This window comes from Triturus cristatus, chromosome 11, assembly GCF_964204655.1.
Source record: "Triturus cristatus chromosome 11, aTriCri1.1, whole genome shotgun sequence".
NCBI lineage: Eukaryota > Metazoa > Chordata > Amphibia > Caudata > Salamandridae > Triturus > Triturus cristatus.
In genome coordinates this window covers 961,426,587-961,570,765 of record NC_140594.1, presented here as the reverse complement: position 1 = coordinate 961,570,765, position 144,179 = coordinate 961,426,587, and the positions used below count along the sequence as shown (strand labels likewise).

Genomic DNA, 144,179 nt, shown 5'->3' with positions numbered 1-144,179 from the left:
TAACCAAATTGAAAGTTTTTTGTTTCACATTTTAGGTAAACCAATCACAGTCTCTTCAAGTATGATTTTATTAGGGATTGATGGGGTTTCATCTATTGGACAGCCTTTTTGTAAATTTCGCTACTTTCTGTTCATTATCGCGGCTGTAACACGACTTTCTATCGCCACTGCCTGGCTACAACCTGAGGCCCCGAGTTTTGATTTATGGCGAGCCAAACTATTTAATATTTATAATTTAGAAATTAGTATGTATTTGTTGAAAAAAACGCGTAAAAAGAAATTTGGTATGGCTATTTGGCAACCATTATTAGATTATTTTTCTGAATAGTATTCTTTTTTCTTCTCTATTCGTTGCCGCTGGAAAAGTCAATTGTACTGTATGTTTCCTTTGGTTGTGTATATATGTACATGTGGAACTTCAATAAAAATAAATAAATAAAAAAATGATAAAATCTTCCAGGTTTAGTTCTTCATTATCCCATTTCCATCACTGTGGTAATTGTAATAATAATAAGCAGAGTATTATATGTAGTTCATACTAACAAGTGACTACAGGCTAAGTTAAAAGACAAGTTCCTGCATCCTTTTCTCCACCTCCTTCATAAGTTTCACCAAGTTGCAGTTTAACTGCAAATCGCCGGGGGAGAAGCAGGCGAGCACAGCATTCCTTCGCGTGCGTATTCCTCGTTGATTAAACAAAAATTTCAACAAACGTTTTCTTTCTTCTAACAATTTGTCACAGGAGCATAAAAGGTGTGGCATGTCCTCAATTGCCTTGTCGCACAGCCGACATAGGGTGTCCCCTTTATCCCTCTGCCAGTGTGGAAAATGGCATCTGCAAGGAATCAGGCCCATTCTGAGTTTTAAAAACTTCAGCTTTAAAAATCTTGAGTAACCCAGATTGAGGTAACTCTGTTGGCCTTGATTTGAGTAGGAGTTTAAGACAAACCCCCCATGTGACCTCCTAGCAACTGACTCCTTATCTTCTATCCATGAAAGGTATTTTGTTGTTTTCTTTACCAGTCTTTTGATAGTGGAATGGTTGGTGGAAGTATTCCACAACTCCTTTAAGCCTAGATTCACCAGGGTTTTGGCCAGATAGTTGGCAGCTTGCGATGCTGGATTCCGCTGTAGTTCTGACCATAGAAGGCTGTTAAGGGTCCCTTGTTTTGCCTTCCTGATTTTATCCCACGTAATTATGTATGCCCCCTGTCTTGCAAGCACCTGTTTGTGACCTCCAAACTCTAACCTCAGTTGAGCCGGGGATGTGTATTTGGGTAGACCAAAAATTATCCTGTATGCTGATGTCATAGTTTTGTCTAGAATTCCTGCATCTCTTCCTCTTTGAACTTCACTGCCATAAGTAATGGTAGGCAAGAGTTTTGAATGAATGACTTGTACCATGGGGAAAAGAGATGGGCTGGTCAGTTTTTCATTTAGTTTTTTTAACGAGACTGCAATTGCAATGCCTTTTCCTCTGATGCTTTCTTTTTGTAAAATAAAATGGCAACTACTGTAAATTTTGACCCCTAGATACTTGTACATGTTTGTGTCCTCTAAACGATTATTATTCCAGAACCAACTGTTCGATGTCTTTCTTTTTTTGTTGATTGACATTGTTTTTGACTTATCAAGATTAATTGTCAATTGGTTTTCATCAGAATATCTTTTTGTTGCATCAATAAGATTTTGCATCCTTATTTTCGTGTGACTGATTAAGACCAAATCGTCTGCGTATAGTAACGAGGACAATATTTGGCCTCCTAGTTTTGGTGCATGAGAATTACAATTATTGAGCATCGGAGTGAGATCTCCTAGGAACAAGTTGAAGAGTGTTGGGGCCAGGACGCATCCTTGTTTTAGGCCATTGTTTGTTATGCTGCGTCTTGACAGATGGGAGCCGTCGCCCAGGTTCACCTGTACCCATGTGTCGCTATGTAAATTAATCAGCAAATCTAATAGAGGCTTTGGTATCCCCCATCTCTTTAGTTTTGCCCATAGAAGGTTTCGGTTAATGTGATCGAAAGCTGCCTTATAATCTATAAAACACAAATGGATTGGCATTTTAGTTGTTTTTGCCTTATCAATTAACAGATCCATAGCCAAGATGTTTGTTGATGTCCCGACAGTTTTAGCAAATCCTGTTTGGTTAGCAGGAATTAGAGAGTGTTCTGTAGCCCAAGCCTGCAGTTCCTCCAAAATGATTCCAGCAAAATATTTTGCTTTGTTATCCATAAGGGCAACCAGTCTGTAATTGCTTGGAAGAGTTTTGTCCCCTGCCTTAAATATTGGGGAGATGATTGAGCCCTTCCAGGAGGCAGGCAAAACATTGAGATGTTTAATTTCCAAAAACAGTGGTACAAGGGCTCCAGCCCATTCCTTTTCATTCAGTTTGTAAAGAATAGGAGGAATACCATTCGGGCCTGGTGCCCCGTCCCGCTTCCCTTTTTTGATTTGGCGCTCAATTAGTTTTTGGAATTTTGTCGCACCTGTACTCATACTTCGTGCTGGCTGATTATACCTAATATCGCACAAAGGAATTGGTACATTGTCATCAGCAACTATCGTCAAATTATTGATATTATGTTGTGAAAAGTGACCTTTAAGATAGTTTACCCATGTTTGTTCGCTGATGTTTGAAGAGACTCCTTTGTGTCTAGGATTCATAAAGGAGTTAATTGTTTTCCAAAATTTTGCCCCATCATTCAGCTTGATATCAGAATGTAATTTTGCCCACAGGTTTTCCTCAATTGCTCTATTTGCTTCCCTTTTAATTTTTTTTAAAGATGATTTTAGTTCTTGCAGATGGGAATGTCTTACCATGTCATTTGGGAGTTGTCTAAGTTGGCGTATTGTTCGTGCGATGTCATTTTTTATACTTTTTATTTTTATTCTATGATCTTTTGTGAGAAGGAGCGTATTGCTAGCCTTCTTTGTGTATTGGATTTTCAGGGTTGTGGTATAACCTGCCATATTGGTTGTGAAGCTCTCCCATTTCTCAACCTCGCTTACCCCGGTTTTCCCCTCAAAGTGTTGTTTTGCTCTTGCTTCTATGTCTCCATCCATTACTGCCGAATACTTGATCCTTTTATAATTAATGGTGTAGATTAGCTCATTTGGTACCAACGATTGTTCAAGTTTTGGTTTCGTGATATTAAGTATAATTTCCTGAGGACAGTGATCGCTATCTGCCTTCTCCCCTATTTTAAATGAAGCAATGTGGCGGAATAGGGATAGTGGCATAAAGGTATAATCCAGTGTTTTGCTTACTCTTGTGGAGTAAAATGTACACGCTGGTGGAGTGTCTCCGCTGAATCTCCCATTCAATGCTCTGAGATTATAGTACTCGAGGTTCTCTAAGACCACCTCTCCAAGCTTGGATTGTGAGGATGTTAATATAGCCTCTTGATGTGGAATATTCCAGGCTATGTTTTGATTGCGATTCACGTCGCTCGTTGAGATTCCCATCAAGTTGAGATTAAAATCCCCGGTAATCATAACATCAGTTGTTAAAGTATCAGTTATGATATCATCAAGGCATTTATATAGATCTTTTGCGACCTTTCCTTTCCTTTTTGGATGAATAGAAGCATTTATCAATGTTAGATCAAGACCTTTCTTGCTTTTCTGTGGAGGAAGACAAGTTTATTATATTTAGATCTGGAGTAGAGAAACCTAAATCCTTGACATCATAGCCACTTACAACCGAGACATAAGTCACTAGACCCCCTTGTAGGTGACCAAATTTTGCTGTTTTCACCGCACTGGTAAAAAAGCGAAGAAATCCATGCAAATGTGGAGGTTCTAATTGCCATGTTTCTTGCAGGGATATAATGTCAAAGGATTGTAAGTAGTTAACAAAATCCAAGTCAGTCATTTTGGAAGCAAGACCATTAATGTTCCATGAGCATATTTTTAGTTGGTTTTGCCTTTTTATTTCCTTTTGATTTTCCATTTGTCAGTTTAACTGATTGTTTATTGTTCTTGAGATCCATCTTAGATCGGTAAAGCTTAGTGAAGTGCCGGCAGGGGTACAGCCCCTGACCCTGAGATCTTCCGCACTTCTTACTCCTTCCATCCCTTTGGCGCCTCTAAGTACTGTTAGTCCCTTCCTGTTAGAGGAGTACTGTTCTCCTTCTCCAGCCACAGGAATTAATAGGTCAGGATATTTTGGTTTTATATATGGGGCAGTTGTTATTCCCCAATCTTTAAAGATCTTAGTTTCTGCCCAAAAATTTTGTGCAACTAAAGATGTTGTCCATGTTGCTTTTGTTTTTTCGACCTTCGTACCGGCTTCTGATTGAAATTGAATAGAATCCAGGTCCTGAGTTGTAACACCTGTTAAAGATGGAATATGAGCTAGCAGCCGTAGGATGTTTCCTCTATTCAATATATCGTACTTGCCTTTTGAGATGTAATCCGGGGTAAACCAAACAATATTTGATGTATCTTTTGATGTATCCATGCAACTAGATTTGTTTTTGCATTCGTTATTGTGACTTTGTACGAGTTCATGTCCTTGCGATATGCTCACTAGTGCTTGCTCTGGTGAGGGTGGGACAACTTTCCGCCCTCCAAGGCTGAGGATTTCCTCTACAGTAGTTGATTTTAGGTTCCCATTTCCGATTCCTTCTTCCCTTGTATATTCTTTAATATCATTTCTATTTGTTGATCTTATGTCAGTGGGTTGTAATATTTGTCTGATGGGGAGCGATCCGTTATCATGTATTTCTTTGAGATCCCCATTCTGTGACGCCTGCTGTGTTATCAGAACGTTTTTTATCGTATGGTTAATTCCATATGTTTTGGTGGAGGTCGTTTCGGTAACCATGGACGATGGATCCGTGATGTTCTTCTTTACTATCTGATTCTGTGCTTGCTCCTTAGTTTTACTGCCGTTAGCCGATGACAATGGCGATCTGCTAGATTCTCTAGTCTCTACTTCTTCCTTTTTACTGATCTTTTCCAAAGGATTGGGTTCATATTAGTCAAATTGGGACGTTGACCCAAAGAGACGCCTGAAACCTTCTTGAGCCACGTTTGATTTTTGATTTCTACCTTTACGTTTCTTTGCCCTCCTTTGTTTTGCGTTGGATTGCTTCTCGACCTTGTCGTCCGTTTGAACTGCAGGACATTGATCTGTTGTTGCTACCGTGTCTTTTACTACTTTGTTAGATTTCTTATAGATCAAAATGTCCGTCTCCCCCCGAATACCATTTGTCCCGGTCGATGTTGAACCTGTATATTTTGTTTTGTCGATCGAGATTGAAGTGCACGTTTCAAGGGAGTGCTTGTCTAATTCTACATCCATTTGTCTGCTGCATGAATAGTTGGCCTTTCTTTGCAATGGATTTTTTAGTTGTACGCATAAGTCGGACAGCATTGATGGTAGAGTAGCCAGTTTGTCGATAATAGGGCCGGCATCCACATCCCACATCCCTGTTGTGGGTTTGGTCCTGTTTATTTTGTAGCAGTGTCGTTAATGCTCCCAATTTCCCGTTGATAGCAACCACAAAGACAGCCAAAGTGTCTAGAAGAGTCAGCTGGGCGTCCATCTTATCTGACTGGTAGTGGAGTGTTTTTACAAGAAGTTGTATTGTGTTTAGCAAACTGTCCCACGCCATCCCCTGGCTGGGGTTTTTTGATGAGTTGTCTGCGCAAGCTGAGGGTGCCATATCCTTTTGGTATTCCTTTTTCTTTTCCTCTCCGTCCGATAGGTCGTCTGGTAAGTCAATTGCAATGCCTGTGTTTACCATGTTCGGCCCATTCCTATTTGTATCTTGGCTGTAAGCTGCCATTAAGTCATTCCAATCTTCTGTTCCCAACCGTGAGGAGATCTCTATGACATCTGTGTCAATAATAACATTTTCTATTGTGGTTAAATCCTTTATTCCCCCCCCTCCCCTTTCTAGGCTCCGATTGGTAATTTGATAGAACATTGTTTGAGGGAAAGGTAGGCGGTAGCATTTTTAGGCCCTTGACATCCTGTGCCCTGTCCTTCCTTTTTTAAATGTAATCGGTTCCCTTGGAAAATATTTTTTCCCCAGAACTTGTTTGGTTTAGTTGACATAGTTGGCTTGGTTGTTTATTAAATAAAGATTTGTTAGTTGTGTCATAGTCATAAAGATTGTTTTCGATGTTTATGGATCTCCAATCACCATTTAAACTGAGGCCAGATACTGATATATCGTAATTTTTATCTTGATCACCATTGGTCGTCTTAGTTTTCTCAATTATCTCCTCTTGTCTGTGAACTTGAGCTTGGGCTTGCTCAGTATTTCTGGTTGAAACGCTTCCTGTTGTTATGCAGCTTATCCGTGATTTGCCATTTTGAGGTGTTGATGTTATTTGTAAGGGACTGATGGATGTTATGTTTGCACTTCTTTTTGTGTCAGGGCTTTTCCTCTCATAAGTTGATTTCAGGTCTTCAATAGCTAGTGATGATTGACTTAATTGTACAGGTTGAAGAGGTGATTGAAGGCCTGTGACGTTTGTTATGTTTGAAAATAGGGTATCCCCTGCGTTTTTTAAGAAAGAACATTTTGTAAAAATCTTAGGTTGATGCGAAAACTGCTTTTTTATTGGTTTTTTTTTCTCCAAGTTTTGTAGTTGTCCAGAGGCATTTCCAGCTGCTGATGACTCTATTAGAGAGCAATTATTCATGATTTCTTGCTCTATTTCTGATGGTGGTACAGATCTTTCTTCTTCCAGCATCATGTTTTTCCGCCTCCGTTTTTTTGTGTCTTTTTTGAGTATAGCGCTGTCTCGAACACAACCAGACCTCATGGTGCCCTCCACTTAATTATACTCTAGTTTTTCACCTTTGTTGCACGCGACTTGCCTTGATGGTTTTACCTTGGTGGTTTTACCTGCAATTTAATTGCAAGATCAAGAGCTAAGAGTGAAGCCCGAAGTCAGTACTGCAGTGGCCCGAGAGCCTGATGGCTCTGTGCTTCTTATTAACCACAATGGTCTGGTTTCAAAGACTCCTTTCAATAAGACGTACAAAAGGCAAAAGGCAGAAAGCAGAGGACAAGCTCCCCCTTTCTTCTTGCCTCCGCCTCCGCCACCACTGTCCTTATGCCTATTCCGCTTGTTTCCTAAAAGCGCTGCCCAACCTCTGGGACGTCAGCCTGGTTCAGCCAGCTCAGCCAGCACAGCACCTCAACTCAGCTCCGCAAGAGGGGGTGCACACTGATACCAGTGAGCTCCCAGCAGACACGTGACAAACAAGATAAGTGGTCAGGCCGGAGGAGTCAGAATCCTTGAACTTATTGTGGAGCCTATATGAGCTGTAGGCAAAGCTGCCGCTGCAGAAATCGGCGGTGGCGGACAACGCTGTTGCCGCAAATGAGATGTGCCGGTGCCAAGAGGACCTAGTTGGGGCCCTGAGCGAGACCTGCACCCAGACCTGTACCCAGATGAACCCAGGATCGGGTCGGCTCGCCTTTTACCTTTACCTTGGCGTTTGGAAACTTCACAGCATTTCCCACAGCGGCCAGTTCAGCAAACTTTCTTTGGAGCTCCTCCCCCTCTCCCAACAACAATAGTCCGGATAGACCGATTACAGGTCATAAGATGCAAAACAAATGGGGCGCTCAAAAGGACTCAAGGCTGAGTTTCGGCTGTACCTGAGTCTAGTTGGACAGCCTCCCCAAAACGCCTAGGGCACGCGCTTGCTGCGGCTGCCTGTTAAAGTGCAGACGCACTTACGCTCGCACCCTACAATCGGAACAATCACCGGTGATCTCATACAACCCCCAGCGGGGTCTTTCCAGCGGGGTCCAGCAAGGGTCTTTCCAGGCTTTATTTTGAACAGCAACCCGCTGAGTGAGATGGTTATGTTCTAGGCGGGTTTTAACAATGTGAGAATAGAGCCTAGTCGGGCCGGACCGGGATGTGAAGGGAGAGGGATGCGGGTAGGAGCGGTTAGCGGTTTTCGAATTCCCCGCAGATTTCTCCGCTCACCCTCATGCTCGCACTCATTCGAACACCCGCTGACTCTCTCACTCGTCTCAGCGATGTTTCCACATCTCCAGTCTCCCGTTGCTCGTTTCTGCAGCCGCGCTCCCTGCTCGCTGCTCCCGTTGCTGCCGTTACTTGCTGCTCCGCTCCACTCTCTCCCAACCACGTGACTTCGGACAGCCAAGGACAATGGCGCAAGTAAACGGTGCATAACTGCAAGGGCCCCTTATGGAGATAATCTACAGGGCGTATGGGGGTGACCTGGGGGTGGAGTATCCTCTTGGTGAACGGGCCCTCTGCGCATACGCACTCCGGTTGGAGGGCAGACATAAGGGAGTACGGGTGATGACCTGGGGGGGGGGGGGAAGTACCCTCTGCGCATGCGCACTCCGGTCGGAGGGAGGGCATAATTTGATAAGGATCTGGCACCAGTTATTGACCTTGCCGTAGCCTCAAATAGGGATACGCAAAAAATGAAATGTTATTATTATGGTTATTGATTATGGTATGTTTAGATTCGGATAGGAATATCTTTGTATTAGAGATATGTTAAGGTTACCAATATGACATCTGTACCTATCCAGATAATCAATGTAATGCAATGGTTTTCTGCGTATTTTGTAAATAATGTATATAAAAAATTGTTGATTTAATTTTATGTTAATAAATACGGCCGGGGGTTAACGACTCCCTAATCCAAAAATGTCCTCATGGTAAACATGTTACTGTCTTAGTATTGTGTTGTGATGTACTAATTACCCAATGCACTCTCCCTACAGTGGTTCTCTGCCTTGCTGCTCAGTCTATGATGAGGTCATATAGAATGTTCAGTGGGTTTGGATGGAAGGGAGAATCAGTTGGTGTGGAAGGGCTGAGCAGCGAGGAGGCTGCTCCTGGTGGGGCACTTTTATGGATCAGAACATCTTCCTGTATCTCAGAACCTGTGATGTAACTACAAGAATACATTTACTACCTTTACTTACAAGACATGCCTGCGCATCATTCTTCGTTTTAACACTGGCGATGATTTTAAAGAACCTACGTGAGCTAAATTTAATGGACTTGTATACCTAAGAAACTGAAGAAGCGCATTTAAAAGAAGCAAGCTGGCAGTCCAGAAGCCCCACCAGTGACCAAAAGACCGGTCGGCCCCATCGTGGATGTGCCAGTGTCTGCTGAACTTGGGTGAGTGTTCCCCAAATGAGTAACCAGACTAACAAAAGTGCCTGACATTCCTCACCACCTGTGAACGGTCAGCCCTGGCCTGGGCCTGCCAGTTCCTGCTGTTATTTCTGTGGAGCCAGCTGTCACCCTGCCTTGGATAATCTGTTCCTGTTTTTCTGTGATAAGTTCTAAGTGCCACCCTACCAAGTGTTCCTGTTTCTGTTTTAATGGATAAGGGCTGCTATTTTTACTTGGTTCGTCTGGGTTTTCAAACTGTTTCTGTGGGGGATTGGCATGAACTACTAATGCTGGAGAATTAGCAGCAGACCGACAGATGTTGCAGCGAGGCGCAGCGAGGCGAAGAGGGCCTAGGTGTGACTTTTGGCCACCGTGAGAAGTATCATGTACTCTGCTGTCCACGGTGAGCGGCTGGAAATCTGCTGCTGGCATGTTAAGGCAGGCGCCAAGATTGAAGTTTCAAGCTTTAGAAACGTCTCCCAGCAAGGAATGTTTGATTACTATGGACCATGTTAAGCCTGTATTGTCGTGTGGGCAGTTTTTTTTTGCGTAGTTGTTCCCCCGCAGTTTCCTCCTGTTGCGGGTGAGATTTGGAATGCAAAGCCCACATACCCGGTGCTTGTGTGATTTTTCGTGGGTGAGACTTTCTTTGTTTTTCATGCTGTTTACAGCTAAGACTATTGGCAGTTGGCTCACAACTTTGAAAATTAAAATCAGCCGCGTATTGCCCACCTCGCGTGCACACTTACATGTGTGAAGGTTTCCGGCTGTTCTTTCGCGGGAGCCTCTGTGACGTTGTGGATTCTGGAAACCCTGGGGCTGCGGAGAGACGCTCTTCGGCATAAACGTGCCGTGAGCCATGCGGCACGGCGTAAATTACATGCAGCATCTTGTGTTTGGCTGCCGTTGCTATTGCCAAACTGGTGTACAGCCTTTACATTGTCAACCACGTTTTCCCAGCTTATTTCATTGTGGCAAGTGCAGCGCGAGAATGCGCAAGGCGGATAACATCTGAAGCTCATCGCAAGTACATCAAAAACCTTGATCTTGCACATGGAGGTATTCGATGATGTCGCTGTGCCCTTTTGGAGAAATGTCAGCATGGAACTATGTGCATCAGCGTTTTGTGTGGTGACAGCAACTTGTAGCTCATTGAAAAGGACTCAGTATGGGTGAAGATTTCGGGTGAGAAATCGCTCACCGGTGCATAAGACTTTCTGTTTGTTGTTGTTTCCAATACCTGTGTGCTGCTTGTGGTGTGGTTGTTTCTTAATGCTATTTTTGCTCCTATTTTGTGTCTTTAATATTTCCGTGACTGTGTTACATTCATGTGATGCAATGCGATGCTATGCGATCTTAGGTCTTTCGCCTTAGTACAAGGTTGTGGGGTTGTGGAATTGGCTATAGCTGCTTAAAGAATTCTGTCTATATTGACGTTTGAGGAAGTTGGTATATTACTTTTGTTTCTAGAGTGTATTTGGGTTAAGAATGCCCTGGATTTGTTTGGATTTAAGAAACCCTGGATTTGCTTCCGGTTTAAGAAACTCTGGATTTGCTTGGGTTTAAAAGAAACCCTGGATTTGTTTGGGTTAAAGATACCATGGATTTGTCTTGGATCTAAAAAAAATACTCATAGAGTGTCTTGAGTGTGTTTTGGGTTTAAAGTTACCCTGGATTTGTTTGGGTTAGAGATACCCTGGATATGTCTTGGGTCTATAACCCATATTTGTTTTTAGAGTGTTTTGGGATCACAATTTCCCTGTTTTGGTATGGGTGGTGTCTTATTCCTCTTCTTTGAGGTAGACCTGTCCTGCCGTTGGTTTGTGCAGTTGAAGGTTGCAGATCCTTGTTCTGCTGCAGTCTTGTGCTTTAGTTTGTGGCGCAATGGGTACTCCGTGTGGTGTGGTGGTATTGTACCCGCTGGTTGTTGTGTGAGTTATGGAGGATAGCATCCTCTGTTTTAAGGAATGTATCTCTTTATCTTGCATTCTTTGTTGTCTATCATCATTATAGCAGGGGGGGAGATGTATAATTATTTAGTTGTTAATGCATCCTCCTTTGCTGAGATGTGTGTTTTATCACCTTAACACATTTTGATTGTTTTTGATCATTATAAGGGGGAGATGTGTTGTGATGTACTAATTACCCAATGCACTCTCCCTACAGTGGTTCTCTGCCTTGCTGCTCAGCCTATGATGAGGTCATATAGAATGTTCAGTGGGTTAGGATTGAAGGGAGAATCAATTGGTGTGGAAGGGCTGAGCAGCGAGGAGGCTGCTCCTGGTGGGGCACTTTTATGGATCAGAACATCTTGCTGTATCTCAGAACCTGTGATGTAACTACAAGAATAAATCTACTACCTTTACTTACAAGACATGTCTCCGCATCATTCTTCGTTTTATCATATTGATAAGGGAGGAGGGGGGTCTAGGCCGTACCTGGCCATATGATTTGCGAATGGCTGGGTCCAAACTGGGATGGAGTAGTGAGCAACCAAACTGGGACGGAGTAGTGAGCTAAAGAATGACAGATTAAACCCTGATCTCTTGACTGGGCATGAATATTTGGTTTATTCAGCATTCCGTCCATCATTGGTTGACGCAGCACTTTTCGCCCTAAGTGGAATGAGTATGAAAAGCGCGTACTATAAGGCAGCGCGCCATTAGGACGTGGACCTCCGGCCATGCCCTCGTGGCTCCTGGCTGAAGCATTGGTCGCCGCGAACGCCGGGAAGTACTTCTGGGGCGAAGTGATGTCACTTCCAGCCGGGGCCGGTTGTGACGGGGAGGAGAGGGCTGGGGGCCTATTTAGGGCACGTGGCCCAGGCCCTCGTCCTCTTTCCTCACAACGCTGGCCCCGTGTGCAGGGGACTTCGTGAATCTGGCCAGAATCTGAAGAAGATGGCAGTGAATCCGGGCGGAGTTGTCCTCTTTTTTGCTTTAACTATTGCGACTTCACCTTGCCGCTGCAGGGGTTGCTCGATGTTGTCTTGCCTAGTTTGAGTGAGGTGCTCGTGGTAGAGGCTCCATACAGGGGCTGGCTGGCCCGGTTTGTTGTCGTTATCTGATTGTTTGGCGGGATGAGATGAGTGTTATGATTGCGGCTCCCTTCTTGACCCCATGGTGCTGGATCAGGGTTGTGGTCGGGCCTAGTGGGCGTGGGGGCCGAGTTGTGTGGAATATCTGCAGGGAGCAGTGGGCACCCCTCTCCCCCTCTTCTGGTGGTCTGGGGTGGGGAGAGTTAGCATCGGGAGTCTTCGTTTTTAATGTGAGGCATAGAGCGGGTTCATTCCAGGCGTTGCAGGCAGGGGGAGTGAATTCCTGCTTGGTCCGCCCTGCACCTAGCATAGCTTGGGCAGCTCGCTTAGGGCCCACTTCATTAATACGATATGGTTTGGTATCCGCAGGGAGCGGTGGGCATTCCCCCCCCTCTTCTGGTGGGCTGGGGGCGGGTAGAGGGAGAGTTAGCATCGGGAGTCTTTGTTTTAATGTAAGGCTTACTGCAGGGTCATGGCAGGCGTTGCTGGCGGGGGGAGTTTATTCCCGCATGGCCCGCCCTGCCCTTAGCATAGCTGGGGCAGTTCACTTATGGCAAACTTCAGTAATATGGTATGGTTTGGGCCGCCCTGCGCCATGCCTGGCTGGTGCAGTACACCTAGGGCCTTTTTTACGCTAATATCATATTGTTTGGTCCGGCCTGCGCATGCCTGGCTTGTTCAGTTAACAGAGGGTCCACTTCTTTAATAGTGTATTGGATTATCCGCCCTGCGCCATGCCTGGTTTGTTCAGTTCACCAAGGGGTCACTTCTTTAACCTTGTATTGTATTGTCCGCCCTGTGCCATGTCTGGGTTTCTTCAGTTCACCGAGGGCCCACTCTGTTAATTGTGTATTGTATTGTCAGCCATGCCTGGCTTGTGTTGTTCACCTAGGACCCACTTAAGGAAGTTTGTATGGTTTTTTGGCACTGGGTAATAATTTGATGGCAGTGCTAGTGCAGTAGGCACATCAACTTCGGCATATGCGGGGTCAGTCCATCCGCTACAGGAGGTGCCGGGGTCTGTCGCCTTTCTCCCGCAGGGTTGGGTGTTGACTCGCGAGGGAGCTCGGGGGGGATCGCTGGCTCAGGCATCTAGGCATGGTACCCGTGCAAGGGAGCGGGGGCTGTGCACGTCTGAGAATTAGTACTCCTGAGGCGGAAGCCGGGAGCGTGTCATGTTATGCTTTTAAAGATTGACTGTTTGTAGTTTTCTTGTGTTTTTAAACTCATTCTGTATCTGGTAACCTCGCTGCGGAAGCAGCACTTACTTCTGGCACAGCTGACCCGAGCATTGTCAAGGATACAGATGCCACTTGTGAACGCCATTGCCGGCGTGCACCGAGGCCACGCCCCCTCTGAGGCCCCCCCCCCCCCAGTTAAGAGCATCGAAAACGAGCTCCCTCTTAGAATTAGTACTCCTGAGGCGGAAGCCGGGAGCGTGTCATGTTATGCTTTTAAAGATTGACTGTTTGTAGTTTTCTTGTGTTTTTAAACTCACTCTGTATCTGGTAACCTCGCTGCGGAAGCAGCACTTACTTCTGGCACAGCTGACCCGAGCGTTGTCAAGGATACAGACGCCACTTGTGGACGCCATTGCCGGCGTGCACCGAGGCCACGCCCCCTCTGAGGCCACGCCCCCACCCCCGCCCAGTTAAAAGCATCGAAAACGAGCTCCCTCTTAGAATTAGTACTCCTGAGGCGGAAGCCGGGAGCGTGTCATGTTATGCTTTTAAAAATTGACTGTTTGTAGTTTTCTTGTGTTTTTAAACTCACTCTGTATCTGGTAACCTCGCTGCGGAAGCAGCACTTACTTCTGGCACAGCTGACCCGAGCGTTGTCAAGGATACAGACGCCACTTGTGGACGCCATTGCCGGCGTGTACCGAGGCCACGCCCCCTCTGAGGCCACACCCTCCCCCTAACTCTCCTCTCGTATAAAATGTGTCTTTGGAGGAAGCGCAGCGGACGAGCGCAGCGGGCGCGCCATCAGCGCGCCGAAGGCGCGCCTAAGGCAAGCCCGTCTGCGCCCGTCCGCGCCACGACGGGCCTAGGGCCAGCTATCCTGGTCTCCTCCACCCATCCTAGGATATCATACTGCAGAGACTTCTTGATGCAACTACACCGGCCTCCTCAGCCCCTTTGTACGTCTAATCTTCATGGTGTGAGTTCTTTTTCTTATTGTGCGCACTGCCTGTATAAATTCACCCCAGTGTTGGAAATTCATCCGCCCCGGACCGTCATCAAGATGGCCCTGCTAAATTGCAGATCCCTGCCCAAACATAGTCATGAACTCTTCATGCTTTTAGAAGAAGAGCAATTTGAGATATTATTTCTCACGGAGACATGGCTCACCCCAGACTCTGATCCCGACCTGGTGTTGGCATTGCCGCAGAGATATCTTATACAACACCTAGATCGAGTGAAGGGAAAGGGGGGGAGGGATAGCCATTATTCACAAGGAACACCTCTCATGCAGATTCCGGGACAGTCCTTTATTGAACTGTGAAAATGTCCAGTTTAGTATTCAATTGTTCCCCTGCAATTCACTCTCAGGAGTCCTTATTTACCGCCCCCCAGGAGCCTTGGGCCATTTTTGTAGTTCCCTCGTGGAATTCTCTACAGCTATGGCAAGCACTCTGTCTAACCTACTTGTCCTAGGGGATTGTAATATCCACTTCGATAAGGGGGAGGACAACACCGCATCAGAGTTGCTCTTAGACCTTGCCACCCATCACCTCCATCTTCAGAATTACCAACCTACACACAGTCATGGTCATCTACTGGACCCTATCTTCTGTAACATTAACGCCCTGAAAACCAACGCACCGATTCCTCTGCCCTGGTCTGACCACAGGCTCATTCCCTTTAGTTGGGAGATCCCGCTCATCGTTCCTCCCACTCTGTCTCCTGGTAAACCGGCACGTCCCTGGGCTAAACTAGACCCCAATAAATGGGAATATATCTTGGACCGCTCCAAGCCCAGCTTTGCTAGTGATCCCATCACAGCGGATGCGGAGTTTTCATCCTGGATAGAAAATTCCCTCAATACCATTCTTCCCTACAAACCTTATCGTATAACCCGCAAAAAAACTTCCGCCCCATGGTTCACCCAGGAAACCCGCCTTTTGAAGAAACAATGTAAAAGGGCTGAAAGAACTTGGCGGAAAGATTTCGACCCCAAAAGCAAGACGGATTATAGATTGGCTATTCTCAATTATAAAAAAGCCTTGAAAAACGCCCAAACTTTGTTCTTTCAAGAGAAAATCAATAATGCATCCTGCTCTTCGAGGGAGACCTTTCGCATTGTAAAACTCCTCTTGAAAACCCCGGAGCCCGCTTGTCCATCTGTCCTCACAGACAACCACTGCGATAAGCTGGCCACGTATTTTGACCAAAAAATACAAAACATCCTGCAGCAGCTTCCGCCCATCCCTCAGGATCTATTTCCCACATCCCTAACACAAGCCCAGAACCTTAATGCAAGACTGGAGACGTTTACCCCCATAAGTAAGGAAACCTTGGCCCCCATCCTTCAATCTCTTAAAAGTGGCTCACCTTCTGACCCCGCACCAGTCAAAATCCTAAAGCAAGTAATATCCGCGATTTCCGAGCCCTTGGTCCACCTGATTAATGCCTCATTAACACTCGGTGTGGTCCCCCCTAGCTGGAAAAAGGCTAAGGTCAGAGCATTATTAAAAAAACCTAATCTCGACCCCCTTAACCTAGGCAATTTCAGGCCCATTTCGCTTCTTCCCTGCATCAGTAAAATGACAGAAAAATTCATAAACATCCAGCTTTCCCATTACCTGGAATCGAATAAAACCATCTCAGACGGGTTTTCGTCCCGGTCAGGGCACGGAAACAGCTATGGTGACAGTGGTCGAGGAGGCCAGGAAGATCATGGATTCAGGAGGATCAGTGGCAGTGATCCTCCTGGATCTCAGCGCGGCCTTCGACACTGTCAATCACCAAACCCTGGTCCAGCGACTCAGTGATCTTGGGATTACGGCTGTTGCCCTGACCTGGTTAAAAATCCTTCCTTCATGATCGCTCATTCCAGGTGATCGAGGGTGGCTGTACATCCGGAGAGACCCTTGTACGTTGCGGAGTACCGCAGGGCTCCTCGTTGAGCCCCACGCTCTTCAACGTGTACATGGCACCTTTGGAAAAAATAGTCACCCCCCATGGGATTAAACTACTAACGTATGCGGACGACACCCAGCTGGTGGTCTCCCTTTCTCAGCAGGAAAACGCTACCACCAATCTTTATTCCTGTCTGAAAGAAATAGTTAGTTGGATGGATAGCTCACACTTGAAGCTCAACAGGGACAAGACGGAGATACTGATATTGGGGAACCAGGCGCACTTTCGACCTGAATCTCTATGGCCTCCATGCATGGGCAAGCCTCCTACCCCTAAAACGGAGATTAAAAGCCTAGGACTATGGCTTGACCAAAATCTCACCATGCACACTCAAGCTAGGAAAACTGCGGGGATCTGCTATGGTCTCCTGCGATCTGCCCGAAAAATTCTGCCACTACTCCCCTTTCCATCAAGGAAACTCCTTATCCAAGGTCTCATTTTGTCACGCTTGGATTATGGTAATGCTCTCTTTCTGGGTGCTCCGCGGAAAGTCACTACCAAATTGCAGGTGGTTCAGAACTCTGCTGCAAGGATACTCACCAACACCAAGACCTGGTGTTCGGCCAAGCCAGCTATCAAAGCACTTCATTGGCTACCCGTGGTAGAAAGAGTACAATTTAAGGCACTTTGTCTTACGCACAAAATCCTCAACGGCAAGGCCCCTCCCATCTTTAAAGATCTGGTGACTCCCTACACTACTCTTAGGCCTCTCCGTTCCTCTAATGCTCATCTAACTCTTACACCCAAGATTAAGAGAGCACGATCAGGAGGTCGGCGCTTCTCTTATAATGCCTCCAAATTATGGAACTTCCTCCCCCCCGATATTCGTGCACAGCCCAACCTGTTGGCCTTTCGAAAATCTTTGAAAACCTGGCTGTTCCCATTAAACCCCCGTCGACTTCATCTGTACTTATTCAGCGCTGGGACGCTCACGGGCAGCTATGCGCTTTAGAAATCTAGTAACATTAACATTAACATTAGGCGCTGCCGGTTTAGGTAGTTGGTAACGATATTAGTGGGAGCGCCAATGGGCATGAGGTGAGAGAACGGGTGCCCGGTTCCCTCGGCAATCTGGCGTAGGGGTGCTTACGATGGTAGCTGGTGGTGGTATCAATTGGGGTCACTGATCGCTGGGACCGAGAGCTCGGGCATGCAGGTCATGTGATTCCGACGCACGATGTTAGGGGCAATTTGGTCGTCCGCGATGCTGAGGAGCCGGGTTTGAGCTCTGATGGGAGCACGCAACTTTGGAGTCGACAAGGTACTTGTTTCCATCTAAGCATGTTGAATTTGAGCTGGAGATGATGGTGCTGAAGTGATTGGTTTTGTTTGAATGTTAGGATAGTCCCCCTTTATACAGCCATCATACCTTGACGGTATCCCATTGGCTGGGGTATTTGGTGCTGGCACGGTGGTCTGTCAGGTATTGCATAGGAGGAATCAGAGAGACAGCTGTCCCTGTGCACTCAATGTCGATCCTCTCATCTCTCCCTTGTTTGGATGGCACATCCTCGGTAATTGATAGCTGAGCCAGTATTATTACTACGGGGCATAGACAACCTTCTTTGGGTTCAGGAGAGCTGGTGGCCCTGCAGCCAGTGCTGCCGACTTTGAGGCTGGGGGCCAGGTTCTAGCCTGAACTTGCTCACGTCGGTTTGGGTCATCGGGCCTGTTGGGTCTACAGATTTGGATGTTACGTTGCACCCTCCTCTAGTATCGGAGGCATACTGTGTCAATATTCCTGCACGGTAGGCAGCTTGGCCAAGTGCTTTGCAAAGTGTTATGCACAGATTTAGTAAGGCCGAGATTTGTTCAGGCAGCGTAGTTAAGTTTCCAATGGTGGCATCACCTACATTGCTGGTCAGAAACGCCACACCCTTATGTTGGTTGGATCAAGGATCTGCCTTGCAGTTAAGCGTGTCTGTCTCCTTATTGGTCGGTAACACACTCTGTGTGAGCATATGCGTAGATCCGCACAAATCTATAATTGATGTTATTACATCAACTAAGAGGAATTTAGAGTGTTTGTGATATAACCTGGGCTATCTCCATTTGCAGGAAGAAACACTCTAGGAGTAATCCCCTAGAACCATGGCCCTGGTGGCCCTCCCCTTGCGGTTCACCTCCTTCTGTGAAGCGGGGGCTCTGCGTCCGCTGAAAGGGGTGCGTGAGGTTGTTGCCATAACGCTTTCCGGTTTTGATTATCTGGGGGGGTAGAATAGTTCTGCGTGGGACTTGCATCTACTACATGTATAGGGCCGATGGGGCAGTAAGTGGTTGGTTGCTCAGAGTAAACACTTGTGCCTCTATGGCGACTTCCTACCTGATTCTTAATTGTGGCTGGATCGCTTACATTCGGGACAAGCAAATTCATGTAATCCTTTGCTCCAGTGCCTTTCACGCTAGATCATGTGTCATAGTTGTACCATTAGTGTTGCCTGCGTTTGATGTGAAAGGGGGGATTTATGACTTCTACTGTTTCTGCACATCTTAGGGGGATGCTTTGGTCTGGGAGATTATGGGAGTTCTGTAGAGGTGGGCAGTTCTCCACCGCAGTTTCTGCAGCATCGCCAAGGCTACGCTGGTCGATTCTTCGAGGCCCTGGCAGGCTCTGGGGTCTGAGGTGTAAACAGAGGCGTCGCACTGCTTCGCCGCTTCCGAGTCACAGGGACTTAAGTCTCTCAAGTATCTAGGTGGGGGGTGGTTACCGGTATCTGGGCTATGAACTAGGGCCGTTAAGCCCCTCGAGGGTTCCTGAAGCACTGCCCCACCCAAGGCGTGGATCAGACTCCTCTCTGGGTATCCCTAGACGTGGGTCCCTTATTTGCTGTGCCTTTGGATGCAAGCTAGCCTGGCTGATGAGGGGTGATACCCCGCAACCGGTCCCAGGATGCTTGTTTCTGGTCCAGGGAGGACCCGATTTGACAGTTCGAGCTGGACTTTCCCATGAGGAGCTGGGTCAAGAATGATTTGAGAACGGCTGGGACCAAACTGGGATGGAGTAGTGAGGAACCAAACTGGGACGGAGTAGTGAGCAAAAGAATAACAGATTAAACCCTGATCTCTTGACTGGGCGTGGATATTTGGTTTATTCAGCATTCCGTCCATCATTGGTTGCTGCAGCACTTTTTGCCCTAAGTGGGATGAGTATGACCAGACGTGGATACCTTGCTCGCTGTGCCACTGGATTCAAGGTGGCCTGACTGATGAGGGGTGATTCCCTGAAATGGGTCCCAGGATGTTTGTTTACGAGTCCAGGGTGCACCCAGCTTGGCAGTTTGGACTGGAATGTTCCCATGAGGAGCAGGGTCAATACTGATTTGCATATGGCTGGGTCCAAACTGTGGTGGCATAGTGAGCAAAATAAAAATGTTAACCCAGATCGCTTTACTGGGGTTGATTGCTCAATTTATTCAGTATACCGTCTATCATTTTTTGCTGTATCATTTTACACGCTAAGTGGGATGCGTGTGCCCAGACGTGGGTCCCTTGCTCGCTGTGCCACTGGATTTAAGCTAGCTTGGCTGATATAGGGTGATATCCCGAAACCGGACTCGGGATGCTTATTTCCGGTCCAGGGAGGGCCTGACTTGGCAGTTCGGGCTGGACTGCTCCCATGAAGAGCAGGGTCAAAACTGATTTGCATATGGCTGGGTCCAAACTGGGGTGGCGTAGTGAGCAAAAGAACAATGGATTTAACCCAGATTTCTTGACTGGGGGTGAATGTTTGATGTATTAAGTATTCCGTCCATCATTTGTTGCAGCAGCACTTTCCACCCTTTGTGGGATGGGTGTAGGAGGCTAGCTCAGTATATAGTGTCCACCTATGGTGAGGCACTGTGCGCTGAGTCCAGGAAATCCTCAGTGATAGTGTTTAGGTCCCTGAAAACCAGAGCTCTCAAGGGTTGGCTGTGGAGAGCAGCTAAGGCGTATTCAGGAGGGGTGTAAAGCAAGTATATGTACCACTAGAGTAAGTCAGTAAGTTTTTCACACAAGAAAGAACCACACCCGGTGTGTATAAAAATACTTTGAGCCTCATTTATAAGATTTTTGCGCCGGGCAGTGACGCAAGGAATCTTGCTGTGCTGCCCTGTGTCAAAAGTAAAGGCCAGAAATGTGCCATATCTATGAGATACAAGCATTCTTGTCATTTTCCCCTGTGCTGGTGCACAATGGGCTGCCATGCGCCAACACAGGCACCCTTGTGCCATGATGCAAGGGTGTCTTTGTTGTAGGGGTGATTGTTTTTGTGCAGGAAGGAATGCCTTCCTGCTCTAAAACAATCACAAGAGGTGATTTTCTCTTTCTATGTGTGCTACAAGGATATTTCTCCTTGTAGCGCCTCCCTAATGCCATCCCTGGGGTGGCATTAGAAGTTTGCCCATTCCCAGGTCTACGATTCCTTTGTAAATCTGGAAATGCTTCAAATTCCATGGTTGTTGTGTGGGGGTGAGTGTCTGAAAAGTTTCAGCGCTCCGTCCATCATCTCCTTGTGTTTGCTTTGTTCGCCCTAAGTTGGCAGGGTATGCCCAGAAGTGGGTCCCTTGCTCACTTTTCCTTTGGATTCAAGCTAGCCTGGCTGATGAGGGCTGTTAGCCCGAAACCGGTCCCAGGATGCATGTTTCCGGTCCAGGGAAGACATGGCTTGGCAGTTTGGGCTGGACTGTTCCCATGAGGCACACGGCCTCAAAAGTTCAACTAGGGGACTTGTAAATGAGGCCCTTTGTGTTTATTAGTACAGACTAGACACTAACTTGGTATATCTCCTGCCCAGAGATATCAATCACACACAATAAATACTTTAGGGAGAGGAAAGGGGCATAGAAAAACACATAGAGCCCAACCAAGGGGCTAAACCATATACTAAAATAGTGGAATGTGAGGTAAGTACCAAAACGGGATTAGTACCCAAAGATGAGGGCCTCAGGGGAAACACGGAACCACCCAAGGTGAGTAGCCAGGGACCTCAAGGCGCCCAGGGGCAGAGTAGTTACATCAGGTCTAACGCCCATAGGATAACACAGGGTAAGTAGTGGTTAACAAAGGCTCTCCCCTACATGGGGGGGCAGCGATATGGCGGGTAGCCGTGGGCAAACGGGGAGGATGGGGCGTGGTCGCCCCCTCCTTTCCGGGTGCAGGCTCTCGGGGATAGGCTGGCCGGACTACCTGCCCGTAAGCACTAATAGTGCTTCCGGGGGAGGCAGGCTGCAAACCCGCCCTTACTTAACCCTTTCGATGCGCATGACGGAGCGGTTCCGTCATGCGCGTCGGTTGCGCTGTGCGCATGACGGAACCGCTTCGTCATGGCCCCGCCCGCGCACCGAACCTTCAGCACAGCACGGAAATCCGCCCCGAGCTGAAGGGGTTAAGTGGCCGCACTGGGGCAGGCGGGTCTCTGCTTCCTGCCTGCCCCAGTGTGTGGCCACAATCACCGACCCGGCGTGACCTCCTCCAGCGAGTCGAGGAGCTGTTGGGGCCACCGTCATCCCGGAGTTGCAAGAAACCTCCCTGTGAGCCGCGCAGGTTATTGAGTTTACCACCCACCATCCCCAAAAAAGACAGGTTCTCTAGGGTTAAATTAAGGAATTGGGCATGATTTCGCTGTGGAGTGTTTTGATTTTCCATTGTGTGTTGTCATCGTATGTTTTGGAATTTAACGTGCTTTTTCTCTCTGATCGGTACCTCCATAGGAGAACACAGGGTAAGTCATGGTTGGAATTTTACAGTTCCTTCCCATATGACCCCAAAGGAACCACTTGAATCAAGGAAGTTTGGAGAGCCACTCCCACCTGTGGATACCCCAGGATACCTACACCAGGGAGCCAAGGTGCATAGGGGTGAAATGGAGTCAGTAAACATTCATAGATTCCAATGGACTTTTGTGGTAGATCAGCTGCTACAGAGTCTCGTGGACCAGGCCGGTGGAACCAGGATGAAGAATCCAGACGAGAAGAACCTGAAAGCAGAGGGGATGGATTCCAAACCACCCAGAAGTGACCAGGATGAGCAGGAGCACAATACCAGCCCTGGTTGGAGGTTCTTGCTGTAGCACAGTAAGGATGAAGCAGCAGCTGTGTAGCCCAGGTGATGATGCAGGAGCACAGGAGCCATCCACGAGCTGTCCCCCGCTGGTCGACGAGTGCAGGAAGGTCAGTGGCTTACAGGACCACCAACAAGCCTTGGCAAACGCAAACAACGGTTTGATGGCAAAGATGCTGTGCGGCAGACCAGCAAGGTCTATGGGACTACCCCAGCAAAGGTAAGTTAGGGCCAGCCTTCAGCATGCAGGAGAGCCAGGAGAAATCGATGGAGCTCCCTCGAGGATCCTCGGGCAGCAAGAACAGGGAGTTGCAAGGAAGCCTCAACAACACATGAGTTGAAGGTCCACAATGCAGAGGGTGCAGGTAGGATGTTGCTCTTGGAGCTGTGCAATGATTGATGCTGGGGCTTATTGGAGCGTGAAGATCTTTTGTGAAGAGAGTCGACAAGCTTTGGTAACGACAAATGGATGCGGTGCACAGGGAGGCAGTTCACGTTGGATGGAGAGGGATTACAGTCACCCAAGTTGCAAAAAAGACTGGTCAGGCCTCTGGCCAACCAATAACCCACCACCTGTGTTGCAGAGCCGGGCGATGTCCGTGGGACAACAGGATCAGCAAACCGGTCGTCAACGTAGAGGTGCCTGTGGATGCAGGGAAGCACCTCCTTCACTCCAAGGGAGATTCCTTCTGCCTGGGATGCAGGCTGAATCCTTGGTGACTCAGAGGATGTGCAGCCATAGAGTTGCAGAACTTGGAAAATCACAGGGACGAAGATGCAACAGGAAGCTTCCCAGCAAAGAAGTCTTGTTGTACACCCTGGCTTGAAGAACAGCAGAGCTCCAGTGTCCACCAACAGAAGAGTCTTTGAACAATCTTCAGACCACAGGCAGTCAGATCTAGAAGTTGCTGTAGAGACGTATCTAAGGGCCCACCCTCAGGGGAAGGAACTCTTCACTGGTGATCCACCTATCAGAGTGGGTCAAGGATGCTACTCAGCTGTCCTAGCCAGTCAGATGCTCCCAGGGGCCAAGATTCAACATGGCAGAATCAGGTGGCCACCTGGAGGATCTCTGGGCACCTCCCTAGGAAGTAGCTGGGAAGGGGGGTGGACACTCCCCTGGCCTTTGTGTGGTTTTGTGCCATAACAGGAGCTAAGGGCTCCTGAACTGGGCAAAACTGGTTTATGCATGGATGACTCCAAATGTGCCCTTCAATGCAGTCTGGTGGTGCTCGGAAATGCCCCCACCCTACCTAATTCTAAAGGAGAGGTAGTCACACCTCTCCTTTGCAGAAATCCTTTGTTCAGCTTCCCCTGCCCGAGTTAAGCTTATCAGCAGGGGGGTGGGGGGCAGAACACAGTCTAGGGTCAGCAGCAGTGCAGGCTGGCAGGCAGACTCTGTAAGGCTACAATGGTAGGTATTGGCGGGTCCTCAAAGGAGCCCCCCCCAGTACATGAGTATCATGCAAATAGCAATGGAATCGGTGTAATTTACATGATTCCAACATGCTTGATACCAAACATGACCAGGTTCGGGCAGCCATTAGGCAGTTAGACATCTCAACTTGCCAGTGTCCACTACATACCTTATAACAGCTGTCCCGCAATTACAAAGCCCAGAGAATGGAGTCTGGGATTTGTAGGGGTACCTCTGCTCATACAGGGGTACCCACATACATAGAACCATGCACCCTGTCATTGGACCGAAGGGCCTACCTTAGGGGTGACTTATAGGTCAGAAGTGCAATGACTGGGATATAAGGCAAACCTTATATCCAAAGTCAAAGGTGCAAGCACCATTTCATGCAGACTGCAATGGCAGCTTTGTAGACACAGTTTGCATGGGCTCCTATGGGTGGCATTGGCCCCCTGGTGTACCAATGCCCTGGGTACCTATGTACCATATACTTGGGTCTTATAATGGTACCCCAGTATGCCAAATGTGGGGTGTACAAAGTACCAGATAATTTAGAGGAGAGCACACTGCCACTGGGGTCCCGATTAGCAGGATCCCAGTGAACTACAGTCAAAACACACTGACAACAGACAAAAAGTGGAGATATCTATGCCAGAGAGATTCTACTTTCCTACATTGGGCATACTCAGATGTGGGTCCCTTGAGCCCTGTGCCACTGGATTCAAGCTAGCCTGGCAGATGAGGGGTGATACCCCGAAACCGGTCCCAGGATGCTTGTTTCCAGTCCTTGGAGAGTCCGGCTTGGCAGTTCGGGCTGGACTGTTCCCATGAGGAGCAGGGTCAAGACTGATTTGCATATGGTTGGGTTCAAACTGGGGTGGGTGTAATGAGCAAATGAATGATGGGATTTAACTCAGACCCCTTGACTGGGGGTGAATGTTTGATTTATTCAGCATTCTGTCCATCATTTGTTGACACATACATCTATATCTATGGCTCTCCATCCCCTCTCTCAACCTGAGCTCTCTTTACCTTATTCCTCTTGCTGTGGCTAATTGCTCTTTTCACATCTGTCTACTTCACTTCTCACAGAACATCATCTCCATTTTTGCCTCACCTCTCTCCATGTCACAACTACTGTCATATGGCTTATACTTCCTCAGTAAAATCTGTGCGTTTGTTGGACAACATAGATGTCAAAATTGTGCAAGACGGATTCCACGCACACCATCAGGATATGTTGGCATTAGTCCTGCTAGCTCACAGTGCACCATCTGTACCCCATATCCGACAAGGTAACAAATGGATTGTGCACTCAGAACATGACAACCCTGATTCTCCAAGGAAATCATGGTAACATATCTAGGACCTTTTCATTTGGTTACTTAGGCATACCCAAAGAGATACAGAACAAATACACAACATGCAGTTTCAATATTTACTGAAGCATTGTGATTCTTTTTTTTTAACCATTCTTTTTATTAAACAACAACTGAAGATTGGTACATTACAGAGGAGCCAAGCAGTAACCATTTTACATCATATATGAATGGAAGGATATACAGATAACACATATGAGCGGAACATCACAGCAGAGTAGGGTCATCATGGTCTACATTTCGAGGTGGTGTACATATCTCTCCTCTAAAAGCATTCCACGGGTTCCAAATAAGTGACCACTTCCTAGGGCACCCTCTTGCCAGGTACACTGTCTTTTCTCTGAACATAGACCAATCGAGATTTTTCTCCAGACTTCCACCTTGGGTGGGTGTGCAGCCCCCCACAGTTGAGCTATATTACGCTTAGCCAGCATGTACCCCAGAGTGGCCCACTGAGTTTGTGAAGCATTCAATTCCGTGGGTTCCCAGATATTCAGAAGGCACCTTCTTACCTCAGGGTGGAGGGAGACATGCAATACTTTGTTAATTATATCATTGACCTGGCGCCAAAAGAGGCCGACCTGCGGGCATTCCCAAATGATGTGCAGAAAAGTTCCAGTTAGGCCACATCCCCGTTTACAGTCCCCAGCATCTGACCACCCCATGCGCACCAATCTAGGCCCGGTTAAGTAGGTTCTATGAAGGATTTTCAACTGAACTAGTCGCAGTCGTGGCGGGATGGCCACCACCTTAGGGGAGGAAACAGCTGCCTGCCAATCCTTGTCGTCGAGCTCTACCCCATCCTGTATCCACTTATCTCGCAAATGCGTAAGAGGGTCTACCATATGGTTGATTAACTTTCTGTATATTAATGATATCGCCCTATCTGGGAGGTATCCATCGAAAACTCTATCCTCCAGGGGGGAGGCCTCCGGGGGATCGGCTCCCCTGGGCAATAAGGACTGAAGCGAGTGTGATACTTGTATATAGCGAAAGCGCTCAGCATCCGCCAGCTCATACTCGCTCTGAAGCGCGCTGAAGGACATGATCTCCCCCCTTCCCCAGACATCTTTGATCGCTGAGATCCCAATGACATCCCACTTATCGAACCCCTTCGTCCTCCACAGGTCGACCAACTTCTCTGAATCCCAAAGAGGGGTGGCTAGCGTTAGTCTATTCCTCCACCCAAGAAGATTAGTAACGTCATGCCAGATTTGAACCGAATGCTTCGTGGGGCCCGTCAACTGGAACCGCCGAGGGCGGGAGTACAACGTTCTGCCATACGTGCTGCCCGGAAGGATCCACCTGTCCATGGCATAGCCTGGGTCGTCCGCCCTTCCATAAGTGCCATGGTTGATCTCTGCCATATGGGCTGCCCAATAATATCTCTTAATATCTGGGAGGGCAATGCCCCCGTCATACCAATGCAATGTGAGCTTATTCAAGGCGATTCGAGGCCATCCATCCCATAACAGATCCCTCTGTAGGCTCTCGACCTCCCTGAAGTACCGTGCTGGGACTAAATCTAGAGCATTTTGCAGGGCATACAGGAACCGTGGCAATGCCATCATCTTGAACAGAATAGCTCTGCCCAAGAGAGAAATAGGGAGAGCCTTCCAGTGAGCAATGTCACTTTTGATTCTGCGAAGAGGGGGAAGGAGATTTCGAGCACAGCGGGCCGATGGGTCCAGGGAGACAAAGATCCCCAGGTATTTAAATCCATCCAGGCTGATTTATATTGGGCAGTTCCGTGGGGGAACAGGAGGGTCCCCACTAAGGACAAACAATAGGGACTTGCCCCAATTGATGGAATATCCAGAAAATTTACCAAAGACTGCGAGAATATCCAACACCACCGCAAGCAATCTCCTGGGGGAGGCCAAGTAGAGTAAAATGTCATCCGCATACAAGGATATACGGTCCTCCCAGCCGGGTGACCACCGCAACCCCCTTATCATTGGGTGCCAATGGATCCAAGCGGCAAGGGGTTCCAAGGCCAGGGAAAAGAGAAGGGGAGATAGCGGGCAGCCCTGGCGGGTTCCCCGGCCAAGCGCAAAGGAGGCGGAGACCTTATTGTTAACCACAACTTGAGCCAAGGGATCTGCGTATAAGAGACAAACCCACTGAATGTATTTCGGGCAAAATCCCAGTTTTGCCAGGACCGCCCATAGGTATGGCCACTCAATGGTATCAAAACCATGGTTGCATCAAGTGATACAATCACGGTCGGCTCCCGAAGGGTATGGGCCCTGGCTATCACCCCATGGACTCTACGCAGGTTCAAGGCTGTGTTCCGATGCGGCATGAAGCCAGATTGGTCTGGATGTACCAGGCCGCCAATCACCTTTACCAGACGGTTAGCCAAGAGTTTGGCCAAGATCTTAGGCTCACCGTTTAAAAGGGAAATGGGTCTATATGAGGCACAGTCGGATTTGGCTTTCCCTTCTTTATGGATGGTGACGATGGTCGCTAGTCTCTGTTCCCGAGGCAGCACTCCCGCCTCTCTAGATTCTTCGAACATAGATTTTAGATAGGGGGCTAATCTGTCTGGTTTCAGCTTGTATAGCTCAATGGGAAGCCCGTTCGGGCCCAAAGCTTTCCCAGACTTCAGGGAGCGGATCGCAAGTGCGACCTCATCGGCTGTAAGGAGGCTATCCATGAAATTCTGGTCATCAGGGGTGAGACAAGGAAGTCCGATATTTCGCAATAGATCCTGAGAGTCTTCCACCGAATGGGAGGACACCGATGTATACACTGAGCGGAAATGCTCCGCAAACCGGTCCACTATGTCCTGCGGCTCTGTGATTGGGACACCTCCCTGCACCTTGAGCTCCGGGACCAATCGACTGGCCCATTCCCTTTTATCTAGCAACGCTATGAGCTTCCCGGCCTTGTCTCCCAGGTCATAGAGTCTGCCCTGCTGCTCTCTACTTAGGGCTCTGGCTCTATCTGAGGCCAATGCTTTATATTCATGCTGTTTCAGACTCAGCAGGTGGAGCTTCTCCGGGGTGACACCCGACTTTAAGTCCCTTTCCAGTCTATATATGTCTGCCTCAATCTCGTGGACCGCCTTCTGTCTGTCCTTCTTGGAGCCAGATATCAATGACAGGGCCTGCCCCCGGATTACAGTCTTAAATGCCTCCCATAGGGACTGCGAAGAGGACACTGACCCTTCATTTTCTGAAAAGTAATCGTCAATAGTTTTAATTAGCTCTCTACGGATCTTGGGGTTGCGAAGATGCCAGGGACGGATTGGGGCAAGCCTGCCGACTCCACCCATACTCATGTGCAAACGGATCCACACCGGCGAATAGTCTGAAATACCTCTGGCCAAGTGCTTAATTTCGTTAATGTACGTGGCTTGCGCTGCTGGCATCAGGCAGTAATCAAGTCGGGATAGATTGTTGTGTGCCCCAGAGTAAAAGTTGTGTTGAACCTGATCCGGATGATGTATTCGCCAGCCATCAACCAGCCCCATTGCTTCAAGGAAATCTGGCAGCCAGCGCGCCGCCGGTCTCACCTCCCGAGGGGGGTATCTGTCCAATGTACCCGACACCACTGCGTTAAAATCCCCCCTCAAAACCAAGAGCTCGTCTGGAAGTGCGAGGAGGGCCGAGCCAAGATCAGCAAACGTTGTACCCTGCAAGCCTGGAGGGACATAGACAGACATAAAAGTGGCAGGCCGTCCCTCCCACACCCCGGAGATACCAACATATCTGCCTCTCTCATCCACCCATGTAGAGTTGATTGCTAAAGGGAAGGTGTTCTTCATCAGGATACCAACGCCCCTAGATCCAGAGGTGAAGCCAGAGTGTGCAATGAGTTTGTATCCCCCCTGTGCATCGCCCTACAGGAATTCCCGACCAGATGCGTTTCTTGGAGCAAAACAATGTCAGGAGAGTGCCTCTTGATGTATTGGTGAACCACACTTCGTTTGATTTTGTCACCTAAGCCGTTAACATTCCAGCTCAAAACCTTTACATTCTTATCCCCCATCCCGCCTGCAATGCCAACCGTGTGCCAAGAAGCCCTTGGCTCGTAGTCATTCTGCAACCCCTCTGCACATGTACCCATACACTGCACCGACAAAATGACTGTACCAAACAACAAACAAACCAACCACCCCGGTCCAACAACCCCCCACCCCGCTGCCCTGCACTTTGGGCTCAGAACTGCCCATCGGGAACCTGCAGAGTGCCTGTCGCCCTAACAAAGGTTCAAAGGAAGAAAAAAGTGGGGGAATGGCATGCTCCGTATCCCTGCCCCAGGTTATGCGAAGCGTGTCATCCCTGAATTAAAGGAAACTTATACCATCTAGCATACCCCCTACTCAGCAATAAAACACAAATACCCCAGCCCACCCCCATTACAAGCCCCCAATACTCAGTTCTATGTCGCCATCTCAGAGTTCCAAAGGAGGCTGGTCCGCCGCACGTCTACCCCTCCTCATCACGAGCTGCCCGGTTCGGCGCTCCGCGATGTTCAAGCCACTCCGCCACTGCTTCAGGCTTTTCGAAAAACCGCGCTTTCCCATCCGCCTCCACTCGGAGTTGAGCTGGAAACAGCATAGAGTATTTTAGACCCTTCTCTCTCAGGTCGCGTTTCACCGACAGAAAGGACTGCCTCTGTTTTTGTACTCTCTGCGTGAAGTCAGGAAAGAAGGAGACCTCCGCATTTTCGTAACGGAGGGGGGCTCCCGCCCTGGAATTCTGGAGAATAACATCCCTGTCTCGATAGTTTAAGACCCGAGCTAGTATGGGCCGCGGGGAGCGCCCGGCCTGGGACGGCCGCCCGGGACCCTATGTGCATGTTCAATGACAAAAAATTTGCTGAGGCCCTTGGGCTGAAGGTGGCGCAGTATGAGGTCCTCAACAAACAGGTCAGGGGATTGCCCCTCTGATTTCTCCGGAACTCCCAGGATGCGGAGGTTATTGCGGCGGAGACGGCCCTCATAATCATCCAGCTTGAGATCAGTGTACTTGCGAGAGTCCTGGAGGTCCCGCATCTCTCTTTGCAGTTGCGCGACATCATCCACCAGGCTGGAGGTCGTTGTTTCCACCTGCTGGACTCTTCCACTGAGTTTCCCCAGGTCAGCCCTGATAAGATTAATGTCGATCGCCATGGTATCCATTTTGTGTTCCAGCGAAGCCTTAACCCCAGTGATAGCCTCCAGGAGATCCTTAAGTGATGGCTCTTGTCCCTGACCCAGCTCTCCGGACAGTCGGTCCTGTTGGGCATCTTTTAAAACGGTGTATCTGTCCAGTTTATTCGCCTGTACCGGCTTTGTCCCACGGGACCCGGACCCCTTGGCACGATCCATCAGGATATTCGAGAGAGGACCCAACCAGGCCGAAGCACCGAAGGGAGGACACGGGGACCAATCCAGCACTCTACACCAGCAGAGTCAGCTATACCGAGCACCTGCGACGGCCCGGAGTCAAGGGTCACCCCCCTGCTGGAGGCAGGTTCTGCAATCAGTAAGACCACATAAGGCCGCCAAGCGGGAGGGCCCAGAGGGGTCTCTCCCCACAGCGTCTCAGAAGACTCGAGCCGCGCTCCCCAGCTTCTTCACTGGCGCATCTGAGGCATGGGCGCGATGATGTAATTAGAGCGATCTTGAGGAGGATGCGCAACTTACCGGGGTGCACTGTCCCAGCAGTAGGGACACGGCAGGTCCACCCTGTGCCGTCCTCTCTTTCCGGCGTCCCCCTCTACTCACCAGTCACCAGGCGCGGGGGAGCGATCTTCGCTGGAGCTATAGGCCCCGGGTGTCACCGCGACACCACCGCCGCGCGGGATCCGGTATCCGCACAAAGCCCCAGCCTCGCACACGAATCCAGGCACCTCCGACAGTGCAGGGTGGGGGGGGCAGGCAGTGCACGTGTGTATCCCGGGTCAAACAGGCATTGTGATTCTTGAGTAAAATATGTGTGCTGCAATAATCAATCAAATGAAACAGAATAATGTAGTTAGCATTGTGAGAATGGTGAAAAAGATAGACAGTTCAACCATTTTGCTGTTACAAAATATATGCTTGCATATAGGTCCTGTAATGTATTGTACTCATACCTAGCACTACCTGACCTAGTTTGTCTAGGGTGGGTGAATCTGCCAAATCCCTGTAGGGTGATCAAACTTCCACTTTACCTGTGGGTAAGTGTCATCAGGGTGCCCGTCTTGGTGAAGAGCTGGGCAGCATCCCTCACAAGGGGTAGACAGGAATCAGCTGGGCTGTGGTGACCCCTCCGTGCCAGCAAAATGCTCCTATAAATAAACACGGAAGTGATGCAGTTCATACAATCAACATCACCATGTTGACGTCCTAGTCAGGTGGCTATTGTTGATTATATTGTGGTAACTCTGCCGCAGAACAGACAATAACCACATTTTGCGTAGTGAACTTAACCTTGTACAGAATGGTCAAGGTATTGTGATAATATGCCTACAAAGTGTAAATGTAAGCAATGCTGTTTCAGAGAATATTATCCTGCTCAGGCATGCAATAGAATGTGTGTTAAATGTCATTGTGTTTAAGAAAAGAAGGCAACTTAAAAACGTAAGCATGTAAAATGGTGGTGTTTCTACTCAGGCCTAATGTAACCACATGACACTACCATACCTGTATACTTTTCTCTCAGCCATCTCTCTACTTCACTATTCCCGTCTTCTTTCTATCTAATATTTCTTTGCACTACACATCTCCCTCACTATCACACCTCTCCCTGTCTCACCTCTCTCTCTCTCTCTCTCTCTCTCTCTCTCTCTCTCTCACTACCCAACCTCTACACCTCCCATTTTTCTCATTTATCCTCTGTTCCCTTTCCTTTACCCCTCTAAATAGCCAATTATTTTATGGCTATCTCTCTTTCTCTACCCCATTTCCACTATCATCAGCTCCTCTCTCTCACACAAATCTCCTGAACCTCTTAATTTCAAATCCCCTCCCCAACTTTAATTATCTCTCTCATTGTCTTTCTTTATAGATCTCTGTACCTTTTCATCTCTTGCCTACAGAACTTTAACTCTGTAAACATTTCACTTCTCTTTCTCTAGTACACGTCTTTCAACTTCCTCTTTTTGCCCTCCACCACATTTCACTCTTCCTCACTGCTCTTTTCATCCAACCAATTTTTCTGTACAACCTCTCATTTTGCTCTCTTTCGCTACCTTACTTCTCTTTGTTTTTCCTCAGGCTTCTCTATCTACCTCTCACTGCATTTTCCTTTGTGTCATTCACCTTTTTTCTTCATTACCTCTCTCTACCTCACCCCTTGGGTAGAGCGGTCTGCCTCACCAGGGCACGGCATTAGGACCTGGGGCCCTGAGGGCCAGGCTCCCACCCGACGACTCTGTGGAAATGAGGGGGGAGGGGGTGTAGGTCTGCTTCCAGATCAGTCCTGGGTGGCTTCTGGGGGATTTGTGGGGTCAGCAATGGCAGGGAGTAGTGCAAGGGTTGAGGCCCTCTCCTTTTACCTCAGAGGCACAAGTGGATTGGGCTGCAATCCTTGTAGTTCCAGTGCCTTCCTTTACCAGTGCTTGCAGCAACATGGAGCAGTGATCCACTGTGAGCACACGAAGTGGAGTCAGCTGAGCAGCGCTTGTAGCGGCACACATTTTAAAGCCTCTGTGAGCGTGCAGGCGCTGTGTGATCTCTCTGCTCTGCCCATAGTCCAGCAGGAGCCTCCTTAGTTAGTCCACCTGATGGGGATTTAATTTAACACTTTGGGCCTCTGGATAACAGTAACCATTTTCTTTGCTCGCACAGTGTTGCGTCTCGGATTCAGAGCCGCTGCAAGACACCTGGGCTCCCGTTCTGCCCATTGCTTAGTACTGAGCTGTAGCTGTGTGGTGCAGATGCTTGGTAATCAGGAGCTGTAGCACAGAGGCAAGTGCCTTTGCATTTGGTGTCACAGGCCCTTCTCAGGCGAGGGTTCAAGTCCAAGCAGTGGTGGCAAGTTTATCTTTTCTTACTCTCTAAAGTCGATCTGTTACTCTTGCCTTTACTATAAAACCAAATCCCTCTATTAGTTCGGGTCATATGCCTGCATTAGTTGTTTTTGTGGCTAGTAGTCAACATCTGCATGGTATAGTGCCCTGTATTTTATCTTGCACATAGAGGGACCCATAGTGGGAGCTTGGGCTTATGTTGTTCCACATTCTTTAAATAATTGGTGCCCCTTTTATCTTATCATTACAGGTGATCACCCTCCCCTTCCCTGCCTGGTTGTGTTCTATTGAGCTGCTGGCCTCGTTGGTGTGGGCAACTACACTCCTTAGCCCCCCTGTAGCAGTGCTGGGCAGGGAACACGGACCGGGAGCAGAGGTGAGTGGCCAGCTAATTTATCCTTGCATTTGGTTGCTTTAGTGAGTGCGCTACTCGCATTTACTGGTGAACCTTTGGAGACAATGGCTGCCAATGGAGTAGGATGGTCAAGCAGAAGAGACATGGTCCAGAATTAGTCCAACTATTAAAAATGGTGCTCGACAAGTTAGATGAAGGTTGGGAGCCAGGCAACTCAGCCTCTGAGTTGGAGCCAGGGTACGTCATAGCTGAGCTCCCGAGGTGGTCTAATGTTCCTCTGCAGACCTCATTCCCTCCTGTGAAGAGGAGGGTCAAGAAAAAACAGTAAATACATACCCCCAGGTAGTTTTGTGCATCACGGGTGAGGGGCCTTCGGTGGTAGAGGGGTAAGGGAGCAATGCTTTGGGAGCTATCTGTGCCAGCCAGGCTACCCAACCTCTGCCTACAATGTTTACTTCACTCATCACACCCCCTGAGTCACATAAAGCAGTAGCAAACTTTAAAATAAATAATTGATAGATTACTGATCACTGCAGTAGCATTAATCAAGAAGAGTCAGGACAAAGGAGGGTAGTCACTGTCAGCAGTAGCTTTCAGCAGCAAGGAGCAAAGAATGGGGTTTAGGATGGTCAAAGAATGGACTCTCAAAGTAGAGTCAAAAAGGGCTCTCTGTAAAAGAAGATCCTTTCAAAGTAGGAACACTCAGTTATCGTATAACAATGCACAATAATGTAATGAAAATTGGTAGGTGTGGATGCTTTCAGCCAATGGAAACCTCTCCTCCGATGGGGTAGTCGACATCCGCTGCTTCTTATCCCGATTTCCAGGGTAAACAATCACATAACAAATCTAATGTTGCAATAATTCGTGGACGCCCTATTTAAGCCAGTCCCTCAAGTCCGCAGCGGTGACGCGCAGTGGGGGCGCCCTCCCTGCGCCTGAGTCGTGCCAGAGTCCTGCCCGTCTACGCTCGTCCGCGCCGAGTCAGGGTTAGGCAGGGCTCCGTAGCCTTTCTCCCGTTTGATGTAGTGTTTGTACTTTTTCATATCATGCATACTAGATCTGCTCTGCTTAGTTTTCGTAACGCCTTGCCCTGCACGCATATTCCGCTTCATCCTCTCTCTGGCCCTATTAATTGTCCTAAGTGTGATTTTAGACTTCCATCTCCTGTTCCCATCTCTGCATATAGGAAAGTTCCCTTAGGCTGCCCAGCTGCCATTCCGCCTCCGCTGGTAAAATCTCAGGATCCGTCTATTTTTAAGGTCTGCTATCTTAATGTGAGGTCTCTGGTTAGACATCATCAGGATGTGCATAGTCTACTTACGGACGAAGCCCCTGATGTTTTGTTCATGTCAGAGACATGGTTGCATGATGATGCCTCGGCTGCGGTGAACTTGGCTCTCCCCTCTGAGTATGTGATTTTTACTCATAATCGTAACTCGAGAGGAGGTGGCATTGCGGCCGTTATCAAATCTTGCTACTCATGCATATGGAAAGCTATGGATATAGCCGGCTGCGAAAGTGCTTACTTTCGCATCTGGGTTAATCCCCATTTTACTTTCTCTGGCCTACTTATCTATCGGCCTCCGGGCCCGGACGCCGCTTTCAGGTCAGCCCTTCCTGAAGCTGTGAGTACATTAGCTTTAAGGACTGCTAACTTTAGTATCATTGGCGATTTAAATCTTCATTTTGATACTCCCCTTTCCCCTGCTGTTAGTAGTGCCCTTGCTGATCTGGAAGCTCTCCAGCTATTTCAGCTGGTCAACCATTGTACTCATGTTGGTGGACATATTCTGGACCTTATTTTTACCAATCTATCTGCGGCCAAAGTGCTGCTTCCCAGGCCTATGACCTGGACTGATCACCATCTTATAGAGCTGCACCTTGTAATTAAGGACCTTCCTCACAGAGTAATTTCATCTATGCCTCTTAGGCGTCCATGGAGAAAGTTGAAATTAGCTGACTTTCATCGGCTTCTTGGTCAACATCGTCTGGGCCCTTTTTTGGATGTTGAGTCAGGATATGACCTGTTTTGCAATTGGCTGACTGGAGCCTTGGACTGCCTGATTCCAATTGCGGAGAGTAAACGCCGTCGTGCTGATCCTAGTCCTTGGTATGACGATTCGCTTCGGCTCCTTAGGAAAGCATGCAAACAAGCTGAAAGAGCCTGGCGTAAGTCTTATTTGCCAGGCATGAAAGCGATCTACCGTGCCAGGACGAAGAAATATCATAGAGCGGTTAACAAAGCCCGGGCTGCCTACTATTCTCGCGAATTCAACATCAGTACCAATCCTACTAAATTAGTAATTAAGGTGCTTAAGAATCTTACAGCCAGTAGAGCTCCAGTTGCTGAGATCTGTTCTGCCTCGCATTGTGAGGACCTGGCTGCCTTTTTTGTGGAAAAGGTTGAGGCCATTTATCGTTCTTTTTCTGTTCCTTCCATCTCTGTGGGGAAGTTGGAACCCTGCCCAATGACTACTATGTCTTTGTGCTCTTTCCCAGAACTTTCGATGGAGGAGTTTAATAAAATTGTGGCGAAAGTCAAATCTGGCTCTCCTAGTGATCCTCTTCGGCCTGCCCAATTTAGAGATTCAGCGTTACTTTGTCTTCCTCCCCTGCGTGATCTTGTCAATTTATCTTTGACGTCTGGTTCTGTCCCTGCTAGCTGGAAACAAGCTCAGGTGATGCCTATTTAAAAAAAACCTGCCTTGGATCCATTAAAGCTGGAGAACTATCGCCCTCTATCTCTGCTCCCATGGGTCGCAAAACTGACTGAGGTTCATGTTAATGCCATTTTATCTAATCATCTTCATTGCGCTCACATTTTGGATCCCTCGCAGAATGGCTTTCGACCCGGCCATAGTACTGAGACTGCGTTGCTCTTTATGGTTGAGCACCTGCGTACTCTGGTCGACTCAGGTCAAACGGCGGCACTGGTGCTTCTCGATCTCAGTGCCGCCTTCGACACCGTCTCCCACGCCATTCTAATACAGCGTTTGGGTGAGGCTGGTGTCGATAACGTGGCACTCGAGTGGTTTCGATCGTTCTTATCTGGTCGCACGTTTAGGGTTGTTACTCCTCCTTTTCAGTCTAAACCCTATCCTATCACTCAGGGTGTGCCGCAAGGGTCAGCTCTGAGCCCCACACTTTTCAATCTCTATGTGCAGCCGCTGGCTGCTGTCGCCAAGCGTTGGAACCCGACTATGGTGTCCTATGCTGACGACACGCAGCTGGCGGTTGCATTAAGTGGGGCGTCTGACCTCGAGGCTGCTGAGTTTCGTGAGGGACTGAGCTCAGTGGCCCGTTGGATGACAGATAATTGCCTGCAATTGAACGCTAAAAAAAACGAAGTGCTCATTGTCGGCAAGCAGAGTCATCTCTGGTGTGATCATTGGTGGCCACCCGAGCTTGGTTCAACTCCTCTTCCTGTCACCGAGGTTAAGAACCTTGGGGTCTGGTTGGACTACAAACTCAGTTTTGCCTGTCATACTAAGAAAACCGCTGCCACGTGTTTTGGGATTCTACGTAGGCTCAGACCTATCTTTAAATTCTTTGATGCTCCAACCAGACAGCTTATTGTTCAAGCTACGATTTTGTCTAGGTTGGACTATGCGAGTTCTCTTTTGTTGGGGGCTAATTTGGCCGAACTTTCTAGACTTCAACGCGTTCAAAATGCTGCCGCCAGGGCTCTGGTGGGCTTACCGCGATTTTGCCCGGCCAAAAATACCATTGTCAAACTTCATTGGCTCCCTGTCGCTCAGAGGATTAAGTTTAAATCTCTGTGCCTTGTGTTTAAAATTCTGAAGCACTCTTCTCCTCAGATTCTGGAGCACTTTATTCTGCCTTATGTTCCCTCGCACTCTCTAAGATCCTCGGGTCTTCACTTGGTCACAGTCCCGCGCTTTAAGAGAGCTAGGTCCGGCGGCCGCTCCTTTAGAGTACTTGCTGCCGGGCTCTGGAACTCTCTTCCTGTCCATGTCCGTGCAATTAACAAACTTTTTGCCTTTAGGAAGACTGTTAAAACCTTCCTTTTTCCTCTGGATTCTTAGTGCTGCTGTATTCTTGTCTTTGGCATTACTTGTGTCCGGTATTTTGTCCTTTATAGCGCCGGGACGCCCCTTTGCTGGGGCAGCTGTGCGCTTTATAAATCCGGATAACATAACATAACATAATGACAACATGGAGGAAAGTTCCAATGAGAACCTTCTTACCTAAACTATTAACTGCATTCAATGTCCTGTTGTGAATCAAAGGTTTAGTCAATTGCAATCAAACAAATCTATCAACAGTGGTCAGGCTAGGCAAACATAAAATATATCTACATTATTAAATATTGTAACAGTCTATTTATTGAGAATCCACAGCAAAGTTCATTGTTCAGGCAGGATGTTCTAATATGGTGTGATGAAGCAAATGAACATATTGTTGAAGTCAGCCCATTCTTTAGTAGGATGCTGGTGTCAGGCAAAAATGTTCAAATAAACATCTATTTAACTGTGAGCAAGACTCAAGAAAAAAATGATTTGGCCTAGTTACAGAGGCACATTATATATGGTAGCCTACTGCATTTCTTTTTCTTCACGTATTTAGCCCTCACGTTTAAAGTGGGCACATTTCCTCTACAAGCGATTTACTTATAAATTCTTTTAGCAGAGTTTAAATGCATTTTAAAGTGACCCTAACACTTTTAAAGCAGGCACATTATCCTAAGTGTTATTTTTTTCTATGCAAAATTATTTCTGCAAAAGATTAAATGCATTCTAAGGTGAAATTCTAATACAGTATGCAAGTCGAAGTTTGATTTTAAAATGTATTTCTCAAAATCTCATTCTTCTTGATAGTCATGGAACTCTAAAAATAAATGATGTGAAATTCTGGCCCAGGTGATTGCTAATGGCTTATACTCTTACTCCTTTGGATCTTAGAAAGAAGCTCTGCTGTACCACCTGAGAGGAAGGCCAGTCAGAAGCAGGGCAGTCCATTGATGCTTTAAACAAGTTTGAAATGAAGCTAGGAACAGACAGGAGACATTGGTTTCCCTGATTGGAAGGCAAGGGGCTACGCTAACAGGGGACATTAAGTAAAGGATCAGCTGACTGAGACCCATTTTGAGAACCAACTGAAAAACCAGCCTACCAAGGGGACACAGGCTTTTCCACCTGACCAGGAGCAAATCTAAAGCAAAACATCAAATGAATCACAAGTGGGTTGCAACAAGCTTGATACCACAGGACTGGGACTACATGTCTTTTGAATCTGCTCCAAACTTCTTGTATCTTTGTTGTTAACTTGTGTCTCCTGATTTTGACGTCAGACGGACACAAGGGCTTTTGCCTTTGAAATATGACCAGTTGTGTACCTCATTTTGTGGGCCTAGTCCCACTGAATATGGTACCATTTGCATCATCACTCAATGGGCAGTGAATCCCAAATTATTATAGTTACATGTTTTGGTGTTAGCCTAATGTTGGTGACCCTGCAATTGATTAGGACCACCCTGCCCAATGCTTGCTGCCTTCCCCAAAGATGAAATTGTGACCAGCCTTACTAGGATGCAGGTCCTAAAACGTTTGGACCCCCTTAGGTGCCAGTCCGAAGTGGTATCTTATCTACTATCACTGCTTAGTAAACTGGCCCACTTGTGGCCAGGCAATTTGAGGAGGATCCACTGAAATGTTTCCGATCCCGCAGTGTAGCGTGCTTGTGCCCCTAGGATGTGCTGTGGTAGACTGTTATCCTGCGGTGAAGTGTAGTGTAGTAGATTTGTGTCTCCTGCATGCAATGCAGTAGATTATTGTTGTTAGGATGCATTATCATGGACTAGTGCCCATAGAAAGTGATGCACATGTTGGATTACTTTTTCTCGAGCACAGTGCTGTATGATGGACAAATGTTTATATGATTAAAGTGCACTGTAACAGGTTAGTGCTTCTATGGAGCAGCACAGTGAGATGTCCCTAGGATGCAGTGGGTTTGGGTGTCTTGGCTATCGCATAGTATATTAGTGTCCTTGTTAGACCTGGGGGTCTCTAGTTGGCAATGGCTTGCACCTTTGTCCAAATAGGGACCCTTGCTTCTAGTCAGAGTAAGGGAGCTACCCTCCTAAAATAACACCTGCTTAACCCTGTGGTAGCTTGGCACGAGCAGGAAGGTTCATCTCAGAGGCAGTGTGTAAAGCATTTGTGAACACATGCAGTAATAATGTGAAAAAACTACAGATGGACACAACACAGGTTTTATAAAAATAAGTATTCTTTATATAGACTTAATACAAGACCCAAATGACTAAAATCCACAATACAGTATTAAGAAAATGACTTTAAGATGGTAGAAATAACTCAGTTCACATTAGATGGTAAATGCGACATGTTTCTCACAAAGTACCTTTGGATGCGTCATGCAAGATAAACGAAAGGTTATCAGGGAGAACGATGCGTTGGTTCCTCGCTTCGAGGGAGGCGATGCGTCTGTTCCTCAGTGCTTGCGTAAAGTAGGCGATGCGTCTATTCCTTACCAGAGAGGAGGTGATGCGACGATCTCGAGTGCGTCCCGGTTGTGATGCCTCAAGATGGCGCTTTGATGCGATACGGCGACGTGAAGACGATACGTGCACGCCCGGTTGCTGTAACTTTAGAGCAGCGACAGGCCCTGCGACACGCTTCTCCGGTGATGCGACGACGACCCTTGCGGTGGCGAAACGCTTCTCCGAGGATGCGACGACACACAGCTGCGATGGAGACACGCTTCTCCGGTGATGCGATGACAGCAGCTGCGGATGTGACACGCTTCTTATCATTGAGTCGAGCTTCCAGCTCCCAACAACACGCAGGCTTCTGCAGACAGAATTCCCATCAAGGAAATTCAGAGGGGAGCTGGTGGTGAAGTCTTTTGTCCCTGAGACTTCAGCAGGAGGCAAGCACAAGTTCAAGCCCTTGGAGTAATATTCTGCAAGATGATGAAAGTTCTTTAAAAGTTCCTTCTCCTCTCCTTGGCACTGAAGACACCACTGTAGGCCAACCCAGCAACACAGCACACTGGCAGGGGGGCAGTCCAACTCTTACAGCTTCCTTGGTTCTTCTCCTTGGCAGAGGTTTGTCTTGTTGTTCCAGAAGTGATCTAAAGTCTTGGGGTCTGGGTCCCCATATTAATACTACTGAATCATTTGTCCTCTGAAGGCAGAGGGGCCTGTACCTAGTCCAAACCAGTTCTGTGCAGTCCTGGAGTACTTTGTATACTGGACTCCTTCTTTCCTTTGGCAGGGTGGCCAGGGATATCAGACTCACTACAGGAGGTGGAGCCAGCATTGTGGAAGGCAGGCACAGCCCTATTCAGACCCAGGCGCTACTCCTCCTCCCACTCTACATGCATATAGGTCTATTCAGCCCTGTGCTGACTCACCCTGTCTCCTGGAATCCCCCAGCCCCTCTCACTCACAAACCAGACACACAATACACAAGCTAGCAGAGGCAGGCTGGATGGTTAGATAAGAAAATACACACTTTCTAAAAGTGGTTTTTCAAACACAGAGGTGCCGATTCCGATCCGTTAAAAAAATTTACCGTCCGACTCGTATCCGTATTTTTTTTACGTACGAATCGTACAAGTACCGTACAAACTGCGAAGTACGATTCGTACGTGAAAAATACATACGAATTGCGTCGGGAAAATGGTCCGAGAGGGAGCCGTAAATTTTTACGTCCGAATAGCGTCGGGAAAAGTGTCCGATAGGGAGCCGGACATTTTTACGTGCAAATCGTAAAACAGAAGTCCGAGCGCGCAAGTACGATCCGTACCGCCCGTCGGAATACACAACCACATGTAAAAGGCCCCGTACGGAGCGAACGCTGTAGCCTACATGTACACGGGTAAACTTGTGCCCGAATAGGAGTCACACAGCCCCCCTCACCCCGCACATGTCAGCACCGTACCCCCCCTCCGCACTGTACCCCAACACCGTAGCACAGCCCGCAACTGTACGCACCGTACCCCAACACCGTAGCCCAGCCACGTACCTGTACGCACCGTACCCCAACACCGTAGCCCAGCCCGTACCTGTACGCACCGTACCCAAAAGCCGTAGCCCAGCCCCGTACCTGTATGCACCGTACCCTTAACACCGTAGCACAGCCCCGCACCTGTACGCACTGTACCCCAACACCGTAGCCCAGCCCCGTACCTGTATGCACCATACCCCAAAACCGTAGCACAGCCAGCACCTGTATGTGCCGCACCCCAACACCGTAGCACAGCCCGCACCTGTACTCGCCGCACCCCAACACCATAGCACAGCCCCGCACCTGTACGCACCGTACCCCAACACTGTAGCCCAGCCCTGTACCAGTACACACCGTACCCCAACACCGTAGCATAGCCCGCACCTGTACGCGCCGCACCCCAACACCGTAGCACAGCCCGCACCTGTACGCGTCGCACCCCAACACCGTAGCACAGCCCCGCACCTGTACACACCGTACCCCAACACCGTAGCACAGCCCGCACCTGTACGCGCCGCACCCCAACACCGTAGCACAGCCCGCACCTGTACGTGCCACACCCCAACACCGTAGCACAGCCCGCACCTGTACGCGCCGCACCCCAACACCGTAGCACAGACCCGCACCTGTACGCACCGTACCCCAACACCGTACCCCAGCACCCTCACCCAACTGCGAAGTACGATTCGTACGTGAAAAATACATACGAATTGCATCGGGAAAATGGTCCGAGAGGGAGCCGTAAATTTTTACGTCCGAATAGCGTAGGGAAAAGTGTCCGATAGGGAGCCGGACATTTTTACGTGCAAATCGTAAAACAGAAGTCGCAAGTACGATCCGTACCGCCCGTCCGAATACACAACCGCATGTAAAAGGCCCCGTACGGAGCGAACGCTGTAGCCTACATGTACACGGGTAAACTTGTGCCCGAAAACGAGTTGCACAGCCCCCCTCACCCCGCACATGTCAGCACCGTACCCCCGTATGTCAGCACCATACCCCCCCTCCGCACTGTACCCCAACACCGTAGCACAGCCCGCACCTGTACGCACCGCACCCCAACACCGTAGCACAGCCCCGCACCTGTACGCACCGTACCCCAACACCGTAGCACAGCCCGCACCTGTACGCGCCGCACCCCAACACCGTAGCACAGCCCGCACCTGTACGCGCCACACCCCAACACCGTAGCACAGCCCGCACCTGTACGCGCCACACCCCAACACCGTAGCACAGCCCGCACCTGAACGCGCCGCACCCCAACACCGTAGCACAGCCCGCACCTGTACGCACCGTACCCCAACACCGTACCCCAGCACCCTCACCCAGCATCGCGTATGTACGGACTGTACCTACGCGAAAAAGACTCGTACAGAACCAGGACACTGTAAAACAGCACAAGGAGGGTCAATTCGACTCGCACAACACCACAAAACATGTCTACATGACAAAATACATCTCTATGACTGACCTGCCACATCCAAACAGCCAAACAGAGGACCAAATCACAACCACCTCTTATAACACACCCACCACAAATTCAAACACAGCCACACCCACAAATGGACCAATAAAAAGGGCCCACACACACAACCCATGAGCCATTGCAACAGACCCACTGCTCACAGACACCACAGACAAACAACTGCACCTTACTCACACCTTAACTACACCGTCACTTACACACCTTCACACAACCTCCTTCACAAACACCCTCTCTTCACCTTCACACACACACCGTCACATTCACACCCACACACCCACAACCATCCACACCCACACCCCACAACATGCCCACTAACAAGAATCCAAAGTTCACTACGGCGGAGCTGGAGCTCCTTGTCAACGAAGTCATCAGAGTCGAGCCACAGCTGTTTGGAACATTGGTCAGACAGACCAGCATAGCCCAAAAAACCAGCCTGTGGCAGAGGATCGCCGATAAGGTGAATGCTGTTGCGCCCATCCGAAGGACCAGGCATGAATGCCAAGCCAGGTGGTACGATCTGCGCAGGGCAGTCAAGAGGAAAATGAACGATGAATACGCCCAGAGTAACATCACTGGAGGCGGCTGCCCCGCAGACCCGTACATTACCATCCCTGGGAGGAGAAGGTGATGGCCACGCTTCCGCCGGTGGGAGTACACAGAGTCGAAGGAGTCGCAGAGCCTGGTGAGTACACAAACAACTCACGTAACATGGGGGAATGGCATCCACACCCCAACTACAACAAATGCACTCACCTACCCCCAAGCCCTCACCGCACACAACCACACCCTTAAAACCACGCTCATGCCACTAACGTCTCCATGCCCCATTCACAAATAAAGGCAATGCCATGTCCCAGGCCACACCAACCACAAACCCAAGACTGGATGTGAGGGATGGTGGGAGGGTGGGTCTCACACAACACATTGTGCAACTCAGAACCAGACACCAATGCCGACAGCCCATATGGCCTAGGTACATACCCCTGCACCATGCCCAATGCACAGGGACTGGCAAAGTAATGACAAGGTAGCTGACACTTGGCCCTGCTGTAGGCAGCACAAGGCCCTCCTGTGACCACTGTACACTCAAACAACAACTCCACTAGCTCACATACCCAGCACAGGAACTCACACACACTGTCATGCCAGCATGCACCATGAGGAGACAGACACATCAACTGGGAGACCCAGTGACAAATCACACTACACACAACAGCAGACCTGGTCACACCCCCCCCCAATCAATAGCCAAATAAGCATCCCAGCAAAAAATCTACTGGCAAACACTCAGGAGCACATACCAATCTGTCCCCCGCAACATACCCATCCCAAGTGTACATTGAGAGGAATGCTAGGCACATCCAACCACCTGGAGGAACTGTGACTACTTGAATATGTATGAAACATGGATGTGGCATGAAACAGCATTAACATTGTCTCTCTCTCACACACAGGGCAACGTCATCGACCTCCCCCCAACAATGGGGGGGAACAATCACAGTCCCAGGCTCAGCGTGAAGATGATCCCACCGCCAGCGACGACTCTCACCACTCCGTGGATGACCCCGACCAACCTGGCCCCTCTGGTGCCCAAGCCCCTCCAGCACCTGCGTCAGGTACATCTGTGCCAACCCCCACCCCCATTCCTGCCACATCCCAGGAGACACCCAGGAGCCCTGCTCGCACCGAACAACACAGCCAGTCTGACCAGGAGGGACAAGGTTCTCCGGGCACCCAGGAGGAGGCAGACGACCACGCTAATGCCATCCCTCAGGGGTCCCGTAGACCCGATGTGCCCACAACGGCAGGCCCGGCTCGTGTGGGCAGGGGTGGTGGGAGTGGAGGCAGGCGGAGGCGCGTACCTGACCAGCCAGCTGAGGGAACCAGTATGGCACACATGCGCCACATCCTGGACACATACCGGCGTGACACCAGGGGCATCAGCCAGGTTGTGTCGAGCCTCACAGACATCAAGGGGACCCTCGACGAGATGAAGAACCTGCAGGCCGAGCAACATGCCAGTCAACAACAACACCAAGGACGGATGGAGGCAAGACTGGCTGAGCTCCTGGTGGTGCAAACGGACATGAGCCGTTCACTCCGTCAGATTGCTGACAACATGGGCAACCCTCCCTGTGACACCAGGCGAAGACCAGCACCAGCCACAGACATCGTCAAGGCCTGCATCTGAGGGTCACCGGAGGAAGGTGGGTCGTCCACGGAAATGTCCGTGAGAGTCAGCAGACCATCCACATCTCCCAGGTCACCTGGCCTGGCACCTGGCCCTCTGGCGCAACAGCACCACCTCACCCAATGACATTCTCTGCCACATGGACTTGCTGGTCACAATCTGACCAATGATGACCAACACTGTGGTCTGGACTCTGATGACTCCAACTGACAAGGATGCCATCTCCCCCTGTGAACTTTGGATTCTATGCACCCGGTAGAGCACCTTACTTCATCCACCAAAAGACTTACCCCACCAAAAATAAATACTTCATTTTGTCATGAGATGTTGCTGTCATTTGGCATTATTCACCAACATATGTGTGTGTAAATGTCAAACTATGCCTGAGTGTTGAACTAACTCCACACATCCATACCCTGGGATTGGAGTCTGGTACAGGACACACATGGGTCACAATGTATCATTCAATGCAGACATGGAGCACAATACTCACCTGTGATGGCCTCAAGCTGCTGAGGGGGTGCTAGGGAAACTGTGAGGACACACCTATTTGGAAGAGTAACATTAAGGCGTAGAGGTCATGCCTCATTTGGAGGTTCCCGGGGTGGGAGTCCCATGTATGTGTTCCCAGGTGGGAGAACTATGTCCTATATGCAGGAGTACGGTGGATCAGAAGAATGGTGGCCAGGTCAAGGTTGGATGCACGGAGATGGCACTAAGGGGTCTCGGATGACAGTGGTACAAGGTTGGATTTGGGTCAGGGTTGTGGCCTGCCTCCTGAGTGTGGGTGAGGAGTCTGAAGGTCATCCTGCAGCACACAGTGATCCATTGCAGCTATCCATGCTGGACGGTGATGTGGCTGGGGCGCGGGATGTTGACGCTGAGGTGTGCAGATACAGCCTGGATGTGGACAAGTGTCCCTGGATTTTGGATGTGGCTGCTCCGTAGAGGGCAGAGCAGTATTTGACACGGATGCTGTCGTGGACCTGAGGGATGGTCCGTCTTACCTTGGAGTGGATCTATCTGGGGATCATGTGCATAATGCTGAGGGTGTTGCAGTGTGAGGTACAGATGCTGGTGATTACCATGGCAAATTCGAGCAAGCAATCCATGATGCACAACATCTTGTGTGCGTGGGCACTGGGTGCCTGTGCAGGGCTTCTGTGGGTGGGACACAAGCAGTTGAGCCAGCTGTAAGGGGACAATCCTCAGATGTTGACCTCAGTCCTGTACAAGTCCAGCCTCAGGTGGCTGCTGTTCTGCCATTCATCTATGGATCCCATGCAATCTTGAATATTGGAACTGGAAATGTCTGCGTCCTTGGTGAGGGTGAGGAGCGCCTGGCTGTCAATGGCATACGAGTTGATGATGAGGGCGTGTGCGCATGTGATGGTAGATAGGGGGGTCCTGGACACATTGTAGATTGACACACTGAAAGATGATACCTGTGCCATGTGCCTCATGACGAAAGCATACTACATGCAGAAGCCTTGAGTCCCACTCCCATGGCCTTGCAGGGGTACAGATCCGGTGGGGAGTAGGAGGGACATGACCTGGTGGGTGTGACAGGTCCTGGAAGGCGTGGCAGCGCTGTGTAGGCAGTCGGAGTTGCACACTCATCATGCAAAGGTGTTGTGTGTGCGCTCAGAGCATGCCTGAGAGCAGGCGGGAAATGTGTGGATGGACCTTGCTTGGAGGGTGGCTGCAACATCACACTGTAGTGTGATGTGGTCATGCAAGGACCTGAGGGTCGTGCAATGTGCACGTTGCATGTGCAGACGGTCCAGCCTTTGGTACCGCGTGGCCGCAACTGTGGCACAGACAAGCCGAAGACAGCCAAATGAATGTGTTGAGGGAGGAAGGGAGGAGCACCTTTGATGTGTGTGTGTTGCCAAATCTGGAAACTACGTGTGCCCTTGCTGCAGTGGCTGCAACAGCAGGCGGCATGTCCTGGGAATTATGCCACAATATCCACACAAAGACTAGTATGTCAGAAAGGACTACTGCAACAGGTGTATGTCAAGGAAGGAGTTACCGGTTTGCAATGGCACACACAGAGACAAAGGATGCACAATCACCAAAGATGACTGACACCGGATCATGAAACTGAAGGCCGAGCTGCGCACAGGAAACATGGGGGGGGGACTAACATGCCAAAACACATACACAGCCATGGACATCATGCACAATAGAGAATCAAATACATGAAGAACAGCATGCAGGTTGCTAATCTACACATAGACTCATATGCACAATCCTTGACAACCATGCCAGAGATGCAGCATGCATAGTGGCAAGAGACCTGCATTGACAGAGATGAGGCACCTTGAGGCTGGGGAACACCTTTATTACTCATGCTCACACCTATGCAAAAGCATTAACAGACTCACAGGTCTATTGGATTAACATGTGGGACCTACACCGGACACCCCCTTTGCACCACAGATGCTGTAAATCCATTGTACTGGCACACAAGTGAAGGGGTTGAGCCAAACATCCCCTGCTGCACACGGAGAGGCTGCAATTCCCCATTGAGCATCATATGGGGATGTCCTGCAGTATGTCCACCCGTAGCATCCCGTATGTTTCAGAGGGAAGTTGTACACACATTGATGCCTTCATCACAAACCACAATCCCATAACACATGACTGTCACGAAGTGTGACTATCAATTCATGTGAGTCATGCCACATGCCATGTGCCCCATGGTGAGTCGACATGTATGCATAGTAACATACCCTGCACAGGAGCAGTGCCCACACATTACAAACTACCACACCCAAATAGCCTTGCTGCAATCCTTACCCAAAGGAGAATTTTCACCATATCCGTGCATGTAACGCTGATTCAGCACACGATGCATTACTCATGAGGAGTAGCAGGAGCACAACGATGCCACGAGCAGACAGCATGCGCAACTACCTGGGGATGAGAGACACACAAGAAGTCAGGAAAAACATAGTCACCCGCATGCATGGTCATGTTCTCTACATGAATAAGGTTGACACCATGCCAGTTGTCAATTGAGTGTGTCAGCTAAAATGTGTGGAATGACATCAGCACTCGAGTGACACATCAGCACACACCTCAAAGTCACTTAGCATACAGTCAGCTGGACACACACATTGCAACACATGCCACACAAGGCTCAAAGCGTGCACACTCAGACCCAGGGACTCACCAATATGAGAAGAAGTTGCGTATGAGCTGACTCCGGATGTCCTCCTCCTCCTCCTCCTCCTCCTCACTTGCCTCGTGACCAAGGCTGTCATCCTCCACGGGTGGATGTTCCTGCTCATCGGGATCCAGGATGAGTGGCACAGCTTTCTCCACTGCCATGTTGTGCAGCATGCAGCGCACAAGGAAGATTTTGCAGACCTTCACCGGTGCATATGGGAGGGACCCGCCGGTCTTGTGGAGGCACCGGAATCGGCTCTTCAGGAGGCCAAACGTCCTCTCAATCACTCGCCTGGTCTGCCCATGGGCGTTGTTGTAACGGTGATCCGCAGCTGTTCTCGGGTTGCGGAGAGGCGTCACCAGCCATGGCATGTTGGGATAGCCAGAGTCCCCTACATGGAAACATCATGTAAAGAAGTGGGTCAGGAGATGCCGTCACATACTAAGATACCGCTGAATACGGGACAAACAGAGTCTACTCACCAACAAGACATGCTCGTTCGTTGTGCAGCTGCAGCATCATTTCTGGCACCCTGCTACGCCTCATGATGTAGGCATTGTGTGCTGACCCTGGAAAACGTGCACAGACATGGGAAATCACCATGTTAGCAAGAGACACCACAAGGGCATTAATGGAGTGGTAATGTTTACAGTTACGGAAGGCTACCTCCTGTGCCTGTGGTGGTACCAAAGCCACATGTGTCCCATCAATGGACCCAATTACATGGGGCATCCCTCCCAGGGCATAGAACTCACCCTTGATACCCGTCAACTGCTCACGAGTTGGAAAATGGATGAATTCATCCAGGTGCTCCAACATGGCTTCTAAAACATCTTGCAGGACACGGCTGAACATGGTCTGAGACATGCCACCCACATCAGCTATGGTCAATTGAAACGTACCGGTGGCAAAGAAATGTAGGGCTGACATCACCTTCATCTTGGGGGTCAGCGCAGTCGGATAACTGTGTCACCATTGGAGGTGTGGTGCCAGCCTGTTTGTCAGGTCCACAATTAACCGCTGGGGGAATCGGTAGCGGCGTATGCAGTCACGTTCCCTCATGGCAGCCAAGTCTGGCATTGGTCGGGAGAGAGGCGGTGCCCTGCAGAAAATTGGAAGTAATAACGAAGATTGAGTACATCACTACACCAATGTCAATGAACTGAGCACATGTTCAACAGCTAATACACATATGCCACATACAGAGTCTGGTCTGTGCAATACATCCTGCACACGTATGCCAGCCAGGTGATACTCCTACCAAGAGCCAGCTACAAACATGGATTGTGAAGGTCTACATGACATGCCATGAAAGTAGCTGTGGGCCAGTGTGAGTGAAGAGCCAGACACATTACAGGAGTGACATACATCCACATATGTGCATTTGAAGGATGTCATCTCATACAGACAGCTGCCGGCAAGCTAGACGCACAGGTCACATGTCATGGAAAAAGGACAGACCGCACACCTTGCCATGAAGGGGTACATGTCAAATATGATCACACAGACATTGAGACTACGCAGATATGTCCTAAGCTCGCAAGTCCCTGTTAGATGCACACAGACACACGTCACGTGTTATTCCACGTGTCCTGGTGTGCGTAATAGTGTGACATGGGCATCTACACACAGACACATGTTGGATGCAGCTACAGCAGATGCCGTTGACGGAACACCAACAGCAAGATCATGGGAACATATGACACACACATGACATAGTCACATCATGGCACGCTGGTAGTGAGATGTCAGGTGTCATCATCCATGTACCTGGCATCAGGGGACATTTGCGGGTGTTGGGGACTGTGCCATGCCAGTGATGCAGTGCTTGACAAGTTTGAAATACATGCACACATGTAAAAGGTGTGAAGGAGAAGTGCGCCACTTGGTGCCCCATCACACATGACATGTTTACACGTGTAGGCTCACTGCCTGACACACCTAGGCCCTACACATGATGCACTGCACTGACAATGACTTGATGTCCATCCTTGTGCGAGTCATACACCTCCATTCCTTTCCTGTGCTCCTCCTATCACCAGTGTAAGCTGTGAAACACACCGTACACACGCTCAGAGGGCGTGTGTACGGTCGTATCACAATATGGGGTTTGGGTAGGAGTACACGTGTGTGCAAGGACCGTATACACATACGTGTACACACTGGTCCTATCCCCATGGTAGTGTTGGTGTAGGCGTACGCCATAGGGGTACGGCTCGTACCCGCGTATGTACGGCCCGTGGCACTATGGCGTACGCCTACGGTAACACTACCCGCGCAGGTACGGCCCGTAGCACTATGGTAGTGTTTGCGTAGGCGTACGCCATAGAGATAGGGCTCGTACCCGCGTATGTACGGCCCCTATCTCAATGGCGTACGCCTACGCCAACACTCCCCTAGTGCTATGGGCCGTACCCGCGTGTGTAGGGCCCGTAGCACTAGGGTAGTGTTGGCGTAGGCGTACGCCATTGAGATACGGGCCGTACATACGCGGGTACGAGCCCTATCTCTATGGCGTACGCCTACGCAAACACTACCATAGTGCTACGGGCCCTACACACGCGGGTATGGCCCGTAGCACTAGGGTAGTGTTGCCATAGGCGTACGCCATAGAGATACGGGCCCTACACACGCGTGTACGGCCCGTATCTATGTAACTAACATAACATAACATAACATCACAATGGCGTATGCCTACGGCAACACTACCAAAGTGATACGGGCCCTACACACGCGTGTACGGACCGTATCACTGGAGTAGTGGTGCCCGAGGGGTACGTGTGGAAGGCACCGTACCTGTGTGTGGATAGTGAAATTACATAGGGGACACATGAGGGACAAGTATAAGGGCCTAAATGCATGCTGGTTGTCATGGAGACCGAGTTTCCAGTTCAAAATTTTGCATCAGGTGGCCAGCAAAAGACAATATACTATGTTGCAAAGTGGTTGTTGACTTAACATCATGCTCAAATTTTGAACCATGCAAAGGCCCTCACTGGGGTAGGTTTAAAGGGATTGGAGGAAACGTAGGATGCAAATGAGATTGACCAATCACTCTGTACTCCTGTAAATGAAACAGCTCAGCAAGGGAGATATAAGGCAGCCAGGACCCATGAGAGAGCACTTGCCTGCACAACCTTTAATTCCACACCACTGCTGCTGCTCGCGATTCCTCTGGCACCATGTCCAGGTCTGTTGAGAGGGCCCAGCCTTTCACCCAAGAGGAGAATGAGGCGTTGCTGGACGTCATCCTCCCACAGTACCCCTGCCTATATGGGAGACCAGGGGAGCAGGTGAGTGCTGACTCCACTAGCTGTGACTGTGCCCCTTTTTTGTGTCTGTCACTTCTGGCATTGTGTCCAGGTGTGACAGACATGCAATGTTGTTCATGGTGGGTCCCGGGGGGGGGGGGTGGGAATGCCTTATGTCTCCCATGCAGAGCCTGATGTGGTTCATATCTGCACTCCTCACTTGCATTGTGCTTACTGTGACAATCACTGCATGGTGCATGTCACATTCAGCCTGGCTAATCCCCTTGGGAATGTTGTTTCCATAGTCCTGATGTGATTCTGTGGTCCCCCCAGTGTGACAGGTGACTGTACCCACAGATGTGTGTGAGTTGAGTGTACCTGTGGTGATAGTGTCCAAATGATGTGTACGGCCCCTGGACATTGGTGTGTGTGTGTAAGTCCCCTGTCATGTGGGTGAGTGTCTATGTGGAGTGTTGCACCCCAGCTGCATGGAGGATGCATATGCCCTACCCATCTGATGTGAGCAGGGAGCCGTGCTGTGTGTCTGACGTGCTGAGCTAGCCCCACACCTGTGACTCCCCCCAGTCAAGTGGCACATGTGCAGAGTGATGTTTGTACCCGCAGTTGCAAATGGCAGGTGATTGTCCTGTGCCTGTGTGTGTCTGTGTACTCCGCTGAGGTTGCGTCAGTGGCCTGGGGCATGTGACTGCTTTGAGGTGCTGTCCATTATCCTGGTGTTGCTTGTGATGCACAGTGTGAGCAATGATCATTGATTCTGTCGCACCCCTCATGCCACCTGTGTACTTTAAATGCCACGTAGTGCATTTGGCCTTCCCCAGAGGATAATGTCCCTATGACAAAGGTGCAATGAGTTTGCTGCATACTATGCCCTGTTCAAACAAGCCCAATTGTTCTAATGTGTGTCTCTGTGACATGGAGCAGGTGTATTGATGTTGTCTCACTTTGTCATCCTCACAGGTAGGCGCCTACGCCAAGGGGGAGATTTGGAAGCGGGCCGTGAGGTCGGTGGAGGGTCGCAGTCGGCGCCTGGCCCAGGTGAGGAAACGCTGGCAGGATATCCGGTGCTGGACCAGGAGGATCGCCCGGGTCCTGCTGGAGGACTCACCTCCACGCAAACACGGCGGGCGTCGGCGCCTGACCCACCAAATGAAGCGTGTCCTGGCGGTGGTCTTCCCTGACATGGATAGGCGGCTACAGGAGAAGCAGCAGCAGGAAGGGGGTAGGTACATGTGTGTTTGTTGTGTGTCACCAGCTTTTGGAAGTGCTCAGTCGCCTGGATACACTGCCAGGGTTTATATGTGCAGTGCATATCCTGTTCCCCAAAGTCAACCGGTCCTGTTCTTCCTCCCTTCCCCTCCTTTACATGTGTTCCGTGGTCTGTGTGTAGTCACTCTTGCACAAGGTAATCTAGGTTGGCAGGTAATCCAAGTGCCCAATGCTTGCAGCATCATGTGTGGGGGTGGTCTGTGACATGTGTTGGGACCTTGCCTGTGCCCTGTCCAGTCATTTGGTGGTCCATGATTGTTGGCACTGATGCAGAGTCTCAACATAGGAGTGTGAGGCTTAAAATGAATTGCCTTGCAGCATGCATGACCGATGTTGTGGCCTCAGACATGATGTGCATGAGGGGGAGATATGCATAGTGCGGGGACGGTTGCTCCTGTTGCAGTCGGATCTATCCAGGACCATGGAGCAGTGTGGCCACTACAGTCCCCTGAGACACCTTTTCCTAGGAATCATGTGTATCATCCAACACTGTGGACATTCTCAGTGTCTTCAGCATAGGTTGGCCTCTGTGGCATTGTGCCCTGGCCGCATTTGTATTTACGTAAAGTGTGCTACATGTGTACACTGTACAGGGTGACCAAATGTGGCTTGTGCATCCTCACATTGGCCAGTGCCTGTGTGTCTGTGTACAACTATCTGATGATGGTTGTTCGTCAATATTATGTGTGGTCCGCCCCACGAGGGGTAGTTAGAGTGCAATTAGGATTTAATGGAGCCCATTTTTGTGATCCCTGATTAAGAGGTGTAAGTCCTTCCTCTGTCTCAATCACATTGTCTCAGGTAGGGGGGGGTTTGTGCGGGCAAGGCCTACATGTCCAAAGCTTATGTCTCCTTGTCAGGTCTGGCCTGTGTGTGATGATAGTCGGAACAGACACTCAACAAGTATTGACCCAGTCATGTTGTGCAGGGTTTAATGTTTGTGCTTTGCAGCATGTGTCAAAAGTTAAAAGACATGGTTCCTGCTCATCCATTTTTGGCAACGGTGTGTGGTCCAGATGCTGTGCTCGACTGTCCACAGACACTAGCTTCTCTGTATAATTCGATATCAAGTTCTTTGCTGTTGTGTCATGCTCTCCATTGTATCAAAGTGGCATGGTGGGTCAACCAACTGTGTAGTGCAGGGCCTACATATGTGCGTAGTATTGTAGATGTTACTCATGATGCTTTTCATGCTATGCACTGTGACCTATGTAGTTTGGACTCATGTGTCATATGTATACAGGTGTCTGATTATTTCCTGTCTCTTCTTCACCTTGCCCACAGCATCGTCAGGGGACACCGAGTGAGACACCGGCACGGACGTGGAGGAGGGATCCAGCACCGGTGCCACCAGTGCTGGGGAGTCTAGTGCAGCAAGTGGCACGGAGGGCCAGGGGAGTCAGGCGGAGGACCTGTCCAGTCCCAACACCGACTATGAGCTCCCAGAGGGGGCGGAGGCTGCTCCCACAGCTGAAAGCAGCAGTACATCTCTCGCCGCCCCCTCCATTCCCATCACCGCCCTCCCACTTGCTCAGGTCCCTTCTGTCGGTGCTAGGCGACCACATGTCTCCTTCGTGCCAGGCACCGCACCCCCTGTCTCCCCTGCTGCCGTTAATGCAGAGTCTGTGGACATCCTGCGGCAGTTGCAGGTTGGTCAGACATCGCTGATTAATGTCCTCCATGGCCACACCAGACTGCTGACACAGATGGTGTCGTACATGGAGGGCATGTCATCAGCGATGTCTGACCAACGGATGTTGCTGAGGTCCATGGACTCGTCACTGACGGCAGCAGTGGGTCTCCTGCAGCGCTCCGTCCCCCCCTACCCCTGCCCCATCCACAATTCCCACTCCCATACCTGTCCCAAGCACACCGAGACATCCCCATGCACGCACCCCACCAGACACAGGCAGCACACCAACAGGGAAGGCCAAGCGCACACCTCCAGTCACGCACACACAGGGGGAAGTAGGCACACCCACTGGGTCGGGGGGCAAACGGCAGCCACACAGCCACAGTGGGAGTCCGCAGTCCTCACGACCCACTTCCTCCAAAACCACTTCCCTTAGCTCCCTTGGCCAAATAGTCGGACAAAGAGTCCTTCATGGCCAGTCAGTCCCTCAGCCCCAGTGTGACACCACCCCGCAAGCGGTCGAGGAAGTCCCCAGGCAGGGGAGTTGAGTCCCCCCCCTGTCCACACCCTCCCCCAGTAGCGCTGCAACCCATCCCTCCGACCCCCCCCCCTACTTGGGGCCTATGGTTCCTTCGGGTGCAGGGGAGACGCTGGCAGACCTTGCAACCGTGTGCAGCGCCATCCTAACGACCACCTTTGGCGCTGCCTCACCCCCTGTGGTGGAGTCGTCCGTCCCTGCACCCACAATACCTACCCTTGCCCCTCCTGTCCCTGCGGTGCCTGGTCCTTCCCCCCCCCCCACATGATTGCCCCCCCCCGTGGATAGAAAGGAACTGTGAACTGTGCAGGCAAGCTAGGGGAGATGCGTCCCAATGTGTCCCCCCCCCACCCCCCCGGAATTCGCATATGGACTGGCCTATGGGCCTTGTATATAGTGTACATTTCGAATCCACTCTTTTTTATGCTGAATAAAGCATTTTGTTTTTCATTTGCACACGAATGCTTTTCTGGTATTGCTGTTGGTGCTGCTGCTCCCTGAGTTGGGGTGGTGATAATGTGTTAGGTGTCTGGAAAATGTTGTAGTGTGCTGCTCATGGGGAGGACCCTGGTATCTGCGTGCCATCACAAGGTCTCTGCAAATAATCTTTGGTCATGTAAGCTCTTATTGTATGGTGACATTGTCCCAAGGAGTGTTCCTTCCTCTGTGGCACCTGACTTCTTCCCTGCAGGGTGTTTCCCAATTGTTGTGCTGACCTGTGTCTACATTTCCTTGCTGTGTGAGGGATCCCTTCAACTTTGTCCATGCCTGCTCAGCAAGGTCTCCGCCTGCATCATCTGTGCCATCCTTGGAAGTCACTGTACTTGTGTATGGAGTATGTTGCCTTGGCTTAATGTGGACATGGTCCCTTTTCCGCACTATGCATGTGTGTACTCCCAGCCTAGCACACATGTGTTACTTGTTCTGCAGGGTATTTGGGCACCTGACTGACAATTGTGGGCATTGTATCTGTGGGTACTCCACCCTTTTCCTTCCATGGGAGGCAACAACTTGTTGGCTGCCCCAGCACCTGTACATTCCTATCAGTCCTGGACTGTGGGTGACAGTGTGTGTTCCCTTAGGCTCTCTTAGTTTAGTGGGGTTTCACATGAGGATTCAGTCTTGTTGCATGATCTCAGTGTGTGTATTGTGCTGCCACCGCCAGGGGTGGGTATGCATGTGTAATTTGTCATCACACCCACATGTGGTGTGTCATGCAGTGGGGGAAGGACATCCATCCTCATGGGAGTGGGACACTGCTGTCAGTGATGTGTTGTCATGGCACTATCAACATAGTCGCACATTGTGGATGCCTTCACGCACCCATGGAGTTTTGCTAATGGGAGTATGATGTACACACCCCCATGTCTCTGTCCACTGCTGGGAGTCCTCTGCACCCAACCCTCATTTGTCTGGGCACTGCTGGGAGTCCTCTGCACCCACCCCTCATATGTCTGGGCACTGCTGGGGGTCCTCTGCACCCACCCCTCATATGTCTGGGCACTGCTAGGAGTGATTGGCACCCACCCCTCATATGTCTGGGCACTGCTGGGGGTCCTCTGCACCCACCCCTCATATGTCTGGGCACTGCTGAGAGTGATAGGCACCCACCCCTCATATGTCTGGGCACTGCTGGGAGTGATAGGCACACACCCCTCATATGTCAGGGCACTGCTGGGGGTCCTCTGCACCCACCCCTCATATGTCTGGGCACTGCTGGGAGTAATAGGCACCCACCCCTCATATGTCTGGGCACTGCTGGGAGTCCTCTGCACCCACCCCTCATATGTCTGGGCACTGCTGGGAGTCCTCTGCACCCACCCCTCATATGTCTGGGCACTGATGGGAGTGATAGGCACCCACCCCTCATATGTCTGGGCACTGCTGGGAGTCCTCTGCACCCACCCCTCATGTGTCTGGGCACTGCTAGGGGTCCTCTGCACCCACCCCTCATATGTCTGGGCACTGCTGGGAGTGATAGGCACCCACCCCTCATATGTCTGGGCACTGCTGGGAGTGATAGGCACACACCCCTCATATGTCTGGGCACTGCTGGGAGTGATAGGCACCCACCCCTCATATGTCTGGGCACTGCTGGGAGTCCTCTGCACCCACCCCTCATATGTCTGGGCACTGCTGGGAGTCCTCTGCACCCACCCTCATATGTCTGGGCACTGCTGGGAGTCCTCTGCACCCACACCTCATATGTCTGGGCACTGCTGGAAGTGATAGGCACCCACCCCTATGTCTCTGTCCACTGATGTGGATCGTAGCACGACACCCACCCACCCACCCACACGCTCTTCAGGCCTGGGTACGGGCCATACCACCATTATTGGGGTGCCGTAGGGGTACGGCCCATACCCAGGCCTACAGAGCGTGGGTACGGGTCGCACCACGCGTACCCCTACGTCACCCCAACAATGGTGGTACGGCCCGTACCCAGGCCTGAAGAGCATGGGTACGGGTCGCACCATGCGTACCCCTACGTCACCCCAACAAAGGTGGTACGGCCCGTACCCACGTTCTGTAGGCCTGGGTACAGGCCGTACCCCTACGGCACCCCAACAATGGTGGTACGGCCCGTACCCACGCTCTTCAGTCCTGGGTACGGGCCGTACCACCATTGTTGGTGTGACGTAGGGGTACGCGTGGTGCGACCCTTACCCACGCTCTTCAGGCCTGGGTACGGGCCATACCACCATTGTTGGGGTGACGTAGGGGTACACGTGGTGCCACCCGTACCCACGCTCTTCAGGCCTGGGTACGGGCCGTACCACCATTGTTGGGGGGACATAGGGGTACGTGTGGTGCGACCCGTACCCACGCTCTTCAGGCCTGGGTACGGGCCGTACCACCATTGTTGGGGTGAAGTAGGGGTACGCGTGGTGCAACCCGTACCCACGCTCTTCAGGTCTGGGTACGGGCCGAACCACCATTGTTGGGGTGACGTAGGGGTACGCATGGTGCAACCCGTACCCACGCTCTTCAGGCCTGGGTACGGGCCATACCACCATTGTTGGGGTGACGTAGGGGTACGCGTGGTGCAACCCGTACCCACGCTCTTCAGGCCTGGGTATGGGCCGTACCACCATTGTTGGGCTGACGTAGGGGTAGGCGTGGTACGACCCGTACCCACGCTGTTCAGGCCTGGGTACGGGCCGTACCCCCAATGTTGGGGTGACATAGGGGCAGGCGTGGTACGACCCGTACCCACGCTCTTAAGGCGTGTGTACAGTGCGTACCACAATTGTTGTGGTGACGGGACGCGTCCATGTCCACTTCCGTTGTGGTGGGACGCAGGCCTTGGTGGACACGCCGCCCCCCCCCCCCGAGTGACCAGTCCCTGGAGGTACGGTATGTACAGGGCATTTATACATTTTGCCTTGGGTGGGGGTTATGTTTCCTGCCCCTGCCCCCCAACTTTGCCCCTGGGTCTTGTTCTGACCTTCTGCGGCGTCTGCGTCGGTTCCTGTGCACCAGGTCGTAGGCTATGAGGGCCGGGATGACACGTAGGATGGGGTCCATGGCTGTCCGTCGCGTACAGGTGCCCTTCCTCACGTCCTCCTCAATTTCCCGGCAGTTTTTGGCTCCCGTAAAAAATGCTACGTGCGGAGTGACGTAGGCACGAATCGTACTTGCTGGTTCGTAAAACGCTGCCTGACTCCGCCCGGACGTCACGTACGCGGTGTTTCAGATCGGAATTGTGGGTATATTTTAGCCGGTCGGTGTTTTGTACGAATCGTACGGAAATGGTATTTCTTGCGGGTTTGTAAGGTGGTTTTCCCGGGTACGAGTCGGACGGAGAAAACGCTCCGTACGACGGTTCGTACCCGGGTTTTACAGGATCGGAATCAGCACCAGAATGTTAAAACAAAATTTACTAAAATATGTATTTTATCATTCTGGGTTCAGGCATACTAAACTCGAATTTCTACCATGTTCCCTGGGTCAGTTAGGATTATAAGGTGTTATAATCAAACTGCCCATTCTGGCCTCTGGGGACTGGTAGCCTTGCAATATTGAAAGACGAAAATGGCTGTAATTCAATATTAGGACATGCCACACACACCAGGGCATGTCCTACCGTATACTTACAATGCACGCTGCCCTTTGGCCTACCTAGGGGTGTCTGATACGAAGAAAAGGGAAGGTTTAGGGACTGGTAAGTGGGTGCACCTGGCCGCCCCCTACCTGATGTCCCAAGTACACCACAGAACCCTGCCCGATCTGGCACCCACTCACCTTGATCGTGAGGCCTGCCTTTCGCAGTGCCATCGACACTTTCCAGAGGTGGCGCAGATGTTCTTCCCAACTGGCGCTGAACACTGCAATTTCATCCAGGTAGGCGGCACTAAAATCCTCCAGTCCAGCCAACACATGGCTGACCAATCTCTGAAAGGTGGCAGGGGCATTCTTCATCCCAAAGGGCATAACCCGGAATTGGTAGTGCCCGTCTGGTGTTGAGAATGCTGACCTCTCTTTGGCCCCATCAGTCAAGGCGAACTGCCAGTACCCAGACATCAAATCAAACGTGCTGAGGTACCGTGCAGCCCCTAACCAATCAATGAGCTCATCAGCTCTGGGGATGAGGTGCGCGTCAGTTCTGGTGACTGAACTGAGCCCTTGGTAGTCCACAAAGAACCGGAGTTCGGATGTGGCACCAGGCGCGGCAGCCTTTGGGACCAAGACCACTGGGCTGGCCCAAGGACTGTTAGAGGACTCAATCACCCCAAGGCAAACATCTTGGAGACTTCCTCCTTGATGTAACCTCTGACCCGGTCAGTCGCTCTGTAAGCTTCGTGCTTCACAGGAGGACTGTCCACAGTGTCCACATCATGGACACACCTCTCAGTGACACCAGGAACCAGGGAAAACAAACCAGAGAATTGTCCCAACAGTTAGAGACAATCTTGCTGCTGATCAGGGGTCAGTGTGGCAGAGAGGCTGAAATCATCCACTGACCCATCTTGCTCTATTGCAGACAGGAGGTCAGGAAGAGGCTCGGTCTCCTCCTCCATTCCATCATCTTTCGCGAGGAGTATGCTCACTGCAGGACCCGCAAAGGGTTTCTTGGAGACTGCAAGTTCACCGGGTTTGTGACATCACTTTTGCGCTCCACCACCTCAAATGGTCCTGTCCACCTGTCATGGAGCGCACAAGGCTCTACAGGGGGCCATGACCCAAACTTTCTGTCCAGGTTGAAGCTCAGAGTGGCATAGTGATCGTACCACTGCTTCATTTCCTTTTGGCTGGCTTCCAGGTTCGCCCGAGGGAGTTGTCTGAATCGCCGAGTCTGGTTCCTGAAGGCCAGCATGTAACTGTATACATCCTGGGGAGGTTTCCTGGTAGATTGCTCCCAGCCTTCCTTGACCAGACTCAAAGGCCCTCTTACTGGGTGTCCATGCAGCAGTTCAAAGGGACTGAACCCTAGGGACTTCTGTGGCACCACACAGTAAGCAAAAAGAAGGCATGGCAAGAGGACATCCCACTTATGCCTCATAGGTTCCTCAAGACCCATAATCATGCCTTTAAGGGTCCAGTTGAATCTCTCAACCAGCCCATTGCCTTGGAGGTGGTAAAGAGTGGTGAACCTGTATGTAACACCGCACTCCTGCCACAGGGACTTCATATAATTCGATCTGAAGTTTGTACTACAGTCTGACACCACCTCTCTGGGGAACCCCACACAGGAGAAAATCCCCATCAATGCACGTCCCACCACAGGGTCCGTCAGTGTCCTGAGCGGGATGGCTTCTGGTTACCAGGTAGCATGGTCCACCAAGACCAGAATGAACATGTTGCCCATGGCTGTCTTGGGGTACAGTGGCCCCACATTTCAATACCCAACCGTTCAAAGGGGGTACTGACTACAGGAAAAGGTTGGAGAGGAGCCTTTTGCTTCCTTCCACTTTTCCCACTTGCCTGGCAAGTTTGACAGGTCCTACAATGATTGTCTGAACTCGTCCGCTTCTGGGGCCAATAAAGTGGGTGACAAGCCTTTCAAAGGTCTTGTCCTGCCCCAAATGTCCAGCTAAAGGCACATCATGAGCCAACCCCAGTAGGAAGGCTCTCAAGCGCTGGGGTACCACCAGCACACGGGCTGACCCAGGCTCAGCAACCTTAGGCTCGCTATACAGGAGGTCGTTCTCCCAGTAGATCCAATGTGATCCAGACTGATCACCTGCTGCCTGGTTTGTGGCCTGTTGCCGCAATCCCTTAAGAGAAGGGCACTTCCTCTGCTCTGCACAAAATGCCTCCCTAGATGGTCCTCCTTCTTGCTGCCAATGGGTCAGCTCAGGCAGGTCCCCCAGTTCAGCAACTTGCTCCCCTCTAGGTTCCAGAGAATCTCCCTCAAGGTCTGCCTCCTCCTGGACCGTGAGAACAATGGGGGCTGGTTTCCCGCGCCCCCTACCTCTTCTCTTTAAGGTAAGTTCCTGGGCCATACTTTCAGGCTCCATGATCTCTTGAACACCCTTACTGGCTGCCATAGACCGAGTGGTCACACACGCCCACTCAGGCAGACCCACCATCTCCAAATGAGACTTCTTCTCCACCTTAGCCCAAGGAGAGCTCTCTAAATCATTGCCCAACAGACAATCCACAGGCATGGCTGGCCTCATTGCAACTTGGAGAGTATCCGAGACCCCCCCCCCCCCATTTAAAGGGAACTTGATCCACCTCACACTGGCGCTGCGGGTTGTCCGCGGCAACTACAGGGAAGAATGTATGAGGGATAACCTGCTCCTTGAACACCAACCGGCAATTGACAGCTGTCATACTAGCCCGGTGTCCCTCAGAGCCTCCACCCTATGGCCATCGATGGTCACCCACTGCCTGTATTTCTTAGTGTTACCAGGCAGCTGGGTCTTAGGGACCATCTCAAAGTCTCCTAAAGAGACAAGGGACATTTCTGCAGGACCCCACCTACCTTGGGCACCCATCTCCTCCCCTCCCAGGGCTATACTCACCATCTAATGGGGTGGTGCACGTGGTGGCACTTTGGAATCCTTCATGGGACACTGTGCATCATACCAACGGTGTGACCTACTTGAGCACACGTAAAGCACTGTAGGGGCCCCTCTGAACAGGTTTACCTGTCGGGCATCTTGCTTCTCAGGGGAGGCTGGGAACCCTTCCCTTGGGAATTACTTTGGGACCCTTTCTGGAACTCCCTCCGTTTACCCTTGTCCCCCCCACTCTTCTGCCCACCTTTGGCGGAGTCTCCCACATGACCCTTTTGGACCCTGGTACTGACCCAGCGGTCCGCCTCCTCAGCAAGCTTCCTAGGGTTAGTTAACTTGCTATCAATAAGGTGCTGGCATAGCTCTGGAAAACAATTAGCAGACAAGTGCTCCCATGCAAACAAATCGTAGAGCGCTTCAAATGTATCCACTTTGCTACCCTTCACCCAACCATCCATAGCTCTGCAAAAGAAAGATACATATTCTACCCAAGTGGTTGCCTCCAGCTTCTTACAATTACTGAACCTCTGTCTATAGAGTTCTGGGGTCAAACCATACCTTGTCATCAGGGTTTCCTTCATGTGGGCATAAGACATCCTATTCTCACTGGGTAGGCCTAACAAGGTATCCCTCACTTCACTCACAAAGTGGCCCCACAACCCAGCCCCCCAATACTTTTCAGGGACCCGGTGGGCCAACATTGCTATCTCATAGGCTGCAAACCACTGCCCAATATCTTCATGCTTATGGAAATCTTTGATGACATCCTTGGGGATATATACCCTGCCTTCTGAAGGCACAGATAGTGCGCTGCCACCAGAGGGATTGATCTCTAAGCCCTTTGCCTTGATCTCTATCTCCTTCAACATCCTCTCATGCTCCATTCTCATTCTCTCTCCCTCCAAGGACAACCTGTTATTCTCTATTTCCCTCTGACCCTCCATATTAAGCTTAGCCATCTCTAGCTTGTGCATCCTATTTCTCTCCCGGTCTTCGAGCTCTCTGGGGGACAGGTCCTTGGAAGAGACGCTACAGCCAGGCGGGAACACTACTGTGGAAATCGGAAATAATTTCCGTTAGCATAAGATAAAGCCATCTTGTTTGTGGCATCCATTTTGTTAGCGACGTAATTCTTCCATCTTCACTGTTGCTTGCCTTTCTATTCTGCTTGATTCATCAGCTTTAGTTAACTCCTTCTGTACTGAGCCAAAGCAATGTATGTGCTAAGAAAAGGCCTGGAGCTGCTAAAATGCACCTGGCTAAAGATATAACTGTCAACTGTGTTTTGCAACTGTAAACAGTTCTGTTCCCCCTCCCACGTTGCTGACTAAGTGATCTCCCATCTGCCCAGGTTTGTCGGTAGTTATTCCTGTGTATGCTTGTACCTTCTATTTATAACTACATGCTTACTCTGCAACAAACTCTGTATATAGGCACCATGGTCTGTGTATTCAATGTACTACCTCAGGCAGCACTTGAAAGTGGTGTGTGGACGTATTCCCACTCATGAGTGAATAATAAACTTATTTGAATTCCAGCTTCAGTGCCAATGTCTATTTTGTTGGTCTACGGACCTGTGGACAGAGAAGAGTGACCTCTGCATCGGTGTGCTCATTAAAAAGCACATTTCCACAGTACCCCCTTCTCTAGCTGGAAACACTGGCCTATCCAGCCGCCCATCTGCATCCCCAGCTGGCTCCACCACCAGTTCTGGGGCATTTCTTGTTTCTACCCAGGCCCTCAGCACCTTTTGGTAGTCCACCTTTTTGGAAATGCCTGGGGTAGCAACTTTCAATTTTCTGCAGAGAAGCTTGAGCTGTTTCAAATTGTAGGTTTCCAACCTCTCTTCCTCAAAATATAGATCCATAGATGCTGGTCTGCTCATGGCAGTAAGAATTGGCAGTTCACAGGGAAAATAACAGCCCAATGAAAAGAAAAACATTTTACCAAAAAGTATGTGGTCACGTTTGGTCTGATCTCACTAGTAGTGTACACCAATTACTGTATATGAGTCACAAATGCAAGTCCAAAGCCTCACCACTGACCACCAATGTTAGAACTGGGGGGTCTCTAGTTGGCAGAGGTAGGTACCTTTGACCAAATAGGGACCCTTGCTTCTAAGTCAGGGAAAGGGGATTACACTACTGGATAACCCCTGCTCACCCCCTTGGTAGCTTGGCATGAACAGACAGGCTTATCTCAGAGGCAGTGTGTTAAGCATTTGTGAACACATACAGTAATACAGTGAAAACAGTACAGCTGGACATCACACAGGTTTTATAAAAATAAGTATTCTTTATATAGACTTAACACAAGACCTCAAACGACAAAAAAATCCAGAATACTGTACTCAAAATAGACTTAATGATGGTAGAAGTAACTTAGTTCAAGTTGATGATAAATGTGATACGTTTCTCACAAAAGTACCTGGATGTGTAACGCAATACTAAAAAAAAGGTTCGCAGGGGTAGAGATGCGTCAGTTCCTTGCTTCGGGGGAAGACGATGCGTCACGCCTCAATGCTTGCGCAGAGAAAGGGATGCGTCTTGGTCCTTACCGGAGAGGTGATGCGTTGATTCTCGTACTGCGTTCCAGTTACGATGCGAAAAGATGGCACCTCGATGCAATGTGACAATCCGATGTGATGCGATAAGATGGCGCCCCTGATGCAACGACGTGAAGACGATGCGTGAACGCCCGGCGGCCGTGCGGTGAACTCTAACTTTGGAGCCGCGACAGGCCCTGTGACACTTCTCCAGTGATGCGACGGTGAACTCTGTGGCGGCGACACGCTTCTCCGGTGATGTGTCGGGTAACAGCTTTGACGAAGGCACGCTTCTCTGGTGATGCAGCCACAACCTCTGCGGCGGTAACACTTCTCCGGCGATGCGACAGCAACAGCTGCGACTACAACACGCTTCTTCTCATTGAGTCGCGCTTCCAGCTCCCAGCGACACGCAGGCTTCTGCAGACAGAATTCCCAGCTAGGAAATTCAGAGGGGAGCTGGTGGTGAAGTCTTTTGTCCCTGAGACTTCAGCAGGAGGCAAGTACAAGTTCAAGCCCTTGGAGTAATATTCTGCAAGATGATGAAAGTTCTTTAAAAGTTCCTTCTCCTCTGCTTGGCATTGAAGACACCACTGTAGGCCAACCCAGCAACACAGCACACTGACAGGGGGGCAGTCCAACTCCTACAGCATCCTTGGTTCTTCTTCTTGGCAGAGGTTTGTCTTGTTGTTCCAGAAGTGATCTAAAGTCTTGGGGTCTGGGTCCCCACTAAATACTACTAAATCATTGGTCCTCTGAAGGCAGAGGGGCCTGTACCTAGTCCAAACCAGTTCTGTGCAGTCCTGGAGCATTTGTTTACAGGACTCCTTCTTTCCTTTGGCAGGGTGGGCCAGGGACATCAGACGCATGACAGGAGGTGGAGCCAGCATTGTGGAAGGCAGATACAGCCCTATTCAGGCCCAGGTGCTACTCCTCCCACCACTCTACATGCAGATAGGTCTATTCAGCCCTGTGCTGACTCACCCTGTCTCCTGGAATCCCCAAGCCCCTGTCACTCACAAAACCAGAGACACAATACACAAGCTAGCAGACGCAGGCTGGATGGTTAGGTAAAAAAAAACTACTTTCTAAAAGCGGTAGTTTCAACTGAGTTCAGGCATACTAAACTCAAATTTCTACCATGTTCCCTGTGTCAGTTAGGATAATAAGGTGTTATAATCAAACTGCTTATTCTGGTCTATGGGGACTGGTAGCCTTGCAATAGTGAAAAATGAAACTATTAGGACATGCCACAGACACCAGGGCATGTCCCACCTTATACTTACAATGCACCCTGCCCGTGGGCCTACCTTAGGAAGGTTTAGGGACTGGTAAGTGGGTGCACTACCCAAGTCGACATAGCAGTACTAGAATGCACACAGGCTCTGCAATGGCAGGCATGAGACACACTTTACAGGCTGCTTCTGTGGGTGGCACAACCAGTGCTGCAAGCCCACCAGCAGCATTTGATTTACAGGCCCTGGGCACACATGGTGCACTATACTAAGGTCTGACAAGTAAATCACATAAGCCAATCATGGAGTCACTAAGCTAAAGAATGATGATGGATTAAACCCAGATCATTTGACTGGGGGTGAGTGTTTGATTTGCTCAAACGCTCCGTCCATCATCCCCTTTGGTATCGCTTTGTTCGCCCTAAGTTGGCAGGGTATGCCTAGACATGGGTCCCTTGCTCACTTTGCCACTGGATTCAAGATAGCCTGGCTGAGGAGGGTTATGAATCCGAAACCGGTCCCAGGATGCTTGTTTCCGGTCCAGGGAAGACATGGCTTGGCAGTTCGGGCTGGACTGTTCCCATGAGGCACAGGGTCAGACTGATTTGCATATGGCCATGTCTGAATTGGGGTGGTGGAGTGAGCTAAAGAATGAGGATGGATTAAACCCAGATCATTTGACTGGGGGTGAGTGTTGATTTGCTCAAACGCTCCGTCCATCATCCCTTTTGGTGTCACTAATCAATACATCAATTTAACATAGGGAGCACTTGCACTGTGGCACTCAATAGCAGTGGGACAGTGCCCAAAGCATCTAAAACCAGAAAACAGATCAAAAACAGAGGAGGCAATCAGTAAAAAAAAAAAAAAATGGAAGGGAGACTCACGCCAATGGTACCAGGTCTAACACACTGCCTCTAAGATAAGCCTGACTGCTCGTGCCAAGCTACCAAGGGGGTGAGCAGGGGTTATTTTAGGAGTGTAACTCCCTTATCCTGACTAGAGTGGTGGTTTCTGCCCGACTTTGGCACATGCCCTAGCAGACCAAAAATCAGATTTCTAACAGACAGTAAAAGGAACCAATTGAAAAGATGGGCGGGAAATGGGTGGAGCTTCTATTCCTTACCTCAATACAGCATGTATCGCAGAGCAGCGCACAAACTGCCCAGGCTCGACCTGAAAACAGGGGTCCAAGATAACAGGATGGTTTCCAAATGATGGGTTAATGTTCACAGGATGCAGTGCAGAGTCGTGTTATAAATCTTAAGATTGATCCCAGTGCGGTAGGCTAGTGCCTTTAAGGAGCACATATATGTTGGTGTCCTTAGCATGCTGCATTTTAGTGTCAGTTGTTGCACCTCAGTGAATAATTCTCCATATGAATCAGTGCACTGCTTTGCGGTTGGGCTGACTTGATTCAGTGCAATGTGGTGGTTGACTGTCCCTATGATTTCATGAAGGAATGTATTGTGTCCATATGATGCAACATCATTTGTCCGGATGGTAAAGTTCATGGCATCCCTCCATTCGACTGCACAAATTGAGGTCCCGATCAAGAGGAAAGCCACGGACTGCTCACGGAGCCCAAAGTAATAATCATCCCACGCCAAGTCCTCAGGACATTCGGGTAAGTTGAAGCACTGTAAAGGTTTGGGGAGGCTGTTTAGCGTCTGGACAAGTCAGTCTTCGTGATTGTCGCCATGTAAGCAGTCTGGAAGGATTTGGCGCGGATTTCTGTGCAGGACCTCTGGGTGCATGTCATAATAAATATAGTCCTGGCATCAGTACAGATTTCAGACAAGGTGTTTGATATCAAACACCATGGGTTTCAGTGTAGCTGAGTAACTCGTAGTGCCCAGTACATGTCCTTAAGACGGCTGCCTGGTCGCTTGCAATATCTAGAAATTGAACTAGATATCACATGGGCCTATCTGCTCATACAGATGTGTCCTCACAAATAATATAACACACCCTGCCTTATAGCTCTAAGGCCTGCTGTAGCGGTGACTTACATATACTATATGCACCGTACATGGGCATAGCACACAGGGAATGTCTCATGTTGTGTTTTCAAAATGGTTTACACCATTTCATGCATCCTGCGATGGCAGTCTGCATGCTGTTTTTGGGGCGTTCCCTCTGGGTGGCATAATACTCATCTCAAACCTCTTTTTACTACTCTTTCCAATGCACTACCCTATTTCTCACCCTATACCTCTATTGATATATCCATTACCTCCACTCTCCCATTCATCCCAAACCCCATACCACTACTATGATTCCCGAAATAACCCTTTCGAGACCCTACCCTACTCCATCCCTCCTTGCATCATCTCATACCTCTTTTCACTATTCCGATCACCCAAAGCAAGCCTTTCTAAATCCTCCCTCTAACTCTTCTCCCTGCATCTCTCTTTTACTCATTCCAAGCCTCCTCTTGCTGCTGAGCTAAAAAATAAAATAAAAAAAATAAAAAAGAAATTCTAAATTCTTCCCTCTATCCCTCCACTATCCTTTTCAATCCAAATAACAGACTAATATGTCCCTCATTAAAATTAATGTCATATTTCAGTATACCAATACGCCACTAACACTGTATGGGTTCCAGAGTAGCATGCTACTTCCTGAAAAAGCACTAACACCCCTTTAAGGGTAGCAAGCGCTATATAAATGCAAACGTTTTCCCCCTTCTATCCCTCCACTATCCTTCCCGATCCAAATAACTGACTAACATATCCACCATTCAAATTACTTTCATATTTTCACTATACTAATTCACCACTAATCCTTTATGGCTTACGGAGTAGCATGCTACACGCCGAAAAAGCGCTTGAACGCCTCATCAGGGGTAGTAAGCGCTATATAAATGCAATTACAATACAATAATGCAGCCCAATGTGTTGGGCTAGTGGCCCTGGCAACATAACATTGTGGTGGGTGTCCACGGGTTACAGTTGGGTGTGCGGGGTTGTTGCATGGAGGTACATTATAGTTGGTTGGTGCCTTCAAGGCACCAAGGTGTGTGGTAAGTTAGCATTCTAAGGATACAGTGCAGTTTGATTGGCTAGTGTCCTTCCAAACTAAAGGGTACTTTGTTACAAGTATGCAAGTATCACTCCAAATTATTGGGTGCGTCATTACAGTTTACATTATGAGTTGGTACCAGGACATAGTGACCTATAGAGATACACGTTGGGAAGTTTCCAGTGGTAGTGTGTTCACTTTAGAAGTGGAAGATCCTGAAGAATGGTGTTGCTGGGGAAGCCTCAGTGATGTCTGATACTGATGGACATGTCAGAGTTGTGAGGGAAGAACAGGTCGTAAGGGATCAAAAAACTGTGTGGAGAAGAACACAGATGATAAAAAGAGAACGAGTAGCCTCAGGTAAGAGACAACAGCTAAATTGTTGTCTGTACCTCTCACTATACTGAATTAACTCCGCTTGATGTGTTAAAATTATACTGATGGCAGAAACCCCCAGAAGGAAAACTTTTATAATTTCAGCAACCTCACAGTATTTCTGTGCTTGCCTCAATACTGCCTTCTTCCTATTGTTAATATTATTATTACTCTTTTATGGTTTTGTTCTGTGCGGCCAAGGTTGGTAGAGGAGTAATCACTAGTACCAATGATAGATGCTAACAAAGACTCTTTTTTTTAAACAAGATTAATATAACCCAAATTGTTCTTTACCTATACATGCATGCGACATAGGTTTACTACTTTAACCTAAAATGTATACCTAACAAATTTAAGCAGTGTAGTTCAATGTAGGCATATACGCAAAATACAGCTAATTTTTTCTTCTATGCTATATAGCCTGATGTAAGTTTGTTAATAATTCACACAGAATTTTTTTTTTTTACAATCTTATTTTCTTCAGGTAGTGTTTGAAACAGCACGTTAGAGGTCTTCTATAAAATAAAAGGTCTGGGGTCAAGGTAATGTATTGCAGCATTTATATAGCGCTTACAACCCCAATATGGGGGCGCTGAAGCGTTTGCCTACATGTGTAGCACTCTACACCATGTGGGTGTGTCGTTAGAAGGGTGTTTTTGTTTTTATCCTATGTGGGAACTGTTTCCATGTCGTGTGTGATGACCACGAGGTGCAGTTATCGTGTTATGGGATGTAGCACCCAGCACTGTGCTGGATGATGAACAGTGAGTGACAGGCGGGGTTTGATTGTTTTCAGAATGCTAGTAGCTTTGAACATCTCAGCAGGTCCCTGCATGGTATTTTGTATGATATATCTGGGTTGTCCAATCTGATATTTTGTGTACAGTTGTGGTCCTGAGCTGGCATGGTTGGAGTAAGAGAGAGGTGGGGAGATCTGTTGGGATGGACATTTTCATTATCATCCCATTTCAGTGTGTCCATGTGAGATGTGAAGAAGCTGTTTGATTGTATAGATATTTAGGACCTGCGGGGATTGGACTACATTTAAGTACTCCAAAATTGTCCAGTAACGTTCGACAGATCTCTTTAGGCAGTAAAAACAGCAAACTCCATACAAGATGAGATTGTTAAAGACCAGGCTTTACGCCCAACATGACAAGGTAGAAGGGAAGAACTGGCAAGTATTGTCCAATGTATAGTAAAGGTAAAGCACAGAGGTATCTGTAGATATTTATTTGGCTGTAACCTCAGCATGAGCACAACGTTTTTGCCTCAAGTACAGAAAGTAGATATATTCTCATTTGCGTCAGAGTTTGTCCTTATGCAAGTACACAAGCAAAAAGGCACTGAAGATATGCAATATGTGTGCACAACACAGGATGTGACCAGCTTTTAAACCAGACATTTAAACCCTCCATTGAATCCCTTATGCAGCACCCTGCAGGGGGTTCCCTGTACCCAGTATATTGACATCCACAAGTGGGCCTGAAGTGCCCCTGCAGAAACACTGACAATGCACAAGGGATAGTACGGTCTATATTTGGTGGGCGAGCCCGTATTAAGTTTCTGTTTTTTGCTGTCACCAGTACCGAGGGTACATTACTGCAAAGGTGGGTCATTCGCCCAGTCTATAATTGGCCTCAAGATGGCAAACAGTCAAGAAATTAGGAATGGCTGCATTGAAAACTTGCAAAATTAGGGTTTACTAACACTGCTGCCAACAAAAATTTACCTCTAGCAGTATGTTAAACTATTCAATAAATAATACCATCATTCTCTCTGCTACTTATATTTTTATTTATTTACGTGCAGGAGGGTTTGCAAGCACTTTACTTCCTGCAGGAGTTCTGTTTCATTATCGATTCACCAGAGGAAGGTCGGAATATTGGGTCAGAAACAAATCCATCAGACCAGGTCCTATACAAATGCCGACAGCAGCACACAAGGATGGCCCTTGTCGGGGACGCCTTTGAAGGGAAAGATTCTCTGTGTGAAAAACAAGTTACTCACCTTCAGTAATTCTCTCTCTGGTGGATACTCTAACCACAGTTTTCTTACCTTTAGAATATTTCCCAGGTGCCTTACTGAATCCAGACTGTTTTCATAGCATTGCTCCTGTGCGCTGCTAGGTGGCGCTGTGTAGCCCCGTGTTGGCTTCATTTCACCCCAGAAGTGACAGAGCAGAGCCGCATATAAGCATTATGTTCATACAAACCAGCTAGCTAAAGTACATGTAAATTAGTCATACCAACCTTGTGTAGGACATTACATTCAGCATGTCCATACCAATCCACATGAGCAAGCCCAAGCAGAGTAAGTGCACTACACGTCCAAAGAAGTTAATAGAAAGGCAACAGTAACAACCAAGCTGAAGAAGTTAATGGGTACATAAACCCCCTGGGGGAAAACCATGAAATATCAATATATGACTACACCACAAGAATTTAAACAGTATGTCCATACCAATGTACTGGAGAAAGTCTAAACCACCTTACCATACAAATACACTCAAAACAATCCCAAGGAACAAGTACATGCCATTGCTCCAGAGGAAGCCCACAAAGTGTTCATATTTACCCATTACAGGAAGTCGCAGGGATCATGTCCATACAAACTACTAGAGAACACCAATACCAATGTAATCATGCTTTACCTGGGTGGCCACTCCGGCTTCGAGCAGTGGCTTAGTTTCAAGGGGGGTATTTGAATGCATTACTGGTTTGGTAGTTGTGTCTGGGGGCCCTAAGTTGGGCCTGCTATCTCAGTGTCGACTTTTCACACAGTGAGCATAGAATGAAAGATAAAATAGTGACCACTGATGTAAATGGGATAGAGAGACCGAGATACCCACCTGGCTGAATTTCAAAATGTGAAACTGAAACTATATAACTTGGAATCAATACCAGCTTCCATGAAATGTGAAAACAATACCAGCTTCCCTGATAGTTCAAATTGTGTGATTACAGGCAATGACTTTGTCAGGGTTGAGCCATGAATGCTTGTAAATACCATCACTTTTAATAAATGTCTGTCTATGCAAAGATATAGTCCGATGTACTACGGTGAAATGCTTCAACATGTTGAAGAAATATAATCTCTTCAAAAATTTTAAAAATCTATATTTTTACATTATGTTCGTTGTATGATATGCATGCCAAACATTTTCAGGCCTCGGCTTGTGCAGACTCTTATAGTAATTTCAGACACATGGCTCAGCTCATCTTATCTTATTACTTATTATACATAAAGGGGTAAACCCAATGGTACTGGGACCTGGGTAGCTAACAGTACACTATAGAGTGGTCCCTTCAAACAATATTTTAGATAGACAATAAAAACGTTGTAGTCACACAGAACTGACAACAATGTATGATAGGCAGCAAGTGTTATTTAATCACACTGCTACATTCAAAACAATTTTTCATTAACACATATATCAAAATTCAATTGCATACATATTAAGTGCCCAGATGGACAGGGAAAGAAAAAGAAAGGAGGTGGGTGATTTTTGTGAGGATAAAAGAGTGTTAAGGAAATCGTGTAAGCAAATAATGCCAGGTTCAAGCGACCAAAGAAATCAATTATGGCCCAATTTTTTTGCCAAAAATACATATACGGTTCATATAACTCGATAGCTAGACCATACAAAGGAAACACAGTCACAAAGTCTCTGTTGATCCAAAGGGCTAGCTCAAGGGAAAAATTGACGACGTTTCGACCTCAAGGTACATTGTATGTCGTTTAACACCTTACACGGGGGTCTTCCTCAGGACTGTATTAGAGGAAAGGGCACCTAGAATTAAAATGAGACACTAATTATATAGCAGGCGAGAAGCAAAAGTAACCTAATTAGTATTAAAGCCAAATAAAGGTCCGTTATATTTACCATATTGAGTCCTACAATGAGGACTGTAAAGTCAAGGAATCAGGCACACTGGCTCCAGATGCTAGAAAGCGGCATCAACACCTGAAAAATAAGGTGTGGTGTGTAAGCCCAATTCCACAGTTGAGGGCAAGCGAAATAACTAAATTAACGGAAGGGCCGTGGTACAAGAATGAAAAAAATGTACGCATAACGCGGACAAATCAGCGTATCCCTTCCAAGTCTGAAACATTTGTTAAGAATTCCTGCCCATAATCATCGGCTAGGAATAATTTCAGCATACAATTCTGAAAAGTTAGAAGTTAAAATGGAGTCACAAACCAACTAAAAGCTCAAAGGATCGTTTAAATAGGAACAAAAAAACAGAGGTTATTCTACCTGTTACGGTAATTTGAGGTGCGTCGGGCCCCAAATCTCAAGTGAACTAACGGTGCTAAATTTAAAACAAAGGGAGACAGTGAGGGCCAAGATTAGTATTGCTATACTTCTCCGGTGGAGTCACATTAAGTCAAAGAAGTTTATATAAAAACGGGAAAGCGGGAAGTGCTTACCGCTACGCGCTAGTCACAGGGTGCCAGCAGAGTGAAGGGAAGCGAGCGGACTGCTTGTCTTCCATTAAGTAGACCCGCTCGGCAGCACTCGTCATGTAATGACGTGACACGCGCAGAAGCTAGATGCTAACCGTGTGGCATCATTAACAGAGACAATAGACTCACTATAATACCGCTCTAATTCCTCATTTGGAATAGTTTAGATAAACTTCTTTGACTTAATATGTGACTCCACCGGAGAAGTATAGCAATACTAATCTTGGCCCTCACTGTCTCCCTTTGTTTTACATTTAGCACCGTTAGTTCACTTGAGATTTGGTGCCCGACGCGCCTCGAATTACCGTAACAGGTAGAATACCCTCCGTTTTTTGTTCCCATTTAAACGATCCTTTGAGCTTTTAGTTGGTTTGTGACTCCGTTTTAACTTCTAACTTTTCCGAATTGTATGCTGAAATTATTCCTAGCCGACGATTATGGGCAGGAATTCTTAACAAATGTTTCAGACTTGCAAGGGATACGCTGATTTGTCTGCGTTACGCATACGTTTTTTCATTCTAGTACCACGGCCCTTCCGTTAATTTAGTTATTTCGCTTGCCCTCAACTGTGGAATTGAGCTTACACACCACACTTTATTTTTCAGGTGTTGATGCCGCTTTAGCATCTGGAGCCAGTGTGCCCGATTCTTTGACTTTACAGTCCTCATTGTAGGGCTCAATATGGTATAACGGACCTTTATTTGGCTTTAATACTAATTAGGTTACTTTTGCTTCTCGCCTGCTATATAATTAGTGTTTCATTTTAATTCTAGGTGCCCTTTCCCCTAATACAGACCTGAAGAAGTCCCCAGTGTAAGGTGTTAAACGACCTACAATGTACCTTGGGGTCGAAACGTCGACAATTTTTCCCTTGAGCTAGCCCTTTGGATCAACAGAGACTTTGTGACTGTGTTTCCTTTGTATGGTCTAGCTATCAAGTTATATGAACAGTATATGTATTTTTGGCGAAAAAATTGGTCCATAATCGATTTCTTTGGTCGCTTGAACCTGACATTATTTGCTTACACAATTTTCTTAACACTCTTTTATCCTCACGAAAATCAGCCACCTCCTTTCTTTTTCTTTCCCTGTCCTTCTGGGCACTTAATATGTATGCAATTGAATGTGAATGTAGCAGTGGGATTAATTAACACTTGCTGCCTATCATACATTGTTGTCAATTCTGTGTGACTACAACGTTTTTATTGTCTATCTAAAATATTGTTTGCTGGGACCACTCTATAGCATCTTATTAATTAGCCTGCACACCCTATTCAATTCACGACTCTGGCTTAGTACATGGGGCCGGCAATCACTTGATAAAATGATTTGTAAAAGTGAGGACTAGAAACAGAGCCCTGCCCACATGCACGGATTAGACAATTCTACCATCAAGGCTTCTTGTAGTAGAGACGAAAAATTATGTGCTGTTAAAATACATTTCAAATAAGTGATCCCAGGACAGGGACTCCAGGCTGTTGTCTTGTACGTAACCCTAGTCAAATTCCCAAGAAGAATTACCAGGCCCAGGTGGGTCAGGCACAGAAGTAGCTTCACTTGGAATGTTTGGGGAGTGACAACCCAAATGCATTCTTGGTTTGGTAGTTATGTCTGAGGACCCTGTGTTTGGTCTGATGTGTCTGTATCAGCTTTTCATGTTGTTCTCATCTCACTAATAGGTTTTTGGATTGGGATCTTAAAAATATATACGGACGGCTTTACCAAAAAAGTGTTAAATCAGCAGCCCTAGAAGTACTCTATGAGTTGATGGAAATTTACTACTTTTTGGAGTTGGCAGTGGTAGGCTTGAAAAAGCTGCACCAGTCGCAGGTTTTCAGACATACTACTAGCAATCAAACACCCAAAAGGTGATGGGATGAATGCTTGTGAATAGTTTAACTAGTGGGAATCACTTGGGGTAACATTCAAACAATTATTTTTTGCTCACTGTAGTATTGTGGACAAAGGCCCACCTAATACAAAGCTGTGCTGACCTTGGTGCCTCATCGAAATAGCCCAACCCAAACCTTGGCAGTCTCACCCCTTCACTCTGCAGCCCACTGGTCATTTAGCTGGGAAATTTGAGATTCATACCCCCCCCCACCCAAATCTCTGTAACTAAGCTACGCCCCTGGCCTGGAGTCACAATGCCTTGCAGCCACTATTCACCAGTGGATCGAAGGTCGATTAGCGAGGTAGTCTCCTCAAGATGTCAGTCACTTCTGGTGCACCAGGTGTGGGTGGCCAATCTTTTCCCATGTGCGGGCTAAGCAGCACCATCAGCCCGGGGCACATAGGTCTTTATATTCAGCAACACTACTGAAGAGGGCATTCTGGTTCAGGCCCATGGCTGCTCCTGGTGTCATGCCATTGATGGTTATGGCATTGGGCGCATTGGCCCAACTCTCCTGCCTTTTGCTCAGGCCAGACACAGTGGCCTCACAAAACAAATTGTGCCATACCATTATTTTGTGCAAAAAGAACAATTGATGGACAGAATGCTGAACAATGTCGTGTATTCACCTCAGTACAGAGATTTGGGTCTCAATGCATCATTTTTTTGCTACCCATGCCATTCCAGTTTATACCCTGCCATATGCAAACCAGCGTTGACCCGGTTCCCCATGGGAACAGTCCAGCCCAAACTGCCAGGCCAGGTCTGCCCTGAACTGGAAACAAGCATCCTAGGACCAGTTTCAGGGTATCATCCCTCATCAGCCAGGCTAGCTGGACTCCAGTGGCATGGAGCAGACACAAGGAGATGATGGACAGAGGGCTGAAACTTTTCCGATGCTCACCCTCAGTCACAGATCTGTGTTGAATCCATCATCATTCTTTAGCTCACTTTGTCCCTCCAGTTCAGACCCAGCCGTATGCAAATTAGTCTTGGCCCTGTTCCTCATGGGAACAGTGCTGCCCGAACTGCCAAGCCAGATCTTCCATGGACCAGAAACAAGCATCCTGGGACCGGTTTCTGGTATCAACCCTCATCAGTCAGGCTAGCTTGAATCCAGTGCCAAAGCGAGCAATTGAACCAACTCTGGGCATACCCTGCCAACTTAGAGTGAACAAAGCAAACACAAGTTGATGGACTTCTAATTGAGGAGTGACCCTGCACTCTGTTCTGAACACTCATAGCTACAATGAGCACCAGCAGCTCTGCTCCATCTACTACCACTGCTCACATAGCTACATTGAATGGTTATACCCAGGCTTGAATGCTCCCGCTGCGTACACACTTCCAGTGAGTGCTTAATGGGCGCTGGTGGTACTCATTCTCCTGCTTTGCCAGTAGGATTTTCAGAGGTTTACCATTTGGGGTCTGGCACATGTATATTTGGGGGTGGGGTGTATGCGTGGTTTAAGATCGAGACAGACTTAAGAAAAAGGTACAGATCATACAAGAGATTGCCCTTCCCCAGCAAAGTCTAAAACGATTAGGACAGTGTGTTTATTTCCCCAGTGCTGCCATCTGTAATTCAACTAGCAAGGTGACAAGAAAATGCGTTGAATTAATCTCAGCCACTGATGATTGATAGAGAAGCAATACAGACCACTGGTTTTTTTTTTAACCAATTGTGGAACTCATCAGATATGCCATATGCAAACCAGACTTGGCCCTGCTTCAGTAGGAACAGTCCAGACTTAACGACCAGGCCAGGACCCATCCAGACAGGAAGATAAGTAAAGCTAGAGTGGATGTGAAGGATGTTCAGACGGAGCCCTGTGGGACATAGAGCATGGGACACAAGACTGGGCATACTTCTTTCACTTATGGCTACTACTGCAAAAAACAGCAAAGTGATGAAAGGAATGGATAAATCTTTCTCAGCCACTGCCAATTGCACAGGCTGCATTCCAGATCATTTTCAGCTGTTTTTCATATATAATTCATCATATCCATGACGTTTACAATTCTCGTCCATATTAAGTAAAGCACACTCACAGAAAGACCTTTTCAATTATTTATAATATTTTCATTGTCTTCTTAAATTCTCAAATCCTCATTTTTTGTATAATATGCATATCAAAGAGCGCAAGGTTTTTCAGAATTGCTTCTTCATAAGGAGCAAATCACATAAAATAAACATGTTCAACAACAAACATTCTGAGTGCACTTTGACATATTACCTTCATAATAATGCAAACCGATTTCAAAAAGATCAAAGTTCTTTTAAAAATAAAATTATTGCATAGCAGTTTGCAGTATTTTTCACTAACTCCTTATTAAGTCCTAATGTTTTCCACATGGCTAGCCTCGATCTTTTTGTTGTCAACACGCCCTTGCCGTTTATGTGGTTAATGACAGCTGCTTTACTCCAGTTCAATAGAAACCTTTGGGTTTTTGTAAAAATCAAAGAAAAAAAACATCTATTCGATAATCTGAAAGACTTATCAATTCGGCAACCTTCCCTTTTAAGCAGTAACCCTGTCTCACCACCTCGTGGTGGCACATTGTCTAACAGAACTGACATTTTAATTGTATCACATTGTGTTTTCGTTCCTCAAAAAGCTACACTTGATCAAACACGTATATACATCATGACGTCATCCAATGTTCCATCTCATACACATTCCTTATATACATACAAAAAATAATTCACGTGTTGCTCATGGAAACATGTATAACGACACATAACATGCACCATCACATCACACACACTTCACTGACACCGCCACACATTCACCGTCACACACCCACCATCCCATACTCAAACACACACACCCAAGCTCTATCCTATGCATGAGCCGATCCCCCCTCGTTAAAAATACTCCAGCACCCATTAAGGTGCATGTCATTGCTTGCTTTCTTCACGGCGAAATGCTGAAGCCCCCAGTATGCCACACAGACGCTCCAAGACACAAAACTGGCAGCCTGCGTTTTTTCCCTACTACTGCTGGTAAATTCCATGACACCTGCCCCTCCTAGTATTGTTAGCCTTCCTAGTACAAGAATTCAAAAGTACAGACAAAGTTTTAATTCCCACAATCAGATAATTACATCCAAATTTTATTTCTCCCTTTCCATTACAGTTATTTTGTTGTTACTCACTGATTAACAAAGATTGAGAAAATTGAAATAATAATAATAATAAAAAAAAACACCGCAAGAGCTCCCAATAGGTCTTCGCCTGTGGCGGGCGCTCTCCTCTATATACACACATGCGACTCCGTCTCTACTCCTTCAAACTGGGCCCAGTATTTGGCCGTTCCCTGTTGGTAGTAGGATTAGATAGGTCTGCCCTTTGTGGTGACCGAGATCACTCAGATATAAAGCATGGGCTAACTCTAAAAAGCTTATTATGTGGCATCGGGGACCACAAGCCGAGGCCCGATTTTGGGAGGATAACTCGTTCAGTCAAGGCAAGTTTTAGATGTCCATCTCAAACTGAGCTTCTTCACCTGCAACAGAAAAGCAGACATGGGTGAGATCAGATGATACACACATTAAACATCATATGAACAACATTCACAAGGAAAAGGCTCAATAACACTTTCTTGATACTTTCCACCTTCAGCCACACCTGCCTTTCACAGTCTACGTATTAAATTAATTTTTTGAGCCAATAGCTTAGTTCACATTTACCTTGTGCAACCCCCCTAACAGGTCCATTGTAGAAGACGCCTGGATGCGAGTGACCACTAACTTCCAAATCCCTACCTGCAAATTCATTCCTGTACATGCCTCTCAACAGAACCGCTGAATCCTGGATCATGAGACACAAAGAAAGCCCTAACTACAGGCGCTTGGCTTAACCAGTCTGGAAGGACCTATGCCTCCATGGGTTACTTGGCTCGAGTAGTCAGATCAGTGGCCACTTGGGAAGAGCTTTTGCAGTTCAGAGCCAACGCCTCTTAATCCTCATGAAGTATAATCATGGAACAGACAAACAATAAGACTTGCTTGGCAAATAGGATTTCCTAACTCCTGTAGAAGTAAAAGAGATGACGGCATACTAGCATATCATAACTAATATCAGACTAGCCATTAACCTAAATATCACATCCTACTAGGGGGGCAAACAGACTGTAGAGTGCATCTGCTCTCAAACTTTGCACCAGGTGGAAGCTAAAGAAAACCTGGTCCAATGATTGACCTTCCTTTCAATTGTCTCCACTGGTTAAAGTAAACCATACAATGAAACCGGTCTTTGGGAAGAATGTGGTGCAGACCTTACAAAATTGCTCTTTTACCAAACAATACAGGAAGCAAAGTTCGGTAAAATAAAAAGTACGACTCAAATGAAAGTTCATGCTTGTCTTACCAGATTTTTTTTATTCATGTGGGTTGAGAATGAATGGCCTTGCTTACTCAATCGACAAGTGCTACTGGGAAGAGGAGAGTACATTTACTGTGTGTGTGTGTGTGTGTCATGTTTGGTGACGAGGAGTAAGTAGCACGTTTAGGAGGGGTGTGATTTGTCTGCAGGAATATAGTTGCGGTATGGGGACAGACATTAGCACAGAAATGCAAAAACCGACAAGAAGGCAGACTGTCACATAGAAAGGTTAAGTACAGAAGCAAATGCACACACAGTTACATGCATGAGATGAACACAGTGACACAAAAGATATGCTTGCTTGTGGACATATGCAGACAGAGGTAGGCACATCTATGCTCGTACACATGCACCAATGTGCGCGCGCACACAGATTTCAGTGACTTATCTTTTCACAGGTTAGTTCCAGTTCAAGACTGAGTTGATCAACAAAGTCCATTACCTCTCTTTCTTAGGTTGAACGTATACGTTTTATGCCATCATGCTCAAACGTGATCTTGTAAATACAGGGAATAGGTTTTCTATCTCCTTTTAACAGTCCCACGGGATGCTACGTGCAAAAATTCTTAAGGTACTTCTCTCCTCTCCACCTCCCTTCAAGTTTGAGATATTGGTGGGATAACATTACCCATTAGGTAAATGGATCTATTTTTACACAAGGGAGAGCCCAGTGGGATTTTAAAAAATAGCTCATTAAAAATAAGAGACACCAACCGAATATTCACAATTTGGTATTAAGCAAAATTGAAGCTTTAGTGTCATGTATAAGCTGGTTTTTAATTACTATACTTTGGATACGAGGGATTTTCCTGAAAACGAATTTATTTAGCAGTCTTTTTCTGATAGAAGCATTATTCTAGGGTATTCTTTACTTACTCAAGCTATAGAAAGAAAACAAAAGTATTGGATATCCTTTTTTAAAGAAACAAAGTTGGGTCACCATAATCTCCCCCATATTTTTGGGGCACCGACTGGCCGGAGCCAGCATAAAGTTTAGTAGGGTAAGAAGACAACTGTTTACATTTAAACTTAATTATGTTGATTATTCTTTTACGTGTAAAAACAGTTGCTTTGCATATTAAAAGGTGCCACATTTTCTGGAATGGATATAAACCAAATTTTCATGTAACATATTTAAACCCTAGGTACACAGAAGTGATCAAGCAATGGCACTTAAAGTGCAGAGTACCTGGGTTTCCAGGTAGTATAATGTTTTGCTTGGGGTTTAAAACTTCTCTTACTTTGTATTTTCAATTATTAAGGATTGACATGTTTCAATCAGTGATCTTTCTAATGATGTTGCCAATGCAGGTTACTTTTAAGGCCGTTTCACTTATGCAGGCAAAATAAGGTTCAACACTTTGTAAGATAAGGATAAATAATTCACAATAAAATGTGCTGCAGTTTGGTTATTATAAGCGAAAGTACCATTTTATTTTGTAGAAAGGATATTTTACCAGATCCTTGATTCATCAGGCCTTTTGGAGCCTCTTAAAGAAATACGCATCAACACTAGGGGAGACCAGTGGAGCGAGTGTGCGTACAAAAATCGACTATGAGCAAATGGAAAGAAATTAATAGTTCTCATCTCAACAACATACCCCGATTTACCATAATAGTGCACTGCTATATATTTTCTGTGGCGTCCTTTCAAACAACTGTAGTCTACAAGTACAGCACAACACATGTATACATATTTCTCAAACTATTTGCATAATGAACTTTGTATAGATGTTGTGAATCTAGCAATAAATACTTTTTTGGACATAACCACTGGATTCTAGAGAGTCTGTCTTATCCTTACAAGGCAACCTACCAATGCTTAACTGAGGTCATATGAAGAAATCTTTTAGAAATAGAAAAGTAGCATTTTTTTTTTTTTTACAATTTGTATAAACAAAGTTATGCAATATTGCTCCAACCTGCAGAACATTCTCATTTATAATGGATTCTCTTGCTCTGAGGGGCTGACGGGGAACACCTTTGTAAATCGGTGCGGATTTAGGTTTAGCAGAGACGATCTCACTAAGTAGCTGTTGACCTGGCAGGCAACATAGTCTAACTTGAGAGCGATGTAAAGGTGAGCTGTGGAACTCTAGATGGCAAATCCAAGGTTAGCTGAAGAAACAAAAGATCCTGGTTTCAGGCGTAGGAGTTTAGGTGGACACACATCTGAACAAGCTGAATTACCCTCAAGAAGAGCCTGATCAGTAGTGTCGGTAGTGCAGTGTTTCTATTAAGTGTGATCCCTAATCATGTTCTAGACACCACAGTTCAGTCGAAATAAGGAACATGAAGGAAACCTAGGGAAGGTGGCATGGCCTGCATAGATTACGGGTATGTGCATGCACAGCACCAGCTGAGCACTGGTCTTTCTTAATTAGCTTAATAACAGGGTCTGGCCGAGACACAAAGTGGCCGCATTTTCAATTATCTGGGAAAAGGTGAGACTATGACATGTAATTTGTTTTTGCAAAAGGAGCATTATAAGGAGTATTTTTCAAAAGTACATATTACATTGGCCATTATATGTACTCTCACCATGTATCTCATTCATACAGATATCTGAATATTCTTTTAACATTATGCAGAGTATTGTTTATTAGCTGTACTTGTACAGCAGTACTGAGCTACTGATCCTGCACACAACCTGCTGTGGAAAAGGTACACTTATAGCATATGTCAACAGAAGGATTTCTAACACCAAAGGAAGAGAAACTTAGTAACATGCCCAAAATGAAAGGAAGATTTGACTTTATCATAAACCTGCTTGATCACAGAGCTGATGAGAGAAATGTCACCCAAGTATTACAAATGTAAGGGTAACAGCACCATTTGCAAGCTGGGTGTTGCAAAACCGCACAGTAAATTCCCAACCCAGCTTACATAAATTAAAATTAGATTATGGGGGGGGGGGGATCATAGTAGTGTACACAGCAGTAGCTCCTGGCCAACTCAATTTTCACTCCCATGCCCCTCACAAAATATCATGAGCTACACTTCCAACCTATTCAGGTCTTGCTCAGCATGGAGTTCACAATCCCACACAGCCAACCTGAACAGCTCCAGTTTGAACCCTCTGGAATATTTGTGCACCAGGCACCTCGTGGCTTGGCACCGGGAACAGTTTTTTTTCATTTTAGAACAATGCAGACATCTGATCAGAGTCACAAGCTTTACATCCTGTTTAAACACCAGTTGCATAGTCTTTGGGGCGCTCTGCCAGGCTTAGAAAACCTTTTGGAGGAAAGCCTGTTGGTTGAGTACAGCCAATTAGATTGCATGCTGAGAGGACACCCACATAACACTCTTAGCTGAACCCACGCCTCATACGGCTCCATCCACCTGCTCATAAAAGTATCTAGGTTTCAAAAACGTCCCTCACTTATGTCTCTCTACCGTCTACACTTCCAAAGATATGCTGAAGGTTGGTTCATATATAATCGGGATATGACTGACCAATCTGCCTTCGTTTGAGAAACCACCTGATTGGTGCATGTCCCAATTTCCACATGCGCCTGTTGTCATTAGTTCTCTACCTATCCTACCCCTCTATTCAACAATATCAACACCTGTTTGCTGCAACACGTAGAGACAAAATAAAGCCTACCCAAAAGAAAATCCCTTTGACAATTAGCTGCTTTTGCGTGTAGTGTTCCTGTCCGACTCAATACCTAATGTTCCAACTGATGTAAGGTTGAGTGAGTTAAGAGCCTAGCACATTATTCCCACACCTGAGCCTACATGTGCTGCATATTGCAGACACTGATCTGTTGTAAATAATATTGTTCATGTTTTGGCCATTTACAGTGACAAGGGATTGACTACTCTAGAACTAAACAAGCTATATAACGAACTTCAACAATAGCCCAAGGCCATTTTAGACCATTCACAACCACAATATTTCAATGCATTTCTAGGTTACAAGGACTACATTTCACAAATGAGCACAAACAGAAGCATATGGCGTTTATGGTCCAAACCAGTCGGGTCCAGGGGCGGAGCTTGCCCGACCAGGAAATGGCCGCCTTGTTATAGAGCTCCACCACACACCGTCTCTATCCTACATAATATGAGGCTTCAACCAGCGCTATCCTTAGGGAGGACGACGGATCTGCGTCCATGAACGTCTACTGGTACTGAGGCTGTACCCGTTATTGCGGATTTGCGGAGCGGGGCCGATATTCTGGCCGAGGTGTTTTGCGGCGTGGTGAGGCCTACCTGCTGCGCGGACGGAGGCGACGCGCCTGAATCGGGTGCTGCTCGCTGGGCCGTGGATGCAGTGCTGGCCCTGGCGGACGCCTTAGCCGTGGCTGCATTCGGCTGTGCGCCCCCCGGCGCTGTGCTGTGATCTCTCAGGGCGCCTCGGCGCTGTGGCTGCCGTGAAGTACCCCTGCTGGCGGCGGAAGCCTGTTCCTGCACAGAAAGCGGCTGGGCCCGCAGGGAGCTGTTGCCGCCTGAGGCGCAGCTGTGCCGACCGAGTTCCTGGGACCTTGGTGCTGAGCCGTGGACGGCTTTGGGAGCCCCGCCGCCTGCGGTGCTGAGAGTCGGGTGAGTCGTGGCTGGGTTGCGGGTGGGGGGGAAGGGGGGGGGGGGGGGGGTAGCGCCGCGATTGGGTTCCAGGTTTAGGCGCAGCCTCTCTCGTTGACTCCTTCGCTACGGTTTGGGAGACGTTCAAGGTTTTTATAAGAGGTGTTGCCATTAGAAAGCATGCAGGTGTTCTACGGTCTATTTGAGGTCGCCTTGCTCTGTTGGAGACCCGTCTATCCGATTTGGAGACTCGCTTCGCACTTGGAGATGACCCTGATCTGCACGAGCAACTGAAAGACACGTTGGCTGACTTTCAAGAGGAGGCTAACAATGAGAACAAACATATGGGCAAGTATGCTTCAGCCAGACTCTATGGAGAGGCTAATCACCCGGGCTCGGTGCTGGCTGCGCTAGCTCGCCGCCGCATGGACTCTGGGTGCATTACTGAGCTGATGGACGATGAGGGAGCAGTCCCGACGGAACAAATTAGAATTAACGAACGGGTTCGCTCCTATTATCAGGAGCTTTATTGCTCCAAGCTCTCCCCTAGTGACGACGACATACCACACTATCTTGAATATATTCAACTTACCTGGTTACAGGATTGGCACCAGGAATTCTTGATGCACCCTATTGAGGCCTCGGAGGTCCGACTGCTCTGGGGCTCGATGCAGGAGGGCAGTGCCCCCGGGATGGACGGCCTCACGGTCAACTTCTATAAGGGCTTTAGCGATCTTTTGATTCCACATCTTATAACTTTATTTCGGGAGATGGCTGCGGATGGCATAATGCCTTCTTCTATGCGTAAGGCATGGGTTATCACTTTGTTGAAGCCGGATTAGGACCCTCCCGTAGGTGTCCTTATCGTCCGCTCTCGCTACTCAACGTGGACACCAATATCTATGCAAAAATACTTGCTAATCGTCTGTCCCCGCTTCTTCCCTCAACTGATTGGCCCGGAGCAGGCTGGTTTTATACCTGGGCGCACGCTCTCGTATAACCTCTGCACGGTATTTTGCGCCATGCAACATGTTCGGCCTGAGGTTAAGGTGGCTGCAGTTTTTCTGGACGCCGAAAAGGCCTTAGATTCAATTGAATGGAAGTTTATGCATGCAGTGCTACGTCACATGGGCGTCAGTGAGATCTTTTTGCAGTTGATTTCGGTGCTATATAATTTGCCACTGGCCCGGGGTTCGCACTCGCGATGCGGACTCAGTTCCTTTTCAAATTTCCCGAGTTACTCAACAAGGGTGCCCTTTATCACCGTTATTATATGCAGTGGCTGCTGAACCCCTGCTGCGAGCGTTGCGCGAGTATCATGGGCATAGAGGACTTCGTTTTCCTAATTAAAATCTAATCACTTCAGCTTACGTGGATGATACTCTTTTATATGTTTGCGATCCCGAGGTACATCTAGCTCCTGTTATACAAGAGGTACTGCGCTTCGGGGGACTGTCCGGCCTTAAGATTAACTGGGACAAGTCCATAATATTCCCATTGACTCCCACCACGGTTCAGTTTCCATTCGATTTTCCACTGCAATGGACAACCAACCCGGTACGTTATCTGGGCATCCAAGTACACTCTGATGCAGACATGGTTCTTAAGGCTAATTACGGGAGGGTATTCGATAAACTTGGCGATGATATTGACAGATGGATTCGGCTCCCGTTGTCCCTGGCTGGTAGGGTCTCATTAATGAAGAGGATAGTGCGCCCTCGCCTACTTTTTCTGTTTGTCAATATCCCCATAGAGATGTCCCAGCAGCTGTTCCGAGAACTTCGTTCTTTGATGACTAAGCTTGCGTGGGTGGGTAAATCTTCTAGAGTCGCCTTGGATACTCTCATGCTCCCATACACAGCTGGCGGCTTAAGTGCCCCAAATCTTGAACTTTACTATAGAGTCGCGCAGGCCTCTCACGCTTACAGCTGGGTGCATGGCCTACACGATTTGCCTCATCTTCAGATAGAAAAGGTTGCTGCAGCCCCGCACTCGTTGCCTCGCTTCTTAACTCAGGCGCCTACGAGATGCTGCGGAACACTCGACTCGATTAACTCCACTGTTAATGCATGGAATACGTTTCTCAGAATGTACAATGGAGCACAATTGTATTCGCCTCGGTTACGGGTGGAGTGAGGCCAGTAGTTCGCTCTCAGCTCGGAGAGGGGCACATTATACTCTCTAAATAAATTGCACATAGATTTCATTGGAGTTCTGTTTAAACATGGAAGGGTGGGCACATGGGTAGAGGTGGCTGGAGATGACAATTCACATTCGGCACTAACGAAATTCCATTTTTTTTAGAACCCGGCATGCTATGCGAGCAGTCCTTGGGGATGACCTCTTAGAGCCTATGGACATCCCACCCCTGACTACACTTTCGAGTTCACAAACTCCTTGTAGGCGGATATCTAGACTTTATGCCTTGGCTTTAGCCACTAAGTTCTCCGCACACAGTAAAGTTAGACAGGCCTGGCAGGAGGACATAGGCGTCCCAATCACAGATGACGCATGGTCCTATTGTTGTGAAGTTACTCGCAAGATCTCCATAAATGGTCGTCTGAGATTGGCACATTTCAAATTTTTAAACAGAGTTTATTATTCCTCTCTACGCCTCTTTAGATCTGGTTTACGTGACTCTGATCACTGCAAGCATTGTGGTGTGCAAGGGGCTGGGTTCCATCATCTGGCCTGGCAATGCCCTCAGATAGAAGCCTATTGGGGTATGACCTTCCAGGTCTTGACTGACATAATTGGGTTCACCCTCAACCCGGAACCCATGCTGGCACTCCTAGGGTACACTATGCACCTCCGGAAAAATGTGAGGAAACTTGTGGCGATGGGCTTTCTATTAGCAAAGCGCCGACTGGCGATCCAGTGGATGAGGGGTCCTGTACCTACTATTGCAGAGTGGGAGCGGGATATGATTTACTGCAACACCCAATCAGATGCTTATAACAAAATGCTCCCACCCTGTAACCGCCCTAGAAGCTTTTGGGGTTTGTATGCCCAAAACCGCCTGGCTCAGCAAACCTCTGAAGACGTGTCAGTTGTTTAAAGCAGTCTTCTTGCACTCATATACTGTCTAAAGCCCTGATATATTCTTGCTGATTTGACACTGCCATGTATCTATGTATGTCTGCCCATGATGCCTCTTTATTGTATACTGCCTTGAGTGAAACTAGGTTCCCTTATCACTGTGCCATCTGCGTTCTTTTTTTCTCTCCTCCCTCGCCTGCCACTATGTCACATTTCAATCTTTTTGTGTTCCACAATTGACTATGGTCTAATTCTGTAATTTGAAATGCAATAAAAACAATAAAAAAACAAATTATTATTTTTTTTTAAAAAACATTCCGGGTCCAAAAGCATATGGGCGTCACTTGAATAGATGACGCAACTCTTTGCCCAGGTCACCCTAGGGGAGCGGAGGGCCAGGGTATGGCCCTCAGCAACTGGCGAGCACTCGAACCCTGAAATCTCCGACTTTACCGAAGTCAGAACACAAAAACATGGCTCTATTCCATGCAAGTCTATAAATAATTTACATTGCAGAATTAATAGCTAATGTTTCAAAGGAGTAAACCGGAAACAATACTGTGATGGCCTGTTTTTGGCATATTTCCCTAAGGGTAGAGATGTGCTGCACACTAGATAGCGATCCTCCGCCCCAATGTGTGTTTGCGTGTGTGTGTGTGTGTGTGTGTCTCTATTGATTTGGAAAGTGAGAGGGTCTCTATGCCTTGCAGGTGCTTGCAGTTTACGGCCTCAGTTCAAAGGGTGATAAGCTAACCCAATGAGTGTGGAGTGAAGGCTATGGTCTGACCCATTGGATGATAAAATTCCCAGAGGGTGACTGTATACTTCAATGGGAGTGAATGAATAACAAATGCTTTGAGAGTTTAATGGATGTGGTCTGACACAGGACATAATCATGTTCTTAGAAGACGATATTAACAACCAAGAGTATCATCATTGGGCGTCCCAATCAGAGAGGACATGAGCCCCACCAAAAGTTTTTTTTTTTTTTTATAAATTCTTTCCTGTAGCTTTTTTTTATGATGGAGTTTATTTATTATTTAGGATTCCATTTGTCTGTGCAGTGCTGCAATGCTTGTGGGAATCTTTTGAGAGAATTGTGTTTGGTTGGCATGTTTGCTTCAGTTGTGCTGGAAGGTGGTCACTGAACCCGTAAGTGGGGGGAAACCTGCACTTTGCTGAGAGTGTTCATGCTCTAAATTATTTTCCTTCAGTCAAAAACCATCTTTATTATAAATACACGATTGAATGCTACCCAGCTGCCTAACAAGCAAAATGATATGGGTGCTGTGGTACTATTATTATTCAAGTGAGGGCCTTTTTCATACCTTTCTGCACGTCAGCCGACATCAAACATCAGCGGTACAAAAGGGGGTGGTAACGGACAGAGCATCAGAACCAATCAAACACTCACACCCAGTCAACAGATCTGGGTTTGATCCATCACCGTTCTTTAGCCCACTCAGCCACCCCAGTTCAGACATGGCCATATGCAAATCAGTCTGACCCTGTGCCTCATGGGAACAGTCCAGCCCGAACTGCCAAGCCATGCCTTCCCTGGACCGGAAACAAGCTTCCTAGGACCGGGTGCTGGCATTTCAGCCGTCTTCAGCCAGGCTTGCTTGAATCCAGTGGCAAAGTGAGCAAGGGACTCACGTCTGAGCATACCCTGCCAACATATGGCGAACAAAGCGGTACAAAAGGGGGTGGTGATGGACAGAGCATCAGAACCAATCAAACACTCACACCCAGTCAACAGATCCGGGTTTGATCCATCACCGTTCTTTAGCCCACTCTGCCATCCCAGGATGCTTGTTTCCAGTCCAGGGAGGACCTGGCTTGGCAGTTCGGGCTGGACTGTTCCCATGAGGCACAGGGTCAAGACTGATTTGCATATGGCTGGGTTCAAACTGGAATGGCATGGTGAGCAAAAAAACGATGGATTTAGGCCCAGATCTCTGTACTGGGGTGAATGTATGACATTGTTCTGCATTCTGTCCATCAATTGTTGTTTTTGCATTTGTCACCCCGAGTGGGACGGGTATGCTCAGACGTGAGTCCCGTGCTCTCCATGCCACTGGAATCAAGCTATCCTGGCTGAAGAGGGGTGTAACCCCGAAACCGGTCCCAGGATGCTTGTTTCCAGTCCAGGGACGACCTGGCTTGGCAGTTCGGGCTGGACTGTTCCCATGAGGCACAGGGTCAAGACTGATTTGCATATAGCTGGGTTCAAACTGGAATGGCATGGTGAGCAAAAAAACGATGGATTTAGGCCCAGATCTCTGTACTGGGGTGAATGTATGACATTGTTCTGCATTCTGTCCATCAATTGTTGTTCAAACATCAGGGTCTTGATGTTCAAATGATTTGACATTCGCAAAGTGAGTTAGAACAAGGGGAATATTGCCAAACAATCACAACAGGGGGTGCGGGCAGCCATTGACCATTCTGTTGGGAATCGCAGGGGGGAGGAATGCACACACTTTGCAACATGTTAAGGCCTGCAAGGGAACATGCAGCAGTTTAGAAACACATGCAATGAAGCGAGGCTCCTCACGGAGAACAACTTCAAGGCCAGCAGGGCTCCTGAAGAGTCGTAGAGGATCCAAGAATCGAGTTATTGTGGCTCGAGGAACCAAAGCAATGACGCCCCCAGTCTGCTGCTTTTATAGCATCTTCTCTGCTCCCTCGTGTAAACCAGACACCACTCCTTGGTCAGTGAGCACCTTCCATTGTTCAGTTACCCTTCCCTACATTAGGCATGCCGCTCTCCAAACCACAGACTCCGTCTTGAATGCCTCGGTGGCAGCGCGCGCAAGGTCCCAGGGCTCACGCGCCTGGCCGTGTAGCTCACAGTTCACGCGTCTCTGGGCACTGCTTCGCTATTTCAGTAAGGGTGGCCTCCCAGCACAGTGTCCCTTTAGCAAAGCCCCATGATTATGGGTGCCTCCCCGCATGGAAGGAATCGGTGTCTCCGGGCACTTACGGTACTAATGTCCTCGCGACTGTTTATCGTTGAAAGGGCGCCTCGTTTTCTAACGTCATCAAACACGACTTCGATCCCAACGCATCCACTTGTGCTAGCACTGTGTGCTTGTACTTTGTCGGTACAACAGTGCCATCTACTGACAATAACTGAATAACGTGCCCAAGATAAATAGCTAGTCTATTCTGGAGGGACACCGCATTAATTTCAGACGGCACAAACAACAAACTAACAAATCTGACTGCAAAAAAACAGAAATACTAGAGGCACCGATTACCCAAATGCTAGTAAGTCACTGCACCGAGGAAACACGTCACACGCATGTCTGTTTAACAGATGTATTGAGGCTTCCACCTCTAAGAATTCTTAGAAGCTCAGTTATCCAATCACATTGTTCACTGCTGCATCTACCAGAACACTCTTTCTCCCATTGCTTCATCAGTTCCAGTGGTTGTAGGTGGTCGGTGACACTGGCACTCATTTCTGGGCACCTGGACTTATTTCTCATCATCAGACTTTGACCCAGAGCCTTACCTCACCTGGTTTTCAAATGGGAATCTAAGGTTTTATTTAACAAGACTGAGATTAGGCCTATTGCACCCAGGTGCGCAACGCCCATAGGGCTAAAAGGGCTTCAGCCCCTCCCACCCCTGTCGTGTGTCTCAGCCCGGGCTGCTGTGTGCTCGGCTGGGCAGTCTCTGGAGTCTTATCCCGCCTGAGTTTTTCAGAGGTCTTTAAAGATCATTTGCATACTTACATACCTTTGTAAACTGGTTAAAGAGGCTTTGTTTTATATTCTGATTCCAGTACCCCCAGTATCCCATGGGCTCCACTCTGCCTATTCCTTACATTTGCATTCTACATTTACTGCCTTAGTGTGAGAATGCATTTCATGAAAAGGAATACAAAGTAGGGTTGCCCAAAGAAAATACCAGCCATGTGTTGTTTAAAAGAGCCTGCAAAAACCTTGTCTTGACACTAAATAAGGTTATAAATAGAAAAGTATGCATTCATTTGTAATGTGACTTCTCTCTTTGTTCCCTTTAATTATCTGTCATGGATCATTCAGGCAGCCCTAGAACACAATTAAAAGTGCTTTCTATTTATATTTGCTGTTTGAAGTATGCACAAATATGTGCTGTTTATTTTTGTACCGTCTGGCACATCAAAATGATGATCTGGCAACCCAATCATAAGACTGGAAGTTTGTTGCAGGATCAGCACATTATTTCCTCCACCCTCGATCCTGGATTAATGCCATAATAGCAATAGTTTAACTTGTATCTGAAACCCTACGCCGCCGTCAATAACATGCTGAGTTACTTCAAGTGATTGGGAATGCACCCTGCATTCTGACAACTCACTCCTCATTCTCGCCCTTCACTTTCACACTCACCCTGCACTCACAGAAATCACAATGCACTCACACTGATAAACCATGCACTCACACCATTCACCCGCTTACCCTGCACTCACAGTGATCACTCTGCACTCAATGCACTTGTGCTGTTCACCCTGTAACTCGCCCTGCAGTCACACGAGCACACTACTCACTCTGCACTCATGTGACACTTCATTCACCTGTCCCCCTCACTGCTCAATCAGCATTCTCCCTCAAACAAGCCCATCACTAACCATGCATTCATTCGTCCCACTCTGCACTTACATCCGCACTCAAATTCATATGGTCACCTCACACCCTGCAGTCACTCCTCTTACCCTACTCTCACACTGTCCCATCGCTCACTGTGCACTCACATGGGCACTTCTGCCACCCACACAGCACAGAGGGTTAATGTGCCTGCTACAAAGAACGTGTACCATGCAGGTCACAGAACTGAATGTGAATAAACTATGATTAGCGCAAAAAAAAAAAATGAAATGTGTCAGAAAGGTGCTATAGAGAGATGTGGTGTGTTGTTGGCGAGTGGTATTTAGGGAATTCATGAAGGAGGAAATGGGGCAGGGGGTGCCAAAAAAGACTGTTTCACTGTGTGCTACCAGTGCTAGGGAAAGCCCTGGCTGGGAGTGTTTGCCTCCTCCCCTTCCCCCCCGAAGTTTGGGTCTAGTTGCGCCCCTGATTGCACTCAATAGTTGCTTTTCCTCGGAACATAGCCTGGGGAGAACCACGGCCTAGTTGCCAGTGCAATAACACTACCACTCAATGCACATTGCACTTTATTGTATTTTGCGCTCTCTATGCTCAAGCTAGGAAGACATTTGTGCCCTATTTTTCGCTCCTTTGATACAAACACTTATAAGGAGGCTTTTAAGTGATTGCAGACGCTGGAGAATGCGAAAATGTCCATGGCAGGGGGAAACAGTGTCCTCCTTTCACTGAGGGTTAGAAACAAATATAGCTCAACATTAACATCTCCATCCTTTTAATATCAGCATTTTAGGATTTGACCCCATTTTTCTTTTTTACATTTTCTTTCAATCCTTAATCTGATACCCACCTATGTCAGTTTGTTATGTATTTTATTATTGGCATGTCTTCTATGTAGTGTGTTTCATGAAACTAACTGTATTTTATCCCCTGTCCTCTGATGTGTTTTGAACTCTGTGATGCTGCTATATTTATTAAATAGTTATCATCTGTACTTTTATGGCCAGGATTGGCCAAAGGAAGTTTTGAGACTGCCGTACACAGAGCAATAAAGAGAAAGGCAGAGCAAGGAGACAGTGGGAAGAGAAAGACATGGAAATAGTGACAAAGGAGGAAAACATGAATGAAAAAGAATCTGCAAGAGTGAGATATGGCCACCGACGGTGGGTAGGTTGGTGGAAAAAGAGGCATGAAAAGTGGCAGGTTCCTACATAAAAAACTTTAGGCCCTTACTTCCCTCTCTCTCTTCTATTTTTGACCAACTAAGCACTACTTCTCTAGAGTTATCTATACACTTATAATCTCTTCAACTCAATCCCACAATTGTCACCCGATAGATTCGAGCCTCAGCCCATCAATCTCTGCACCTCATTTCAGAAGCGACAGTGATCACCAGTTCACCGATGTTAAAGGTAGCAGCAGATCTCACACCTGCGCCCTACCCTCGGCTCTACTCACCATTGGCCGGCTTTTCCTCGTGGTGGTTGGTGTGGTTCGCCTCCCGCTTGGGCTCCTCTGTGCTTGGGCTGGTCACACCTGGAATGTTCGGAAGGTCCCGGGGTGGAGTTTTGGTAACGGGCGAATTGCGGCACTCCATCAGAAACTTGCGATCGTAAATAATTCTTGTGCCTGAAAGGAATCCAGAGTGTCCAGTTACTTCCGTCCTTAGGTAAGATCACATTTTCACAAGTGAAAAGCCAGTAATCAGACTAAATAGTGGCCTCACACACATCGGCTACAAAACGCATCGGAGGGGAAAGCCTGCTCTGGTAACAGTGAAAGGGGCAGATGAAAGGAACAAGGAAAGCCATCTGCTATCGCTGTATGCCTGGTTAAACATTTTTCTACATAACACTACTCCAAATTTTCCAATCATTTAATTTCCTGGGTTACAAGGTAGCAAAGCCTGGCCACCTTTCTCACATGGATACAAATGACACTGAATATACCCAATGCCCACTCTTTACTCCAGCTATAGTTGACAATGCTTGCATTAATAGGCATGTCTGTAGAAACAATGTTCACACCGGGAAGGTTTCCTGGCGATTTAAGTTTACCGTTACCCAACTAAATGGTACTCCTTTTTATCAACCCCAGAAGACTGAAAGGCTAAGCAGACCTGCAGGTACTCAGGTCACCATGGGGTCAAATGCAAATACCTCGGGTAGAGGCACTCGCCCACTATGCCATCAGACGCAGGAATTTGCCTTAAATAGTCAAAAACCTCGTGTACGGTCCATTTTTTGAACAAACTGATATCAAAGAATTATGCTTAAGATGAGCCTTAATCAAAATGGAAAAGCACATAACAGGTGTTGAGTACTTAACTAACAAAATTAGTGATATTCTGTGGGGAAGACTGAATAAAGTGCACAAATAAAACATTAGCAAGCGAACACGCAAAATAACAGCTGAATGCATTTTTGCCTGACCCAGGCTTTTACATTACGATTCCAATACATACTCCACTTAAACTGGACGAAAGGTGAGGTTTCGTTCAATATGGGTTATTTGATGCTAGCTAAGGTTAGTAAAAAATATTCTTAGAAAGTGCTATGTTGCATGTGCCCAGCTCCAATGTGCTGGCTTTAGAATCTCTTGCTTCAGCCGACTGTCTTGAAAGCCTTTACTTTGTCTGAAAACAATCACAAGTGCAGGTCTTGGAAGTGAGAATACATTTTATGTATGGTTGTAATAAGTGTGAAATTGTTTTAGTACCCGTTTAAAGTACTTCTCAAGCCTCAGCATAATTGCACATTACCAAACATCTTAAACATACAGCCATTTTGGTTTTCTGCGTTGTACACTGCACATTTAGCTTAACCAAGTGAGAAATGCTGATTTAGTGAAGTCCGCTTTCTACCATATCCACGGTATCTCCTCTCAAGGTCTTCTCACATTCTTCCTCGAGAAGAGCTAGGCACCTGCTTGTTGGTGTCTATCTTCAGTTTTAGTTTAATCACTTTCTCCACTTGCTACATTGCAGAAAATGAATGAATGAATGAATGAATGAAAGCAGCATGAAAATGTAATGATTTTACCATTATGTGCTCCAACGGTTCTGACGCCAAAGTGCGGGTTCACTGACATGGCCAATCACGCTTTCAATATTTTTGCTGCTAGATATTTTTCTTTAAACTCGTGTTACCTTTCTATGAGCTTTCCAGAGTCCTTCATAGGAGTCTATGAAAACCAATCGACCTGTGGCTGGATCTCGAAAGCGAAGAATGCTTTTCATTTGTACATTTTGATATAGGCTTTCAAGATGCCATAGTAGGTGAAAAGCACGTTATTGAACTTCAATACATTAAAAAATGATTATAGGGACAATACAAAATAGTTTCATTATAGAGGAAATAAAAACATTTGGTCCCTTTACACATTCTGTGCTTCTGGCCCCCGCCGCGTTCCAGTTGCCCTCTCGCCCATGAGCCTCTGTGCTCCGCCAGGCTGCTCTTTACCAAATGTGTGCTCCCGTCCAATCCCCCCAGTTTTGTCAGTTGTATACCACTCCTTATTTGCAAAGCTAGAGACACCACGTTGAGAATTCGCCATGAAAGAAATGATTAATATGATTAAAAATAAACAAACGTCATTCGTGTGCTTCTCCTACCGCTCTATGTTGCAGACCCCAGCCATTCCCTACCCGCTACCCCGACCTTTTAACATTTATGAAATAGAATACAAAAAAAGCACAAAGATGGGGCTGCTGTGCTGCGTCATTTTGTAGGCACACGCATGCATACGACTACAAAATGACGCACTCCAGAAGCTGCATCGTCGCGTTTATTCTACTACATTTTTAAAAATCTTTCCTTCATGCTGTACTGCATCTGAGTAGCCAATACTTTTCTAAGGCAACTATTGGCTTTACCAATGCTTGTTCTTTTATTTGTAACCAGCCCAGTTCTCAACACCTAGAGGGGCAAACCCTTTACTTTATATTTCGAAGTACACACAGCGTCCTATTTTCCTTTAAGGGGATTATTATATATTGTGCTATAGGCAAGAGGTCACAATTAATGTTTATGGTCTGCAAAAAGATTATGGCTAAACACTTCTGAATGCTATGCTTTGTCGCCCCAACAACTAAAGGAAATTTGAAAAACAAATGTGTTTTAAGTAAAACTGTAATGCGTTTACCTCTCCCATCTTCTAATTGAAAAGTATGTATCGAGAAAGATCGATGGGAAACTAAGTAGGTGAGAACCCATTTAGAACCCCTTATTCAGGTCCAGGATGTTGCAGGCAGCTTCCAGCTAGTGGGATGTTCTCTTCCCTCAGTGTTGAGACTTCAAGCTGTGTTCTGTCTCTTGAGAGCACTCAATAAGCTTGGCCCTGGAGGCTACCAGGTGACACACCACCCTCCGACGGCTCCTTCTAGGTAGGGTCGAAGTGTTGTCCTGCATACAGCAGGTAGAAGTCTCACCACCTGAAGTATGCCCGTGCAAATCTGAGGCTTCAACCTCACACACCATCAGATATAGCAGAGTTAGCAGAGGTGGGTGGGTGGGTGGGTGGATGGATGGATGGATGGATGGATGGATGGGGGGCGTCCCTCCTTTGTTCTTCCATCTTCTCCCTGGTTTACTACAGGTCTTTTGCTTATTTCTAAAACTCTTTAAAGTTAGCGGTCAGTTTGAAGCCTTCAAAATGTCACAACTAGCAATGGCAGAACTGACCTGGCTCTTGAGAAGGTGATTTAGATTCATTCCTACCCATGGAACATAATGCCGATCTCACCCAGAGTGGTTTGGTACCCCCGATCCTATGCCCCACTAGAAATAGGCATGAACCTTATTTCCCTCTAGTCCTTTAAAGCTTCACTGTAAGAGAGGCACTAATATTCCTTGTCCTAGTCATTTTGGGGCTTACTTGGGAGGTGATGTCGGCCATCCTCTCCCCCATCTTTAGCCTACAGACCTCAGAGTTTGATCGGGCCCAGCTCTTCTGCAGGTCCCTCTAGCAAAGAATAGGCAGGTTGCGTACCTGCTGCTAAGAAACTAAATACAGTGTATTTACAGGCACTAATATTACAAGACGTACAACTTATCTTCGTGCATTAAAAGAAACACGAGCCATTTAGAAATGTCTCTATGTGCGAAGTTAAAATACCAGCATTATCAAGCAGAGGAAAAGGAGGGGGAACTATGCAAAAAGTGTACACAGCTTCATTAAAGAGTCTGTCAGAAATGAGGAGCATTTGAAGGGGAGTTGTAATAACAGGTGGAAGGGTTGACATCTGCGTGGATCAGTTATATATACTGTAGAGCCATGCCGGTTTCCACAGCCGTCTTTGCAACCCACAGGTCACGATGGTTCTTGACCGAAAAGAAGCCACAATCAAGTAAGAAATCAACGCAATTTTGCAACTACTCCATTGGAATGGCTTGCAGGTGTACCTTTCTGTAAAGTATCAGATAGAAGTCCTTGCAAGGGTAGCTGGTGTATAACGCACCAACAACCAAGGGGACAAGTACGGCTTTGAGTGTCAACTGTGGCTTGGGTAAAATTATTTGTGCTTTTACCATTGGTTTTGTAGTAGTTTTGAGAGTCCAGATCTATTTTCTATACAGACCGGTACTCCAAAAAAAGGATTTTATGGCCAGGGTATCCTGGTATCGAGCCCTTCGGCTCAAGGTGAAAGTCTCTGGAGGTAGACTGGCAGGACAAACCTTCTACAACAAATCTGAACACTGGCTGAGGCACCTTAGAGGAGTCATTTCTTTTTTTCCTTTTTCTGTGATGTATTTGGATAGTTCTCTAAAGTGTTAATTTTTAAGATTGACATAATGCCAATTTTTAGAAAGAAATATACAAATGATCTCATTTTAAAGCGGATAGTCAAAAAAATCACTGATGATCTTTTTGTCTCGCCTTGTGCTTACTGCTTTAGGGCTCATTCCTTATGTTTATACAAAAAGGGAACATCTGGATTTACACACCAATCGCTCCTACAGAGGTTTGCTATGCAAACTGGTCTCTATCACGCAAGAACCAATATTTCCATCTATTATAAACAAGTAGATCCTGCTTTGTCATCCGTATTGATGCGAGTGAATGAATCTTACTCATCATCGTTATTAGTAAACAATTTGAATTGCTTTTTAAGGATATAATTTCTCCCTCTGCTTTCGACACTTTCACTCACTTGCAGTGCTTAAAGCTTTGATGACGTTCACTTAATTTTACCACTTGACCTACCCTAGTCTTATTCACCTTAAAACTTCAATGGTACCCAATTAACTCACGATTTATATAATATTGTATATATTATTTTATCCGAATTTACAAGACAGCTTTGGGTTTTTGCTCCATATTTGCCAATGATTTCACTCCCCTGAAAGTTGGGTCTACACTACACTTATTGCACGCATTTATTTGCTTAACCAGCTTGGGACCATAGTTTAGTCGATGGCTCTATCATGGTAGTTGTATTACCTTTTAACTCTGGCAAGGATTCCTTGATGTATAAGCTGCACTGACTAGGAGAATGAAAAATGGTGGCAAACAACTACAGTACTTGGTTGAGTGCTTTTCATTCCTCCAGAGACGAGAGTTGACCACTTAATTTAAATGCACTCACCAGAAGAGAATGGTTTATCTGTCTTCAACTATAAATAACTTAATACATCGAATATACTTTGAGACACCTCAGCCAGAAATCCTACTATTTCAGATTAAATACTTACTAGAGGCACTGAAAAGCAAACTAACAGGGACAGAGATACTTCCTGAAGAACAAAGCCAACAACAAATATTCCGCTCAAGGTTCGGCAACAGCTTAAGACGCAAATTGCGACTCAAACTATTCTCGCTCTTACAAGACACCACCTCACTGCACTCTCTGGACTGCAAAACCTGCAGAAAGGTGGGTAGTTCTCAGTCATACATGAGAACCAACATCTGTGCAGGGTATAGCGATAGCTCGAAAGTTAATCCAAGCAGCACATTTCGTCTACATGTTCAATTATACACCCTTTGGGCCCCTGCAACCCTTCCAGTTAGTAACTCTTTAGTTGGTGTCAAAAAAGGTAAAGTGGCCAACAGGTCACAAGGATAGCCTTATCGTCGTATTGTTTTTCTTGTATCTCCTGCCAACTGTTCCATAAGCAATGTACACAGCCAGACCTCGTGATTATTTTATTTGCAGTGTGGTCTGGAGGATTGCCCAAAATATCCAGGTCATAAACGCCCTGCTATTAAGAGTGAATCTGGAGGAACTGCTGGAAGAAAACCGTTGTCAGGCATGGCTGCAAAATAAATTTATATATCATGAATATCTAGGTATTCACGGCAATGGCTTCCAACAGTGGAAACAAACGATTCCCACTGGTGCCACGTCATCAGAGAAGTCCAGGCTGCTCTGATGGGGTCTCTGTGAGAACCGTCAGTGCAGTGCAGCTTCAGGAAGTGAGAGGGCGGGAAAGCACAGAGGCTGGCGAGGATGGGTGGGTGGAAGAAGGACACTTTATTTGAGACAGGGTAGAGAGGCCATGAGATATGCCTCCCCTATTACTCCCTTGCGCCCGTGTAGCAGTCTAAAGGTGGGCTGTACAGGACATACAATTAAAGATGGGTAACGGGGATTAACAGGAATGTTTTTCTCCTCTGGGTTCTGAGTGCGCACCGTTACAGACAATCAGAGCTTTGCTTTTTTGTCTACTAGGTGTCACTCAGAACCCCCCTTTGTGAAAAACATCTCGGCTATTCACTGTTGCCCACCTAGAATTTTACCAGCAGGTCTACTTCCATTAAATTAGAATGACCGCTTCCGGTAATACATACTCACTGGGAAAAGAAAAACATACTAAATAGACACTGTTCTCTGGCATAATCACCTCCTAATTTACTTCGCAAAAACATACTGATTGCCTGAAACAATACTTCAATTGATGGGACATTGTGGATATGAATCAAAACTTTAGAATTGCTGATCATGGCAGGTAAATGTTAACTAAGCAACTACAACCTGCTTAATACCCAACACAAAATCATAGATGAAATCACATACAGCATTTCTTGGGACATCACGAATATTGCATCATATCGCATTATATGGAGATGAAAGGCTGCAGTTCTGCTGACAACCAACAAATGTCCTCACAAATATTTTATGGAAACCAAAGCCTACACTTCCAGTGACAATCAACAAGGCATCCCAGCCATTACCTAGAGACCAAAGGCTGAAATTCCACAGACTGGCAAGATAGATAGGTCTCTAAGATACTACTTGAGAATGTGTTGCTAAATTGCCACAGACAGCGAACTGAAGTCCTCACAAATTACAGTGCAACAAAAGGCTAACTTGCACTGACAGCAATCAGTTGTCCCCAGAGAGAATATATGGAAACAAAAGGCTGAAATTCCATTAATAGCCATCAGGAAAGCATGTCCTGCCATGTCTCTACCTAGTGTCCTGCAGATTTGTCACAGCCCTCAACAAAAGTAGTGACAGTAAATCTCACAGCTCAAGTTCTTTAACTAAAAACCCACTTTTTATTACATCCTCAGTGTGGAAGGTGGCCTGGAAATTTACTGCCAGAACAAAGTATTTCACTGCGAGATGTGTCCTGCAACACAGAAATCAGTTAAAATACAAATATATACACACACTTACAAATCACAGTTGAAGGAGTTAGGGCTGTGAATTAAAATAGAAAAAACGGAAATTTGCAATTCGTTAGGACTCCATCCATAATTCACAGATATGCAGCTCGCACAACAAATGTAAGGCCCATGACCTCTCCCTTGATACAATTGCAAAGATCTTAAATAATGCAGTCAATGACAGTCTGCATTATTTTTTGACAAACTCTGCTCCCAAAGATACAGGCAAGAAGAAAAACTGTAATGGGTATAACATTAGTCGGATTTGTTAATAGACCACAAACTGTGTGTAGCATGGCCGAGGGAGTAAAGTAGTGATGCAATTAGGTGGGTATCTCTAAAGAGGCTGTGGCCTTGGAGTAGCAACTAATAATCGTTTATAAAAGGTGTGGCACCTTTAACTAAGGGCAAGTCTTTATACATGTGACCTAAAATATTGCCTTTCTTCTCCTTTTCATCCTTTTACTCTTGGCATTTCTTCTCCTCAATCATGTGTGGTTCTCCTACTCCTCCGGTTGGTCCCGTCCTCCTCCTTTTAGGTCTGTATTCCTGGTCCTTTCCTAGTTCTCCTTCTCTGCTTCTTGGCTTTCCTCCTCATACTCGTGACCTTCCTCTAGGTTCTGGTCTTATTTCTCATAGCTCTGATCCTCATCCTCCTGGTCCTTGTACTCCTGCTATTACTGATCATTCTGGTCTGGGTTCCCTTGCTCCGATCATCATCATCCTGGTCCTGCACCACCTGGTCCAAGTTAACCTCTCCTCCTGGTTTGCACCTTGTTCCTCTTATGACATCTGTTACTCCTAGTCCTCCCTCTGTTCCAATTCCATTCTTTCTTGGTCTGCTCAATCTGTTCATGATCCTCTAGATCTTGGTCATCCTGGTTTTCAGAGTCTAGTATTTCTAATGTGTGTAATTCAAGTCTTAATCCTGTTCCAGATCCACCTGGACCTTGTGTTCCGGGTCCTCATTATCCTGGTTTCCCCTCGTGTGGGTCTACTGGTCCCCCCTAATCCACCTGATACTCTTGGTCCTAGTTCTCCTGTTCCACTGGATGCTGGTTATCAGAACCCCTTTCAGAGGGCCACAGGGAAAGCAGGGGTTACTGGGCCCAACTGCGGGGGGTTGAGGCCTTAACTCCCAACTTCCCGGAGCCCTGCTTACTATGCAGCCTTACTAACTGGGCCAATCACCTCTGCTGCACTGGACTCCCAGGATTGCGTGGTCCAAGCAGTTCAAGGCTCCCTCTGGGAAGAAGTATGGATACAGGATAGTGAAGATAGACTCACAAATCAAAATGTGAGCAGCAGCAAGAAATCATTGTCCATCCAAATACTCACTTTTATGCAAAAAGAAAGGTATTTTATTTCGACCACATACAACACAAAGGAAAAATATGACATTCAGAAACAATTACAGAGTCCCCCTTGAGGTCGGGGCTTTAGTGTTTCTTTGGTAATTCCCAGTCCCACTACCTCCTCTTGTTAGCAATAGCAGTTATTCCCCATACACTAATGGTGAGATCCAGGGTACGCCCCACTAGCAGTCCGAGACTCAAGAATCCACTTTAACTTCAATTTAAAGTCAAAAGTGGTTCGGCGCTACCACGCTATCCAGCAACAAGTTCCCCCAAGGTCGAGAGGCCTGAAACCAGTTTTACCCGCAGCGGCAGGTATGAAGTGTCTGGAGTGCCTGAGTGCGGCTGCAGCGGAGTCCAGGTGAGTCAGCTGCACGCAGCCCAGGCAGCTACACTTAGCGGGTTCAGAGTCTCTCACTCATGATCTGGAAGTGACCGGAGGCTTGCTGTGCTCCTACTGCGATGTAAGTGTCTGGCTCCTCTCCCAGAGGGAGATCGTGGAGACGACCCGGTCTTGGGTCCATTGCCTATGTGATGGTGTACAAGTGCATGCTGCCCTCACTTTTCCAGCGGGAGGAGGCAGTTCTTTATGCTCCAGGTGACCCCCCCTCTGGTATACATGGTCACCATATCTCACTGCACTCGGGCTCCTGATTAATCAGCACGGTTGAATTGTTCACGGTGACCCATCCTGGCAGAGGGGGGTTGCCATCCACTACTGCACAAGGCAACGGCCTTACCGCACCACAGATTTTCAGGGTGACTGACTCAGCACTACGCACGGACTCCAGTCCAATTGGCGCAGCACAGCACACAGCACACAGCTCAATTCACGGAGGCCCTCTCCTGGCATATGGGTGTCACCAACTTGGTCCTGCACAGGCTACGGCCCAAACAGTGTAGCAGCCGTTTCCTCAACTTCACACAGGGAGTCCACTTGACAGGTCTTTACACTGGAAACTGCTCCCTCCAAAGCTCTTCTCTTCCTCACAGGGCACATTGGTCTTTGCAAGCAGGCAGGAGCTGGTGCTCCAGGGCAGGTGCTCTTTGATTCCCTCAGTGACGTGCCCTCACCCAGCAGGGAGACTAGGAGGTCTGGGCCCCCTGCTCTGGATACAGACAGAAGCCTTGCAGAGCTTCTCCTCCTCACACAGCCATCTGGCTGCTTGGCAGATGACAATTTTTGGGGTCTCAAACTCCCGCTCTTCTAGTCTCTTTCCAGACATCAGATGTGATTAAGGGCCTGAATCTGACATTTTAAGTTGAGAGTTCTGCTTCTTTTCAAGTGACCACTCTGCTCTCTTTTCCTCTTGAAAAGCAGTCTGTCACAGCAGGAGTGTCTCCAAGGTTGATAGTCCCACAACACGGGCCATGGGAGTGACAAAAGGTGCACACCTGGATGTCCGCCATAGTGATATGTGAATCCAAAGGTTAACCCAGGGCCCAAAGTCCTACTCTTAATTATCTTATCAGCCCCATTTCCCTCCTGACATGTGTCCAAGTCTCTTCCTTGTGAGCGCTCACCGAATCTAAGAGCACCATTTGAAGTGTAATGGGGAGGTTTTGCTCTCTCCTCCCCAGTGTGTGTCCCACCCAGTTTACAGGACTGCAGCAATAAACTAATCGGTCAGGGTGCATTGTTCTACCTCCTCCCCATGTTTCACTATTCAGACCCGAGCCTCCCAAAATGGAACCCAGGGTACTCCATGTAATGCACCATCCAAAGGGCCACACACAGTATGCACACACTGCACAGTGCTGTATCCTCCATGTACTATAACACTCATAGGCCCACATACATCAAGGATAAGCATTTAACTTGCACACACTGCACATTACATGTGCAGCAGAACTCACAGGTACACATATACCCAACTCATGCATTTATCCAGCACACACAGCACAGCATTTTTTGGGTACTGTACCAGCCAGAGGCACACATATCCAGCGCATGCACTGAACATGCATGCACTGAGCAGTGCTGCATTTACCTTGTATTGTTTGAACCCATCCCATGCAAACATACACAGCGCAGATACACCACTCCTGCACATCATTTCACACCAAACCAATGCAGGCCAAGAGTGAGTTAAGCGCACTGCAGCAAAACTTAAAAATTAGTAAGCCTGTAGGCCTAACTCCAGGGTCTAAGGTGAAAAAGTACTGGTTCGCTCCGATTGATCACTACACAGTATACTGCCACCACCGCGCTCCTGCTGCTTAACACCTGGTGAGGGCACTAGGCTTCCAACTCTCGGAGGGCAGAATTTTGGGCATGCCTCCTGGGCCAACAAGACCGCAATCTGCGATACAGGCCTATGTCATGGCGCACAGGCATGATCAGTGTTTTTCTAGGACTACAAAAATCAGCATTAGGGATTCAGACATCGGTACAGTTGGCACTCAAGGATGGAGTGTATCTCCATTACCACGCTGAGGATCATTTCCGACCCACACTGGATCTCCTGGTTTCCTTGGTCCTCCTGGTCCCAGTATTTCTGCCCCCTGGTCGGTCTAGTCCTGCTGGTGATCCTCCTCCATCTCCACGAGTCCTTCACCCCAGGTCACCCAGAAACTGCCTTCAGGCAGATTTTAAGCGGAGACTGGAAAGCCATGACGGCTAGAAAGTGAGCCCAAAGGGACTTCACTCAGCACCTCTGTCTTTTTACGTTGTGGGTTCTGGCAGCTCACCTATCAAAACAGACTAACTGCTAACAATATACACAGAGTGGACTTAAGGTTTGCCCCTTTCTACCACTGTCTTTCAGTGAACAGCCTCTTTCAGACACTGGCTTCAGAGCTTATCAATGTCTTGGCGAAGCCCAGTGGAGAATTAGTTTCTCACCTAATACTACTGGCTGCTTGGGTGTATCCTTCCACACCGACTAGGTTGCTTGCATTGAGCTGGGTGGGGGACTGCTTGCCTACTATATCATTTTCTATCGATTCCTGCTCGTTTCCTCTTTTGTGACTCTCTCGAATGTGTTCACGCTGCATGTTTTAGAACTTTAAACCCCAACCAGTTTTTTTCACCTTTACGAGTGCTGAAGACTGACTACACCTGCCCACAGACAACACTGGGATTAAGGCACCAGCTGCAGAGAAGCTGTTTATATAGCAAGTTTCAAGTTGTATAATGGCAAGTTAGCTCTGGCAGTTAATGCACTTGCAAGAGAGGTGTGCCCAATTCTTGCTCATATGTTTGAAATATAATTTAGCACAGATATTGAATGTGCTTATTTCTACGCAAAAAGTATTGGTAACAGATTTGTACCTAATGAAGTATATATTTCTCAGTGGGTTAATGCTTTTGTTACGGAGGTTCAAGTGTTACCTGTGGTTCACGAGGGACACGCCTGGTATTTTCATCCATCTGTCATTTTTCCAATGTGTCAAAATTATTTCATTTGAGTAGGTATATACATTACTAGGAGCTAAACTAATGGTTATTAGCATGATAATGAAAAGCAGACACAGCACACATTCTTACATGGCGTGAAAGACCTATTTTTCCAACCCGGAGAGCTCAACAGTTACAAACATCCTTATCCAAATCTTACTTTGCCGCTTAGCTTTAGAAGTAACAGTATGCACTGCTTTTTGTTTCCATCACAGTTTTGTGTTATAGATGTTAAACCTGACCTGCAACAGTGCCAGCCTCGTCAGATAACGAGCGTGGATGAGTGCCCTTACAGTGAGTGCACAGGGCCCAGAAGTAAAGGGGAGTTGACCCTGCAGGCACAGTCAAGTGTCCTGGTGTTCACACACTGCACCAGGAAAAAAAAAATGTTCCTAATATTTGACATACCAAGGTCTGGGTGGTGGTCGGGGTATCCCCTGTAGTCATACATTCCTCAAGACATACTGCCTCGACAACCTACCTACCTATTCTCCAAGAACCAGCTGTGTCTGATTTCTGACCCACACTTATGTCTCTTGTCAAGGTAGAATTTACCTTTATGGCAATTGTGCACTTGGTCTCTTATGCAATTTTTACCCTGATGAATGCCTTGGATCGGTACCAACATGAGAGGGCAGAAACAGGAAACAGGTTGGCTCAACACGGATGCAGGGTCATTAAACCCATGGACCCCCCCCCCCCCCCCCACACACACACACACACGTCTGGTGTTTCGAACATTCCTGGGGTACCCACTAATAAAGAGATATCCTTTGGTTTACCTCAAGGTATTTTTAATTTGATCTATCGCACCTGGATCACCTGTGTATCCAGTATATTTATCATTAAAAACTCCCTCATATTGAGGTCGAGTCTGCCCTGTTAGTACCATCTGGGCAGAGTGGAATAAGGTAATCAACAATGAAGCATGGCCCAAAATGTGGGAGGTTTCATGATCCATTATAAGTGCCATGCCAATGAGTGTCGGTATGCATATGTTAGCTCAAAAAAGGGATAAATAGCCATTACACACAAACTAAGGTTTGGCCTGAATTTGACATATTCAATCTTTATTTTTAGTTAGCTCCAAAACACCCGCAAAGGTAACCACTCCATAAATTCTATTCAAATTCAAAATCCATGAGAGAAGCTGAAAAGAACGAGTACAAATGTCACCAAATGTGCACTCACTCTGCATTGTAGCACACCAGAAAAGGTTATTATGTAAGCATTATCTTGGTTGCAACAAGTAATTTAATCTAGCGCCTTAGCATCCTCTGGGAATGAAAAATTGATGACCACCTATGCTTTACTTCACAAAATTAATGGAATATTCTTTCACTGGTGCACCAAAAAAACACCTTATCTCCAACTTGACAAAAACGTGAGCATGAAGGATCATATTAATGCCTCGGCAAGAAGAGCCTTCTACACTCTGAAACACCTACAAAAGCCTAACTCTTCATTCTCCAAGAAGATATAAAGACTGTAGAACCATCTCTAGTCCTCGTCAACTGGACTACGGTAACCCCACTTTCACCTGTGCACCAAAAACACACCTTATCCCTATGAGGACTGCGCTTGATGCAGCAGCTAGACTTCTGTCAGGGAAGAGACATTATGATCACATCACTCCCATGCTTAAGATACTCAACTGGCTTCAACCTGAAGCAAGAAGCACATTCAAGATGGCTTGCATCACCAACAAAGCTCTTTACGCAGAGAAACCAAACTACCTCGCAAACAAATTATCAAAAGTCGGCCAAAAGAGGGCTCTGCAAAGGTCAAACACCTTACTCTTGATTACTCCCAAATGCAAGAAAGAAAATTCACTGGGCCGTTCGTCCTCTAGGAATGCACCCAGAATCTAGAATGCTCTACCCCCAAGATCTAAGGAATAATCAATAGTTTCTACAATTTAAGGAAAAACCTTAAATTCTTCCAACTCAAACACCTGAACCCACCCACCTAAGATAATGGATTTGCTTCTGTGCACTTGCTCTCCCATTACCGAAAAATCTGACCAGCCCTACCTCCGGAAAAAATGTAACAATTAATCTACCTTTTATTGTATTCTACTATCCTGTACGTTTACTACTATTCTTTTTTATATTTTGTAAAAGGGATGTCTGTTTAACCCTTTTAAAGCGCTCCGATACCCTCGGGTCAAGTTCACGCTATAGAAAACTCTAAAAAAAAAAAAAAAAAAATCCCTTGAATGACCATCACATTGTTTTGTGATATTTGCTATTTCTACTTAAAATGTTGGAAAATCATATCTCGGGTTCCCATTATAGGATTTTTGTTTATTAAATTTGACTCCATTTTTTGTTTTTATTTTTAATTGCTTGGATTTTTTTTTTTTGCATTTTGACTATTTCTGTTTTGGAACTCTGTAAATCTTTTACACATTGCCTTAAATTAAGTTTGTTTGCTCTGTGTTATAGCTACCCGGGGTAAACTCAGCTTATTGTATTGACTTTGAGTGTTCACCCTAACAAGGGTTTTGATTGCTCCTTGAAGTGGGGGGTCATCCATCCCAAATAATAGCCAATGTCTTACAGGCACAAAGCCGGAGGCGATAATTGTGCACGACGCGTGTTTCTCTGACATGATATGCAAAGGAAAATACCTGGTACAAAATGTTTAGGGAAAGCAGGTTGCGAATCTGTGAATCCTGGAGGCGGCAAAAAGCATGCGATTAGCACACTTCATCACGAAAGGACGAAGTTATTACACACAAAATAGATTAACACCTGACATTGCGATCACCTGTCTCCACAGCCGTGTAACTTAAACGGTCATGAGGATGGAGATAAATTAATACAGACATATGCCATTTTGTGGAACTCAGTCAGCAATACTCATACTGTCTCCCAAAAATATAAGACCATTATCGAAAGAAAAATAGCAAGTATGCCTCTTCCTCAAGATTACACTAAATTCACGAAAAGAAAAGACAAGACAGAGGTTGAAATTACTGGAGGGACATTCTGCAAAGGGAACTCCCATAGCCAGGCACGAGTAACACTGAATCCGAAAAGGGCATCTTTGCCTGCTGAACCATGTTAAGCAAAAGAAGGAAAAAGATAATGGCAGAGTCTGTAGCTAGCAACAAACAAAGAGCTCACGTCGGTAACACAATGTATTGTGAGGATCCGAGAGATTTACCCTAGAGTAGACTGATCCATAAAGGGGATGTCTCCACAACCACATATTACACTACGCGAACAAGTACCACCTCAAATTATGTAATTTATGTGTTGAGGGGTGTTCATGGGAGCAGAAATTATTTGGGGAAGGATTTTCCTCTCGGTGGCAGACCACAAAATGCAGAAAAGGTATAGGTAAAAAGTAAATGGAACAAAAAGGTGTTTGTTTTTTAAAGGAGGCAATATGTTTAAAGTCACATTTCGCTAAATATTTTGGGTTGTACACAACACTGTGCCCAGCAGCAAGAATATTAATCCAAGCCGAGTGCTGGGGAGGTTCTTCTTGCCAAAGTGTTGCTAATGTTTTTGACTTTTGCAACGGTGGGCGATTTTTTTTTCCATTTGGAAAAAGATGGCTGTTCTTTCGTGGAAGGCACATTAAATAAATTAGTCTTTTGGATGTAAGCTAACTAAGCCCAAATGGAACAATACTCTGCGGTTAAGAAATGTTTCTGGGTCACCGTACACTCTGAGCCGGTAAGGGGACTGCAGGTGAAGAGATGCCATAGGTATGCATTGCCAGCTGGCACAGCGGCCCATGTTTGTACACAGGGCTCGACCGTATCCTGCTTGTACTCGTGGTTAGATGTAAAGGGTGCTCACGAGGGCATAAGTCAATAAACCACACTCACGTGAGCTTCTAATAGCCTGCACGGGATGAGTATCGCGGATGTTGTGTTCATATGAAGTGCACCACCACACTACCAGCTCGAAAGAAAAAAATAAATAAATAAATAAATAAAATCACACCGGATCCAACGTTCCTAGAAACAATCACCTCTGCTCGAGTCAAAATAAGCCCCCTCCTCGCAACGCTACCTCCAAGCAGGAAGTGCGGCAGTGATTCCTGAGATGTATATAGTCCATGTGTGATTCCAGGCACTTTGTATTCTGCCTGACATGTAAGGAAAATGTATCTGCACCATCCAACTCCAGGCGCAGCCTGTCCACCCTCCTCCCCTGCAGGGAGGCCGGCCTGTTTCTTTGGAGACTGGTTTAAATCTTGGTCAAATCTCTGCTCTTTATGGAAGTTTTGTTGCTGGAAGCGAGACCCACTAGCGAGGAAACACAAAACCCAAGAACAGCCTTACAGGGAACTGGGGGAGAACTCTCTAGAAGGTATCTCTCCTTTTAGTGGAGAACAGGTGTTGAAAAGGAGCCCTTTGTTGAGGTCTCCACTAGGAATCTTCATTGTCCTAAGCTGAGATTTCCCTCCAGTGCCTGTTAGGCTTGCTCCATTTCAAATGTCTCAGATCTGATCAACACATAGGTTATTTTATCGGTAACTCTACACAATCATTGGTCAAGCAATAACACACGAGAGGTCCAATCATTACCAAATTATCACTCGGCCTTCCCCTCACTCGACTCTGCTGAAGTGGACGTTGAGTCACCTCCCTTACACAATTCCAACTCATACTGGACCCCCTCTGTCTTCCTTGTGCTTCAGGAGCTGGGTTACGCATGCCGGGCCAAGCATACACACATCAAGGCCTAAATATTACCCACACACCAGTGGACAATACCGAAATCCACAACCTATGGCAAAATCAGAGGCCCAAACCCGCAATACGTAAACTGGTGAATCTACCAAAAACCGAAGGCTCATACTTCACATGCCTTTCAATCCAAGTGGCTTACTGATGGGAGGAGTTATGTATTAGTAAGTTACTTTAGGTGTGCAGTTAGCAAACATGCCTTCCAGTGCCTACACAGAACTGCTATGCAAAGAGTTCAACTAGGCACTCTCTTTCAGCTCCGTCATTAACCCTTAGGTAGCACTGAGGAGTACTAGTATTACTGGGAGGCAGAACACACTTGCTGTGTTGCATATGAGAACATTTCCTAGTTTTCATACTTCAGATTTTCTATTGACCACACACAGTTTAATCATTGCTCATAGCGCAGTTTGACTCAAGTCAACATAGAAGCCGAACCTTCATATATACAGCACTACTATTGCTTTGAGATGCCTTTAGACGCAACAAGTTCCAAACTGTTTAATCTCCAACCGCGAGGCATGAAATCGGACATTCATCCTCTAATCTTACTGAATTCATAACTTCTCCTTTGGTGTAAAAAAATCCATGTCGCAAGCTCGGGACGTCAATGTCTATAAACACAAAGCCACCAGGGACCTACCTCCCTTTGGTAGAGCAAGAACCATCCTGAGTGCTGTATGTTTTGTAGGGGCTGGGGATGCAATCTATAAGAGGACAAAAGCCTTGATAGTTCTTCTCACATTTATAGTACAACAGCCGAGAAAGACACTACATTTCACACGACAGTCCATGTTCTCCATTCCTACATTCTCTTTCCCCTTACTTTTATTAGGGATATTTTATACAGAGCAAGTCTTTAAACAGGAATAGCCCGCTAAAAAAAAATGTGAAATGAAAATATAATTTATCAAACAAGCAAATAGTACAGTACTCTTCACTTACCACCAGACTACAATTGTACACCTAAAAATACTTTTTAGTTTAATGATTTTATTGAATTTCATACAAGAACTCTGATAATTATGGATGAAAAGAGAAAAGAACATGAAAAATTAAAACTACAGAAAACATGAAGTATACATAAATATAATAGTAATACATATTTTATCCAACAGTAATATATTTACATATTCATAGCGACTGAAACCCCAAATGCAGTGTGAAAGTTAAAAGTACACTGATAAAGTGAAATCTTATCAATAGGATCTTAAAACTAAAGTTAATTATTTAAAAAAGTATTCCATACAGTGGTTTGGAGAAGACCAGGAAGAGAGTAGTAGTTAGTCGTGGAAGAAAGAAGTGTGGAAATAAACTAGGTGAAAGGCTGGTGTCAGATGTAGCATTCTAGGAAAACTAACCTCTCTCCGCAAGGTTGGTTGGACAGGAGATGCAACACTGAAAGAACCAATTACTTTCAGGTTTGCCTTGGAACTCGATTAACAGCAACTTTAGCACATTTTGGAGAAAACGCTCTAGGGACATCCACATTTTCCTTAATTGGGGAAAGAACTGCAGCAGAGATCTCAACTACGGGGAGCATACTACCCCATGGCCTGATCTGCACTCTGGTACCCTTGGCATGATACTGGCTGCTCCCTGGCCTCGGGGGTTATGCAGGCCGGACATGGGGCACAGTTTTCTCTGGCAACCCCAACTACTCTCAGCAGCATCCCCTCCGTGCTCCTCTCTCAACCCCTCTTTACGAAGGAGATGGACATTGACGGCCTAGAGCGAGTCGACGCTGTGATGTCCTCGGTATCAAAGGCTGTGTGACGTCAATTCCGCTTCCCAGGACTATTTGAAGAATCGAAGGCCAGGAACTGTTCCTGTTCAACCAGACATTGGTTACGTAGTATTAGAACGTACAACAGAGGAGACAGCTACTTGCATTTAATCGAGCATGCAAAGAACATTACCAACACACATACAACATATTGGTGATATTATGGATAGATGCACCTTTAAAAGTGCCCTGAAGGGTTGGTATTCAAGTGAAGAGTGCCAATTTGTTGTACAAGCAACTAAAAGTTTGAATGTGTAGCCACAGCAAACAGACAGTAATTTACTCTAATGAGGTCATGTCATAACATAACAGGTGTATTTGCAAAGCGCACGATTACCCGTAGGTGTCCTGGCGCTGAATAACAGATGTATTGTTACCCAACTCAATGGTACTCATTTTATCGACCTCAGATGGATGAAAGGCTCAGTGGACCCGCCGGGATTTGAACCTGTGACCATGAGGTCGAACACAGGCCCCTGCAGTGGCTGCTTTAGTCCACTGAGCCACCAGACCCAGTCAGAGAGCAGCAGCACCCAGAAAGCTTGAAGGACAGCTAGCAAGCCCCACCTTACACAAGAACCACAAACAGTAGTTCAGGCGGTAAAGGGTTAGCCTGCCCTTAAGGGCACAGAGGGTGGAGCCCAGTCACGAGAACCGTACGCTGATCCAGAAAACCGCTTGGCAGGAGATGATGCAATGGCACTACACTGACTTGGGGCTAGCAGCTGCCTTCTTAATGTTATACAGTTATTTTTGCATAGCGCTACAGCTAGTGTCACCACACTGCACAGCATGAAAGGGCACAAACAACAATTAACACAGCATATTTTATCAAGGCCAAATCTAGCACTTGCGCTATAACATTTGCGAAGGGTACAGGGATTGGGGAGCGGGAGGAGCATTTCCTCCTTGGCAGTGCCAGCTATACGCAGAAAACAAGCACACAAGTGGCTGTAGACATGCCAATCCAAATGGATCAGAATCACCAAGCCAATCGGGCACTTAAGCTAAACTCACACATGAAAAGGACTTGCTTTAGAATTGCAAATTCACCTCTGAAATTGATGAAAGGTTAATTTGCACTTGTACATCAATTTACTGACGTGAAATATTACCACGTAGGGTACGTGAATAAGCTATACACAAGATCTATAATGGCGAATTAAAATAGAATGCCCTCTTTGACAAAAGGAACAACAACCTTTTATGATCTAAACCGTAGACCACAGTCCTAACCTAGGATTATAGGTATATAATATATGAAGTTATCTTTTAATCTATTGTACAAAATCTGCTTTTTTTACTCTCTTCTTATCTAAACAATGGTCATCTATAGCACAATTCTCCTTATAAATATCTGTTTACACTGGTTATTCGACTCTCAACCTCTCTTTTCAAAGAGCCACAAGGTTATGCCTCCTCTCTTGTATATTTTAGAATTTTTCCAAAATATATTTTAGGCGTAAACTTCACGACATAAAGAACGTGTGTTCTCAAACACAACTACAGTTCTCTTGCGAAACAAGGGCACAGACGCTAAAGTAAATGAAAGCATTTAATGCTCATTTATATCAGTATCAAAGTCCCAGGCCCAGAGTGCTTTCATTTTTTTAATAATGTTTATTCTGCACTTCATTATAGAGCAAGTTGAGACGGTATTTCTGACGAAGGCTTAAACGTCGAAACGCGCGCTGTGTCTATCATCGACTGCCAGCCTTTGAATTGTTTGACAACATAACTCCTTCTCTTTGTTTGTTTTTTTTTAAAAAGTGTGTGTGTGTAATTTTTAATGTATAGCACTGTAATGTATTCTGTGAAAAAATTATTTTTTGTACAATATAGGTTTGCGTTTACGAAGTACAAATATTGCATTACTTGTGTGTAAAAAGAACCTAAATAGCAAAAAAAGAAAATAAGATAGAATGAAAAATATTAATAAATAAAAATAAATGAATACAATTTTGTATCAAACGAAATCTCCTTTAGTCATATGTACATATTTATTTGATATGTATTGTTGCCACACAGATTGAGGCCTGATGTTCTATATTAATTAACCATTATAGGTCTTGTGTATAGCTTTTTGTCTCTTACCCTACATGGTACAATTCCCTACAGCTAGCAAGATTCATGGTCTTCAGTAGGGGTCCCCTTTTTACCAAAAAGTGAAATATTACCTCACCTGTGAAACCCAAAATCAAGTGGGAATAAAACTCCCATAACTTTTTCATCTTCAGAGAGATGTGTAATAGGGTCTGTAAGCGATCTTTAAAGAGTTGAAGATCATGCTGGAGGTCTGCCAGCTTATCCTTGAAGTTTTTTGAGTTTTAACAACCAGGTCAGTATACTCCCTCAGCAGCAAAGAGATACTCACCCATAGACATCAAAAACACAACCCCCACAGATGTCAAAAACCAGGAGAAATCTTCAGGCAGGTGACGACCAAGCCAATAACCTATATCCCGCATCAAGAGATCCAGAAAAATGTCCCCAAATCAAAAATCGAAAGCCCCCTGCTGATACGAGGTGCACCCTCACATCTGGAGCAGATGCAGGACGTCTCGCAGACAGAACGGGCTGAACCGGACCATCAGCCTGGCAGAGGCACTAACCCAACCAGGGCATTCAAAGTCATATACTGAGAGATCGTGGGGCTGCCGAACAGGAGTGGCACCCCGAGTGGGAGAGGGAAGGCGACGCTGTACGACCCCCAGCCAGCAGGGAGGACACCCACAAGCGGGAATTGTCAGAAATGGCGAGCACTGCTGTTTGTATAATGGCAGGCTCCGCACAGACCAAAGCAGACAGTTTGCACCACCCGCGAGGTACAGCCAGCCGGGACGCTGGAACAAATAAGAACAGGTCAACGCAGCGAAGAGCGCCAGTCTCAGGAATCGGATGTGGGACCAGACAGGCTAGGACGCCCGGGCATACGATAATGGTCACGCTGTGTAGGCCAGCAAGGCAGAAGAGCTACGGGCTCAAGAGACAGGCACACCGACTCGTACGCGAGTCCGGAAGCTGGAGGAACATTCACCCCTAATTAGAGTATACCAAATCTCCTGATGAAAGGCAAGTGGCATGGAGGAACTTGTGATTATCCCAGTTACGAGGTTGAAGTAAAGAGGCGGGCTGAAACAGAATGAACAAGCATTGGTAAAGACAATAGGTCTGGCGTATACAAGAGCTATTGGCTTTGGTAATTAGTTTTTGTGATGATGTACAACAGTGTGGCTGCTGTTCAGCATGGCTAAAAGTGTTGTAGAGTGGGGGAGTAGTGTAGTAGACAGCAGTGGGGGAGTAGACTGCCGTAGAGTAGATTTGTTGGAGTACAGTGTCACAGAGTGGGGTGGGGAGTTGAGTGTCGCAGAGTGGAGTAGAGGGGTGTAGAGTTTAATGGTTCAGTGGCAGAGAGTGCCGCAGAGTACAGTGGCCTTGAGTGGAGTGGAATAGGGTGGAGTTGATTGGGGTATTGGGATGGATTGTGGTAGAGTGGGGTGGACTGGACTGGAGTGGGGTGGATTAGATTGGAATGAGGTGGGCACATTGGAATGAAGTGATAGGACTAGGGTGGATTGGAGTGGTTTCCAGTGGGGTGAATGGGAGTGGAATGGGTGGATTAGATTGGACTGCAGTGGGGTGGATTGGAATGGGTGGACTGGAGGGGTGGAATTGACAGGGATATAGAGGGGACTGAATGGGGTGGAATGGACTGGAGTTGGGGTGGACTGGATTTTTTGGAGTGGGTTGCAGTGGAATGGAATCGAGTGGGGTGGATTGGAGTCAACTGGGGTGGGTTGGATTAAAGTGGGGTGCTTTGGAGTGGGGTGGGGTGGATTTGAGTGGGTTTGATTAAGGTTGTTTGGAGTGGGTTGGATTGGATTGGAGTGGGGTGGATTAAGGCGGATTGGAGTGGGGTGCTGAATGGATTGGGGTAGAGTAGGGTTGACTGAACTGAGGTGTGGTGGACTGGAATATGGCAGAGTGGACTGGAGTAGCATGGGGTGGATTAGAGTGGGTGAGGTGGATTGGATTGAAGTGGGGTGGATTGCATTTAGATGGGGTGAGGTGGATTGGGGTGGCATGGACTGGATTGGTGTGGGGTAGATTAGAGTTGGGTGAATTGGATTGAGTGGGGTGGACAGGAGTGAGGTGGCCTGTAATATAGAATGTTTAATAGTATTGAGTGGTTTAGATTGGATTGAGAGGGGTGGAATGGAGTGGATTTGACTGGACTGTGGAGGATTGAAATGGAGTGGGAGGAACTGGCTTGGAGTGGATAGGGGAGTGGGGAGGATTAAGGTGAACTGGATTGGACTGGGGTGGATTAGATTGGATTTGCAGTGGATTAGATTGGACTGGGATGGGAACGGTGGACTGGAACGGGGTGGAATGGATTAGAGTGGGTGGTTTAGATTGGACTGGAATGGGTTGGATTGGAGTGGGCTCATTGGATTGAGGCAGACTGTTTTGCAATGGAGTGGAGCAGATTGTTTTGGATTAGAGTGGGGTAGATTGTTTTGAATTGAGTGGGGCAGATTGGAGTAGGACAGATGGTTTTATAGTGGGGTAGAGGGTTTGGATTGGAGTGGGGAAGATTGGAGTGAGTCAGGGTGTTTTGGATTGGAGAAGTGCAAAAACAACAGTTGATGAACAGAATGCAGAACAATGTCATACAGTCACCCCAGTACAGTGATCTGGGCCTAAATCCATCATTGTTTTGCTCACCATGCCATTCCAGTTTGAACCCAGCCATATGCAAATCAGTCTTGACCCTGTGCCTCATGGGAACAGTCCAGCCCGAACTGCCAAGCCAGGTCCTGCCTGGACTAGAAACAAGCATCTTAGGACCAGTTTTGGGGTTTCACCCCTCTTCAGCCAGGATAGCTTGATTCCAGTGGCATGGAGTGCCCTGGAGAGCACGGGACCCACGTCTGGGCATACCCGTCCCACTCGGGGTGACAAATAGTGGGTCCCAGGCTCACTGTGCCACTGGAATCAAGCTATCCTGGATGAAGAGGGGTAAAACCCCGAAACCGGTCCTAGGATGCTTGTTTGCGGTCCAGGTAGGACCTGGCTTGGCAGTTTGGGCTGGACTGTTCCCATGAGGCACAGGGTCAAGACTGATTTGCATATGGCCAGGTCTAAACTGGTGTGGCATGGTGAGCAAAAGAATGATGGATATAACCCAGATCTCTTGACTGGGGGATAAGGTTTTGATTTGTTCTGCATTCCGTCCATCAATTGTGTGCCTTTTGATTAGAGAAGGGCAGATTATTTTGGTTTGGAGTGTGGCAGATTGTAGTGTGGGAGATTGGAGTGTAGCAGCTTGGAGTGGGCAAGATTGGAGTGAGGAAGTTTGTTTTGGATTGAGTGGGGCAGGTTGGAGGCAGATTATTTTGGAGTGTCCAGATTATTTAGGATGGAGTGGAGAAGATTATTTGGTATTGGAGTAGGGCAGATTATTTAGGATTGGAGTTGGACAAGTTGTTTTGGATTTGGAATGGGGCAGCTTGTTTTGGTTTGGAGTGGGGCAGGTTGTTTTGGTTTGGAGTGGGGCAGATAGCTTTGGAGCAGATTGTTTTGGTTTGGAGCGGGCAGTTTGTTTTGGACTGGATTGGGGCAGTTTGGAGAATGGTGGGTTGGGAGGATTGTAGTGTGGTGGTTTGGAGTGGATTGGGGTGAATAGGGAGGACTGGACTGGTCTCTGGTAGATTGGATTGGTGTGAGGTGGAGGGGAGTGGAAGGTTTGGGGTATACTGCACTGCATAATATCGCTTTGCAATATATAGAACAAGATAATTGCCATCTTACGAGAACAGCTCCACGAGCATAAAAAAAATAAATCATGAGTGCAAAGTGAGAAAACAAGAATTGGCAAAATATAGAAAGTTAACAATTGAAAATAAAAGTTTGTAAATTTGTTTGTCCTGATGGGCACGTTTTAGCCAGTCACATCAAGAGCAGCGGACGGGCACTGATTAAGTTGAATCAATCAGTGCTTGGTCTCTGATCCACACAAAGGAATGGAAATGATGTTAGGCCTGTAGTGAGCAGTTATGAGGCTGCAAAGAAGAGTGCCACGCAAGCCAACAAATTGTAAGAAACAGGGCGGGCTCCAAGGCCTTCTTGTTAACAGCACCTCGTAATCGATAATCTTGCACTAGTGCATGCTATCCCACACTCAACCTTAACAAGCATTGGCATAGCCAATAGGTCTCGCCTTTGGGACATTATAAGTATTTAATTATGCAGCACAATATCCTTGGTGCAACATGAACTGTTGCATGGCTAAACACTTCTAATGTCCCAAAGGTGAGACCTATTGGCTATGCCAATGCTTGTTTTATTTTGAAGCCCATTTATCATATGTTTAACATGACATTTTTGCTCGATGTATCTGCCTCATATGCTGAGGGCTCGGCTCATGGTTGGTGGACGCAAGCTAGATCCATGCCTCGGCTCTGCCTGTTAATTCACTGTCTCGTCCAACTATAACGTGCACAATTATGCAAATGGTGGCATCTGTATACGAATGAAGAGAGGTTTCTATAGCGGTTTTATATAGCGCAAACTCGACTAGAAGGTATCGAAGCGTTTTACATGAGAATCAGTTACGTTACACAAGGACACATTCATTTTTTGGTAGGCACGGGGAGATTAAGTGATTTGCCCCGAATCGCAGGATGTTCAGCCGACATCCCAAGTTCCAAGGTTGGCAGCTCTGGCCGTTAGGCCACATCCTCTGTCAGACTGAGGGGTTCACTAGACTTCACTTCAATGCCTTCCAGGGGGTGGGGGTGTTTTCTATAGCAGGGCCCTACAGTCAAAGCAGTGATTTACACAGAACCAATTCCCAGAAGCCAACACTGAATGCGAAATGCGCAGCTTCTTTATTGCCCATCTTTTGATAAATGGTGGATTTATTTAAACCTCGGATTACTTATTGAAGAGGAGTTCAGGAGAGAAGGGCAGGGGAGGTCTTTTAAATGTTCACTCTGGAAGCAATAAACGTAAACATCGAGTTGAAACACTATCCTGAGAAATGGCATGTGCCCTTTTTATTCATTTTAAATGAGAGAGGGAGAGGTTTTTTTAATGTATAGTTTCATAGCAGCGGCGTCTTAAAGATAAGGGCGTGCAGTATGTAGAATAGAAATGATATGCAGGACTAGGTTAAACCGGATTACTAAAACTATGATGTGTTGGGAGGGGGAGAGGGGGGCGTTACCTGGGCTCTTTGCAATACACCAAATTGCACAGCTGGTTCACACAATTTTTACTGTTTCAAGCACATCGAGATGAAGTGATCTGTCCAGAATCACATGATGTACCACGCGAAGCGGCAAAGCCACGACTGAACTGCAGATATCCAGGTTGCAAACTCTGGCTCAAGATACTAGTCCGCATCTCCCATTTAAAGCAACTCATACATTTAACAAACCTCGGGCGATCCGGTGACTGCGTAGAATTAACAAGTTATCTTCCAATACGAGACACCTCTGATGGCCAGGAATGTTTATGTTCTGTGAAAGTAAAGTCCTATCGCAAAAACAATCCTGTACTACTGTTTGATTCAATTTCTATTGTGGCGCTCTAGCGCACATGTGCACTTTTTGTTCTATATTTAAAGCGCTTTCCCATTTTCGCATACCTTCTGAAACAAACAGAACACACACGTAGACTTGTCTCAATACATACACGTTTTCTTTGCGTTTCTGGGCACGAATTGCATGCGCTGCCTGGGTGGTATTTTTTTAATGAGGCGCTATTTTACATAGGCGCCGTATTACACAGGTGTGCTATATAAAAAGAACGCACGAGGTAACATTAGTAAAGGCTGGATAACAATGCATAACGTCGCCCGAACATTCTTGGATTGCTTAATTTGTACACGTGCAGGTGCTGCAATATTTAGGTATATGCAAATGTTCATTGTAACTTGACAACCGGTGCATATTTCGGTGCAAATGGCAAAGACGTTTTGCTCCACTTTCTTTCTCCGTCGGTACTTTTTTGCGCAGTAGGGCTTACTATGTGTATTACGCCCATGTTGGCACACATGCACATGCGCCCGTGAAAGGAGTACAGTAGGAAATCCTCTGAATGTGTGTCAGGCCTTGAATAATGCCCCCCTGCCGAGGGCGACGGCAACGGCAGGCCTTGCGCAGAGATGCCATTTCTAAAGGAGTTTAGCACGTGCACGCTGGGATGACATCCGAGAGCCGCGAGCCCAGACTCTGCCCTGGGATTAAGCAATTACTGGGCATTAATGGCACTGGAAGCTGGGTCATCAAAGTACCAAAGGATGGAGAGCGCCTAGGGGGAGGCGGAAAGAGCGAGGAAGGGAGAGTGAGAAAGAAAAACAGGGATGAAGGACGAGTAGAAGAGGAGAAGGGAGTGTGAAAGTGCTAAAGACTATTGGAGAGGGATTGAAGGAAGAAAGGAAAGTGCACAGAGACGAAAGAATTGAGATGAAGAAAGGCGGGCTTTTGGAAAATTACTGGTAAATACAGAGAAGGGGTGCTTGGCGAAACAGGACATTATTCATTATAGCCTGTAATGAAAGAATGCACACTGTTTTGTTTTAAAATCCAATAAACGAATTAACAAATATATAATGGGGAGGAAGACATGTAGCAAGTACATTGTAGAACAAGCAAATCGCTGGGCAGAAAGGTAGGAAAAGCAGGAGCTTCTGAAGGAAATAGAGATACAGGGACTAATGAGGGTAAAGAGAATGTCTCCGTGAGCCTTGTGCTCGGCTGGCGCCTCGGGCTTGTTTACTACGGGAACACATGGGAATGCAAAGCCATTAATCAAGCAGGATGGCTCTGTCTCCCTTCACGCCCAGGGAGGAGGGAGATGCAAGCAAAGCATCAAAGGGCTGGGTGAGAAGGGAGGGGGGAATGCAAGGGTCCAAGCTGCGAAAGTGAAAGTAATCGAGCAGAGCATCAAAGGGCTGGGTGAGAAGGGAGGGGGGAATGGAATGAGCAGAGGAGCAGCTGTGCACGTGCATGTGATCTCGTGCACTCAAGGTTTAGGCCAGCCAAAAGACTGGGTAGCACTTTGAAAAACCCACATATAAAATGTCTCTTCGAGCCTTTGGCTCACGAGACCTAAAAAGGGGGGGAAAAAACTGCATTGGCAAAGCCAATAGGTATCGCCTACGAGCCCCACTGGCTTAGGTAAAGATTTTTCGCCATGCAGTACAGCCGCAGACCTTCTGTGAAGCATGACTGAACATAATTAAACAAAAAAACATGCTATGACAAGGCTGTTGTGTAGGTTTGTGCCAACACAGATGTGTACACCTACAAAATGAGCTGAGCAGGTTTTTCTTTTTATTTACCAATCCAAGATGGATTAATTAATAAATAAGAAGTTGTGCGAAATAAGCTTTTTTGATACAGCACTAATGTACTTAAAAAAAAAAAATACAGGGGGATTGGAGGAGATGAGGCAGGAGAGAAGAATGCGGGTGAGGGGACAGAAGGACAAGGACAACAATGGGGAATCACAAGGACAGCAGAGAACGGGCAGGGATGGGAAAGCAAATGGACAGAAAGTGGGTGGGCAGGGATAGGGAGGAATACGGACAATGGACAGGCACACCGACAACCCACGGTGGACAGTTGGGATGGGGAAGCCCACAGAAAATAGAGAATTGGGGTGGCAATGATGGAGCAGTAAGTCAACTATGGAGGATGTGTAGCTAGTGATGGGAAAAGCAAGAACAGTAACTGAGGGATGGAGAGCGAGGGGAGAAATACAGGCAAGGAAGAGAAACACAAAGTACATGATGGGGACAATTGGAAAAACACACTCTTGTAGAGTGATTAAACTAAAAGAAAAAAGTAGCACCTGAAAAGGGAGCAATGGACAAATGTATTGGGTCTATGCTCCAAGGGCGGGACAAGCACCGAAAGAGGAAAGAAAGCTCACAGAAGCTGATGAATAAGAAGCAAGAACATGTGAGTGACAAAGAGCCAACCAATGGTAAGCAATGGGCTGTCGGTAAATCCACTGTAAGCTAAAAACCTCATCTCATAAACTAACAAACTGTCACCTAACAGACCGCGCATGCGCTCTTAAGCGGGACCTAAACATCGGGACTTCGTCTCATGGCAACTTATCGAATAAACTTGAAACCTGCCCTTGTAAAGCAGTTTCCACTTCCATGGAGAGTTTGCTGTAATAGGGAAATGTTATGAGTGAATAATCCTTCCTCGCTGCTTGTGATTAGTCACATCCTACTTGGGCAAGTCTGGGCGTCAAAGACTCCCAATGGCACACTGACAAACTTCAACCTTTTAGTAACAGCAGAGACTGCGAGCTCTAAAAACTTTAATGCTGGCGACGACAGGTCCCACCCTATGCCTGAATCATAAAGGCTGCGTTCTTTGTGCCTCAGTCTAGCGCGGATGTTTCTCTTTTGCGGCCACGGGCCCCTAATATTTCGGTTCGAGATTCCATGTAGTATCCTAATGCAAGGAAAAATTGCAGGTCTACGGACCCCCGCTGCGAATCCGAGACTGCCGGAGCTCGGCCCAAGCCTTCGATCACCCGTAGCTTCTAGGAATATATTTGAACAGCGAGCTGCATCTATTCCCAATTAATGAGCGCCCAAAACAGCCTAGCCTGAGAAGCAGGAACACAGCACACTGAGAGAAGCGAGCGTGGTTGACACCCGTGATCGTATTCTAGAAGTCAGCAGATATTATTCAGCCTTTTACCGTTTCCGGGTCTATACTTCGCGTACTGCTACAAAGAGTAAAAGTAGCACGTGATTTGGAGCGTTCTGTAACGAGCCAACTTTAGTGGTTAATGTTTAGAACTCGGGGTGAAAATATGAAAGAACCATCCAGGATTAGAAGCTGTGGGTCGCACACTGAAGCCAATGTGGATAAGGAAATATCAAATTCGGGACCTGGTTTAGGTACCCATCAAATATAGGGTAAATCCACCAGCTTATTTTCTGCACATAAATCTAATATAATACCAAGCGGCAAACATTATTTACAGTTTCTAAACTAAAGTGATTGCAGGCCACAATAAGCGCCTCGTCCTCCGAGAATAATCCAGTGCTAGCAATTAAGGGTGCAAAGTACGACTTCAAAGAGACACTGGTTATACTGGCAGTCCCGGGGAAGGTTGGAGGGTGCCACGCTTTTTGCTGGTATGGAACCCCAGCTGATTATTACGATGCAGCGTGTAAGATATCTCATTTGTGGGGCCCAAGGTGAATGCGAACCGACGAAAAACGCACCAGAAGACACATCGAGTGCATGAACCGACCACCTCAAGGAGTCGGTCGGCAAATCTACCAATGCTGGCACGAGTACCTTAAGTCATCAACTTCTGAGTTAACTAGATAACTTTGCAGTGTTCTATGTTTAAGCACAGATTCATCGAGGCACCTACGTGATTAGAGAGGGTCATTCAAACCGGCCCTCATCAAGGGCCCATTAGAACTAACAGTAAGGGCATCCTTTCTTCGCAACCTCTGGTGTGATGCTGAGAAGCATATTCAGACAGGGGACCGACCCCACCAGTACCATACGTGTATCCAGAGCTTTAAGTGGGATGAAAAAACTGGGGAGGTCTCTCAAAGGGCCGTGGCCAATTTAATTAAGGGCGTGGCTTAAAGCACACAAGCTAAAAATCTGTGCTTAGCATAGTGTGCCATCATAACTACAAGAAGTCAGGACTGTTGGCTTGGTCAATGGTTGTTAGTTGCATAAGACAAATAAGCAACTATGGCTTTTATATAATATTGAAAAAGCTTCCAATTAAAGGCCTGGTGACACCACGACAATGTTGCTGCTCCTGAGTTTCAAAAAGAGAAAGGAAATCCAGAGAGAAAATGACTATTCAAAGGATTTCCCTTCCCCTACAACGCTCTCCTGGCATGACGTCAGGCCGTAACTTCTCCACTAGTACTGATAAGTCAGCAGTGTGAGCACGCGCACATCAATGTGCTGCTGTCACTGCAGTCCGGGAAAAAAACGGACCGCTTGTGCCTGGGCAAAAAACAGAGCCCGATAGAGACCAGTTTCGAGGTCTCCTTTAAACAAGCATTGACATAGCCAACAGGTCTTGCCTTTGGAACCTTATAAGTTTTGAGTTATGCAGCACAATATCCTTGGTGCAACAACATCAAGTGTTGTATGGCTAAACACTTATATGGTCCCAAAGGCGAGACCTATTGGCTATGCCAATGCTTGCTTCTCCCGAAGCTAATACCACTATGGACAAAGGAACCAGCACAGTGCCAATCTTTAAATTACTCTGTAAGTACATTATGCATTATGATTATATAATAAGAGTTTTTTTACGTTGAGAAAATAAAAGAAAACTAACTATTCTAATGGGTGTGGTATTATTACTTCCTTGATAATGGTTAATATGAATACAGGAATCTCAAATTCAAAGCATTTCACAGACTTCCGGCACCAGTGTTAGAAATGCACAACGTTAAATCAAATACAACAAGCTGAACTGAATCCCACAGTGATGCTGTCTACATAAATAATTACAGTCCGCAGTAACAGAGGTGCCAAAAATCACCAAGAAATTGCAGCAGCTGCATAAAAAAGACAAGAGAGACGCACCCATCTAAACCCCAAGTCACACATCCAGCCAGCATAGCCAACATTTGGATTTTGCACTAGCTACCTAAACAAAAACAAATTTAAGTTTAATATTTTCACGCCGACTCATAACGCGTCTTAGATCCCTGAGAACTCATGCTATTCAGGGAACAGCCGATGTGAAAGCTCCTTGGCAGGTCCTTCCGCCCGAGTGAGCAGCACCTGCTGAGCTGACCACCCGAGCGCTGCATCGTCTATGCGAATAAAGGGCAGTCTCTAGCCCAGAGCTTCATATATGGCTCAACCTATCTGGGAACTTGCTCACAAGGAAGACAATGCCAAGTGTAGACATTTGTAAACAACTCCTCTGTTTAAACAAGCATACGTCATCTTAAATGGCGCAGCAAGGAATAGAAGAATGCAGCGAAATGGAATGCCACATTTTCTTATTACAGTTGATTCGTAATGTCAAAGTCTGCAACGAGAAAACCGATGCTAGGTGTTCGTGTATGCTTGCTTATTTCAGGTATTCGAAGACTGTACAACATAGTTATGTACACAAATCCTTTCTTTAAAAGGGTAACTGGTGGACATGAGCCTCAAATACGGACTGTAAAGGAATCCCTAATATAAATGACATTAAAAAGAGAAAAAAACAAATTGGAAATCTAAGTATTTTATTTACAAGCTAGCTATTCACCAGTACATTGACTATTTAGATCTCGGCCAGGAAGGGCATTCTAATAAACAAGGTATGCAGAAATAAGCCACCTCTGTTCATTTCTTGCTAGGCGGGGACGGTTTTCTGACACTTTCATTCACTTCGTACTTCTTAACCTGTGTGTGGACTAGAATTCTCGGACTTCCCGTGGCTGGCAATTAATTTTACAATAACAGAAAAGTAATTCACAAAATGAACACTGGAGGTCAGTGTTAGCTCTAAGAAAATCTTGGTAACACACACAGAGAGACAATATAAATATGCATTCCTTTACTTCGGAAGGTTATAGGTCTTTTCGAAGCAATGTGGGTACCCGTAATCAATGTTTTCATTTCGGTGGGGGAGGGGCAGAGCGAGGCGCTTGGGAGAGCAAGGCTTAATGAGCCATGAAAGCCACATGGCGGCTGCGCGCGTGCATGCGCTCGTGAACGCAAGCTTGAGGCCAGGAAAAGATTGTGGTAGCACTTTGAAAATACACTAACTAAATGTCTCTCAGAGCGGTGCATGCGCCTGCTCAGCGAGACCTAAAAACTGCCGGTGCTCAGACCTGATGAGACCTGGCTCACTTAAAGCCCTGCAGGTATCCACTGAATGCTGCTTAACACGGAAACCAAAATGTGACAGGACCCTCCTTACGTCTTCAAACTCGAGAGATGGGGCAGGGGCGCAAGGCTTTGGCTAAAAGAAGCATTGTCTTGATAATAGCGCTTTGTTAAAAAAAAAAAGGGGGGGGCGGGAGCAGAATAGCATGGTTGGCTATCATATTTGATTGCATTTTTAAAACTGTAACCAAACTTCACAGCAATGTTTAACTGAGTCTAGACATATTAAACAGTACCAATTTGACAAAATTGATTTTTTTCGGGCGGGGGGAGGGGGGGGGGGCTACAAAGTTTGAAGACCGCTTCCCTAGAGCCTATGCAAAAGAGTTCAGTGTGCTACCTCATTCCACCCCCTTACTCCCAAGAAGGGGCAACAGGCTGTTATCACCCCTCATTTAAACTTATTAATTCGAACCAACGAAGGCAAAGCATAAGAGGTGGCATGTCTTTGCAGCTCTTATCAAGGACTATGCTAGGCCACATGCTTGAATCCGGCCATTTTTAGCTCCATCTCTCAGATTTGCGAGATCTATGCATTCACCATACATTATTTTGGGTACCAGTAACACATTCATCTGAGCGCCCTGAAACGACAACATTGCAGCACAGCGGGCAGCTTTAACACACTAAACAAGATGAAAACTGATTTATCCCGAAATACAACCTACATCCTCGGGTCGCACACTGTTCTCACCAGTAGGTGAGAAAACGCAAACTCCATTTTTCTATAGTCTTACTTTAATTTGGTAAGTATCTAAACTGAAGATCCTTGCAAACAGAAGATATGTGACTACCAACCACCCTGTCACATGCAAGGGTAGTGGTGTTACACTTCGACTTCCCCCTGGCTGGAAAGTGTGGTGTTGCTGCCACTTAATCTAAGGCTTGCTCTCTTTGGCTGATGGTGTGATGTTAAGCGTATGTGTAAAGCGCATAATCACCTGCAAAGGTGTCCTGGCGCTGAGAAAGTGTGTGCGCCCCTAGCCCTGCTTATGGTAGGTTGGTTAATTTAAAAGCCAGGTGTTAAGCTTCTTGCGGGATTCAAAAAGCAAGAAGGAGGCTCTGATGTGGAGTGGGAGATCTTTCCACGCTTTAGCAATGTAAGAGAACGCTCATCCTCCTGATCCGGTTCTGTGCATGCGAGGAATGTGTGCGGAGCGGAGGTGTCTGGTAGAAAGAGATGCAACTGTTCAGATAGATGGGGCCTAATTTGTGTAGTGCCTTGAATGTATGTGTAAGGAGTTTAAAAAGAGTGTGTTTGCTTATGGGAACCAGTGAACCCAGTGAAGTTCCCTGAGGTGTGATATGAGTTGTGTGTGAGAGGTTGAGGGTGTGTTTGTCTGCAGAGTTCTGGATGGTTTGAATTCTTCTAGAAGCTTGCTTGGTGATCCCGGCGTAGGTGTTCCCATAATCTACCTTGCTGGTGACTATTGCATTAGCTGTGGTTTTTCTAGTGTCGCTTGGGAACCATCTGAAGGTCTTCTACAGCATATTCAGTGCATGGAATGAAGATGCAGTGACGGCATTGACTTGTGCAGTCATGTCCAGTTTTCTGTCAATGATTATTTCGAGGTTCCTGGTGCGGGCTCTGGGCGTGGGTCTAAGTTCGGCCAAACACCAGTTGGAGCCCTATGGTGAGGTGCTCTTGCCGAAGATCACTACTTTTGTCTTTTCGGTATTGAGCTTGAGACAGTTGGCTTTCATCCACTTAGCAACTTCGGTCATGTAGGCGGTCAACTTCTCAGGGGTTGGAGGGCTTGTCTGAGAGAGAGTATGAGTTTTGTGTTATTTGCATAGGAGTGGATGTTTATGTCATGTGCACAGATGACGTTGGCCAGAGGAATCATGTATGCGTTGGAGAGGGAGGGGCTGAGCGATGAACCTTAAGGCACTCTGCAGATACCTTTCCTGGCTTTCGAGGAGTAAGGTGCCAGGTTGGCAGCTGTGTTCTATCACTTAAGATGGTGGTGTTGCTGTCTCACCTAGTTCTCCCTCGAATCCACTGGTGAAGCTACCCCCCTCCCCCCTTCAAATCAACATACCTGCAGGTTTGAGACTACTATCTTCTCATCTTCAGGGTTTTTGACTATCTTTACTTGCACCTAACTTTCGTAGGTGACTTCCCACCTATCACAACAACCAACTCACCTCTCAGTGTGGGGCTTCACATGCACATTCTTCTCAACAGGTCTCTACCATCAGGAGGGATGGCAGGTGGTCTATACCATTGCTCCTCTGACCTCCAGGTGTGATTCTGTACCCAGATACTAGAGACCTTAAACGTGGAATGGTGTGACTGTCCAACATTAGTACAGTGGTGTAACACAAAATGATGCTCACCTCCTTATCTCATATATAATCCTTGGTTTTGCGGTGAACGAGGCCCCTGAAGGGTTGGGGCCCCCTAGGGTGACCAACTGACATGGGTGTAAATTCAGGACAAGGGGTCAAAATTCAGGACAAAAATTCAGGACAGGAGGTCAAAATTCAGGACAAAAGGTACGTTTTACAGACACATCAGAGAAGGTTGCGCAATAGTATATAAGTAAGTAAATAGACAACTACTAAAGTACAAGTAAAAATAAGTTTATATTAGGTTGAGACAATTGTGCACTTCATGGTTTGTCAGTGTGCGCGCAGCTTTAAGCAAATGTGCAGGTCTTTTTGTGGTAACAAAACCGCCCCCACCTTTCCAGCTCCCAGAGAAAACACCTGATGCCCGGTCCGACCAGTCCGGCCTTGATACCACCCTCCAATGGCGCCCCTCATCTTCACATAGACCCTCTCTCATTTGTATTTAATTTCTTCTATAGTGCTACTCATCCCAAGTATGGGGGGCAGAGTGCTGGAGTGCGTTACAACACACACATAATATATAGAGACAATCACTCATAAATGTGAAAGTCAATGTATAAGAAATGTTGCTTAAGATAATGGCGCTTACAATGTGTAATCATACTTTCATCCATCATTCAGTCTTTCACCATTAATTCTGTCCTTCCATCTGTGTGCCCATCCATGTCCATATTCATCCATTTACAAACCTATCCATCACGTATTCTTCCATCCATCATTTCACTCATCCATCCCTCAATCCACCCTTTTACTCATCCATCATCCATCCACCCTTTCACCCTACCCATCCGTACACTCATCCATCCACTCTTCCACCCATCCATTCATCCATTTATCTATCCAGCCATCCTTTCACTTACTCATTCATCCATCCAGTCACTCATCCTTCTACCCATTCAGCCACCCATTTACCCATCCCCTTTCACTTTCAATTCCCCTTTCACTTAGCCATCCATCCATCCATCTACTCATCCACTCATGAATCCATCATTCATCCATCCTTTCACTCATCCATTCATCCTTTCTCTCATCCATCCACCCTTTCACTCCTTCACTCATCTATCCATCCTTTTGTCCATCTACCCGCCCTTTCACTCACTCATCCAGCCTTACATCCACCCTTTCACTCATCCGTCCATCCATTCACCCTTTCACTTATCAATCCACCCTTTTACTTATCAATTCATCAATCCATTGATCATTTCACTCATCCATCCACCCATTCTCTCGCCCGTCATCCACCCTTTCACTCATCCATCAATCCATCATTTCACTCATCTATCCAACCATCCATCCCTTCACTTACTTACTCACTCACATATTCACATTAATTATGAGACCCATCAAGCACTCCACCCTTGCTGTAGTTCCTAAAGCAAGGGGTGGGGTGGGGCAGGGTTCACTATGCCCCTGCACTTAGGCAATCTGAAAAAGTGGAAGGCATGAGTCATGCATGATGCACAGTGCCTGAAGGTGGGGCGACTGTGACATTGTGTGGTTTCCAGTGCTTTAAGTGGGATGTAAAAACTAGGGGGGTCTCTCCAAAAGGGTGTTTAATGTAATAAAATGCGTGGCTTAAAACACATCAGCTAAAAATCTGTGCTTAATATAATGTGCCGCCCGACATGTATTTTTGTTGCTTGTGTCATTGCATCCAGATATATAATACAAGTAACGTTACACTTGGAACAAGTAACTTTACACCTACAACAAGCCAGAACTATTGGCTTTGTCAATGGTTGTTAGTTGCATAAAATAAAAAAGCAGCAACCATGGCTGCTATACTATAACTATAATCCTTTCCTTTGAACTTCTTTCACTGCCTTCCTTCGATTAACTGGATTCTCAGGTAGCAGCTGCATGGGTGTTTTTGCACTTCCATGTGACAGAATGCTCTGCCTGGACCGAGGCAGGAGGAGGCCACCACATGCTGTGCCAGACCAGACTTACCCATTGTCATTCTGTATGTGGCAATCAGCCCCACACAGAATGACAATGGGCGGTGTGGGGCTGCTCTTGTACTCAGAGGAGTGCGAGGCGGCCCCATCAGGGAGCTGAGGCCTCTTGCAGGGGAACAGATCTGTTCTCTGTAATGCCTAAAATTACGGACAAAAGGCGTCCATAAAAAGGATCCTCACGGACAACTGACTTGAGGTCCAATTTACGGACTGTCCGTGAAATTTACAGACGGTTGGTCACCCTAGGGCCCCCACGCACCTCAGGGGCTGCAGAGGTTTGTGTTACGCCCCTGCACTTGTACCCATCTTCTTGCAGGGTAGCGGTACTGTTACGGCCCCAATCCTTTTGGGTGGTACATTTACCTCGGTGTAGTGCACCCTCATTTTCAAAGGGTGGTAAAGATGCCGCTCCTATATTGTCCCTCAACTCAGGAACTTTAGGTACCTCTACCCTACGACTCCATAGGTGACACTGCAGGCAGCCCCTCCACCACTGCCCCTATATTTCTTAAATAGCTTCTTAAGAGCGTGTCCCAGTAGTTGCTGCTGCAACTCACTGTCTGACTGCACCTCGAGGGTGGTTGTGCCACCCTCACCTGCGGAGTGCTAGTGAATTTGTCTTCACCTCCATGGTGCTGCTACAACTTGAACACCCCCATCCCATCTCCCAACGCTCCATCTCGACCAGGGGTGGTACAGCTGTGATTTTGCCACTGGAAGTGTAGTGCCAATCAGGAACAGAGAGGGCTGTACCCACCATATGCGAGTATACTGCTGTACCCCCCAAAAAACTCCCTACGCAGCGTGGTGGCGCTAACGCTTCCCGCTACCTTCCTGCGGTCCTCCTGATCCCGTCTACAGAGCTGCAACACATGCAGCGGTGCACGTTCCCTTATCCTTTAGTCCAACTCCCCCTCCCCCAGGGGTGCTGCGCCCTCTTCCCCTGTATCTTTCCCCTGTATCTCTAGCCTCACCTCCAGGCGTGGTGCTGAACAGCGTGCCCCCGGGGGTGCTACTGTAGTCATGCGGCAGCTGCGTGCCCTCAATAAGCATCACCCGCCGGGTGGGGATGGCCCGGCTCTGGCTGCAGCCTGGGGAAGCCATGAGCAGGTTCTGTTGCACCAGCTCTGTGCGAGGCTGAAGACACAGACGAAGGACTAGAGAATTTATTCAAGTCCGCCCACCGCGTGCACCAAGGAAGGCTCTGAAAAAACAAGCACAAGTGCGTGTACACAACAGGCGCAACACAGACAAAACAAACGAAAAACAAGTTCCCTTTAGACGGCGAAAGCAACACGTTCCTAAATGTATTTCGCACCTTGTGTTTATTGTGCCTCTGTTTGCCTGCTTTTTTGTTGTGCTGCATTTATATTTGTTTTAGTACACCCCTTTATTTGCTTGATTCATTTTCATAGCCCCCAGGGCTTTGGGGGCTAGGTATGTTCCTTTTTCTTTTTTTCTTGGCACATTCTACTTTTCACAATTTTTTAATACGCTATTTTATCACATACATATTTTTTAGAATAATTATTTTTTCTTAGCCCATTTCTTTTTCGAATCTCTTCCTAGTTATTTAGCGCTCTGATACAAAAGTTACCCAAGCAATAACATGGATTATTAGTTCGAGACATATTTAACTAAAGAGGAATGTTTGTATTGCTTTCCTAAATGCTTTTTTTCTATACATGTATATATCGAAAATTACGTCTGAAAAAGGCACCTGTGAGCATATAAACTGGCATTTTGGTACGAATACAGTATCTAGGAACATATTTCAGAAACTTTGAAGTGGTGCAAGGAAAAGTGGCAACTGAATTTCTACTATTTTTGCTCCATATATAATAGTGCATGGAGAAAAAAGAATATGCGCCCCAGGGCGGGACTAGGAACCAGAACCAGACCTGGTAAAAATGATCACCCCCCCCCCCCCCCCCCTTCAGGCTGGACTGGGTACTCAAAGTAAGTTTTGTCAGGCCAGCCCCATACGGTGTGCAGTGAGTGAGCTCAGTGAGCTCGACCACTTCAGTGGGGGTTGGGAGGAGTTAACCCCCATGAAAATGTGGAATAAAATGGTGCAGAGTGCATTCTACAATAATTTTTTCATTATATAGCCAAATACATTAACCTTTAAAGCAGAGTAAATGACCTTATAGTGCACCAGGATTCCCACTCACACCTACAGACATTCTCACAGAGAACACAAAAAAGAAGACAAATGCCTCCCTATATGGAGCATGGTGGGCAAGTGAGTGCAGCAGGCAAGCCAGACTACTGCAAGGAAGTTGAGGGGGCACTCCCTCAAGATAAGTTTAGAAAAATTGGCAAAAATAGTGCCTTTTGAAACACTTTTTTCATTATATATTTATTGTAGTAACTTTTAAAGCATAGTGAATGATTGTGAGAAACTGGGTGCATGTTGCATTACCCCCCACACATTTTCCCTGGTTTTTGATGCAACTTTGAATGAGGTGTACTGGGTCCCTGTCAACCAGGCTCCCAGTACCAGTATTCTTTCCCTAAAAATGAATCACAATTCGCACCACTTCAGCAACCCCTATTAGTCCCTAGTAAATGGTACCCCTGGTACCTAGCGCATTGGGACTAAAGAGGGTCCACTGGGGTTGCCGCACCAATTGTGCCACCCCAGAGAACCCTCACCAAGAACATGCACACTGCCATTGCAGGCTGCTTGTCTTGGTGCATAGAAAACCAAATAGTTGACATGCACACAGCCCTGTGTGCCATGCCCCCATACACTGCATGAGGTACAGGTAATGTCACCCTTACTCCAGGCCTTACAACCCAAAGGAAGGATGCACTATATCCCACATATGGATATATCTGCATGAGAAGATATGACCCTACAATATCAAATCCAGTCTCGGATACTGTAAGTGCACAGGTAAGCCATAGAATGTATATGGGATGGATACTTGTCATTATGAGTTTCCTAGCTCCACGATGGCTTCACTTTACCCTAAGATGTTTGGTACCAAACATCTTGTCTTAATAAATCCTCACTGATGCCAGTGTTGGATTTATTAATAAATGCACACAGGAGACCCTTTAGAAGGTCCCCTGAAAACCTACCAAGCACTGGTGTGGTCTCTGACTAGCTTTAGCCAGTCTGCCACCACCAAACATATTTCTAACCTCATGTGGTGAGGGCCAGCACTCTCAGAGGCCAGGAACAAAAGCTGCTCTGGATGGAGGTGCTTCACACCTCCCCCAGGACATGATGGCCTTCCGAGGTGGGAAGCTTCAAAGGCAAAGCCACCTGTGAAATACACCCAGGCATCTCCACATGGTGGAAGATGTTAACCCCATTTCCTGGTCCACTTTTGGCGGGAGGAAAGGCAGGAACATTAGTTAGATGAGGAGGTGTGCCCACATTCGGCCAATACCACCACTAAGGTGTGGCTGGCATGGTGGAAACTACTGTTGAAAATCCTCCATCTTGAGATGGTAGGTTTTAGAAATGGGGGTCTCTAGTTGGCAAGGGCTTGCACCTTTGTCCGAGTAAGGACCCTTCTTCCTAGTCAGGATAAGGGAATTACACTCCTAAAATAACCCCTGCTCACCCCCTTGGTAGCTTGGTACGAGCAGTCAGGCTTATCCTAGAGGCAGCGTGTAAAGCATTGGCACATAACCAACAGTAATACAGTGTAAGCACTACAAACGGACACCACACCAGTTTAGAACAATATCTAATATTTTTATATACTTAAGACAAGACCAATACGATAAAAATCCACAATACAGTACTTAAAAATCTTTAGTTATCAAAGTATCCTTGAAAAACAGTTCCTGAATGTCGATAGCTCCGTCCGGGGCTATCACGGCGTCGTGAACAAAGAAATCCAAACAGTTCTGGATGACAGCGGTGTCGCGGGTCAGCTATGGTGTCTGGAAGATCTGCAAACAGTACGTTTCAGAGATGCAGGTCGTCGATGACCTCTCATTGTTACACGTGTTGCATGTCGATCTCCTCTCTGATGGAATCAGGAGAGCTGGCGTCCGCAGGCGTCAGGTGCTGCTGTGCAAAGTGCAGCGGTGCGGCCTGCGGTGCCCTCAGGTCGCGGTGCAAGCAGCGGCTTGGCGGCGGTGTGAGATGAAGGCAGTGCTTGTCACGGTGCTGGCAGGTCATGGTGCAGCAGCGGCATCGTCGTTGCGGAAGCGCTGTAGTCGGCTGACGAACTGGAGTCGATGTCACCGGTGTTGGTAGGCCAAGGCTGTAGTGCGGGATGAGGGCGGTGTGTTGTGTAACTTTACGAGTGGTGCCCTTGAACCACGGTGCAAGCAGCGGCGTCGAGTCCGGCGTGGAGCGGCGTCATCGGCGATACCAAGGCGTCGTGAAGCGAGGCGGTGCGGAGTGCGGTGCCCACAGGTCGCGGTGCAAGCAGCGGCTCGGTGGCGCCATCAGAAGGCGTCGTCGGTGAGACCAGGGTCGCGGTGCGGCGTTGCGGTGGTGCTCTCTGCGGTGCCAAAGCTTCGGCGCGAGGCGGTGCGGAGTGAGTTGCCCACAGGTCACGGTGCAAGCAGCGGCTCGTGGCGGCATCGACAGGCGTCGTCGGTGGGACCAAGGTTGCGGTGAGGCATTGCGGCGGTGCCCTCTGTGGTGCCTTCAGGACACGGAGTCGGCAGCGGCATCGTAGACGGCGTCGGGCTTGAAGTCTTTGCTGTTCCTGAGACTTCTTGAACAGGGGGCAAGCTCTACCTCAAGCCCTTGAAGAAACTCACAGAAGTAGAATGCAGAAAGTTCAGTCCAGTCCTTTCACCGCCCAAGCCAGAAGCAGCCTCTGCAAGCCAGCACAGCAAAGCACACAGCAAAGTGGTAGTTCCTCCTCATAGCTTCTCCAGCTCTTCTTCTTGGCAGTCTTCTTGATCCAAAAGAGTTCTTTGAAGTCTTTCTTATCCCTGAGACTTCCAACAGGAGGCAAGCTCTACTTTAAGCCCTTGGAGAAAAATCTAACAGCAGGATGATGAAAGCACAGTCCAGTCCTTTCCCTACCCAAGACAGAAGCAACCACTGGAGGCCAACCCCACAACATGCAGCATAGGGGCAGTACTCCTCCTCCAGCTTTCCCGGTCCTTTTTCCTGGCAGGTTCCTTAATTCAGAAGTAATCTAAAGTTCTGGGGTCTGGGCCCCGATATTTATACCACCAAATCCTTTGTCCTCTGAAGGCAGAGGGTCCTGTACCTAGTTAAAACCAGTTCTGGGTGCATTCTGCCAGTGTGCACCTTCTTCCTTTGTCAGTGTGGGCCAGGGTCATCAGACGCACCACAGGAGTTGGAGCCAGCATTGTGGAAGGCAGGCACAGCCCTATTCAGACCCAGGTGTGACTCCTCCCACCCATCAACATGCAGATAGGTCTATTCAGCCCTGTGTTGACTCACCCTGTCTCCTGGAGTCTCCCCCAGCCCCTGTCACTCACAAACCAGACAGACAATACACAAGCTGGCAGAGGAAGGCTGGATGGTTAGGCAAGAAAATACCTACTTTCTAAAAGTGGTATTTTCAAACACAGAATGTTAAAACCATCTTCACTAAAAGATGTGTTTTATCATTCTGAGTTCAGGCATACTAAACTCGAATGTCTACCGTGTTCCCTGGGTCAGTTAGGATTATAGGATATTATAATCAAATTGCCCATTCTGGTCTATGGGGAACAGGTAGCCTTGCAATAGTGAAGAACGAAGTAGGCTGTAATTCACTATCAGGACATGCCACACACACCAGGGCATGTCCTACCTTTCACATACAATGCACCCTGCCCACAGGGGTACCTTGGACCTACCTTAGGGGTGACTAACATGTAGAAAAGGGAAGGTTTAGGGACTGGCAAGTGTGTGCACTTGCCAAGTTGACTTGGCAGCCCCAGGCTGCACACAGGCTCTGCAATGGCAGGCCAGAGTTACACTTTACGGGCTGTTTGCGTGGGTGGCACAATCCAGTGCTGCAGCCCACCAACAGCATTTGATTTATAGGCCCTGGCACTCGAAGTGCACTTAACTAGGGACTGACACATAAATCAAATAGGCCAATGATGGAAACACCAATCCATAACACAGTTTACACAGAGAGCATATGCACTTTAGCACTGATTGGCAGTGGGAAAGTGCCCAGAGTCCTAAAACCAACACACACAGGTCAGAACAAAATAGGAAGAAAAAGCAAAAAGTTTAGGGATAACCCTGCAAAAAGGGCCATTTCCAACAGTAGGCAACAACGTATCATGGCTAGTGTAGTGACCCTTCCCACAGGAAGTGGTTATTTAGAGAGTTTAGGCACCCTAAAGGTAGGTAGCCCATTAGCTACTACCTGTCTCCCCTTTAACACCCCTAAATTTAGTATTTTTATGGCATCCTTGGACCTTCCAACTTAGGTTCATTGGACCTAAGAAGAGCAATGGACAAAGAAGAGCTACTGACCCGGGAACCTGGTGCGGAAATTTGCCACCAAATCATCCCGGCTGATTCCAGGACTCAACAATCGTGGCCTGCTGTCTTGCCCTACAACTGTGAGGCCTCCACCAACCCTCGAGTACCTCCAGCCTTTGATAAATTGCCGAGAACCTCCTATGGAGAAGGGAAGCTACTCTCCTGCAGCCAACAAAAAGTGAATGAAGTCTGGTTTACCAATCTACTGCTCGCCAGCAACTATGGCACAGCAACCAAGCAAGAAGAGGTACATCGGCTCCTAAGGGTCAGATCTGTCCCTCCACCAAGTGGGAGGACACCAGGTCCTACCAGAGCTGTACCATACCAATGAAAAAACTCTTGGAATAAAAATGTGCACAAAATAAAAGGGTGAAACCTTGGTAGCACTGAGATGAATTATTGTGGTAAATGTCTGCAATGGGTAATTAGTAGATCCAATTATGATACTGTTCCAAACTTTGATTGGTGCTCTCTGTTTGAGCATTTGACTTAGGATCATAAAGGGAAGAATACACTTGTTTGATTCATAAGGGCTCATAAATAGCCTTCCAAAAAATGAGAGCAATATTGAGTATTTATATCAGAAATAATAGTATGAGGTAGCAGATAAATAAAAAAAGGATCCATCAAAAACATTGAGCCATTTCCTCTGCTGTGGGTAACTTTACTAAGGAGAAAAATGAATTAGTTTTTTAAAGGAATTCACATTAAATACTATTGCTCAAAATCTTTCAGATGGTGGAAAAACCATTATAAAGATTGCAAAGATCACATGCTACTTAGCCACAGTTTGTGGGTTTTAAATTTCCAAAGGATTAGATAGACTGACTGTTGTTAAAACAAGTGGGACACTCAAGATCATATTCTTACACATTCAAATGGATAGTCAGCTAGCAAAAAGATCACAGTAGCCTTAACTCCTCTATCACCAGTTTTAGACTTGACATCCTTGGTGTGTTTTTCTCCCAACCTTTTGCCTTAACTCCCTGATTATTTTCCTGACATCAGGAGTGTGCACTTGACCACTGCTAGCCGGTGCTAAAGTGCTAGTGCTCCTTTGCATCAAACATGGTAAAAGTGGCCTTCACTTAATTACCACCGTTAATTTATCTGTAAATCCCTACTAAATGGTACTACCTTAACCCGGAGCCTGTAATTTATATGCTACTGGTGGGCTTCAGCACTCATTGTGCCACCCACTAAATTAACACTGTAAAACATGTTTCGGGCCTGCCACTGCTGCCTGTGTGAGCAGTTTTAAAACTGTTATTCTAACCTGGCATATAAAGTGTTTTGAAACGCCCAAACCTTCCTTTTGAATACTTATACGTCACCCCTAAAGTAGGCCCTAGAAGGTTCAAAGGCTGGGTGCATTATATTTAAAAATGTGGACATGTGTAATTAAGTTTAACATATCCTGTCAGTGAAAAACTCCTAAAGTCGTTTTAATTGTTATATGGCCCATCTTTCCTATTGACTAACACTGGGTTGCCTTATTGCATTTAAAAAGTGCTAACTTCGTATTGGGAGCAGAAACAAATATACTGTTTACACTTGAATGAAATGTAATTTAAAGTAATCTTTAATGGTGAAGTCGGATTTTAAGTTACAATTCTGAAAATGCCACATCTAGAAAGTTGTAATGTTCTTGCCCCAACCAACTGTGCCTTTCCACCAGTGTCCTGGATCACAAAACTGTGATTGGATCTGTGTTTGGGGTTTGTGTATTGCTTCCAGGCAGTGAGACAAAAGGGGCTTAGGTGTGGACAGGACGGCTGGGGAGGAGCTGTACCCCACCCTACTTATACTTCAAAGGGCTTTGCCTACAGCACACACAAAGGAACTTTTGTCATCCCAGAAAGTTTGGAGTTTGGTCCTGGGGAAGGGGAAGGTCTGACCAGAACCAATTGTGGGGTTAGGTCAGGGAATTCCCCCACATAAAGGATGGCACCAAGTATAAAATAGTACCTTCAGAACCACTCATCAGATTACTCCTGCACCTGTGGAAGTTTCAGAAGTTAGACTGTCAAGCTACCAGAGCGTTATGCACAGGTTAATTAGTATATTTTGTGGTTCACTCTGACAAGAATTGTGGTTGTTGCTAAAGTGGGGCTTCCACCCCCTCAACCAATAACACCAATAGCCTACAAACAGAAATTAAAGAATCATGACACCTTTTCAATATAAATTAACAACAAAATGGACAGACCCAGTGTGGGAATCCAGATGAACAAATGACTCAACGTTATGCACAATGTTGCAAAAAACTGTCAGGTTTTTTAAGAAGAACCCTCACCCACCAACCTAGTTGGTGGCATGCTTCATCATTGGGTTCCCAGCTGGGATGCTGAATGCAACCCAGCTATGCTGCGATGCTTGAATTACAGTAGAGCGGGTTGTTTTATGTGCGAGGAATGTGAATTTTGGTGCAAATTAAAAGTGCCTATAGGATCCTCTGTCAGGATTTTTATTCTTTAGGTCCCAAGGCACAGTTAAAAGAGTGGTGAGGATATTGTGAAGAATTAATTGCTCTTCTTTATCCTCATAAAATGGTCAAATGGTCGACATGTTTCAGCCCCAACAGAGGTACAGAGGCTTTCTTCAGAACCAAAAGAGTGGAATGTGTCACAATTGTAGTGACCAAGTGCAAATGTCAGCACACACGCTTAGGTGTGCTGTGAGTGAGGGGTGCAGCTGTACTTACGGTTTCCACAGTTCGATATATAATCTGGAAAAATAAAGCACAACATGAAAGGCATACACAATCATTACATTATAAATCAGAAACAACGGCTAGAGTGCAGCCACCTCATCCAGTGCATGCAGGAGTGCAACTGATTATATACATGTGCAGTTATTGAGTTGGTTGATTGGGTCCTTGCATCCTAGGTATAACATTTCACATATGGGCATGCCTACTACACTTGAAAATGCTGAAATATTTTGCATTGTGAATAGTGCAATGTAACATGTCTCTCAGTGAAAGGTAGCACACGTGGCCGACATCTATTTGTGTCTGTGGGTGAAACCTAGGTGATTTTGACAATTTATAAATAAAAACAGAATATTCAGTGTGGCTCATCTGATAAGAGCAATACAATTTTGTATAGCCTCCCAAAAGATGATTATACGGTTGGGACAGGCGAAGTCCTGGTATGCAAAAAATGTTTTGGTATAGGCCGGAATATTAACACACATAAACATAGAAAGATGACATCAAATGAAAATCTTACAAAAGCTGCGTGAATAGGACAGCTATTTTGATCCCGGTGGGAGTGGACACCTGTAGTCACACACTGCGGGATAAACATAGCAATAATTTAAATTAATCTTAGAGAAAATTACTAACAGCACAAGGGAGCATTATAAAGCGCCCCAAGCACCCCGACCTCACTTCATGAAGGTAGTCCATCCTCCATAGACTGATTCTGGTCCTTCATGGGATCCCAACAATGGACTGGTGTTGGTGGTGTCTCTGTATATGTAGAGACCCGGAAGGAGCTGGACAGGACTGGGCGCGGCGCGTGCTATGCCATCGAGTGGCGTGGAATCGCGCGGTGTGTCCGTAGCGTAGTACCGCTTCCAAAAGACTAGACTGCCCACGGAGTGCGTGTGCAGAAAAGACACTCTAGAGCAGGGGTCTTCAAACTGTGGGACGTGACCCCAAGGGGGGCCATGGAGTGATGCAAACGGGGTCACGCCTTCCCAGTCACACTTCTGCCCAGGCCCAAGGGTTTCACCCCCCCCCCCCCCCCTCCGTCTTCCCCATCCTGTGTCTCAGTCCGGGCTGCAGCAGTGAAATTTGAGCTGCTGGGGGCTCAGCTGGGCAGCGTCTGGAGTCTTATCTCCAGCACTCCCGTGTTTTTCACAGGTCTTTAAAGACCATTTGCATATTTACATGCCTTTGCAAACTGGTTACAGAGGCTTAGGTTTTTTCCCTGGTTCCAGTACCCCCTGGGTCCCCACTCAGCCTATTCCTTACACTTGTATTTTACATTTACTGCTGTAGTGTGAGAATGCATTTCATGGAAAGGAATATAAAGTAGGCTTGCCAAAAGAAAAATGCCTGCCGTGTTTTGTTTAAAGAGCCTGCAAAGATCTCCTCTTGGCACTAAATAGACTTAGAAATAAAAAAGTATGTATGCATTCCTTATATGACTTTTCTGTCTTTGTTCTCTTTAATTATCAGTCATGGATCATTGAGCCAGCCCTAGAACACAATTAAAAGTGCTTTCTATTTATATTTAGGTGACTGCTTTTTTTGTACCGACTGGGCCATCAAAATAATGAGTAGGCAACCCTAACCATAGGACTGGAAGTTTGTTGCAGGATCAGCACATTATTTATTTATTTCACCCTCGATTAATGCCGCAATAGTTTAACTTAGATCTTAAACTCTACGCCGCCGTCAATAACATGCTGAGTTTCTTCATGGGTCTGGGAATGCACCCTGCATTCAGACAACTCATTCCTCTCTCTCGCCCTTCACTTTCACGCTCACCCTGCACGCACAGCGATCGCAATGTACTCACACTGATCACCATGCACTCACACTATTCACCCGCTCATCTTGCACTCACAGTGATCACTCTGCACTCACAATGCACTTATGCTGCTCACCCTATACCTCACCCTGCAGTCACACGAGTACACTACTCATCCTGCACTCATGTGACACTTCACTCATCTGTCCCCCTCACTACTCAATATGCAACTCACTCAAACAAGCCCATCAGTAATCATTCATTCCATTCTGAACTTGCATCCGCACCCAAATTCATTCGCCACCTCACTTACCCTGCAGTCACTCCTCTTGCCCTACTCTCACACTGTTGCATCGCTCACCATGCACTCACATGGGCACTCTTGTCACCCACACAGGGCAGAGGGTTAATGTGCCTGCTACAAAGAATATGTACAATGCAGATCACAAAAATGAGTGTGAGTAAACTATGAGTAGTGCTATAAAAAATGAAATGTTTGTCAGAAAGGTACTATAGAGAGATGCGGTGTATTGTTGGTGAGTGGCAGTGAAGGAATTCATGGAGAAGGAGGAAACGGGGGTGGGGCATCAAAAAAGACTGTTGCACCCGGTGCGACCAGTGTTAGGACCAGCCCTGACTGGGAGTGTTAGCCCCCTCCCCCTTCTGAAGTTCTGGTCTAGTGGCTCCCCTGCTTCTGCCTATTATTATTTACATTTGTAATGCACTACTGTTACCAAAAGATGTCCTGGGGCTAATAACCATCAACTGCCTGAAGGCAAATGAGAAACACACAGAAGGAAAACCAGCCAAATGGGGTAACCTACAGAGCATAGAGAAAGATAATAGATTCTTGGTGGAGCGAAGCAAAGGAGGGTGCACGTTCCATAACTGCGCGGCCTGCATCAAAACAGCGAGACAGACAACTCATGCCTTATTGAATTAGGGAACAATAAGCAGAGTGGCACATGCCAAGAGGAGCATACGGGTCCGACCCGTATGCTTGGTGAGGAGAGATGAGAGGATGCAAGGGAGTGAGAGAATTTGATTGAAGAGGTCAGGGATGAGGAGAAATGTGAATTGCCGAAGAGAAGTGTGGACACGCAAGAAGTGAGTGTGAGCCAAAGGGGAGGGCTTCTGTTAGAACAAAGGGGAGATGTGAAAGAGGAATGGGGGTACTGGAGAGGTGTAAGAAACAAATAGACAAAAATTTGAATGGAGAGACGAGGTGAATGAGAAGCGCTGAGGGGCACGGGAGGTGACAGGGCCAGAGAGGCCATGAGATAAATGTGAGAGACTGTTAGAGATGAGGGCAGTGAAAAGACAGAATGGCAAGAGGTGATTAAAGGTGAAGTGAGAGGTTGAATGGGGTGAATTCAGAAGTTGTAAAAAGGGGTGAAAGAAAATGGCCTGCAAAGTGAGAGAGGGATCCGGGGTTAGGAGAGGAGAGAGGGATGGAAGGGAGGGGGTGAGAGGAAAGCTGCATGGGTAAACTGTTTAACTCTGCACAAAACTGCCAGGGTTTTAAGGGACCCCTGCTTCTCCTGGTCAGGGCCAGGTGAGCTTCTAATGTGGCAGCACGTATTGCTGCAGAGTGGAAGGCCCTTCACAAAGGTTGACTTGAAATCTTTCTGATGATAATTGCTGTATTTTGGCTATAAATGGGTACTGATTGGGTGAAATCTTTCCTCTGTGTTACTGTGTGTAAAAAATGTCAAAATAATGAAGCAATGCTATCCCAAAATACGCTGCATCACATCACCTCATTTACATTTTCATCCCACACAATTTAGTCAACAGGTTTAGAAATTTTTGTCAGGAGGGGGTCCTTACACCTCAAAATGTTGAGAGGGGGGTCTCGGCAACCAAAAGTTTGAAGACCTCTGCTCTAGAGGGTAAAGATTGAAAAAAGACGACTCTTGGTCAGAGACGACTCTTGGTCAGACAGACATGGGGGAAGAATGAATGAAGAGGCTAAATACTAAAGGGGGCAATGCTGGAGGTATTAAAAATCTATGTTTACGTTAGTCCCCCAAGGACCTAGGAGGAATTTGCACAAGTGGATAAATTCAACAGGGGCCTCGTGCTGAGTTTAGCGCGACCAATAGAAACAGAATTCAGAACAGGTAAACACAAAACTATGTCAACAGTTGTGCGGATGCACCGCTGATGAACTGTATGGTTACAATTGGAACAAGTGCAAAGCTCAAGGAAAGAGGAGGAAAGCCCATGAGAAGAGAATGTGGTGTATCTCAGTGAGATGGTTGGCCATAGTTCCAGGTTCCATTGAGACAGGAAAAGGCGACTGAGTTCATATCCAGGGGCAAGAATAGAGAATACCTTGTTAAGACCTAGTTGTGGGATACAAAGTTATTACAGGGGACTGCACATCAGGTATTGTTGAGTACATTCCATGGAATGTTGTCATTCATACCAGTTATGTTGGTTGACAAACGGTAAATCCAACGTTGTTCTTTTTGAAACAGGTGGTTTTGCAGCCTGGTGAGATTTTTGTCTAACTGCTCGATGACCACCCAATTGAGGTCGATGGTCGTGTGTGCCGTTTCCAGATAGTGGTCAGTCATCCTGGTGGTGTTCCGCATGCATCTGATAATACTTCTGTGTTCACAGATGCAAATTTTGATCTTTCGTCTGGTCATCCCCACATTGTGGAGACCACACAGGCAGGTGATCAAACAGATCGCGTTGCAAGAATTGCAATTAGTATGTTTTATAAGCTGTCATGTCTTACCAGATTCTAGATTGAGAGTTTTTCCAGGTTTTGAAAGATGACACACGCTACAATTTCCGCATGGGTAGTGTCCGGTAACATTTGGCAAGCCCCATGCGTTTAGTACCATGCTCGTTGGAGGTTCTTGTGCTCGTGGACGTGTTGCCACGAGACTGTCTCTTAGACTCCGTGCTCTTTTATAGGAAAACAGTGTTTTTTTCCAATTCAGTTAGCCAGTGCCCACGATTCTCCAGTGTTTTTAGATTATTATGGATACTTGGTTGGAGACCGTGTTATAAGTAGTCACACATGTAAGGGGTGCGACAGTGGGTGTTCTATGTGTCTCTTTGAGTA

At 47.0% G+C, this 144,179-nt stretch overlaps 1 protein-coding gene across 1 annotated transcript; it reads right to left on the bottom strand.

Annotated features, from left to right (window-relative positions):
• Positions 1–78,625: 78,625 nt before the first annotated feature.
• Positions 78,626–131,339, bottom strand: EIF4EBP1 (eukaryotic translation initiation factor 4E binding protein 1). Its single transcript, XM_085634970.1, has 3 exons — positions 131,146–131,339; positions 93,539–93,709; positions 78,626–79,038 (listed from the first exon to the last, which is right to left on the bottom strand). The coding sequence occupies exons 1-3, from the start codon at positions 131,273–131,275 to the stop codon at positions 79,007–79,009; spliced, it is 333 nt and encodes a 110-aa protein (XP_085491096.1). The 5' UTR covers positions 131,276–131,339; the 3' UTR covers positions 78,626–79,006.
• Positions 131,340–144,179: the final 12,840 nt, after the last annotated feature.

Bases quoted from the DNA above. Each gene is read 5' to 3' on its own strand.
- EIF4EBP1 (XM_085634970.1), bottom strand. From the start codon at position 131,275: ATGGCTTCCCCAGGCTGCAGCCAGAGCCGGGCCATCCCCACCCGGCGG. The intron at 93,710-131,145 runs GTGAGGCTAGAG...GATTCCTTTCAG, and splicing joins GTTCAGCACCACGCCTGGAG to GCACAAGAATTATTTACGAT. The intron at 79,039-93,538 runs GTGAGTAGAGCC...TTTCTGTTGCAG, and splicing joins CGAGGAAAAGCCGGCCAATG to GTGAAGAAGCTCAGTTTGAG.